This window comes from Setaria italica, chromosome V (genome assembly GCF_000263155.2).
Source record: "Setaria italica strain Yugu1 chromosome V, Setaria_italica_v2.0, whole genome shotgun sequence".
Lineage (NCBI taxonomy): Eukaryota > Viridiplantae > Streptophyta > Magnoliopsida > Poales > Poaceae > Setaria > Setaria italica.
This window is the reverse complement of record NC_028454.1, coordinates 36,952,498-37,084,202: the sequence shown is the minus strand read 5'-3', so window position 1 is coordinate 37,084,202 and position 131,705 is coordinate 36,952,498. Positions and strand designations below refer to the sequence as shown.

The 131,705-nt window shown below is 44.5% G+C and overlaps 19 protein-coding genes, 1 long non-coding RNA gene, 1 other non-coding gene and 1 pseudogene across 33 annotated transcripts; 10 read left to right on the top strand and 12 right to left on the bottom strand.

The window, feature by feature from the left end:
• The first annotated feature begins 1,087 nt into the window (after positions 1-1,087).
• Positions 1,088-3,580, top strand: LOC101786870 (uncharacterized protein At4g28440). The gene is made up of 2 exons (XM_004969930.2): positions 1,088-1,492; positions 3,076-3,580. The coding sequence occupies exons 1-2, from the start codon at positions 1,261-1,263 to the stop codon at positions 3,264-3,266; spliced, it is 423 nt and encodes a 140-aa protein (XP_004969987.1). The 5' UTR covers positions 1,088-1,260; the 3' UTR covers positions 3,267-3,580.
• Positions 3,581-4,041: 461 nt separating this feature from the next.
• Positions 4,042-6,519, bottom strand: LOC101784746 (protein NUCLEAR FUSION DEFECTIVE 6, chloroplastic/mitochondrial). Of its 7 annotated transcripts, none has more exons than XR_215282.2 (4): positions 6,289-6,519; positions 6,048-6,175; positions 4,675-4,747; positions 4,042-4,475 (listed from the first exon to the last, which is right to left on the bottom strand). XR_215282.2 is itself a non-coding variant. In XM_004969925.2 (4 exons), exons 1-3 carry the CDS (start codon positions 6,432-6,434, stop codon positions 5,263-5,265), a joined length of 294 nt encoding a protein of 97 aa, XP_004969982.1. In that variant the 5' UTR covers positions 6,435-6,519; the 3' UTR covers positions 4,042-4,475; positions 5,245-5,262. The 7 variants fall into 7 exon arrangements, 5 of the variants coding, with proteins under 5 accessions (XP_004969982.1, XP_004969984.1, XP_004969985.1 ...); XR_215283.2 differs by having other exon boundaries at positions 4,042-4,295; XM_004969925.2 differs by lacking the exon at positions 4,675-4,747 and adding an exon at positions 5,245-5,282.
• A 1,663-nt stretch (positions 6,520-8,182) lies between these two features.
• LOC101784346 (translation initiation factor IF-2) lies at positions 8,183-9,436 on the bottom strand. Its single transcript, XM_004969923.2, has one exon. The coding sequence runs from the start codon at positions 9,361-9,363 to the stop codon at positions 8,461-8,463; it is 903 nt and encodes a 300-aa protein (XP_004969980.1). The 5' UTR covers positions 9,364-9,436; the 3' UTR covers positions 8,183-8,460.
• A 1,008-nt stretch (positions 9,437-10,444) lies between these two features.
• On the bottom strand, positions 10,445-13,937 carry LOC101770584. 2 transcript variants are annotated; one of them, XR_002677790.1, is made up of 8 exons: positions 13,837-13,937; positions 13,209-13,297; positions 12,059-12,344; positions 11,729-11,909; positions 11,530-11,635; positions 11,114-11,441; positions 10,837-10,983; positions 10,445-10,734 (listed from the first exon to the last, which is right to left on the bottom strand). It is a non-coding gene; the product is annotated as an uncharacterized LOC101770584 (long non-coding RNA). The 2 variants fall into 2 exon arrangements; XR_002677789.1 differs by having other exon boundaries at positions 11,530-11,909.
• A 351-nt stretch (positions 13,938-14,288) lies between these two features.
• Positions 14,289-17,360, bottom strand: LOC101783941. Its single transcript, XM_004969922.3, has one exon. The coding sequence runs from the start codon at positions 17,097-17,099 to the stop codon at positions 14,577-14,579; it is 2,523 nt and encodes an 840-aa protein (XP_004969979.1). The 5' UTR covers positions 17,100-17,360; the 3' UTR covers positions 14,289-14,576.
• Positions 17,361-32,073: 14,713 nt separating this feature from the next.
• Positions 32,074-37,855, top strand: LOC101782847 (auxin response factor 3). 2 transcript variants are annotated; one of them, XM_012846369.3, is made up of 10 exons: positions 32,074-33,022; positions 33,127-33,183; positions 33,650-33,832; positions 33,934-34,018; positions 34,538-34,628; positions 34,711-34,875; positions 35,270-35,386; positions 35,462-35,537; positions 36,228-36,390; positions 36,468-37,855. In XM_012846369.3, the coding sequence occupies exons 1-10, from the start codon at positions 32,792-32,794 to the stop codon at positions 37,355-37,357; spliced, it is 2,058 nt and encodes a 685-aa protein (XP_012701823.1). In that variant the 5' UTR covers positions 32,074-32,791; the 3' UTR covers positions 37,358-37,855. The 2 variants fall into 2 exon arrangements, with proteins under 2 accessions (XP_012701823.1, XP_004969978.1); XM_004969921.3 differs by having other exon boundaries at positions 32,136-33,022; positions 36,477-37,855.
• Positions 37,856-37,957: 102 nt separating this feature from the next.
• On the bottom strand, positions 37,958-40,490 carry LOC101783543 (annotated as a pseudogene).
• A 559-nt stretch (positions 40,491-41,049) lies between these two features.
• On the top strand, positions 41,050-42,796 carry LOC101782445. Its single transcript, XM_004969919.2, has 2 exons — positions 41,050-41,257; positions 41,847-42,796. Exons 1-2 carry the CDS (start codon positions 41,118-41,120, stop codon positions 42,427-42,429), a joined length of 723 nt encoding a protein of 240 aa, XP_004969976.1. The 5' UTR covers positions 41,050-41,117; the 3' UTR covers positions 42,430-42,796.
• Positions 42,797-44,677: 1,881 nt separating this feature from the next.
• LOC101781623 (OPA3-like protein) lies at positions 44,678-47,313 on the top strand. The gene is made up of 4 exons (XM_004969917.3): positions 44,678-45,002; positions 45,998-46,132; positions 46,353-46,439; positions 46,732-47,313. Exons 1-4 carry the CDS (start codon positions 44,874-44,876, stop codon positions 46,906-46,908), a joined length of 528 nt encoding a protein of 175 aa, XP_004969974.1. The 5' UTR covers positions 44,678-44,873; the 3' UTR covers positions 46,909-47,313.
• Positions 47,314-47,466: 153 nt separating this feature from the next.
• Positions 47,467-52,082, bottom strand: LOC101782030 (reticulon-4-interacting protein 1, mitochondrial-like). The gene is given in 7 exon segments (NM_001280802.1): positions 47,467-47,885; positions 48,817-48,925; positions 49,010-49,129; positions 49,823-49,982; positions 50,571-50,644; positions 51,021-51,248; positions 51,759-52,082. Coding segments are annotated over 7 exon segments (1,095 nt in total). The 5' UTR covers positions 51,981-52,082; the 3' UTR covers positions 47,467-47,703.
• Positions 52,083-53,484: 1,402 nt separating this feature from the next.
• LOC101781235 (transcription factor VOZ1) lies at positions 53,485-58,698 on the top strand. 2 transcript variants are annotated; one of them, XM_012846553.2, is made up of 4 exons: positions 53,485-53,832; positions 53,926-54,243; positions 57,034-57,559; positions 57,644-58,698. In XM_012846553.2, exons 1-4 carry the CDS (start codon positions 53,611-53,613, stop codon positions 58,261-58,263), a joined length of 1,686 nt encoding a protein of 561 aa, XP_012702007.1. In that variant the 5' UTR covers positions 53,485-53,610; the 3' UTR covers positions 58,264-58,698. The 2 variants fall into 2 exon arrangements, with proteins under 2 accessions (XP_012702007.1, XP_022682275.1); XM_022826540.1 differs by having other exon boundaries at positions 53,611-53,832; positions 57,052-57,559; positions 57,644-58,263.
• A 7,804-nt stretch (positions 58,699-66,502) lies between these two features.
• LOC101780556 (28 kDa heat- and acid-stable phosphoprotein) lies at positions 66,503-70,860 on the top strand. The gene is made up of 8 exons (XM_004969916.3): positions 66,503-66,714; positions 67,408-67,445; positions 68,468-68,551; positions 68,633-68,716; positions 69,126-69,160; positions 69,635-69,720; positions 70,360-70,425; positions 70,621-70,860. The coding sequence occupies exons 1-8, from the start codon at positions 66,648-66,650 to the stop codon at positions 70,653-70,655; spliced, it is 495 nt and encodes a 164-aa protein (XP_004969973.1). The 5' UTR covers positions 66,503-66,647; the 3' UTR covers positions 70,656-70,860.
• Positions 70,861-72,337: 1,477 nt separating this feature from the next.
• LOC101780158 (GTP-binding protein TypA/BipA homolog) lies at positions 72,338-82,106 on the bottom strand. Its single transcript, XM_004969914.2, has 19 exons — positions 81,685-82,106; positions 80,003-80,077; positions 79,761-79,911; positions 79,122-79,190; positions 78,869-79,041; positions 78,603-78,740; positions 78,356-78,481; positions 78,180-78,278; positions 76,882-77,005; positions 76,680-76,743; positions 76,471-76,525; positions 76,260-76,384; positions 75,751-75,824; positions 74,684-74,733; positions 74,361-74,447; positions 74,225-74,275; positions 74,066-74,149; positions 73,694-73,744; positions 72,338-72,920 (listed from the first exon to the last, which is right to left on the bottom strand). Exons 1-19 carry the CDS (start codon positions 82,024-82,026, stop codon positions 72,837-72,839), a joined length of 2,022 nt encoding a protein of 673 aa, XP_004969971.1. The 5' UTR covers positions 82,027-82,106; the 3' UTR covers positions 72,338-72,836.
• Positions 82,107-82,156: 50 nt separating this feature from the next.
• On the top strand, positions 82,157-88,962 carry LOC101779755 (probable lipid-A-disaccharide synthase, mitochondrial). The gene is made up of 8 exons (XM_004969913.3): positions 82,157-82,519; positions 83,586-83,685; positions 83,770-83,875; positions 83,961-84,181; positions 84,679-84,757; positions 85,169-85,407; positions 86,695-86,921; positions 88,155-88,962. Exons 1-8 carry the CDS (start codon positions 82,293-82,295, stop codon positions 88,360-88,362), a joined length of 1,407 nt encoding a protein of 468 aa, XP_004969970.2. The 5' UTR covers positions 82,157-82,292; the 3' UTR covers positions 88,363-88,962.
• A 987-nt stretch (positions 88,963-89,949) lies between these two features.
• On the bottom strand, positions 89,950-91,039 carry LOC101779367 (ethylene-responsive transcription factor 13-like). Its single transcript, XM_004969912.3, has one exon. It carries the CDS (start codon positions 90,856-90,858, stop codon positions 90,139-90,141), a length of 720 nt encoding a protein of 239 aa, XP_004969969.1. The 5' UTR covers positions 90,859-91,039; the 3' UTR covers positions 89,950-90,138.
• A 6,200-nt stretch (positions 91,040-97,239) lies between these two features.
• On the top strand, positions 97,240-102,774 carry LOC101778959 (glucosidase 2 subunit beta). Of its 4 annotated transcripts, none has more exons than XR_001163998.3 (9): positions 97,243-97,440; positions 97,517-97,630; positions 98,110-98,205; positions 98,376-98,588; positions 98,681-98,788; positions 99,492-99,611; positions 99,906-100,418; positions 100,537-100,595; positions 101,170-102,774. XR_001163998.3 is itself a non-coding variant. In XM_004969911.4 (6 exons), exons 1-6 carry the CDS (start codon positions 97,317-97,319, stop codon positions 99,494-99,496), a joined length of 660 nt encoding a protein of 219 aa, XP_004969968.1. In that variant the 5' UTR covers positions 97,243-97,316; the 3' UTR covers positions 99,497-99,870. The 4 variants fall into 4 exon arrangements, 2 of the variants coding, with proteins under 2 accessions (XP_022682325.1, XP_004969968.1); XR_002677722.1 differs by having other exon boundaries at positions 101,119-102,774; XM_004969911.4 differs by lacking the exons at positions 99,906-100,418; positions 100,537-100,595; positions 101,170-102,774 and having other exon boundaries at positions 99,492-99,870.
• A 1,198-nt stretch (positions 102,775-103,972) lies between these two features.
• Positions 103,973-107,853, top strand: LOC101777879 (3-hydroxyisobutyryl-CoA hydrolase-like protein 5). The gene is made up of 15 exons (XM_004969909.3): positions 103,973-104,289; positions 104,423-104,506; positions 104,607-104,675; positions 104,927-104,987; positions 105,130-105,203; positions 105,297-105,380; positions 105,685-105,769; positions 105,944-106,029; positions 106,200-106,321; positions 106,419-106,479; positions 106,825-106,923; positions 107,179-107,280; positions 107,372-107,413; positions 107,489-107,595; positions 107,677-107,853. The coding sequence occupies exons 1-15, from the start codon at positions 104,260-104,262 to the stop codon at positions 107,723-107,725; spliced, it is 1,155 nt and encodes a 384-aa protein (XP_004969966.1). The 5' UTR covers positions 103,973-104,259; the 3' UTR covers positions 107,726-107,853.
• Positions 107,823-111,180, bottom strand: LOC101778549. The gene is made up of 3 exons (XM_004969910.3): positions 110,163-111,180; positions 108,335-108,493; positions 107,823-108,240 (listed from the first exon to the last, which is right to left on the bottom strand). Exons 1-3 carry the CDS (start codon positions 111,051-111,053, stop codon positions 107,944-107,946), a joined length of 1,347 nt encoding a protein of 448 aa, XP_004969967.1. The 5' UTR covers positions 111,054-111,180; the 3' UTR covers positions 107,823-107,943.
• A 2,320-nt stretch (positions 111,181-113,500) lies between these two features.
• LOC101777464 (GDSL esterase/lipase At4g10955) lies at positions 113,501-116,507 on the top strand. Its single transcript, XM_004969907.3, has 2 exons — positions 113,501-113,965; positions 115,334-116,507. The coding sequence occupies exons 1-2, from the start codon at positions 113,508-113,510 to the stop codon at positions 116,337-116,339; spliced, it is 1,464 nt and encodes a 487-aa protein (XP_004969964.2). The 5' UTR covers positions 113,501-113,507; the 3' UTR covers positions 116,340-116,507.
• A 217-nt stretch (positions 116,508-116,724) lies between these two features.
• TRNAR-ACG lies at positions 116,725-116,797 on the bottom strand. Its single transcript has one exon. It is a non-coding gene; the product is annotated as a tRNA-Arg (tRNA).
• Positions 116,798-118,350: 1,553 nt separating this feature from the next.
• On the bottom strand, positions 118,351-119,363 carry LOC101777048. Its single transcript, XM_004969906.3, has one exon. The coding sequence runs from the start codon at positions 119,029-119,031 to the stop codon at positions 118,627-118,629; it is 405 nt and encodes a 134-aa protein (XP_004969963.1). The 5' UTR covers positions 119,032-119,363; the 3' UTR covers positions 118,351-118,626.
• A 1,631-nt stretch (positions 119,364-120,994) lies between these two features.
• Positions 120,995-129,618, bottom strand: LOC101776629 (tobamovirus multiplication protein 1). The gene is made up of 13 exons (XM_004969905.3): positions 129,229-129,618; positions 128,885-128,935; positions 128,057-128,090; positions 127,272-127,358; positions 127,095-127,146; positions 124,720-124,888; positions 124,398-124,493; positions 123,587-123,647; positions 123,187-123,251; positions 122,737-122,811; positions 122,569-122,644; positions 121,611-121,774; positions 120,995-121,516 (listed from the first exon to the last, which is right to left on the bottom strand). Exons 1-13 carry the CDS (start codon positions 129,355-129,357, stop codon positions 121,493-121,495), a joined length of 1,083 nt encoding a protein of 360 aa, XP_004969962.1. The 5' UTR covers positions 129,358-129,618; the 3' UTR covers positions 120,995-121,492.
• Between the last annotated feature and the right edge of the window lie 2,087 nt (positions 129,619-131,705).

Genomic DNA, 131,705 nt, shown 5'->3' with positions numbered 1-131,705 from the left:
GGTGGTAAATGGGTGTACAAAGTCAAAAAGAAGGCGTGATGGGATAAGAGAGAAGATGCCCAATCACCGTGTCATGTCAGCGCTAGATGCCCATGTAGTATGGACCTGCGGTGAACGACTTAACAGTTCATGGACCCAACCCCCCCCCCCCCCCCCACACACACACACCTAGCTGCTAGACAAGGGAGCCCCCCTCAACCTCCCTTGATTTTTTTTCTATCATGGATGGAGGTTTTCTACTGTCTAAAGGTAGAAGAAGGTATCCAAGAAGCAACGAAGAGCTGGAAAATAAAAGGCATGCAGCCATCGAATCATTGCGAGCCATTGCCTACCCATGCCCTTTTCCAATTCGGTGCAATCTCCTCCAGTATGGTGTGTGTGCGCGCGGCAGCAGCGCGAAGTACGATGATTGACACTTCCCTCTCACAACAACGCATATTGTTCAATTAAAAAACAATACTTATTGTTCAGCCTCCCCTATTATCTAATCTTGAATCCGCCCCTGACGGCTGAGACCCGTACCTTTATTCATTAGAGGTTCTATTTATACAAAATATAGCATGTTTTTTCCTCATTACATCAACTCTTTGAGTGGTTTGGTATTTGTAGCCATGGTTTTAAAATTACACGTATGGCTTATATCTTATTCGTTGGATGTTCAATTTATGCAAAGTCTAATATGACTATCTTTTCTTTATTAGGTCGACTCTCTGAGAGAATGTTGCCACTCGTGTGAACTTAGCAACTTTTAAGATGTAGGTGAATCATAGCTCGTAGCTTTTTATTTTAAGGGATATATGATCAACAACGGCTCGTCTCCGGAATAAAAAAATGTTATTTGTCGTGTACTATCAAAGGCTTTTTTTTCACAAGATTTAACAGTTTTAGAATAACGGAAAAAAATACTCCTTTTGCATTTAAATCTAAACAAAGCATCTAGAAGAGAACTTTCTCATCACGCAATGCTGGTAGTAGTCTATTGGCATATATGGCTAAGATAAGACCGTATTCCCCAATGATAAAAGCTTTTTAAAAGTTTTGCGGAAAGGAAGAGAGTGATAAAATAAGCCCATCTGTCCTATTGGCTCTTGGTAATGATAACGCCCGATTTAACAACTCCGCCGCATCGTTACTGGACTGCCGATCGACCCCTCCCGGCCTCTATTAAATCCTCCCCCATCTAGGGTTTGGCCACCGCCGCTCCTTAACCCCGCGTCCTCTAATCCGATTGTTATCTCTATCCTTCATCCGGTCATCCCCATGGCCACGGCGGCGGCGAAGCGGAAGCCGGTGTTCGTCAAGGTGGACCAGCTCAAGCCCGGCACGACCGGCCACACTCTCGTCGCCAAGGTGCTCAGCTCCAAGACCGTCCTCCAGAAGGGCCGCCCAGGCGCACCCGCCGCCGGCCCGGCGGCGCGGCCCACCAGGATCGCCGAGTGCCTCATCGGCGACGAGACCGGCTGCATCCTCTTCACCGCCCGCAACGAGCAGGGTACGATCCCCCCCTCTGTTCGTGTAGTAATCTGTTCTTTTTTATTTGGTGTCATGCGATTTGACTTGACTTGTGAGCAATCCTTCGCCTTTATTTTCTTCGAAACTAGTGCCCTCTTCCTCTGCGTGTAGAAAAGGGAGAAATAAATCAATCAAATTACGAGAAGCTTCATAAAGCGCTTCGAGTTAAACTTCCATTCGTCCATATTTCTTGAAAAAGTATCTCGTGTTTTTCATTTCCATTCCCACAAGAAAAAATACTGTAATTCACATTTCGAACAGGCATGGATACAGCATCTATAGGATAACTTCCATCTTGAGAGTTCTTTTTTAGTTCCGTATGATATCCGCGATCTCTCTTGATCTGTAACTCGGAATGGCATGCTTACTGTTAGCGCCCGATACATATACTACTTTTGAATACGATAGAATCTATGTTACTGTGTCACACCGTTTCTTAGCACTGCAAAAACTTCAGTCTAGTACTCTTGTATGATATAATCTGTAATAGTTCTGTGCTATATGCTCACAGTTTTATCTCCGTTTCGTTATAATCAGTAATGCAATCATCTGAAACTGTATTGTGAGGGTGTCAAGTTTGATCTTAAGGAATAATTACCTCTATCTAATCCCAAATGTTATGGGCATCTAGGATTTTTCTTAGTCAAACGTAAAATCAATCTACATATATTATCAAAATATAAGTACTGTCTTCCCACAGCTTTGGCCATCATGATAAGCATATGAATTGACAACATAAGATTAATGTTACAAAAATTCATGATGAAAAACACTTACATAATTTACAAGTACTTTCTACATGAATAATTAATATTGATATATGTATTTGAAAATATTTTTAGTTTGAAATCTTGTCAATGTGGACATATATTTGGGATTAGAGGGATTGTGATAAATTGAACCTTGAAGGTGTTGATGTGCTGTAAAAAAAATTAGTTTCATAAATGCAGCATCCGCATGGATGTTTCTTTGTATTTTTTCTTCCGTATAACAATAAAAGTGCAACTTATCTATTCCCTAATGGCGACTCTGTCTGCTGCAAGACTCCTGTTTCTCTAAGGTTGTATGTGGTCTTGGTTTTCTCGTGCTATAATATACATTATGTTCTAATTTCACTAAAGATTAAAGAAACACCCCCTTGTTGAATGCTATGAGCTACCCACATTCACCCTGCCTCACCTATCAATCAGATTTCTATGTAAGCATACCGGTACAAGTTCGTAAGTATGTTGTCTCGAGCTGCTTAGAATATTATTACATCATTCTGGACATCTTACTAAAGTGCTCTCTAATCTCAACATGTGATTTTCATTCTGTCTATTGGACTTCATGACATATTTAGTTTTGTGTCCGTCGTGAGAATAACATAAATGAGAAATGAATGTACTTTGCATGCTTACACGTGTATTTATAAGTTTTAGCTAAACTTTGCAGATCCTCAGCTGACATGCATTAGAACTCAAATACTAACAGCTTATCGTATTCAACTATGATTGTTATTATGTCTGGCATGAACGCACAAATATGTGGGGTGATATCTAACAAGAGTACGCCTTTTTACAGTTGATCTGTTGAAGCCTGAAAGCACTGTTATTATCCGCAATGCAAAGATTGATATGTTCAAAGGCTCAATGAGGCTTGCTGTGGACAAATGGGGCCGCATCGAAGTCACTGAACCGGCAAGCTTCAATGTGAAGGAGGACAACAACCTCTCACTTGTGGAGTATGAGCTTGTCAATGTTGCTGAAGAGTGAAGGTCTTGTTGATCGCATTCGTTAACCAGACCGCCTGCTAGTAAAAAAAATCTACTTGTTGAATCAAGAATGAGAATTTGGGAAGATGAAGGAGCTTATGATAGATTGGAGCTGTTGGGTCGAACTAGTGCAAGTTCCTCGTTATCATGCATTTATGTCTATCAATGGATATTAGTTGCTGCAGCGTTGTGGTTGCATGAACAAACGTGCCGTGCTGAGCAGTTAATACGCTAGTGGTTCTTGAGCTCTCCGGAATGGATTGATGCGTGTGAGGGGAAATTTGGTTTTGCATTATAAATTTTCTATTTCAAATACTGTGCTATGATCGTGTGCCCACATACGTCAGCTGGGTGCGTTTTTAACTTGTTAACGAGGTTGCAGACGTTGTGAGCGAATATTTAGTTCGAGGGGTGCTCGGCTACTCGCTTACTGCTCCAGCCTCAGTAGCTAACTTGGTACTAGTATGATGATTTGGCAGACTTTAGAAAACATGATTGAAGGCAGCCCAAAAGTGAAATGTGTATTTTTTTCCTCTTATATATAAAAAAAATGAAAGATAAGATTTGAGGCAGCCCAAACACGAATGCACCAGCTAAAATTTGACAGCTTTCGGTAGAGAGCCGTCCAATGGCCGGTTACGTGCGCCAGCGTACCAATCTGCGTTTCTATTCTACAGCTCCACATCCTGAAACCAGTGGTTCAGATAATTTGCATCCCTAACTTGAGAAGCTACAGCAGCAGTTGAATGTACTATATTCAGAGTAAACCACACAAATCAGCAGAAACTTCATGTTAAATTTATTCATTCCATATCTGCGTGATCAAGCAAATCGTCAAGACCAAAATCTATTAGACACCCGCCAAAGAATCTCAGGAACATTTCTGTAAACGTTTATACAAACTGGAATCCCAGAGCACAAAACATGTTAACTGAGACGCCCAACAAGTACTTTAAACTCATGAGGTGGTAGTCCATAATCCAGACCAGCTACCATCACTGCAGGGCTCCAATAACGACAAATCATCCATCTACAAATAGAAACACAATAACCTGAGCTCCAGCTCTTAACTCACATCATAAAAGTTAACAGCAATAAAAGCTACTTCTGCTGTCTATTTATCATGGACAAAACCAAGGTAACAGAGATGGCAAATAAAAGCATGGGCTAGTCTTCATCCAAGATGACCTCCATCGCACTAATCACAGGCCTATAGAGATATACAATAAAGTCAAGAAAACAAATACCGTACAAAGATAAACATATTTTATTGAGGCTAATAGCCTAGTTATTCACTATTTCTATCAAATTCAACTGGCACAGAGGGCATCCTGTAAGCACATGGAATATTAATAGAACATTGTAATAAACATATGGTATCATTGATGTTTCTTAAAATCAGGCCAGACCTGTAGATCTGAGGTGAAGGGAAAATAATCTGCTAGGTTCCACCTAGATATTGTCACACGTCATCATTGCCAGCTGGGCCAATACAAAAGAATCAGTCTCCTTTTTTAACTCAAATTTGTAATTAATGATGATGTTACATTCAAATTTAGAAACATTTTTCTTTAAGTTAAATTCATGAACAGTTCAACTTCAACAAAACCACAGGCTTATCCACATTTGCAAAAGAAATCCCTCACATGCCAAACATCAATAACAGATTGCCCAAAATGACACTAGGCATACAAATTGTGGCACAAGAGCTCATAGGCCAAATCATTTTGCAAGGATACAAGGAACAGTAAAAAAAGACCTAGCTCAATGCATCACAAGACTTCAGAGGGTTTTTTTTCCAATATTGCGCTGCATGTTTACATATTAATGTAAATGTGTGCACGATACAAGAATTTAGACGCAATTCCATAAAATAAAGATGACAAGCTCTTCTTTCCACAAATCATTCCGACGCACAAACTAGTGATGGAACCTAGCCATCAACAGTTATTAGTGATGGAATCTTTAAAGCTATTCACCTTTTGGGCCCCTGAAGTTCATCTAGTTTCACCTTGACCTACAACAAGGGCCACGCGGAAATATAAGATTGATTTCAACATGAAAACTTTATTATCATATTTCAATTTTGAAATAGAAAATGTGTACGGGTTTCTATGACGGTTATGAGATGAGGACTTGAGGAGCACTAGGAACTGCATGAGTGCCACATTATCCTACCCATGTTCATATAGAAATGTTAAACCATTCATCTAACTAGAAAAATAGGCTATCTTGGGTAATACGTGTTATATAGGGAAAACATGAAAAATATCTAAAGGAATTTAAACCAAGGGCTACAAACAGATTTGAAACTTGTTGGTTCTATCAGGTGATCTGATGTAAGCAATGTATTTACAGTGTTTAGGACAATAGGTTTTTAGGACATCTTATAAAGGATCAAATATTGTTTTGCGCAGAACTACGATACTATGGGTTGTCTAGTCATAGCAATGTGAACTCATATTCATTCAGACCGAATCAAATCCTTGACACAGGAGTAGAAGAATTTGGTTGATGTTCCACAGCAGGACCTTGAATGTAGTCTGTTCGTTTTGATACACAAAATTAACTTCCTTGCTGCTGAAAACAGCATGCTTATGTACCAATATTACCCCAAACAGAAATCAAATTCTTATCACTACTTGAAATGGCCTGAAAAGTCATGCCTATGTATTTTAGTTTTCCAATGACTTGCGAGTAGCGACAAACAGATTTGCTTCATAGTTGTAACTAATCTACTAGCATTAAACAAGGTAGTGACATTGAGACCAGGGCGAATCACCTTCCGAGAGCCAGCCGAATCCCTTGCAAGCCGGGGCGGCGAGAAGCGACGTCATGAGCGCCGAAGCCGTGGCGCTGTGCATGGGCATCAGGGACTCCAGGCACACGCTGCTCATCTCCACCGGCGACCTATGGACCGAAACCAAAAGGCATCAGGAAAGAAATCACCCGGAAATAGCAAAATGGGGGGCACAAAACGACGACGGCTCCACGGACCCAACAAGACCTAAGATCGCGCGTACCTTAGGAGGACGCGGGGGGCGGAGGCGGGCATCCGCCTCGGCAGCGGAGCCGGCCCGGCACGCGAGGCGGCTCTGGCCGCCGCGCTGCGCAGCGACGAGGGCGCGCTGGATCGGAGGAAGGATCTCGCGGCGGCGGCAGCGGCCATTTCGGCGGCTGGTGCGGTGTTCTGCTCTTGCTCTCTGGAGGTGGCGAGGCGCGGCAGGAGAGGAGAAAGATGCCAATAAACCCTACCACCGTGGTGGGCCGGGAGAGGCCGCGGTGGAGCTCTCGTACGTAGATCTCTCTCTCTCTCTCTCTCTCTCTCTCCCCTGCACGAAACTGGGCCGGTCTTTTCTGCATGGGCTACACGAGCAATGGCCCATACCGCGGACGGGGCTGGCCTGGCGCTTCGGCCGGCCGGGTTGTTGTTTCTGTCTGGTTTCTTCGGACGATCCCGTGAGATTTCTGGGTTTTCTTTAGTTCAAAAAAAAAAGCTTTCTGGTTTTTTTTCCGTACGTGATTTGCACGGCAATCTTGCCGAGACGAGCGGTCGTGTGTGGGAGGGGATAGGAACTAGGAGCGTCGCACCAACCTACCTTGTGTGGTCCATGCACGTCAACAACCGGACAGCAAAGTTAAAGCCTAGGCAGGAGAGGGAGAGCGCCTTTTGTGCTGCTGGTAGCTAGGAGTAGCTCCGATAATCCTCCTCGCGCTTCCTATCCATCCTAACTGGCGGCCTAACCAACAGTATTACGTACACTGCAAATAGTACCACGCATCCTAACACAATTATAGGCCCCTCGTTTCAAAAAAAAAAACACAATTATAGTGGAGTAAAGTGGCGAGCGCTGCTCTTCTATTGCTGGTGGTGCTGAACAAGAACAGCAGCTGGCTATGATTGATCGTCCTGAAAAGCACTCTTCAGCCGAACGATCCTGAAGATGGCCTGGTGCTGCGGCCGAGATGGCGTTTAATGGACCGAAGGATCTGCTGCATCAAATTAAAGTGGCAGCAGGTACGCCGTGACACTGGGACGCTGGTTAGTTGGTGTAAGGAGACGGATCCAGGTAATCCAACCAAGTGTCCGACAACAGTCAACAGTTTTATTATGCGCCCTAGGCCGTCAAAATTAATCATGGCCTGCGATGGATGCATGCCCTACCTTTGTCCGCTGAACGAAATCATTGCGCGCGCATTGTGGTGTAGCCGCCGACGAACAGTGAAAAATGTTAAAACTAGAGTCTTGAGTGAGTAATTGAATGAGCAGTGTAATTTTAAATTTTACTCTTCTTGTATATGTGTTAGAAAAAATTAAAAGGGTGCTAGGTCCTCAGGTGTTCGTGCAAAATTAAAGAGTGGGTTTTTTATCAATCATGCCTTCGAGGACGAAAATCTAATTGCTCTTTTTCTTCCCCTTTTGCAGAGTGCCTTCGACCGAGTACGAAAGGTGGGTACACATGATAACGGATTAATGTGCTGCTGGGTTGGTGCAACGACATTAGCAAGATGGATCCAAGCGTTCACCAGTCGGCAGTTTTTGTCACGCGCCCACACAGCAGGAACGTCAAAATAATGGCCTACATGGCTACATGCCGTCGTTCGTCCCTTTGTCTGATGAAATCATTGCGATCTATCCTGGGGGTACGGATGCGACGTGAAAATGTCAACAGTAGCCTTAAACTCTGTGCACATTATGCATGAGAGATATTTGAAGAGGAAAAGTAGCAGTAGGACTAAAGGTACGAAATTCTCAGAAAGAAAAATCATCCTCTACAGTACGTTTGTGTAAAAGATGAAAATAATAGGGTTTTTAACCGTGGAAAAGTCATACATGCACAACAATTTGCAACATATCATCAATCATGCTGCATGCCTTCGATGATGAAACTAACCCTTAGATACCTGTGCACCGACTGATGAAATAATAAGGCTGATAGCATTTTGATCTGCAATACACAGTACACGTACGTCTCATTGTACACACACAACTTATTCATTCATTGGTTGCGTCACCAACGAGGAACGAACTGCGTGTAGTCGTGGACAGAAAGGAGCAGCGCAGCTAGCTCTTCGAGTACTCGCAGCTAGCCCACGCGAGATTACTCTGCGATGGAGCACACGATACGATCACTACCAGTAGTAGCAGCAACACACGTGACAACTCATCATTTACAAACGCTTCAGTTTTCCTTTCATGGAATGTATCGTCCGTTCTGGCGGCCTTCCTCCTCCTGGAAGCCGTTGCCGTTCGAGTTCTGATCCATGGCTCCGTTGCCGAACTCGTCGTCGTTGCCGCCGTACCGCCGGTAACCCGCCGCCGCGTTGTTGCCGTACCTCCCGCGCCTGTCGCCGCCGGCGGGCCGGCCGTACCCGGAGCCGGGGTACTCCTCCTCGGGCCGGGTCCGCACGGGGTTCGACTCGCGGCCGTAGCCGTACCTGCCGGCGTCCACGTCGTAGTAGTAGCGGCCGTTCTGGTACAGCCGCGTGTCGCTCATCCCGTAGCCCCGCTGCTGCCTGCCGCCGCGGAAGGCCGTGTAGTACCACGGCGGCCGGCCCCGGCCGCTGCCGTCCTCCGGGTACGGCTGGACGCCCTCGAGGTCTCCTCCGGCGCCTCCCGCGGGGGCCGCCTCCTCCTCGGCGTCGGAAGTGGTGGTGGCCGGCACGGTGGTCCGCGGCCGGCCCCTGCCGCTGCCGTCTGCCGCGTACTCCTGGGCGCGCTCGCCGCCCACGGGGACCGCCTCTCTCCCGGCACCGGCGGCGGCCGGCACGTCGGTCGTCGTCAGCTTCTCGGCGTTGCGGTGCACGCCGCGGCGGAAGTAGCCCGGCGGGTAGTTCTCCTCGGGGCGGCCGTAGAGCCCGTACCCGCGGCCGCTGCCGCCGGTCGACGGGCGGGAGAACGCCGGCGCCGCATTCGGGTCCGCCGCGCCCGGCGCGGTGCCGCTGGCCGCCGCCGCCGCAGCCTTCTCAGGCTCGACGGCGGCTTCGGCGCGCGTGGTCTTGCTGAAGAAGAAGCGGCCACCGCCCCACGCCTCCGCCGCGACGGCGAGCACGGCCACTAAGGTGATGAGGAAGAGGTGGCGAGCAGGGGACGCCATCGGAGAGCGTCGGTGGCGTGTTGGCTAGCGAGCTACTAGCGACTAGCGTCCGACACCGTGTGGGTTCCCGTGCGCGCCCACTTATTTATAGCCGCTAGCTAGCTGCCGGTCCAGCGACCCAGACCACCGGCTGCGCGGGACAATCGGGTTGTGGCGTCGAGCAGTGTCAGAAAAGCAAATGGGAACGGGCAAGGGCATCTTGGACGGGACGAGATGAAATGAGTGTGACTGTGTCAGTGAGTGAGTGAGGCCTTGTTTAGTTGGCCAATTTGGGAGGTGCCAAATTACTGTTACAGCACTGTAGCACACTGTAGCGTTTCGTTTGTATTTGTGAATTATTGTCCAAATATTGACTAATTAGGCTCAAAAGATTCGTCTCGTAAAGTACAACAAAACTGTGCAATTACTTTTTAATTTCATCTACATTTAGTACTCCATGCATGTACCGCAAGTTTGATGTGATGGGGAATCTTCTTTTTGCATAGTGTCAAAGTTGGAAGTTGGGAGTAACTAAACATGGCCTGAGTGAGTGATCAGGTTGGGGGCGCGGCGGGGAGAGTGAGGACTGAGGGGCAGAGCCGAGAGCGTGCACTGGCGCAGTGTGCATGATGGAATTTGGTGCACGTTAGCCGCCGCGGCATGTGAGATCTAGGAGACACGCATGCAGCGGGCCACGCATTGATGGAAGTCATGGCTCCGCGAGGTATGAACAGGGCAACAGGGGCGCGCGCGGGCGATTTGGGTGGTTAATTTCTCGGCCGTGGGCAGCAGCATCTTGGCAGCGTGAGATTTTTAAATGCGCGTCGCTCGCTCCACATGGCCATTTATCATGAGCTCGAGTTGTTGTCACGCGATTTATAATGCGAATGCTTTGGTTCCAAGCGACGGACGCCTCGCTCGCTCAATAATGCTGGTTTCATCAGGTCTATGACCGGGAGTGCTCACGTGAAGTAGTGCATGCACGTCGTGTTCAGAAGATTAGGCGCGGATTGCCAAGCAGCGATACTAGTTTTATTACAGGATTCCAGTAGAGGACTCATGTCAACCGTCAAGACGTCAGGTCTTGCCAGCACAGATCTCGGAGCGAAAGTGCCTTTCTCTCAGCACGTTAAAGCTTCCCCCTGGGGGGTGATCAGGCGAAGAAACACAGGCAACATCAAGATTTATGGGTACTAGGAGTTCAGGGAACAGAAATACACAGCGCTGGAACCTGCAAGTACAATGCAACTAGTGGCTAAACTGAAATGAATGGTTGCTGCCAATGCCAGGAACTGTACCTATGCCGCGAGACTGAATTCCGGGAAGGTGTCAGGCTTCGGAGCGGACTGCTCGTTACCACGGAGTTTTGTCCCCTGGGCCAGCAAGGATGATCTGCGAACGTTCAGCCACCCAAATTGGTCAGGGATCCGACAATCTCCAATTTACAATAGCACGACACGGTGCAGCAGCCACCCTTGAGCTCAGCCCACTCACATTGCGATCCATGGCGAATCTCCGGGCGAGCATTAGTGCCGAGTTGCATTCTCTGGTTTCGAAGCCCAGCACAAAGCTGAGCTCCTTTCTGGGTTGCCAAAATATTGCTTGGGGGGCAGCATCTCCACCGCCTCTAACACCGCACAGCTGACGAAAAGATAGCATAAATTAGATAGTACAATGGCCTGTGCTTCGGAACACCAGCTACCTACGATGAGTGATCTGGAAGCAATCTCCTCTATATGCTTCAAGTGCTGAAATTGGTTCTACGGAATACCTGCATCGACGAGGAATAGAATTCCTTTGCGATGACAGGCGCTCCTTTAGCGAGTCTCATCCTCAGTCTCCCAATGCAAAGAACGTGAAGAGAATCTGCAGGCTGGGCAACTACATTCACTTGAAGAACACTGACCTACCATGAGGGACAAAATGGTAAGGAAATATATGACGGAATAGCATTTTTTGCATTCTTGACAACCACGCTTTAATAGAGATTAAAACATGGTACAAAAAGGACAAATAACAATAAGGAATGCCCAATCGTGCATTATACTCGGTTTCAGGATTCCTCATAAGAGCCTCTGCATAATCAGCCAATCCTGCAGCTGCTTAATAAAAGTAATGTTAGCAAAGTCACAATTACAAAAGCAGCTAAATAAGTTACATATCCCATCAGGAAACATAGTAACATACCATGGTCTACTGGACCAGCAATCTTTGCGATTAAGATTTGACCACCAAATGTGATTTCAGCTTGGATGTACCACCCAACATCATGTGGTTCAGGAGCATACACTACCTTTGTAGCACCTCAATGTTTAAGCAGCAGCAAGTGTGAAAACATTATGATATCTAGATTATAAAGTATTTTGTAGGATGAGAATAGTTCAACCTGAAATTATTTCTTTCTTGCTTCCTTCAGGTTGTATGCGAAACCACTGGATTGAACCATTTGAAAAATCTATAGATGCATTGTCCCGAATGACTATGTGCAACATTGAACCTAAGGTTTCAAGACCCTGTAACTCATACGAGGGCATATCATTTTCCTCAAATCATCGATGCAGTTCCAACTGATATGAAAGCATAAGTAGAAATCAGTTAATAGCACTAAAGTGAAATTTTTGAAAAGTAAAAAAGGACAACTGAACTCCACAAGTTTACCAAACACACTCAGAGAATAACATGAGCGGTTTTATTTAAATGGGTTTAAAATGTATACCTCTTTCAAAAAGTGAACAGAATCTGAGGATTTTTCAGCAAGTTCATGTAGAACTTGAATCTCGTTTTCGATGTCCATTGCTTAGACACATATTCAGAGACTTGAAACATATTTGGTACTCCATAAGATCCATACGTGATCAAGGAAATGTGCCAGATGTGGAAAAATACAGCTTGCAGATTCAACTGTAGTCTGGTGCAGTAAGCATTTAGATTCTACCTTGCTTGGGCAATGCAGCATTTTCACTCTTCTTGCTTCTTGAATTTTTCTCCAGTTCATTCACATCCTTAAGAGATTGCAAACAGGAAATGGTTACCATATATCTCATTTCAGCTGGAAACATTTTTCCAGACAAACAGCTGGAAACATTTTTCTGATAAACAGCTGGAAACTGAACAAACTGCCAATTAGAAATTAAATCAACCCTTAACACCTCTGAACAGCTACATGTCAGGGGTTTAAGGCTAACAATGTCAGTTAAGATAAACATAACAAGCACAACATAACAAGCATTCTGCTAAAAAAATCTGGAAAATTGGAGTTTTTAGGCGTGGTAGTGGCCTTGCTGCATCTGCAAACCTGTCCAGGTTACAATATCAGAAAAAGGACACAACAAATAAAGCACAATTATGTGCTGCAATTTTCAGAGCTACCTGGGTCTATCCTAATACCAAAATGCCCAATATAAAAAAAATGATTTGGTACAAGGCTGAGATAAAGTGCTTAAGTACAAAATGGAACTGCTATAACAAACATGCAGATCAAAGGCTAACTCCAGCAAGAATTGTGGGAAACCAAAAAATAAAGAGACAGGTCTGCTAATTTGCCGAAAATTAAGAACCGCGTGAGACACAGCACAGAGTAGGCACACGTACCAAGCAAACGCAACAAAGAAAAGGGACTGCTCCTAATAGCATACATCTTGACAACAAACTCACAAGTCACTAGTCCATGAAAATGCTGCTAATAGCAGGACAAGCAACTAGCAGCACAGCCACATGGAAATTCAGCTGAACAATATAACAACCAAGATAATTGGCTTCCAGTCATGTTTAACTATGATTAAATAACAAATATTAATGTAACTACAATATAATTGAACTATAACTAAAATAATGCCCTGGCAATCAACAAAAGAAACTACAAATACCATTAAGTAAAAGACGATGATAAGGACACTTCATGAATGCAAATATGCTGACAGCTTAATGTTTGCTGTTGAGATCAGATGCCAAATACCTGAAACAAAAGGAGACTATTATGTAAGTACATGTGGAAGCAAATATCCACATAGCATTGCATCACAGGGAATGTTAAAAATAGCTACATTGTAAATAAGTAAAATCAAACTTTGGCATTGGCAACTGGAACAGCAAGATGACAAAGCTTAGAACAAGGGCTGACACATTATACAGGAAAACATGCTCAAGATTAAAAAAAATGACTGCGATTTCAATACAAGCCTGAGATAAAATGACTAAGTAGTAAGTCACATTATACAGGAAAACATGCTCGAGATTAAAAAAATGACTGCAACTTCAATACAAGCCTCAGATAAAATGACTAAGTAGTAAGTGAAATGGAACTACAACAAACAAAACACCTAAACAACAATATACTCCAGAATTATGGGACTTGGTCACAAAAAACAAAATGGACTTGACCACCACTTAGCTCAATGCATATACTACAATATCATATCAAACAAGCATAGGCACTACATCACACCACACAACAATTTCATAGGAAAAATCAACAAGATAGACTACAAACTATACCTATCGATGCAGGATGGGTAGTTGGGCAACTGGTCCAAAAGTTGCTAGCCATGGAGTGGTTTGAAAAGTCCGACAAGGAGTAGCGATACAGAGTCCCTTCTTCAAGCTTTTTACAGTGGACATTGGGTACATCAGGTACATCATACAACAGAAAGAAATGGAATGAAGAAGCAGGGATGACTGAGGGGGAAGGTGCTCACTATTTTGACTGCGATGATATCATAGTTGTGACGTGCTCAAAGATGAATGGGAGGAACAAACAAGCTGAAGAAAAAGCATCAAATACATAACAACCAGGCCACAGAGAAGTAAGAGTAGCTAATTAATTGGAATATTCAATTATCTGAAATTCAATTTGCCTCCTAAGACTTCATACAGTGAAGCGATAAGAGAAGAACCCACTATATATAAGTAAAGAATGAAACATGTGAGCAAATCACAATTTCTACGGATGGAAAAATAAACAATATTATCATGAAATCGTGCCACAAACTACATGAACAGTAATAAACAAGGACCTTCAACACATAACACACTTCCATTAAAGATTCGGTACTGACAACAGTCATACAAAAATATACTACAGCACTCCAAGATATAGCAAAACCTAGCCATATTTTGATGCATCCAAACCATAGCAAGACACTAGACTTAGCCATATTTTGATCCTATCCAAACCACAACACTATCTAGACATACACATACATAAGTGGTAAACATCCAAACTCTCCTGGCCAGAATCAGAACCCGACTCCGGTGGCGTTCAGGGGCCGATGGCGGTCCTTCCAGAAGCAAGCATCGGGAGCCAGACGCGCCGATGATCGCATCGGCTCTGACTTGCACCGTTTCAGAACAAATGGGGCGTAGGCTGCCGCATTGGTGACCAGCGGTAGCTCTAGATTCATCTTCTGTTCTGTTGTAGCTGGTTTCAGTGGTGCCTTTTGAGCAACTGGAGGTGGCATAGGTGCTGCAGACAAGTTCACCGCTGATGGATCTTTGCTCTCTTGTGTGTCGTCCGCAACAGTGCTGCCTTCAGCATTCTCCTTATCTTCAGGCTCCCCCGTAGCAGTAGTTGCATCATTGCTGCAAGCAGAGGCCTTTTGCGGGCGACGATTGCGGTTATTCTTGCCTTGGTAAGACTTCCAATGGACGAAATCAGTGCTGCAGACCCATGTCTCCTTGGAGACCTCCATGGAGAGCTTTGGTTCATACATCATCAGAAGGAGGCAATCCGGCAATTCACCGCTCTTCTTCCTCCTCTGTACCACCTGTCCTGCCTCGCCATCTTCAGCTCTGGTTTCTACTTTCTCAACTTCCTGGTTCGTTTCCCCATCTCGTGTTTCTCCTTCCTCTCCATTCTTGGTAGTTTCTTCTTCCTTTACATCATCACAGGATTCTTGTCCTTCCTCTGCACTGTTTGGAGCAACAACGACAGCACAATCTTTCTCCGACTCTTGCTCAGATGAATTCTTCTTCCCCTTCCTCGACGCCATCAGCACCTTAGGCTCCGCAACGAGATGCTCTTGTTCAATCGAGAAGCTCCACCTCCGGCCATCTCTATCAATGGAGAAACTAGCCCTCCTTGAATCCTTCAAGCTTGAGAAGCTAGACCGCCGTGCCTCTGTCTCAGCTGAGAAGCTGTGTCGCCTGCCAACCCTATCGCTGGCCGATGAGGCCCTGCTGCTAGTACTGACTCGCCTCCTGCTACTCAACCGTCGCAATTTGTTGCGGTCCTCCTTCAGAGCTGCCGAGGGAGAGTAGTTGCTGATTGACCTCCTCCCCTTCACTTCTTCCTCAACTTTTTCTTGTGCCGGAGCGTCTTCCTCCTTATTGACCACCAGCTCCACCACGCCAGGCCCTTGGTTTTCTGCCACTGTGTCTTCTCCCAATGAAACCTCCAAAGCAGCATCTTTCCGAACAATCTGCGCTTCCTCTACCACTACTGTGCGGGAACCATCCTTCTCTTCTTCAACAAGATCTCCACATTTAGAGCTCTCTTCAGCTTCTGCCTGTGCTTGATTTGTCTCCCCTGCTTCACCACCACCACACTCTCCGCAGTCCACTTCTTGGGCAGAAACAGCTGAACGACGGGCTTCATCTCTGCATTCCTCGGGCTCAGCAGCCTCAGCCTCATCCTCCTCATCCTCTTCTTCTTCCTCATCATCGTTGACGCCACCAGCCACCTCATTGTCCATCTGCTCCACGGTGGCTGCGGCTGGAGACCCCCAGAAGCGGGTGGCGAGAGCAGCCATGCGGACTGGGTCGGAACGGCAGCGCATTAGCAGCAGCGCGTTCCTCGGGGGGATGCAGACGCTGACTCTCCCTTCTTCCTCCTTCCCCACCACCAAGATCTCATCTTTCTTCTCCACGTCTACCTCCCCAATCATCACGGCCTTCTCCTCCTCCTCGACATCCCACCCTTCCATGACGAGCCCCACCTCCGACGTCCTCATCTCCTCGGCTGGCACAACAGCGGCTCCCTTGCCGACCTCATCATCCTCCTCCTCCTGGATCGCCATGAGGCACCTCGCCACGGCCGCGCCGCACAGCCAGCTGCCCCCAGCCGGTGCGCGTTGACGCCGCTTCTTGCCACCGTGTGTGTCGGCGGAGAGCGCGCCTCGCTCGCTGGCCCCACCCGGCCGAGAAGGCGAGCAGAGCGAGCGGCCGCCGCAGGAGCCGAATGTCTTAAGCGCCTCGCATATGTTGACCGGGATCTGGTACACCCAGCCCTGGTTCTTGCCCTGGGGCCCGTCTCGGTCGTCGCCGGCGCGGCGGAAGCTGGCCTCCGCGCTCCCACCGCCGCCGACCCCGCCGCGCCTGGAGCGGGAGCGCAGCGCCGCGGCGGAGGCGTGCTTGGCCTTGCGCTTGCCGCCCTTGACGCGGACCTGGCCGATGCAGGTGACCTTGGGAGAGGACGGCTCGGCGGGCTCGAACCCACCCCGGCCGCGGCGGCCTCCGCCTGTGGACCCCGACGGGAACATGGGGGACTGGCCGCCCTTGAGGCTCCCGCTGTTGCGTAGGCGGCGGCTGAGCGACGGGTGCAGTGGCGGGGCCGGCACTGCCTCTGCTCCGGCGCCGGCACTGCCGCGGCCGGGGCTGAGGAGCTTGGAGGAGTTGGAGGGGCGGAGGGAGGACGGCGCGCCGCCGGCGGCCACGGATGCGGCGGAGGCGGCGGAGGGACGGGAGGTGAAGCAGATGAAGAGCTCCGTGCCGCCGCCGCCGCCGCCGCCGCCACCCCGGTCCAAGTGCTTCTTGCGGCGCATGAGGGGGAGGAGGGGGTGTGAGCTTGTGAGCTCTCTCTCTCTTGAGTTTTTTTAAAAAAAAAATTGTCTGGTATTAAATTTAAGAGGAGGTAGTGAGTGAGGAGCGGATGATTGCTGCAATGCCGCTGCTGCGCTGCGCTCGTCTGCTAGATGCGGTGGGGGAGGGAATAAATTAGGGTTTGTTGGTGGTGGCGCCGGCAGCCTGTAGCGCTTGCTGTGGGCTGTGGCCTGTGTGGTGCGGTGCGGTGACCGAGCTGTGGAGGTAGCTGGTGTGCATGGAGAGGATCAGAGGAGAGTGGAGGTGCTGGCAGTGGCAGGGATTTTTTTTATTTTAACCTTTTTAATCTAAAATTTCAAAAACTAGCTAAATTAAAATTCCAAAATGTAACTTTTTGGTCGCGCTGGAGTACCTAGCGCGACTAATAATTCAATCGTGCCAGAACATGTGGCGCGACCGACCCTCCACGCTAGCGCAGCCCACGAGGGGTGGTCGTACTGGCAGCTGAGCTGTCATGGCTAAGTCGCGCCATATGCTCTGGCGCGATTGAGTCGCGCCAGATGACGTGGCGTGACTCAGCACATAACAACTGGACTTATCGGTCCCTTTCTTTCTCCCTCTCCACTTCTTCCCTTCCCCTCCGCTCGACCCGAGCTCCCTCTCTCCCTCCCATGGCGTTGCCCCTCCCACTCCCCCACTAAATCCTCCCCATCCCCCATCAGATTCGAGGGGAAATCGGGAGGACATTGCTCCTTGAAGGTACCTCCTCCACTCTAACCAAGTAGTTTTTTTAGATTTGGTTATTTGTTAGATTTGAACTGGCTAGGGTTAGGTTAGGTTTTGGGTTGGAATGGTGGTTTGAGTACGAATCAGGCATTGTTAAGTGCATTTTATCGCTCCATTGATCGATTGTAACGCCTGTCTATCGTGTAGTTTGTATTACATGTTCGGATTTAGACGGATTTTGATGGTGTAGATGTTGAAGTTACATTGGAGAGCATGAATTAATGAAACGTAGCATGTATTCATAATTCAAAAATGGTTGATTGATGTTTATGGAAATTTAGAAGTTAGTAATGGAAGAGTTTATTTGTCGATAAAGATGTAGCATATTAGAATTGATTAGAAATGATTGTTGCTTACTACGTATGTTTTCTATAAAATTAATGCTTAGATTTTGAAGGTATGAATTGGTTACTGCATATTAAAGTGATTATAGGTAAGTGATTATAGGTTGGTTGATGTTAATGGAAATGTAGAAGTTATGAATTGTGCTATATGGTCGAATTTTGTTTTTAAAATTTATTTTGATATTTGATTTAGAATGATGGCGCACCATCCGCGGTATCCACTCTTCTACGATGAGCACCATCGTGGGAGGAAGCTTGAAGAGCCTGGAGGTATGTGAGCTCCAAGTTTATGAAGTTGTAGTTAATCTTGTCGCGGAGGATTGATATTAATGATGTGATGACAATAATTTTTTGTTTGCGGGTTTTGAACCCTTTACGACCCCGCACTCACACTCCTCTAGAGTGGGATGATAGGTACGCCCCGTACCTTCGACAAGTGGGTTTCCTCCCGCTTGCAACATTGGTGAAGGCGGAGCTGCCGAAGATGGATAATGTTGCCCTGACAGTGCTAGTCGATCGGTGGAGGCCGGAGACACACACATTCCACCTTCCCTCCGGTGAGATGACAATCACACTTGATGACGTATCCATGCTTTTTAGGCTTCGTGTGGACGGACGAACCGTGTATCTCATTTTGGCCGATGAATGAACCACATCATATGGCCTATGGTGTTGCACTGAGTAATCCCTTAAGAAAAACTTTAACTCTTCCAGGCTATCGAATCTCATTCCCTTCTATATAAACAACTCACCACTATCGGATTCAACTTCAGTAAGATGTAACCCTGAATCACAATAAATCTTCCTCGAAACCGAATGGAATATGGAAACTTTAGGGACATGTACATGTACAGCTTCCAACTGCCTCATCTCAGTCAGAGTGAATTGCGGCAACCGAATTTCAGAAAGAGTATGTACCAATCCTCTTAATGCCTCATCCACCCTCTCATTAAATAATGGAGTTTCTTGACACACCGGACTTAGTTCAAGTATATGGCTACTTCGCACCACAGGTGTTGGTTGGATTATTGGAGTTGGAATGGATTGCATCACGTGTGTTAATTGCATTATTGGAGTTGGAATTGATTGCACTACGGGAGTTGGTTCTGTCACCCTTTCATTAACTGATGGTCTTGCTTCATAAACAAATGAGACTTGTTCTTCACCACCATTTCCAATATCATCTTCACCACCACTTTGTTCTTAGTCCACGGATATATCATCCTCATCCTCATCATCCTCCAAGTCGGCAGCATTAAAATCATTGTTTACTCTACATGTATCAAAGTCACCTTCATCACCATTACCATCTGAACCATGAGAACAATCATCATCACCACCCTCTTCATCATCCTCTTCCTCATCAACTTCATTAGTCGGTAACACATCTTCCTGAGTTAAGTGTTTGATAGGCTCATCGCTATGTGGAGGCATACACCGAGGACAAACATCAACAATTAACTAAGCATATGCAACTTGAGAACCTTTCACCAACTCTTTGTAAAATAACCAATCATCATCACATGCAAGAGGTATCAACATATAGTGAGATCTTTTGTCACTGGCATCAAACCTTCCACGAATCCTTAAATCCTCTTCCTCATTTCCAACTTTGAACAAAGAATTAACTCGGCCTATTATATCATCAAATGTTGGAGGATTATCAAATCTTGCTCCTTGTTGCCTCATTCTTGCAAACTCTCCATTATCATCAGCCATGCTACCTGAGAAAAAACGAATTAAATGATCCATCTACACATAACCACCAAATTAAATTAATTACATGGACCTTTACCTATTTCCTTACGGCTTCTACATTACCAAATATATAAAAAAAACTATATCTTGAAAAGCATTATTGAAGAATTTTCAAAAAATAATTTACCAACAATTAACACGTTGAAATCCTACCTTGCAAGAGAAACTACACGATTAACACATTGAAATTCTACCTTGCAAGAGAAACTACACGATAGGAAGGGGTTACCATCGACCACTTGCACGATACAGCACACCTAATTATAGCCGATTCATACTCAATCCACATATGCAACTCAAATCATACACAAAACCTAACCACCTCAAATCCAACTAAAACGACGGAATCGAGAAAAACTAATTGGTTAGAGTGGAGGAGTTACCTTCCCAGAGCAATTTCCCTTCGTTTCCCATTCGAATCGGGTGAGGGATGGAGTGGATCTAGAGGGGAGGAGTAGGGGCGGCACCATGGGAGGGAGAGAGTTCGAGTTAGGGTTGGGAGGGGAAGGGAGGAAGTGAGGAGGAAGGAAGGAGGATCTGGTGGGCCCGCTGTGTAATGGGCTGAGTCGCGCCATGCTACTGAGTCGCACCAAAGTATGTGGTGCGACTCAGCTGGCCAACTCAGCGGCCAGCTTGGCCACCCCGCGCGCGCCGCGCCAGCGTGGAGCGCCGGTCGCGCCACATGCTTTGGCGCGGCTCATGTTTTAGTCGTGCTAAACGGCGTGGCTCGACCAAAAGAGCTACTTCTTGGAATTTTAGTTTTACCTAAGCTGTTTTAAAATTTTAAATTAAAAAGGTTAAAATAAAAAAAATCAGTGGCAGGGGTGCTGAATTGTTCGGACTGGTGGGGCCCACACTGTCACTCGAGGTTATCCTTCTCAGTTTGAGGAAAAAGCTAGTGAGAAAAGCAAACTATTTTTCCTGTCATTTTATCGGGAAAGAACGAATTGCAGAAAAGTACATGTTTTGTTTCTTCCTAAAAGTCTGCTTTGTACATAATACTTTCAATATTTTCTGTTCATTCAAAAGTTCTTCGCTCAAGTTCAAGACATTGGAACTGTACATATCTCTAGCATATTACTTGTAGGAACTTCGTAGCATTAGATTAAATTCCAACCGAATATGAATCCTTATAACATTCATCTCACCTCCCTCCTCATTTGGGAGTATAAACATACTATTGACAGATTTTCAAATCTGTAACTTTTTAAACATATCAAATATGTTAGATTTGTTAACAGGGCAAACAACAACTAATGGGTCCACCTACAAGATACAACTCAGAATCCAATAAGGATTATTGAGAAAAAAATTATATTAGCTTTTCTCATTGTCTTCGTATAAGAAAATTACAGCTCTAGTAAAATATTATTGTAGCGAAAATTACATAAATCAACACAAGGCAATCATCATGAGCAAAATCTTAGTCATCAACAATATTGCCACAGCAGCAAAGGGTGATCAGAACAACATCAGAAACAGGTAAATCATCAAAACCTTCAGGGTCAGTCATTGAAACCATATCTGACTGACTTTTAAAATTAATTTTCACTAAACATTTAACTTTTCACCAACTTGAAAGTTGCAGGAAAAACTATGAACTTTTATCTAGGTAGGCTGTGGATCTGTGAAAGCATAGTCTAATCATTCAAAAACATAGTCAGAATTTGGTGAACCTGTTGTTTTTACCCTTATACTGAAAATCGCTGCAAGTCATGAAAACTGCCCAAAGTGGACACCAAAACACCAGTTTCTCTTCCAAAATTGTATAAGAACATCATAAACTTCCTCCTTGAATGTTGTAGAACTATAAGTGGAATAGACATGCACGACAAGTTTGAACATTTTACTTCACATATTGGCCCTCAAATCGAAGCTCAAACTTGGCCAAAACGCTTATTTCGGGTTCTCCAAAAATTCAGATAACATGCTTTTCCCAAACTTTGGGGCTTTAAATCTTTCAAACCATAGACTTTTGGACCTATCACCTTTTTTGAAACTTGTAGAAGGTTAGTTAGACTACAATTTGTATAGATTGTTTGGGTGAGTTATACATCGAATTGGAGAGTTTATGCCGGTCAAATAAGGGTCCAAGGAAACCGAAATCAGCTTAACTAAATTGGTCGATCCTGTCACTCGCTTGCAAAAACCTGGTGAGGCGCGGGGAGACGCAACTTGGCGCTTCTCCTTCCAAGTTCATAGCTCGTTCCTTCCCTTTTGCATCGCGCGCCTGCCCTGCTCTTTCCCCTCGCTCGCCTGCGCCGCCGGCCAGATTCCCGAGCAGCGCTACACCTCCGGCAAATCCTACCTCCCTAGTCCCTACTCTCCAGCACCGCTGCCCTTGCTGCCCCAAGCCACCGAGCCATGGGCAGAGCTTGCCGGGGAGCCCTGATGCAGATGCAGCACTCCCCTTTCCCTTGCTGGGCCGGATTTGGGGATCCTGCTGCTGTCTGTTCGTCATTGCTGGCACCACTGTGGCACTGTCTCCCATCGATTTTCGTCAGCCCTGATTTCGCGACATTGATCCTGCTGCGTGGTGAAACCCTCGTTGATTCCAAGCTTCTACATGTACAGAGCAAGTCCCTGACCATTCCCTTGCCTGCATCCCTTGCCTCCAATTCCATCGCCGTCAGGTTCTGCCTGTGGTGCCATCTCTGTAACTCCAGCCAACACAACAGAACCATGCACTGTGGGCGTGATTGGTTGCCCGCGTCCCACCGTCCGCTGCATGACCCCGAAGCGTCCCGTGCACTCTCGCGTGTTCGGTTGCTCTCCCGGAACCGAAATGGCGCACCCTCCCGTTCGTTTCCCCCACTCCATCCCGCATCGCCCCGTTTGCCCAGAGGGCTCCTTCGCTCGCGAGCCGGGATGGAGCGATGCTGGCGGGAAGATTTGGGTGGAGGGCGGGAGATGGCGCCGTACCGGGGCTAAAGGCGCGGGAGGTTACGGTGACCTCCCATCTTCGGCCCACTTTCTTCGCTCCCCTCCTACCCGGTGTGCCTTCTCCTCTCCCTCCTCCTGTTCGACCTCGGTTCGCCGGTGGCTGAGGTACTCCGGCGGTGCCCTGTGCCCCCGCCGGTGCTGCGACGGTACATCTCCCCCTCCTCTTTACGCTGCTTCATCCCCTCTCCCCTGCTGATCTGTCGATTCGTATTTTTTTGGTTGGTGTCGATGAACCCTAGGTTATTGTTCTGTCAGATCCGTGCGCTCCTTTTGTGGATTTAAGGTTGTGATGAACCCTAGGTACTTTTCTGATGCAGATCTATGGTTCTCACATGTGTAGAGGTCGATCTGATTTTTTTTTTGTTCTTGTACCATCCTATATGTGGGTCGGGGTCCTCCGGCGGCACCCTGTGCCTCCGTCGGTCCTACGACGGTACATCTTGGTTGGTTTTCATGAACCCTAGGTTGTTTCTGCATCTGCATTTATGGTTTTCATGAACCCTATGTTCGTTCTTATGCGGATCTATGGTTGTCATGTATATTTGTTGATCTGATTTCTTGTGTCCTTGAATCATGCCTTACTGCTTTGCAACCAATCACGCCCTACTGAGCTGAGCAAAGTGCCTAGGTCGATGATGATTCCTTGCCGCCAAAGGAGCACCTTCGGGTGTGGCAGCCATGTCTAGGATAAAATGTAGTTGAGAATGTTTGCTTGCTTAACAACATGACCCCAAGTTCTTGTATAGTGAGCTCTAATGAACACTGCATTGTATTCTTAGACATGGACTTGCAAGGTAGGCGCCGGGCTGCGGCTGCTCTTGTTGCTGCTGTTGCTGCATTGTTTTTCTTGTGGTTTAGAAGGAGAAGTGAGGATGCTCGATCTATTACATATGGTCCCATGGCAGAGAGGGACATATGATGTGCATTGTGTCAACCTGCTAAGGATGAGAAGGGCACCTTTTTTCCAACTGTGTGACCTGTTTCGGTCTAGAGAGTTGGTTGTGGATAGCATCCATGCCACTGTTGAAGAACAGCTAGCAATGTTCTTGCATGTAGTGGGACACAACCAAAGGTTCAGGGTCATTAACATGACATTTAGGAGGTCACCTAAAACTATCAGTAGGTTCTTTCATCAAGTCTTGTATGCAGTTGGTGAGTTGAGAAATGAGTTGATTGTTCCACCATCCACTAGTGTCCATCCTAGGATCCTTGGCAGCAGGAGATGGAACCCATATTTCAAGGTTGGTGGCCCTTTCTTAATTGCAAACCAACTGACCTTACCCATATGGTAGCAACCTGTTAATATGGCTTTTTATTTTTAGGATTGCATAGGAGCAATTGATGGGACATATGTCTTAGCTAGAGTGCCTTTGAAGATGCAAGCTGCCTTTAGAGGCAGGAAGCACACCATCACTCAGAATGTACTGGCAGCAGTGGACTTTGATCTCAGGTTCACATATGTGCCTTCTGGTTGGGACGGATCTGCACATGATGCTCTGATTTTATCAGATGCTCTTGAAAGGGCAGATGGTCTTACAGTCCCACGAGGTACCATAACTCACATACACACATGCCAACAATACTTGCACACACTAAACTGATAAACCATCTCCATTTGTTACATTGTGCTACTGTTTTTGGTCTTCTTTTGCTCTTGTGTCACTGATGCTCCAAGCTCAAGGTCAAGGGAAGATGAAAATAACATCTGAGGCCAATTTTTTTGTAACTTAGCATATCAGACTTGCTATTATCATACATATACCTTTGCAAATTGGATAATATGCAAATTGGTTATCCAACATTTTTGTTGTTGTTGAACCTATCCCTGGTACTGCTTCTTCCTTCTTTCTGGTTCTGTTGTTGCTGAGATGTTGTCCTGGTAGTTGCTCTTTCTGTTGGCAGTGCTGTTGATCCTGTTGCCTCTGTTGCAAATTGGGTAACCTGTCATGCTTATGTCACATTGTTTTTATTGTCGACCTCCCTGGTACTGCTTGTTCTTTTTTCCTAGTTGTGCTGTTGCTAAGCTGTTGTCCATGTGTTGTTACTTATCATTCTGTTGCCAATGACCTGCTGTTTCTGTTGCCATTGTCATACTGTTTGTGGTCTGGTATTCATCTAGTGTCACTGATGCTCCAATCTCAAGGTTAAGAGAAGATGCAAATAAAATCTGAGGCTAATAGTTACTATATCCACTTTTTCTTTTATCATTCATCTACCTTTGCAATTGAATCAAGTTTCATTTCCTTTATAAGGCACAATGGCTTGGTACGTTGTGTACCGTGGTAGGAAGCCTGGAGTGTATGCAACTTGGGTAACCTATCATCAGCAGGTCACCGGTTATCCAAACTGTTGCTACAAGAGTTTTAGTTCCAAAGAGAAGGCAATTGCATCTTTCGTAGAGTCTACTGGTGACGAAAATGTCAAAGAAGCGACTGTCGGTTCAAAAGAGACGGCAAATGAACTTCGTTGGCTCCATATCGTAGTTACGCTACAATTTATTGTTATTATTGTACTTCTACTAGTAGTTAATTATCTTTGGAAGTAGTCAAGCGTGAGATCAGCCTTTGTAATATCAAAACATCTCATGTTCATCATCTTTGTTGGTAACCTCACCAACATGGTGCTAGGCTGCTCCGATCTCATCCAATTCTACGTACCAAACACAATCTGGTGACTCCTGTCGTACACGAGAACGATACAACCAGTACAACCAAACACAACCTCGCATGATTCAGGACGACAGCAAAGTGCAACCAAACAAACCCCCCTGTATCGCTCTATTCCGTCTCCCACGATCCGGTACAACCCATCCGTTCTGGACGGTCCAGTCCTTTGCAACCAATCACGCCCTGTGTATCTCCTCTGCATCGACTTGATGGCTTAGGTAGTGTTTGGTTCCTCGTATGAACCGATACATGTATGAACTGATGCGGGATCTGAGCACGACGAAGTGTTTGGTTCGTTGAATCGCACCGCTTCGTCCATGATGAGATAGTTCAGATTCTTGGAATATACCGAGAAGATGTCGTACCGAGCTGGGCGCCAAAATCAATCGAACGACTCGGTACAGGATGGAATCATCCCCACCTGTATCAACCCATACAGGATCAACCCATCCAGTTGAACCATCCCATACAGGATCATCTTCCATGCGAGCAACCAAACACTATCTTAATTTCTGTTTTACTACTGGAATTAGTTGGCCTAGGTTCTCTGGCCGTTCCTTCGAGAAGGAAGGTGTGAACTGTACAAGCTAGCTAGTTTTGCATGTTAATGGAGAAAATTGCAATTTTAGGACTCCAAACAACGCGCTTCGTTATTATAGGTCTCCAAACATCAACTTGGCTAAAATGACCCTCGAAACGTTGGCACTTTGTTATACATGACATTTAGTATTTTTAATCACTTATCTCAACTGAAATACATATATTTTGTCATGAGAAGACCGTATTGCCCTTCCGCCCGATATCCTGATCGATCTCCTCGCACCCGATGTTTCCTATCCCTCGGGACGCGCCGTCCGTTCCTCGCAACGCACGCTGCCGTTCCTCGCGCGTCTGAAGCGTAGATTCTACCGACATTTTCAACTTTGCTAGCAACAACTGTACAGCCACAGAAACAAGCAATACGAGCTCCTGTATTTAAAATTGTTGGAGAGAGAAAAAAAGAAGGCTGATGGTTAACACAAAGAAATTAAAGACAGCGACGTTCATGCACATCCATGAACATTGGAGTGTAAGATCTACTTCCACCAAAATTACAAATTTGAATCCACGGTTCAATTTGAGCAAAAGCTTCAGCTTGCATTTTGGCACTTTTTGGGTTACATGGAAACACTAGATAGCACAAACAAGATCATCTCATAAAACCATCAGCCTATTCGCTTCAGCTTATCAGCCACCGAACAATATTTTTCTCTCACAACAAATCAGCCGTTTCAGCTTTTCAACCAGCTTATAAGTCCAGCCGAACAGGCCCCATGATTCTAGCATAAACAAGTTCATCTCAGAGGACCATAGTTTAGTTCCAAACGAGATCCAAGTCATATGAAATAAAGCATGTGTTTACATCTCATCATAATTAAAATAATTCATCCAATGTGTAGCTTCCTCTTTGGAGTCATCTTTTTTTGGTGCTGTCATGAAATAAAGCATGGGCAACAATGTTCTGGCTAGGGCTAGATCATTGGAGCGGACGGCATGCGTCGCAAGAAACGGACGGCGCGCCGCGAGCTTGAGACGCGTGAGGAATGGCGGCGTGCATCGAGGGATAGGAAACGTCGGGCGCGAGGAGATCTATCAGGCAGAAGGGCAATACGGTCTTCTCATGACAAAATACATGTATTTCAGTTGAGAAAAGTGATTAAAAACACCAAATGTCATGTATAACAAAGTGCCAACATTTCGAGGGTCATTTTAGCGATATCGGCGTTTAGAGTCCTGTAATAGCGAAGCATGTTGTTTGGAGTCCTAAAATTACAATTTTCTCGCATGCGCATGTTAATATTGGTGAATCCATGTTCTTGGGAAATTCTTTAGAAAATAAATACATCTAGTAAAACTGAGATTTCAGTTTGGGTTGCCAACCTATGCCTTTGTACTTTGAATGACAATACTTGCACTGCTGAAACTGACAGTTTTCACGTGCAAACTTATAAATGAAAATTGTAGGGTGTCTGGAATGTTGTTTGTGATAGAATAAAAAAGCAAATCATACTGGGCATGAACTCGATTCCAAAATATTAATTAGGACATGTAAATTACAATTAACCAGCCATGGTCGTTATACTGAATGATTAGAGCAGCGGTTCGAAATATTGGCATACATCTGAACCGGAATGTCAAACTGTTTTTATTGTACATCGTGTGTCTCTGAAGCTGCTAGCTGTCCTGCCACTATGGCACTATCTGAATATCTGATGCCATGGGAACCGTTAAGTACCCTGATGAACATTATAAACTACACACGCAAGATGCTTCGGTTTTCCTTCTTGCCTTGGTTTTCCTCGCGTCGGTCTCCTCTTCTCTCCGCTGATTCCTGGAGAAAACGACGGCCCAACCGTGGGCGAACAACGGAACAAGCCATCGGACCATCGTGATTATGAGTAACACACGCAGTGTCTTCGGCTCTCAGCTAAAAATTAGAACCAAAACTAGACGGTTTTTTATTAAGACGAAAAAAATAGGCATCTCTAGGTGGTTAGGGTGCACGACGACACCTCTCGCCCTATGTTCAGCTGAGAAGATAGGAGCATGGACGGTTGTTTGCGCAGATCTGGCCACACCCAGACCCAAAAATCGGAAAGCCCCACTCACACGGTCAATCCGGCGCTCCTCACGGTGCTATTGCGCGTCGCGCCTCGCGCGCCATTCTCGCCGCTCGCACTCGCCCTTGCTGCTGCCGCTTCTCCAATCACATCAACAACTCGCGCGCACCCACCTCGTCGGATCGCGCAGGACTGAAATGGACCGGACCACTGTATATTTCGGCCCAACTCGATACTGTCTGCTGTTGCCAGAACTCAGTCAGAAGCGCCAAAAGCCCTGAACCCCGTATATGTATGTTCGGTCCAGAATTGGGATTCGGCCCACTAGGGCCCTGTTTTTTTGGGCCTTTACAATGTGCCATTAGGCCAATTCTTCTTCGGACCTATGCTACGGTCCCATTAGGCCTTTGCTAAAGGTCCAGAAGTTTTTCGCCAGGGGGTCCAGATCGAAACCTAGCCCATTGGATGTGTTGATCGATGGCCATGGTTCAAGGAAGCACGAAATGTTGCAGGTAGAGGAGATAAACGGCCTGCATGTGTCATATCAGTGAGGATTATTGTGGTGCTGTTACTGTAGTTTATCGACTGGTCACGCTCATTATCGAGTGGGATATATATGCGCACTTCCAGCCCATTTTTGCATATGATCTCCGTGGTCACCACTCACCACACAAAGGGCATGGATTTCTTTTTCTGGTCGGAAACAGTTGGTGAACTATCAATAGCGTCTTAACGCACCCACCACCAGAACAAGACGCTTGTCTTCAGTTATTGAGGGCAAAGAGTACCCCGGCAGATACCGAAAACTGTGCAGTCTGGATGTCAAAATCACCCAAAGGTTATGTGGAAGCGCAGAAATTTTACTGCTTAAACGAGAAAAGAAAATATCCCACCCAACCTTTTTACATCACCTGCGAGCTACGGAACCTTTGCATTTTGATGAGGCCCTTTTCATCGCACGTGAAGAGTTGTTAACCGAGACCAAGACAGGTCCACGCCACCACCACCACCCAGGGGCATCGGGTAACACGAGAGAGAGCAACCAGCCAGACGGATCCAAAGAACTCGAGCGGGGCCAGCCAGCCCGGATGCCCGGCCGGGGACGAGGCCGAGACGAATCACTCCCTGCCCCTGGCCGGCTTGGCCCCCCGGCTAGACGCCTACGACCCCTACCGGGGGGAAAGCGGACGCGGCCCGCGGGGCCCGCACGCAAGCAGAACGGCTCTATGTCTTGTCACCCGATGTGCCACCTGTGGCCCGTGCCGCGCGGTGCCCCCACAGGCAAAAGCCATCAGCAGGCAGCCAGGCAGGCAGGCAGCGATGCGCGCTCCGGGAACTCATCGCTCGCTGCAAAAAGGCGTCGTCCCCATCCCGGCCACCCCCCGTCGCCCCGCGTCCGCTTCTGCTGCTGGATGCCATGCCTGCCCTGTGCGGCTGTGCCCTCCCCCGCGTTTGAAAAGACGAGCAAAGGTGAGCGCGGGCGTGGGGTAAAGTCGTAAAAGGAGAGGAGAGAGAGCCAGAGAGGGGCGGCAGAAACAGGGGGAGGGGAGACCAGACCAGACCACCCGAAGCAAACGCGAGCGCCGTGCACGGGAGGGAGTGGAGCGGCCCCCGGGACAGAGTGGAGCGCCCCCCGGGACAGCTGCTGCCGCGCCAGAGCCGCCGTTGGCCCACACGACCGGTAAATAGTGAAAGACGGTTGGCAAGGGCAGTCCCAACCCCGCAAGTCAGGGAGTGTTCGGTTAGAGGGATTCAAGTTTACTCCCGTTAAATGTTAAATGTTTAGATACTAATTAGAAAATTAAATATAGATTAATTAAAAAATTAATTGTATAAATGAGGGTTAATTCACGAGATGAATCTAACTGGTTCACGATTTTATCATGATTTTTACACTGACATATAAAAAGATGTCGTGGCAGGAGAGTTATTGAGGTGAGGGGAGAAAAACCAAGAAATCGTTTCTCACCTGAGAAACGACGTCGTCCCGATTACCGACGGGCGTAGACGCCGTGAAAAACGCGTTGGAGGGTTGCGTCGTTTCTTCAGCACGCGACCCGAGGAGGCGCAGCTCGCCATGGCTCCTGCTTCCGCGTGTCTCACCGGCTACAGCTCTCGATTAGCCCGGCCGCGATGCGCTCGCACTGCCTCGCCGCTGGCTCGCGCGTGGCTCTGCCGCTGCCACCGCCTGCGCTTCGTGCCCCGCCCACCGGCTCCGCGCAGCTAGCGGCCACCCGCGTCTGCCGGGAGCTCACCGTGGCCACCCGCGGCGTCCTACTTGTCGTGGCCGCAGACGAGTCGATGGGGTGCTCCGGTGTGCAGGCTTGGCAGTTTTGGTCCTAATCGATGGATATAAAGATCCAATTTGTGTTCCAAATCAGTGTAGCTCGCATCCGCCGCATCCTTGCCATGCGCGTGTAGGCTTCGGCCTGCTAGCCGGCGAAACGGCCGCCGCGTAGAGTCCGTCAGTTGCAGCTTGGGTCAGCCCTTCCGCTACCGTGCCCTCGCACTCGAAGCCGCCAGCCGCACACGCCTTGGCCCCGCCCGCCGGCTTGCGCGCGGCCTCGCCGCCGCCGCGTGCTCGCACTCGAAGCCGACGGCTGTGAGGAGAGAGGGATTAAAAAATTATTATGGCCCCACGGTTGGAAATCATGCATTGGGTTACAATTTCTATGCCCAGATTTTCAAAAAAAACTTTCTATGCCCAGATTCTTGTTGACATGGCAGTGCAGATTCTTGTTGACGGGAGTCGCGACGAGACATGACGGCTCCGCTCCCTCCTCCGTTCCACTTTTTGATGCCCCACACCGGCACGGTGACTCCTCTCCCTTTTCGGTTTTACTGTTGGTTGTGCCACTGCCACGCCGCGGCAGACGGGGCAGCGACGCTGATGCACCAGTGCCGGTAGCAAGCCCCAGCAGCGTCCATGTCCATCGCACGGTGGTACGTGAACAGTGGTGTTCTGGTGGATTCGTTGGCGGCGTACAAACCTTTTTGTTTTAGGTGCGCTGGACCGTTCCCTAGACGCTGCAAAGCGGCATGTGCACGTCGGCGTCGATGAGCAGGGCGCACGGCTGCCGGTGGACGGGGTTAGTGGCGGCATGGAAACGGGGCCGAGCCTACCACGTTCCCCGGTTCCCGTATGGCCACGCCACGCCGCTTTGCTGCGCTGAGGTGGACGGCGCACCAGTTGCTGGTTGCTGCTACTTGCCACCGGCGCCGGTTCCCTGTCTCGCACGGGGACGAAACGGACAGGCAGGCAGGCAGGCCGGGAACCCAGGGCGGTGGTGCGCGCCGGGCCGTGCGCGCGCGAGAGCGGCGGCGGTGAGGACTGAGGAGGCACACTCATTGCTTAATCACTGGGTGTGTACTTATCGGCCATTGATGGCGACTGGGTCGGTCAGATCCGTCCGTCGACTGCTGGCTTTGCATTGAAGCGCACCCGGCGAAGACATGGCGAGCATTAATACGTGTCCACCCACGGCATGGAAGCAGCACAGCGCTGCTCTGTGTTCTCATTACCCTCGAGCCAGAGGCCCAGAGCCATAACGCCCTTCGACTGCGTTGCATACGCTCCTGAGGCCTGAGCTGCCTACCAACGCTATTCACCCACCTGCAAAGGTGCCCCGGCTGCTCCCGTGAAAGGCAGGGTAGCCTCGGCTGGATCCTATATGTCCTAATCCGATCAAACGAGCCGAGACGAACTTCAGGTCAAAACCACGTCCGGAAGCTCGAAATCACACCGTTGCGGCAAAGGCCGGGGATGACCGGATGAGGTCGAGAGGTGGATAGGAATCAGTCGCAGTAGTAGGCGGAGTAATGGGCGAGAGAGAGGAGAGGACGGCACTGTGCGCTCTTCGCCCGAGGCGCTGGCGGGCGGCCTCCTGGCGGGGGAACAGTGGCACCTAAAGCAGCAGCCGGCTGCTGCGGCCGCGCACGGCGGCCAGTAAGCGCGCAACAGCAGCGCAACGCAGGCCGCAGCGCCGTGCCACTCCGCTCCGCCTCCGCAGCAAGGCAGGCAGCAGCAGCCAGCAGGCTAAAAAAAACCCGGGCGCCCAAGGGCAAAAGGAAACAGCCCGTCCAATCCATCCATCCCCTCACCTCACCCCAGTGGCTCTCCTCCGTCCCTCTCCTCCCACCCGCATACCTCACCACATCCTCCAGTCCTCGGCTTCACTTCACATCACCAGCAGCGTCATAAAGACATGGGCGTCGCAGGCTAGCCACAGTGACGCAGCGGCCCAGGAAGCAACAGCGACCGGCATCGATCGCGGCAGCCGAGGCGGGGGGAGAAGGGGAGCGGGAGCGCGGTCGCCGCAGGAGCAGAGCGGCATGGAGGGCCTCTGACTGACTGACTGAGTGACTGACTGGGAAGGAGATGGCTGGAGCGCGACGGCCCCGGAGGCATTAATGGGGTGCCCATCCTCCTCGTCCTCCCCCTTCTCCTCCCCTCCTCCTCCTCCTCCGCGCCGGGTCGCGGTCGGCTCCGCCTTTTAACCGGCTTGCCCTGGAGGGGGCCGACCGGCGAGCCGCACGGGCGCACGACCGCGGGGGACCCGGAACAGGAGCCGGAACCCTAGTGGTGGCGGCGCGCGCCATGGGCATCGATCTCAACATGGTGGACGTCGGGGGCGAGGACCGGCGCCCGCCGCTGGGGGTGTGCCGGGAGCTGTGGCACGCGTGCGCGGGGCCCGTGGTCTCGCTGCCGCGGCGGGGCAGCCTGGTCGTGTACCTGCCGCAGGGCCACCTCGCCGCGGCCGGCGGCGGGGACGTCACGGCGGACCTGCCGCCGCACGTGGTGTGTCGCGTCGCGGACGTCGAGCTATGCGTGAGTGCAGCGGAACTGTGCCATCTCTGTGGGGGTGTTTTGGCCTTTTACTGGTGCGGCGGCTGTATTTGGTTTGATGACGAGGCTCTCGTGGCTGTGTGCAGGCGGATGCGGCGACGGACGAGGTGTACGCGCGGCTGGCGCTGGTGGCGGAAGGCGAGGTAAAAATCTGCTCAAAATCACCCGATTGGATCATGTTCCCCGTGCTTGGATAAGATTTTTGGGGTGTGGAATGTGTCAGACTCGTTTTGTTTTCAGTTCTCGGTGTGGTGCTAATGTGTGAGCGTGCATTTTTAGCTTTGGCTGCTCAGGTTGATTTGGGAATGGGAGGCGGCGAGGCGCAATAGTTGGGATATGCATTTTTAGTTCTTTCTAATTTTGTCAAGATGTTCATTGGTGATTTTTTTCATTGGAATAGGCATCTTCGTGTAATGTGGTTTCATTTAGCATGCCTAGCATGCTACTATTGGCATTTCAGTACCTAGTGAATTTTTATACCAGTCAGCTATAATGATCAACGGGGGAATGTGGGATTCATTCCTGAGGCCTGAGGGCAATGCAAAGAACACCTTCCATGTGAAACATGTTTAAAGCATCAACTGACAACTGCACATTTTGTTCGGGCAGGCATTTGGGAGAAATGTGCGTGGTGCTGGAGTTGAAGGTGATGATGACATGGAGGATCTTGATGCTGAAAGGAAGTCCCGGATGCTGCACATGTTCTGCAAAACGCTCACAGCCTCTGACACAAGTACGCATGGAGGGTTCTCTGTTCCACGCCGAGCTGCTGAGGACTGTTTCCCCCCACTGGTGATATGGCTGGATCTTTCATTGCACCATTTGGCTCTTGAAGCTGCTCCTTTCCTTGAGCATTAGTGCTAACTGCTTTTAGTTGTTGTGTTCCTTTGTAGGATTATAATCAACTCAGGCCTTCTCAAGAGCTTGTTGCCAAGGATTTGCATGGAGCCAAGTGGAAGTTTCGTCATATTTATAGGGGTGAGATCAGTTTTACTAATGAGTGAACAATGCCCTTTTTTACAATTTTTTCTTACCAAGTTTCAAGTGAAATTTTCGTATGACACTTCTACATGGAACATATGAGTGTTGTTAAAACTTCTGTTAGTGTGTTATCTCTTCTGTACCTACCCTCAATCTTGGATGAATATTCTAATTAACATGAAATTTGTAGCAGATGTAGCTCCAACATTTTGACATACTTATTTTCAGGACACTATTTTTGTATCTGGTTTTCCATTCGATTGGCAAAAATTATGTTTCACATTCTAGTAATGTTTTGTCACTTTTATCATGTGTGTGCTATAATACTGGTATATTTATCTTGAAATATTGTGTCACTGTGGAGATTACTTGCTTTTCTCGAGCAGTGTCTTGTTTCTTACAAGAATTAATGTATTGAACTGACGGTGGAGCTGATCTCTGATCTTGATGCTGGTTGAGTTGCTTATATCATATATTTCTAATTCAAGCAAGTGATAAAATTGCTTTGTGTTCCAGGTCAGCCTCGTAGGCATCTCTTGACAACTGGATGGAGTTCATTTGTCCATAAAAAGAAACTGGTTTCAGGGGATGCGGTCTTATTTCTCCGGTAAGCACAAGAACATTGTGGTAGCCCTAGATGTACTGTGTACCTTTATTAACCAAAGTGTTGTTTTTTTTAACCCTTGTAGAGGTGATGATGGTGAACTAAGACTGGGTGTAAGGAGAGCCATTCAGCTTAAAAATGAGGCCCTTTTTGAAGATTTCAGTAGTGACAGTGCAAAGCGGCATACATTGTCTGATGTATATGATTCCTTGGAACATAGAAGTGTCTTTCACATTTCTTACAATCCAAGGTTTGTTGATTTAACATATATTATTCGTTATGGCTTTGGTACAATCTGGCATTGTTGATGACATTCTGTAAAAATTTCAACAGTAAAGTTAAGTAGTGATCGTGCTTAAAACATAATTTTGTTACTCTCTGCATCTTTGCTGGTAATATGTTCCATGCCTAAATCCCTTTACTAGCATATCTTAATATGTATGTAAGTATCAAGGCAGTCCACAGGAGATGATGATTTGCTGTCAAAGTTAGTAAACTACATAGGAGTTTTGTATCTCTGCTAATATGGAACAAAAATATCAGTCCGAGTTCCTGTAATAGAAGAACTGTATGTTCAATACTAACGAGAGCTTTCTGTTTGGGCTGAGAATAAAATAGATTTCCATTCATTTTTTTGTCTGCAGAGCTACTGCTTCAGAATATATAATTCCATACCGGAAGTTCATTAAGAGCCTCAACCGTCCAGTCTGTATTGGAGCGAGGATCAACTTCCAGTGCCACAACGAAGACGTTAGTGAAAGGTCTGTTTCTTTTCAATTCGAGTTAATCTCTGTTGTATTTATTACATTCCTGTTTCTTACGTTCTATGTTTTTAGGCGATCTGGAATGGTTGTTGGCATTAGTGAAGTTGATTCCGTGAAATGGCCTGGCTCAAAGTGGAGAAGCCTGCTGGTATGCATTTCTGCTGATTTTATTAAAGACTCTAAAATCTCATTATTGCGAGCTGCTTGTCAAGCTTTTATATGTATGTTCTTTTGGAGACTGGTCGGATTCTGGTAAATATGGTTTCTGTTGTAGTCTTGTGTTTGCTAGTACAGAACCATAATTTATCGGCCAACATGAACAATACTAGCCTCGAGCTGTTGTTAACTTGCAATTGTTTGGCTGGGTGAATGACTATATGCAATGTTTCATATTTGACCTTGTGGAAATAGTCATGCATGCTATACTAAAATTCTTCAATTCTTTTTACCAATATAGTCACAAATACACAACTGTGGCAAGCTTATATGGAGAGTTGAATCAAACCACCAACCTGAATACATGGGGTTGACCAACGCAGCTTTACCAGATGCCGAAAATTTTACCACCACGCAATGTGGACAAGAATTTTGAATTTTTTGAGGTTTTGACCTTCAGCTACACGCATTTGTCCACAATCAAAGCATAATGGTGAAAATGTCTTCCATTTAGCAAGAATTGCTGGTGTTTGACCTGCTTCCTTTTTTAAATAAGAAACAATATGTGCTATATCTAGTTATCTACTGAGGATAATTCAAGTTAGAACCATCTATTCATAGTGAACTGTGCTATGCGGATTAAATGATATTTGGTTGCTGATGTGTTGCCTTTTTGGTACAGGTAAGATGGGAGGATGGTTCTGAATGCAATGGCCAAGATAGAGTATCCCCATGGGAGATCGAGATAGTTGGTGGTTCAGTCTCTGTTGCCCATTCTCTGTCTGCATCTAGTTCTAAACGAACCAAGTTGTGTCCCCAGGGAAATTTGGATGTTCCAACAATGTGTAAGCTCTCATGGCACAAGACTAATGTTTGTACATATGTACACTATCCTTGAACTGCTAATTGACTATCGTATTAGATGTTGCAGGGAATGGTTGTACTGACTCCGTGGAAACTGGAAAGTTACCCAGGGTCTTGCAAGGTCAAGAATTGATGGGTTTTAGGACTCATCGTGTTACGTGTGCTCCTCAAACAGCTGAGGTTGCAAAATTTCAATCTTCTGATGCTAGTAGGTTCCTTACTAATGCACGAAGCTGCATGTTGAGTGGTCCAACAAGCAGACTTGCAGTGCAGAACACCAGCTTTACCTACCAATCTGTAGGCTTCAATGAATCTATTGGATTCTCAGAGGTCTTGCAAGGTCAAGAAATTTCTCAGGCAGTTCCTATGTTCCAAGGAATGATGTCTGAGGCATGTTCAGTGAAAGGTGGATATGGGTTGCGTGGTTATATGCGTACCCCAACTACTGTTGATGGATTATCAGCCACAGCTCAAGAATGTTCTCTCACACTATCTACTCCACCAGCAGCACAAGTGCACTCCCCGCATCCCAATCACATGTTTAACCAAACTGTGGCTTCACAGCTTGGATTGGCAAGCAAGACTGCTGGCGAAGTTGGAAATAGCAGTCAGCCTCGCCCATTTGAGATGCTGTGGGAAGCTCAGACCAGGTCACAGCATGGAAGGCCTGGTCAAATTAGCTTGGATCAGTTTGAGACTAGGAGAGCTTCAGCACCAGGAGATGCTGCTAAAACTGGGTCTGGTGGGAGGGAGGTTCGCAAAACTAGCTGCAGGCTTTTTGGTTTCTCCTTGACTGAGAAGATCTTGCCAGCTGATGATGATAGCGTGAAGGAAGTGAGTTATGAGGCTGAGTGCCAGAATCCACGGATGCTGGACTTGTTTGGGTACAACCGCTCCACCCCGAATGCTGCTCTTCCGGCCCTCTGTGCCGCGCCCTTTGGAATGTGATGCTACTTCAATAATGTTTCCGAGTATTTTCAAGCACTCAGCTTAGAAGTTTTACTTTCCCAGTACCCCAGTGTATGTCATAAAAGAAGCTGCCTTTTGACCTCATTCCCTCTATTGGTCTGCTCAAGCTAATCAGTCATTTGCATAAGTCGACGAAGGATGTTTGGTTAACCACTCTTGTCCATGCCTCACCTGGTCATCCAAGGTATTATGGTTCTAGTCTCAGGGTACCCTGATACGCTTCACTTAATTTTCGTGGCTGATCCTTCAGAACCATTGTGCGATGAAGGTAATGATGTGCCCTAAAGTATTTCACTCGCAGATTTAGATTCATGGGAAGGTCTTTCAGCTTTAATGTACCAATTATGTATCTCTAACTGAGCTCCTGCATGACCTTTGTAGCTCTATCGCGAGCCTTGGTTGCAGTCGCCTGCCTAGGTCGTGTGAGTATGTAAGATCAATGTTATGTTTTAAGCTGTGTTGCTTGTGGACCTTAACTCTGGTGCATTGTGTGTGGTTGCTGCTCTGTCAATTCGTAGCATGAATAATCATTTTCCTGGTAGCTTAGTACTGAGAGATCAGTCGCTAAAGAGCTGTCTGTGAATGTTTGAGAATGGCTATTTCACTGAATAATCAGAGCGAGTGCTGAACAGTATGCATGTTCTAGAGGAAATCAAGGGTAGACCTCGATCACCGACCGGACTCCGAGGACGGCCACGATCTTGTAGCCGCTGAAGCCCGCGTCCTCGAAGATCTTGCGCCACTCGTGCTCGGGACGCTCCGGGCTCCCGACCACCCCCATCATCATCACGTCCCACAGCAGCTGGGTCTCGGTGGCCTTCTCGTCTGCCGGGCTCGATCCCACCACCAGGTGTCCAGGTCCATCACGATGACCCTGCCGCCGGCCTCCCTCGACGGGATCGCCTCCCTGCACCGCCGCAGTATACGCACGCACTTCTCGTCGTCCCATCCATGCAGGATCCACTGCACAACAATGGACTCAGCAACCAGAACGTCTTCAGTTTCACAAGGGAGAGTGATGAGCTGATGGGTGATGGCGAAGGGAAGGGGCCGTCGGACCTTGGGGACGTTCTCGAACATGTCCCCGGCGACGAACTCCACGCCGCCGCGCTCGCCTTGCGGGACGCCCGCGACGACGTGCGGCAGTTCAAGGACGCTGCACCTGACGTGCGGGAACGCGGCGGCGATGGCCCTGGCGGCGCCGCCGGACCCGCCGCCGACGTCCACCAGCGTGGCGAGGCCCCGGAACACGTCGCGGTGGTCCCGCACGAGCACGTCCATCACGAACCGGCCGTCGCACGCCATGGCGTCGTTGAACGCCGCCGAACTCCCGGTCGTCCCTCGCCACCGCCCAGAGGTCGCGGCCGTGCGCGGTCTCGAACGGGACGTGCGCCGCAGCGGTGCGGGCGTCCACGGCGCGGAACCAGGACGCCAGGAACATGGACGGCGACACGATGGCGGGGTGCAGCATGGCGAGCGCGAACGGCGACACGATGGCGGGGTGCAGCATGGCGAACGCGAACGGCGAGAGGCCCTGCCCGCCGCCCGCGCCGGGCGCCGCGGACAGAGGAGGTGCGAGAGCGGGGTGAGCCCGTAGCTGGCGGCCGCGCCGTCGAAGGCGAAGAACCCGGCGTGCGCGAGCAGACGCATGAGGCGGCGCAGGTACGGCGCCCTGGAGGGCGGCAGGGAGAGCGCCGCGGCAAGGTCCGGGACCGTCGCGGCGCATCCGAGGCGGTGCCCGGCGTCGGGGATGCCGAGCTCGACGGCGCACCGGAGGGACATGGACCTGGTGTACGCGAAGACGTGGTTCCACAGCTCGGCCTGCGCCTGCATGAGCTGATCGCCGGTCGCGAGGGCCCCATCGCGGCTGGCGTCCATGGCTCGCTCGCTCGCTTTTGGCGAGGTTGTGGCTTGGTGCACTGCGTGAGGACTGGCTAGCGTTTGGGTTTGAGGTCAAACGAGCGTGTTTGTCGTAGCGCTACGTTTCTACGCCTTCGAAGATCGGTTCCTAGATTCTTGACTTCTTGTCGCTCCGCGCAGTTGTTCCATTGAAAACGGTGGTTGTCGTTTTCATCTTGCGAGTGCGTAGTACTCCGTATGCACGAGTCACAATCACAACCTAAGAGCATCTGCAGATTGAGAAAAAACTATTCCCCTGTGCTGGTCAAAGCGGATTGAGAAAACACGTTTTCAACATGTAGGAGATCATGGCTGCAGCAGATCCCCTTTCTCTGTTCCCCTTACCCTTTTAACTTACATGTGGGGCCCACTATCAGTGGGTACTCTTCCTTTTCTTCTCTACTCTCTCGCGTCTTGCTCCAGGACGGGCGGCGGCCGGCGCTGGGGGCGGCGGTGCGGCACGAAGGGGCCGCGGCCGGCGCTGAGGAGCGGCGGCGCGGCATGACCGGACCGCGGCCGGTGCTGGGGACGTTGGCGCGCAGCTCGGAGGGGCGATGGTGCGGCACCACGGGCCGCGGCCGGCGCTGCGGGGCGGCGGCGCGCCGGCTTGGAGGGATGGCGGCGCGGCCCGATGAACTGGAGGCGGGCGCGGCCGGCGACGACGAGAGGGAGGCGCGTCGGGGGCAGAGAGCCGGAGGACGGGCGGCTCGCTGGAGCAGGGGCCAGGGGAAAAGGAGGAAGGGGAGAGGAATTGGACTTCGAGAGGGGAGTAGTTTTTGTCAATTGAGAAAAAATGGGATTGGTGGAGCACGTTTTCCCCTCTCACTCCCTTTAACTAGAAATACAGGGAAAGGGAAATAGAAATATAAGGAAATGGAATTGGTTTTCTCAAACTGGAGATGCTCTAACGCATATTACCAGGCTACCACCTACTAATGAGTAGCCAGTAGAAGCAGCTCGTAGTTTATTGCAAGTAGGCGAGTCAGGCATGTCGAAAACGACTGTGGTGAAAGGTACACTTTCCGTCCAAATTATTAGTCATTTTAGCAGGTATCAATAGTATATTTATTTGGTATTTAAAAAATAATTTTTATATAGATTTAGTTAAAATTAGATGAGTTTGACTCATAACGAAGTTAAAGTGCTAACCGAGTTTGTGGTGGAACCTGTGCATTCAAGTCATCGACTCGGCAATGGTGCTCATATTTTTCTAGATTTATTCTAGGATTTAACCAGCATAATTCTTTCAGTGGTAGGTGATGAACCATTCTTTCAGTGGTAGGTAACGTGACCATTGATAGCGAGGCGTAAAAGATGACTTCGTCAATCTGGAGGATTTGTTGGCTCAATTTTCGAAGGTGTTCATAGGGGTCGTAGGGTCGCGTACGTATGTTCGTAGGGGCGAGTGTACGTACGTGTACGTGAGCGTCTACGCGTGTACGGTGTGATTCGAAAAAAATTGACTAATATTTAGAGTGGGAGTACAAACCAAATATATTAGATAGATCGGATCAACAGCACGAGCGTGAGATAGACTAGGAAAAATATTGTGACGAATCAAATCTTTTTCTTTTTTGTCATGAATACGTTATCCGTTCCAAGTTGCATGTCGTTTTGGCTTTTTTAGTTTATACGTATCAGTACGTAGGCCAAAACGATTGGAACGGAGGGAGTATCAACAAAATTGTACGCAAAAAGTACGAGCTTGAGAAAACACAGTTCTACAGGGATGTTTTTATAATTATTTCCAAGATAGAGCCGGATGACTATACTGTAGAGATAGTTAAACGTAGTTCAAGGGGAAAAGAGGAAAAGATTTCGAGGGGACAAATTTCCGGCGATGTCAGCGGCGACGGCTGCTAGGGCGTGGTTGCGGCCGTCTGCAGCCGTGGGGCTCCGCGAGACGGCCTTCTTCCCAGGCAGCGCCAGCTTCGCCACTACGCGACTCTGTGTCGGACGAAGCTGCTCGGACAGAACCTTGTGAGCCCCCTTATCTCGCGTAATATCTTCGATTCCTTGATCCATTTGCTTGAGGTCACTTACGAATTGGCTGGTGGTGGCTCCACTTGATCGAATCGGTCGTGCTTTTATCTGGTTCTCTCGTGTCCCTTCCAATCTGGAACGGTTTGGACAGTAATTTCTCTCATATGGTGCGTATAGATTTTGAATTAAACTGCGCAGATGGCAAATTCTTTGTCGAATAATCGCTAGTGTGGGTGGCAACCGCTCCAATGATCATAGTTAGAGTGACCCCAACAAATGAAAACCTTGACAAGTTTGATGGATATGAGGCCTCGAGGCAGGAAACAATTTTTTCTTTCAAGTATCAATTGCTAACACATATTCGGTTCCAATTCCAAAGGCCCAAATTCCACCTTGTGAACCTAGAATCCTAATTCCTGATATGTGAAACATCTGCATGTGTAACTTTTAATGAAGTATTTTCTCAACTTTGAACCTAGCAGAAAAGGTCAGGAGTGGTATTTGCATGAATGTGATTTTCAAAACACTTCCCACAAGAAATGCAGAATCACATGCTATTCTCAAATGCCTAACATTTTATCTTCAGTGCAGGGATTCAAATTGCAGATTCCAATTTGAGAAGATGCAAAATTGTGCATGTTAAAAGCGGGGAGTCTGATGGACATCCAAAAACTGAGGATATGTTGGTTGACGAAGAAACTCTTCAGTCTAATTTGGACAAAGCTATAGCGGAAGAAGATTATGCCCGTGCCGCAAAGATCCGGGATGATCTACGCATCCTCCATGAGGATGCTGAAGCTTCACTTCTCGCAGCAAATGCACGGTTCTACAGTGCCTTCAGGAATGGAGATATTGCTGCGATGTACTCTATCTGGGCTAAGGGTGACCATGTGTATGTAATACACCCTGCTGCAGGTCGAATATCTGGTTATGATGTGGTCATGCAGAGCTGGGAGATGGTTTGCAATGCAGATTATGAGTTTCCACTGAGTATTGATCTCAGGAACATAGAGGTTCACATCCGTGGCAACCTTGGTTACGTCACATGCTTGGAGGTGGTGAAGAACAAAGGAAGAACTTGGGGAAAGCAAGTCGCCACCAACATCTTCGAGAAAGTTAATGGCACATGGCTGATATCTGTTCACCATGCTTCGCACATCGAAGAATGAAAGGCACGCGCACACACTTGGTGACCTGGGATCGAATTTTTGAGAGATAGACCACCATGTACAATTTTGAGAATTTCTTTGTACTTAATGGAATTATTATGTATTCTGCATCTATATTCCTTAGGAGGCTTTAGTTTTCGAAGTGATTTTGCCTTCATGTTTTATTTTCATAGTTCCTGGTATGTTGTCAGATGGACCATGTATGAGTTGATTGGTAGTTTAAAATTATCTGATGGCAATGGCTATGGACTTGGCTTGCAAGAATCACATTTCATATCCAAGCTACTTCATTGTTTTGATGGCAATGAGTATGGACTTGGCTTGCAAGAAACACAGTTCATATCCAAGCTACTTCATTGTTTTGTCATACTTCCTGTGAACTGTAGTGTCAAACTGTTTTTATGAGAACTGTGGTGTCAAAAATCTTGGTGATAAACTTGTTTGATGAAGCCATAATCTTCCTGGTTGAGGGTGCTGAATTTTTTGCTGGCAACTTATCATTGCTGGCAGTTGAACTTGTTTATGATATGTTACCTTGCTCTCTGTCTCTGTCTTAGAGAAATATTTCGCACCGAGCTACGAATGTAGGCCCAACCTTGAGATTTCGACAACAATCCCTATATTCTCTCTGTTGATTCTGCTCAGAGATGTGTGCAACACCGTTCAAAACTCTAATTCCTTGTAACCATTCAAAATTTGAATTAACATTGACTTCTATTATTATATATTAGTATCTTGTCATCATAGAACATTTTGCCGAGGAGATTAGGTCATCAAGGGGCAGAAAAGGAATTAGCAGACAAATAAAGGGGCCGAAGCGATCTTCTTGGCCAATAAGCCCTGAAGCCGAGGGGCATCAAGTCCCACTCTTTGGGTGTGTTTGGTTCGAGAGTTGAAGTGGGTTGGGACGGGTCGGATCCAGATGGACCCATGTTTGGTTCAGAAATAAAGTGGGTTAGGTCCATCCCCATAAAGAATATGCCTACCAGATCCGAGTCGAGATAGTCTGCCCAAATCGAACAGACCGTCCCAACCCACTTCCATTCCGTTACGCTCCGTCTTCTTCAACGGTTGGAGCAAGTGCGAGGCGCGGTCGGCGCGGGGAGAAGAGGCCGCCGGTGGGGAGGGTTGAGGCGCAGCCGGAGCAGCCCCCCGCGGGGAGGCCTGACCGGCGGGAGAAGAGCGACCAGTGGGGGAGGGCTGAGGCATGGGCGTGCAGTAGGGGTAGCCTCCTCTCGGGGAGGCCCGGCCAGCGGGAAGGGAGGAGGCACGACAGCGAGCTGGGGAGCTCACGGCTTGGATGACAGGACGGCGCTCGGCTGACGAGGAGTGACATGCTGGGGAGCTAGCGGTGGCAGAGGGTAGGGGTGCAGGGTGGTGCTCAGCCGGCGAGGAGCTGCGGTAGCTCGCGGCAAGAATATAAGCATCAAATCCAAAAAATAAAGAAAATGAGAAATAGAGTGGATGACATATGGGCCCCATAAATGACTAGTGGGGCTTGCTAGAATATGTTAATGGTGTAAAAAATGACATCCTTCATCCCTCTCAACCCATCTGACCAAATAAAAAACTGGAATGAATCCAATACACTCAACCAAACACGAGACAGGTTGGCCCCAACCCAGAAATAGGGACAGAGCCGGCCCATCCACTTAGAGGTTGTTTGTATACCAGGGGTTAAAGTTTAGCTTTTATCATATTGAATGTTCGGATGCTAATTAGAAGAATTAAACATGAGCTAATTATAAAACTAATTGCAGAAATTCTGGGCTAATTCGCGAGACGAATCTATTAAGCCTAATTAATCTATCATTAGCAAATGGTTACTGTAACATCACATTGTCAAATCATAGACTAATTAGGCTTAATAGATTCGTCTCGCGAATTAGCCTCCATCTATGTAATTAATTTTGTAAATAACCTATATTTAATTAGTCCTCTATCCTGAAAAGGATGCAACTATGGTATGCGTGCCAGTTAAAGTGCTTCACGTTTGACCAGGTTTGTAGTAAATAGTATTCACATTTATAACTCCAAATTAATTTATTATGAAAATACATTTCGTAATTAATCTAAATGATGTTTATTTGATATTATATATATTATACTTTTTCATCTATAATAGGTCAAACTTGATACAGTAAATCATGACACTGTTTCAGAATTGTATTCTTTTGGGGACGGAGGGAGTATCCAAACATAAAATGTGACAGGGCAGTCCACGTGAGCCAACAGAGGCTTAGTCCAAACACATGCTTTCTGCGCCCCTTCCTTCCCTCTCCTTCCTCCCCAAGAAAAAGGAAACGCGGCGAGCAACAACCTCCGCCGCCGCGCACCCACGCCCACGGCCCGCGCCCTCGTATGAGTGAAGAACCCCGCGCCTTCCCCTCGGCGAGCACGGTCGGAGGAGACTAGAGGAGCAGGCGGTGTCGCGGAGGAGGGCGATGGTGCTGCCGCTGGTGAAGCTCGGCTCGCTCGCGTTCCGGACGCTGAGCAAGCCCATCGCGGCCCGCCTCAAGCACAACGCCGGCATCCACCCCAAGTTCCGCGGCTTCATCATCGGCATCGCGCAGGTGATCGACGCTCCACCCCACCTGGCTCTTCTTCGTCTCTGATCGTTTTCGTACTGCAATCTGCGCGTCGATGCTTGGATTGGTTTCCGTTTTCCGTGGAGGAATTCCTTCTTGCGGTTATTGCTGTATGTGGAATCTTGCAAGTTGGGGCTGCTTGGTCGTTTTTTCTTCAGTACGGGTTGGGTGATGCAGCGAGCTCTCCGAGATTCTGCTCTTCTTTAGCGTTGAGTTCTTAGAATGACTTGCGTTTGATCTCATGAGGGGTACTTGCGGAATGGATTTATTCAATGTGCCATGCTGTCAGAGATTCAGAAATTTTGCTCTCATGCGGAAAGATGTAGTGCATTGATCCATATCGTTACTGAAATAGTGAATGAATTGTATAATCTATTGTTGCTGTGAGTCTATGATCTTACCCTACCCAAGAATTTGGTGTGGACAAATTCCTGAAGTCTGTTCTACTTTTTCTGAATGCTCATACCAATAGGAATTTCTAGGTGGTGAGGGCATTTCAGAATGATTTCTTAAGGGTCATTTGAACTTGAATCTGGGTTGCTTTATCAGTATTGCGCGTGTCAGGTTATGATAGGCCCCACTCATTCTTCCATTTTTTTAGCAATGATATGATCCTCACCAGAACACAATAAAAAATCCCACAATAGTCCTTGTAAGTACTTCTTCGAATGCTGATGATGTAGACACATCGTCTTTCGAAGGAAATAACAGCTTGAACATATAAATGTTGTTCAGTGCTTCCGAGGAAAATTTTACCATGATGTTTGCATGGTTCAACAACTGAAAATGCAGCAGGTTAATAGCATCGTTCCATTATGGTATTGCTTTTGTTGCTATTTTCCTTGCATCTTATGTCTTGCTCTCTTAGTGTAAATTGAATAAATTATGGTTCTGTACTAGCAAACATGGAATCACAGTACTCTGCACCATATATTATGGGACTGCTGTAACTGAAACATTTTTTATGGCACATTATTCAGGCAAACCATCGTTTCACAACAAATATGCAGAGGCGACTTTATGGACGTGCAACTGACATTCACATTCGGCCCCTGAATGAGGAGAAAGCTATTCAAGCTGCTGCAGATCTTCTTGGCGAGCTGTTTGTTTTCTCGGCAAGTATTCTTGACCTGCATTACACTGAATAGCAAATATCTTTTTTTTAAAGTAAATCTGCGTAGAGAAGAATTAACACCTTTTTCTTGGCGTGTATGATGGGAAACTCAGAATTTGATCATTCTAGAACCTATGTTTCCTTCTGCATCATACTCAGATCCTGGAAATGTGCATTGTGCCAAATGACTAGAACTGACATATACTCACATAATTTCTCAGGTTGCTGGTGCTGCAATTATCTATGAGGTGCAAAGAAGTGCTAGGTCAGAAGCAAAGAAAGAGGAGGCCCGTAAGCAGGAAATGGAGGTAAGATGCCTCCCAACTATTCTCTTGGAGACATTAGTTCATCTTTTAAATGCAATACATGACATTGCCAGGTTATATTCTGAACCACAAATGCAAGATAAAATTAACATTTGATTTTAATCACCTTGGCTTGTGATGCTTGATGAATACTGACAAGTTTCAAACGTATTGTACAGTCCATGCATCTGCAAAAGAATACGAAAGGAAGAACCTTAGATGGTGAAATTCGATCATGTGTTAAATCTTGTCGAGCCTCTTCCATGATAATTGACTGTCCGTGTCCAAATGACAGGCGATAAAGAAAAGGGAGGAACAACTAGCCATGGAAGTGCAGCTCATGAAACAGAAGGTTAGCGAGATGGAGCGGCAGTTCTCGAAGTGGACTCGTCCGGGGTTCCGCGGCTTCGGCACTGCCCAGGCGGCAGCACAGCCTGCTGCTGCTGGTACTCAGCAGCCAACAGCTGCTTAGTCGCTCTACTGCTGCAACTGTCCATAGCTCGCCGTCCTGCATTCTGAACGGCTGACTGCAGACTGCCTCTGCTTCCCTTGCATTACTCGGTTACATTGATTCGACAGGAGTTGCCCACAAGAGGCTGAAGGTTTTGTAGCATACATTGCGTATACTGGATAGTGAATAGTACTCGAGAGGAATTGGAACCGAGTCGAAGTAGTTATTAGCGGTTCAGATTTTTGGTGACGTGACATTCAGTTCAAAGTTTTGACATGCCCAGGAAAATATCTTGGAGCTGAGGAGCTGTTGGTGTTGTGTCGTACCTGCATCTCGTGATATTTCACATTTACAGTGGGTTCTTGTTCGAATCTGGTCAGGTACATTTTTTTTCCGGATGTTTCTATCCTTAATCTGGTCAGGTACATGCCTTGTTTTATTGAATTTCCTTTTTGAGGAACAAAAACGCAACTAGAAAGGGCTCTGCAACGGTTATTAAGATTTCTTCCCTCATGGGAGTGTAATATCTGTAGCATCATTTCGCCTTGATATCGCAGAACAGCAGGGGCACAGTGAAAATGCACCACGAAGCATCAAGTATCTCGATGCAATCATACATGGAGTGTGGCAGAAGAAATGCATCCGCAAAATCTTGCCCGTATCTGATACGATTATTTACTGCATTCCTACTGGAACAAAAGAAATTTTCCTGACGGCATCAGAGCTATCCAGATTTTCCCCCCAAAAAAAAGGAGTCACTATCATGATTTACAAACGCACAGCTCTTCAGTTCCTGACGGGAAAATCTTACTACCATTAGTCGAATTCAAGAACCACCTTGCCATGAACCAACTTTTTCTCCTTGGCCATATGAGCTTCTCTTACTTGGTTGATGGGAAAAGTCTTCTCCACAGGTATCTGCAATTTCCCAGCTCCAGATAGCCTTTGGATCTCATGAAGCCCTTCAGCATCAGCTCTCATGTATGTCCACCAATACTCTGAAATTAAATTGGACAGAGGTATCAGAACATCTTGTATAAGTGGCACATATGTAGCAGTAGCAAGTAACCTACAGAGCCAAATGTGCTTGCATAATGTACTTCATTCACAATGAAGATCATAGCGAATAGTGATGAGGAAGCTAAACTTAATGCCACCTACAGAGAGTTTTACACGAGATTCGTGCAGACGTTAACACACGTCCATAATTCCATGTCCTGGATGTTTTTCTTTTAAAAAATCCAATTGAAATATCTAGATCCAACCGGCTCAGAAGGAACAACTACACCAGTGGCTGGGTTCAAACTTTTTTTAAAAAAAAATGAAAACCCAGTGCTCTCAATTTTGTGCATGTCAACTGTACATGGAAATCGAGACCAATATCCAGTAAAGAATTTGGGAATTGGTCTACAGGACACTTATATAATGTGCCTTGGTCTGCAAAACAGTGTTGGAAAAAACTTGGTCTGCACAACACTCATCTGTGTCCTACCGACAAGAAATGAATGTGCTGCAGACAAAAATTTCCACGGACAAAATCACAAAAATTCATTGTTCTACAGACAATCTCAAAACAATTCGATCCATTGATAAATTGCAGTTAAAAAATGATACTGAAGGTTACTCTCAAATACTACTAGCTAGTGGTTACTAGTATTCTTTCTGAGATGTACTCATTACTTTTTGTGAGAATGCTGCTAAAGTTTGGATAGATTTACGTACGATACAGCGAAGAATTTGGGAGATCTGATTGTATTCTTATAAGCTTCTAGCTGAAAACAGCTTTGTCCTTGGCTAGTTGGTGATTAAGAGCAATGTTTCAGTTCATTAGAATTGTGATCCTATACAGTTTAGGACCGGAACCAGGATCCCAAAATTGAGACACACAAAACAAACGAAATTCAAGTATTAAGAGTAAAAGCTCATTACCTACTCCATGAGAAGAACGGTACTGCATTTGTTTCTTTAGTAAAGCAGCAGTAGCAACAGGAAGCCCTACAGCCAATCCATATCTATCTGCTAGTGCCGCCGCTTCTCCCTATCACATTGTAGGAAAATATGATAAGCAAACATGAGACAGAGACAACAGAAGCGCAAAAAACACAAAATGCAGATCGATCACCTGAAGAGTCATATAGTGTCCACCTCTCCTAAGAACATTTATGCCAATTCTTTCAGTCTCAGGTACTCCTATTGTGTCTAAAACAGCATCAAACTTTCCTTTAACTGCTGCTTCTGTCTCCTGTAAGGCAGGCCATATAAGATGAACAAGACAGTACTCAAAGCAAGGGGATTTCAATTTCTTGAAAAGAAAATGCAGATAAGGACAATGACTACGCATTTATACTCATGTTAATTGGCAGTAAATTGTAGTCGAGAAGAATAACTAAAGATTTCAGCGTCTTCTATTAGAAGTTTATGTTACGGCCCACAGAGTTGCGCAACTTCAAAACAGCTAACAACAAAACAAACACCTGCCCCCCCCCCCCCCCTGCTGGGCAAAAACACAGATTTAAGTGTCTCTGGCATCCCGCAAATCTGCAAGAATAATATCACAGGTTTGTTATGCGAATGGGAGCATCAGCAAAGCATTGAGCAGTTCTTCAGCTTTGTAGAGCAAAGTGGCAAAAGAACATTTGGTCAGAATTTCCTTTTTCTCCATATAAATGAATCATCAGCTATTACGATAATAGAACTACAGTGAAAGAACGCCATGAAGATCCATTCAGTGTATTAAGCATCATACAACCATTACATAATCACCCATACAAAACACAGCATTTTCTATCCTGCTATAAACAAAGAATGATGCTCGCACGCTCAGCCAAGATTTCACAAAGATGGACAAGTAAAGGGCATATTAGAAGGGAAAAGAATTAACAGTTTTATTATGTAAACAGATTGAATAAGGATAACAGTTTCAAAGGCTATTTACCTCAGCGGTGTAATCAATAGCTTGTTCAGCACCAGCTCCCATAACTCGCTCAATACTTTGGGATCCACAGGTAGCAGAAACCCCACACCCTGCAGCAACTGCAAGCTGTACAGCAGCTAGCCCAACCGCTCCTCCTCCACCAATCACAAGTACTCTTTGTCTAATAAATTGCAATTAGTTGCATCAAACTCAAGTGAATACACAGGAAAGACTGAAATATGCTTCCAATTGATCGGTAATGAATTGGCATTTTGCAGATAATGACAAGAGAGCATGCATGTAAGCATGTGCTGTTCGCCTAACTAACAGATTGGTTCTCAGATGAACAACACGAGACAATTGGGGATAGAGTAGAAGATAACGAAAGAGGAGTCACGAGCAGAGCATCACAAGATTTTTTTCCCCTTATTATTACTATTTACTAGGAACTTCCACAAAAGATAAACTCAAAATTATGCAAAATTGTATAGGAGCAAACTAACTTATGCCAGTCCCATGTTTCTTATATGTTTGCTGCACAAGCATATTATAAGGACTCATATCATGCCAAAAAAAGAAAATGAAAAGAAATAAGCAAAGAAGAAGGAAAAGACGATGAAACTAACAGTCAGACTAAATTTTACAGCATTAGAATAGTTTCTAGAGTAACATAAAAAAGAGTTGGTTGATTGTATCAAACGTCAACTGAAGAAGCAGAAGCAAAATGCTATCTGCCTATTAAATGGTGTATACATATAATCAGACATACCCTTCAGAAATTCGAGCCGTACCATGTAAAGCACGCCATGCAGTCAATGCAGCAAATGGGATTGCACTAGCCTCCTGCGACATAGCAATGGTTGAATTCAATTATAGAAAATCGTAGGCACATGCGAGTAAGACTAAAAACTAAAATTAATGGGGTCTTCATTCATAAAGAAAACAGATGCACTACTTTCCACTAATAAACAATGAACATGAATAACAATTTCAAACATCCCTAGTGCCCCTCTTCACCGAATAATTCAAACTGTGTCCTTGAAATGGATCAGAATATATTGCGCACAAGAGAAACGAGGTTTCCCAATTTCAAATTAGGTAATAGTAACGTACTTGGCTTATAGCGTCACCCATTATAATGGACAGAAATTGATCCTAACACTACATTTCTTAAAATAATACTAGCAATGACTGAGGAAACTAATTTAATGACACATACCACATGACTGAGAGTCGATGGTTTGGGAGTCAGCTCATCCAGTGAAAGAATTGCATAATCAGCATATGTCCCTCTGAGAGCTGTTGGATGCAACGCACCGAACACTTCTTGCCCAATAGAAAATGATGATGCATAAGTCCCTGTGGCTGCAACTTCACCGCTGATGTCACGTCCGATGATAAGAGGCAGGAGTGGCTCGAATATGGAGCGTCCATAGCCAGATCGCATCTAAACACAAACAACATTTTTAACATGCAGATAACAATAAACAACAGAGTAACATAGTCCTAAAGCACTTTTACAATTCAAACAACATAAGAATACAGATTCAATTATATGTGCCCAAATTTAATAAATCATCCATCTATTTTTTTCCTTGTGTGTGCCCGCTTAGCAGAATCTATCATAATATTTGTAGTCATATGTACTGCATTAATTTCAAATTTCTAACCTGATATATTCGCCCAAAGCAGATAATACCACATTACTCGTTCTGGAATCATAAATTATGAAACACCACCCTTTGTTGTAAATGCATGTTCTTTAGTAGAACAGTGTTTCATATATTGAAAAGAGTGAAATATCAGTAAATAATAAGAAACCATTGCAAACTAATCAATGACTCCAATTTTGCAACGCCTAAACCAAGCTGAACTCCCAACATGCGAAGACTTTTCATTAGACGATTCTGTTAAATCCAATGGAGGGAGGGGCGTGGGTCCAAAATGGGGCGCTCACTCGCAGGTCCAAGGGGTTGATGGAGACGGCGCGCGTGCGCACGAGCACCTCCCGCGGCTTCAGATCGGGCACGGGCACGCCCTGCCTGACCTCCAGCACCTCCGGCCCGCCGAAACGCGGCACCACCACGGCGCGGCAGCTCTTCTCAGCCGCCGCCGCCGCGGTGGACGCCGGCCGCGCCCCGGCGATCCGCCGGCGGGCCCTCACCGCCCTCCACCACATAGTGCTGCGGCCTCGCCCCCACGGAACCCTAGCGGCTGCGCTTGCGACTCGCGAGCCCGGAGGCGGCAATGGCTGGCTCGGCGACGGGACGCGACGCCCTTGGTTGGAGACCGGAGGAGAGGAGGCGAGGGAGAGTGTGAGGAGGGGTTAAGTATATCGGTTTATGTGACAATGACATGTGGGGCCAGGGAGAGCGGGGGCTAACGTGTCCTCGCGCGAGCAGACGTGGCTCGAGGAGGGTGCGACCGTGCGAGAGCCGCTGCGCCCAGCGGCGAGCGGGCGAGGTGTGGGCGATGTGTCCGGTTCCCAGCCAGGAAGCGCGGTGTCGGGGTTGGAGAGATCTCGTCCGTCAAACAGAGTTTGTGCGGGATCTATTGGAATCGGTAGATCGCGTGAGTAGGGCGTGGCAATGCGGACACCACCCTCGTGCAATTTACAGGGTTGCAAAATCAAAAGACAACTTAATAGCAAGCCATAAGATAAATAAAATACTACCTCTGTTCATGTTCATGAATAGTTGACGTTTCCGATCACATATTTGCACTAGAACTTTTGTCAGAAATGTCATATAAAGAAAAATGAAGGGAGTATATCGGTAGCCCAAATCATAGATGTATAGTTAGAGAAAATAAAATATACTAGCATGAAAGGCTTATAAATAAACATCACATGACAATAAACCATAGATGTTAGCTAGAGAAAATATTTACACAGTTGTGAAATCAAAAGATGACTTTTAACAAATCATAAAATAAGACAACTGAATCTGTATCACAAATGATTTGAAATGTGGAAGTTTTAGTTGAAGATTCTAAGAAACTCAACCTCAGGTCTAGGATTTGGGTTCAAATGTTCAGTGATGTTGGTTTTAGTTGTAACTTGGAAGGATGACCTGGCTGATGCAAATGGAACAATAGGTGAGGTGATAAGGCAGTAAAGTGTCACTAGTCATGGAGATGGTAAGAAACGCTTGCTATAGTATGAGGCAAAACATGGCTACATATGTGCATGGTTTGATGGGATTGCCAGCTGTGATGATGGGAGTAGAATGAAGACACGAACACCATGTTTTATGTTCAAAGAAAGGAAGAAAACATTAAAAGCTATCGAATGCAGATCACACGGTTCACTTATATCTGTCCTCGTGTTTTTATTTTTCAAAAAGAAAAATAATGCTATGATAGCAAACACGCTGGTCTTCATAGACCACAAGTACTTATGGTCTTCATAGACCATAAGTTCAATCCACGGAGAAAACTTTTGAGGTCGTAACTACTTGCGCTATGCACTTTGTCGACCGGAGACAACGTGTAAACACACGGAGACGACGGTAGTGTCACGGTCTCACTGTCCCGCTGTTATTGGACGACGCTTTCGGCCTTGACGAGCCAGTCGACGATGCTCCTAATCCGCATGCTGGGCCCCGGCGTCGCCCGCCTCCTTTTGCCGCGGCCGTCGCTTTTCCCAAGGCCGCCGACCCCGACCCAACAAAGTGGCAGCCAGAAAACTCGGCCGGAGCATCTCTCCCTCGCGCAACAGAGCCAGAGCACACGGCGCGCGAGAGGGGGAGGGGGAAAAAAAACACGACCCCATCCATTCCGTTCCACCGCGCTCACCGATCGCGGCGGCGATGGGGAAGGGGCCGTCGTCGCGGGCGGCGTCGCGGCACCAGCAGTTCCGCGCGCGCGCCAAGACCCGCGTCGACGACCTCCAGGAGATGTTCTCGGGCCTCCAGTCCGCGCGCAAGGACTCCCGCCCGGCCGACGCCGCCGTCCTCGAGGCGCAGCTCCAGCAGATGCTCCGGGAGTGGCGCTCCGAGCTCAGCGCCCCCTCCCCGGCCTCATCTCTCCAGGTACCCGTCCCTTCTGCTTCCTCCGATCAGTTTCGCCTCCATTTTTTTGTGGCGCGACTGATGGGTGGGTTCGGTGGTTGTGATCGACGGCAGGACAACACCAGGGAGGTGTCGGATCCGCCATCGGAGACCCTGCGATTGCTGCAGCTGGCGACGGCTGAGGAGGAGGACGACGCCACGAGCAAGCTGGTCGAGCAGCAACAGCAGCGGCAGCAGCAGCAGCCGCCGCCCCCTCCTCCCCCACCTCCGCCCCCAGCCAATCAAAACCAGGGGCACGCGCTGGGCTGCCAGGACATGAAGCCGGAGCCGCGCGAGGAATCAGTTGATGTCGCAGTGGCGCAGCCGCAGCTGCTGGGTCAGGGGGTTCTGCCTAATGGTGCTCCTGCCGCGGCTGCTGTATTCCATGATCAGGTATAGTTTATTACTCCTTGTTTGCTGTATGCAAGTTTGAACATTTTTGTTGATCTTAGTGGAATGCCGAGCTGTCGATCTTATGAATAGAACTGTTGGTGTGATACTAGGATTTGTGGTTAAGTGTGATCGTGTGTCAGACGATTAAGTTAGGTTTATCGACTTTGTACAGTGTCCATGTGGTCTGTCTCTTTGTGTCCTTTTAGTTGGGTTGGTGTGATCTGCAAGCACCTACCCCTCACTAAAACATCTGTTGGTCATTCCTGCATCTTTGTGGATAAATTTTACTGGACAATTGTTCCTATGCTTCACACTCTGTTTTCAAGACAGTGGGGCAGGCTTCTGATGTTCTTCAACATGATCACAACGGGAAAAACTTTGGATTTTGGATTTAGATGGAGGTTTTCAGTGGGTTGCATATTGATCTAAGTCTTTCTTTTTATAATTTAAGGAAGGTTACAATTCATGAGAAGATTCTAGTTTATGTCTCTGGTGTGTCATTGTGTTCGCTTCTTGGGGGCTCAGGCTACCTGTGGCCCTTGTGTATGCTAGTTCCTTCTGATTTGGATCTTATAGGAATTCAAGTTGCTTGGCTCATTCTGTTACTTATCAATTGATTCATTGCTGAATAGAAGTTTATGGTTATAACCCTGCGGTTTCCATCCCATTATGGACATGTTGCTCCACGAGCTTCATAGTTCCATCTACTTCTCCTTGAGCCAACCTATGAATGCTTTCTTTTTCCCTCAATAGTGTATTAATATCTGATCTATACTAGGGGATCTTCTAAGTTCTAAATGCTATCTTTTTTGGCATCAAGCTTGTCTGCAACCTAAAGAAAGCAGATAAAGATGTTAACATTGTTCCATGAACTAAAAAAATGTGTAGTGTTTTTTATATCTTTAAGCCTTTTGGACATCTGAAGACTGAGATTATACTTTAGAAGAGGAAATTTTTAACTCTGTACTAGTCAATCTTTTAAGTTCAGTGAAATGTCACTTACTGTCTATTTCAAATATTTTAGGATGCACTCCATAAATATCACTGAAATATCACTCTATAGACTGACAGTGCCTACCTCACAACGGTAAAATCACCAATGGCGTTATAAAAAACTCGACCTGCAGGGGGCTGTCTTACCCCCAACAGGTCGAGTTTTTTATAATGCCATTGGTGATTTTACCATTGTGAGGTAGGCACTGTCAGTTTATGTGGTCATTTTCTTTTGCTTTGTAATCTTGCTTACATCCTTCATACTCTACACACCATGTTTCTTAGCTTTGTCATGCGTGGCTGCTAACTCAACGTAATTCCGTGGGCCTAGCTGGATTGTTGAAACTTGAGCTGTATGGAAGCAAAATTAGCGTACATTGAGGAAAATGCAAGGAGTTGCTAGGTGTGCTGTAGCAGAATTCACTATGAGTTGCTAGAAGGTGTGCTGTCGCAGAATTCACCATGATCCTTTGTCATCTAAAAAATCAAATGAATACTTGGGAGAGGGATCTAGTGAGCTATGCATGTGATAATTATTGAGACATATTCTGTTTTCATTTTTGTAAAATTTCTTAGAAGCCTAGAAGCACAGTTTTTAGAGCTGAGAAGGGACCAAACCTGTGAACCTGCTAACGCTGAATATTTGAGCAAAGCACGTGGATTTTACCACCATCATTAGATTGAAGGAAGTAAATTTCCATGGCAAGCCAAGCAGGTCATCACCTCTTGTGCAGGAGTTTGTGTATTGTGATAGGGATGCATGCCTTGTTACCTCAGCAGAAAAGCTTGATCTGAATAATGTTAGCCAAACTGTCTACTTTGTGGGGTCTCACCAATGATTGCCTGTAGCAATGCCACCTGGACTTGGGGGGTTATACACAGTATGGACGTCTTGGAGGGCTGTGAGGTTGACAAAGAACATGAGGACCTGACATTGGGTTGGGGACCAAACTAGATTGGGGAAGCCTAAGCAAGCGGCCATAGCAACTAGGATCATGACAGAACCAGGGGATAATTTAGAGTTGATTAGTCCTTTTTCTTGAAATTGTCCTACTTTTTTATACAAATTAACTGATATCTATCAGAGTTCTTAAGTCACTAGCGGGGTCACATTTTGCAGGATTTTACTAAGCCACATCAGCATAATACTTAGTAGTGAATTTTATGTGGTAGAATCCTACTATTTTTTATCCTTGAACATTTTCTGTACAATAAGTTCACTAATTTAGTACATTAGTGATTCTGATCCTAACAAGTGTAGGAAGCTTTACAATTTCTAGAGAACTAGAACCATAGGGTAAAATGAGTATAAAATTTCACTTATAGGCAAGAGGTCAATAGTGAAAAGTGTATGCAGCATGCAGTGGATGTTGGAAATGGTGGGGTTCAGTATATTTCTGTTGTATTTTTTCGAAGTAAACAGCATCATTCTGCTTTCCAAAGCGTACAAGGAAGCTTTTCTTATGTCTTTGTAGGCTAGTATAACAATCATTTTGATTCTGCTGCCTGTTTTTGAAATGAACCGGCAGAAGAGCTGCCTGTTATATTAAAAAGGAGGAGATCCCAGACGGGAAAGAACAGTTCTGCTGCCTGTTGCTTAGCTTTCTTATGTACCTCCTTAGCATTGTAAATACTAATGTCTTAGTCCTTGGTGCTGCACTATTTAGCTGCTATGTACTGCTTTATGAGTAATTCTAGCATGCACGTAATTTGTACGCTCGGTGATGTTGCTTGTGATTTTACCTTTCTGCCACTTGCGTTCCAAATTTAAGTTTGATGTTACCTTACTCCTCGCAGATGTACTATGTGAATCAGGAGCTTACGGTTGAGGATTTTCTTTATGATGATGATTACAAGATAAACCTTTCTGGGTCTAATCCAGACGTCCTCAATAACCTGGAAGGGATTGGCCAGCTGGAATATCCACAGTTCAATTTTCCACAAGAGTTACCCCCTAATGTGTATCTTGACATGAGTAACTGTGGACAGAGTACTGGGGATGTTTTCCTGCACATGTCAGATTTGCTCACAACAATGACTCCAGCACCGTCTGCATTCCTGAGGCCAAAGTGTGCTCTCTGGGACTGCCCCAGGCCTGCTATTGGATCAGAAAGATGGCATGATTATTGCAGCATGTATCATGCTGATTTAGCTGTGAAGGAAGAGGGCCCTCCAGGTACAATGCCTGTGATCCGTCCAAGGGGCATTGATCTGAAAGATGGCCCCCTGTTTGCTGCTCTTAGTGCAAAAATCCAAGGAAAACATGTTGGGATTCCTATCTGTGAAGGAGCTGCTACTTCAAAGTCCCCGTGGAATGCACCTGGTAAGCGTCTCCTTCATAACCTGTGTCTTCACATGGTATTGATAAATGTTTTTACTAATTGTTGGCCCATCTGTATCATTGCAGAACTTTTCGATCTTTACATTTTTGAAGGTGAATCTATCAGAGAATGGCTGTTTTTTGACAAACCCAGGAGGGCATTTGATAGTGGAAATCGGAAGCAACGGTCCTTGCCAGATTACAATGGCCGTGGTTGGCATGAATCAAGGAAGCAGGTGATGAAGGACTTTGGGGGTCTGAAGAGGTCCTATTACATGGATCCACAGCCGTCCAACACCTATGAATGGCATCTCTTTGAATATGAGATCAATGATTGTGATGCTTTTGCCTTATACCGGCTTGAGTTCAAGTCTTCAGATGCAAAGAAGAGTGCTAAATCAAAAATAGCTTGTAATCCACTGAATGAAATTCAGCAGCAAATGGTTAGACTCAGTGCAGACAGTCCTGTGGACATCAAACGGACAGCCCGGGGCAGGACAAAGGCTAACCCGATAGACGTCAATTCTAACATCTATTCAGTTCCAAGCACCACAGTTCATGCTAACATTCCAAATGCTTATCAGCCAGTGTCACAAGTGGACCAGATGACATATTTGAACGGCAGTGTCGTTTATGGACCTCATCTGCCGTATGGTTACTCGACTGAAAGAAGTGACTTCTATTGGAACTCAAATGACGGGACATGAACAGATAAACACATTTGATTTATGGCATTTTTGCACCTTCAATTTCTAACAGTATCAGTTGATTATTGGGTCTACTCTATTAGCTTGACCCCCATCTTTTAATTGTATCCGGCCTGATCTACAGGAGACCTCTTTGAAACAAGGGATGTCAATACTGCAGTTATATTTTCTGCAGTAACTTTGACGGTGTAATATACCCTAGTTTCATGAAAATAGCGTCTCCGTACGCAGTGAAAGATAAATCTCCTGGTTTGGTAGACGAGTAACCTTAGTGTGGGTATTGTAGTCTTTTGATGGCTCCATTTATCAGTCATGCTGTGTATGCATGATCATGATGCTGTTCTGAGTCTGGGTGCAATGTTTATCCTCAAACTCCAATTGTACTCCTGAAAACTTCCTGTGGTATTTTGCAGGTTCGCAAAATTTTTTTTGACATGTAGGGTAACTTGTCATGGCAACAAAAGCCCATATAACAGAAGTTGCTGCATATGATAGATCAGTCACTGAATAGTTTTGTTCAGAGTGCTGGAGCGTCTGATGCCAAACCGGTAAACGTTTTGCTGAGTGCTACAGTGGCTGATGCCAAACTGGTGAAACTTACCATTGATGAACCAGTGACTAGAGACTAGAGAGAGCACAGGACCATCAAGAGTTCATTATGGATGTATGGTCGAAGCTATCGTATACTCCCTACGTAGCTTTTTCAAAAGTCAAATCTTTTTAACTTTGACCAACAATATCTCTAAAAATAATTTATTTCAAATAGAAAAGGTTGCATATTATAATAATTGTTTTCATGATAAATCAACTAACATTATTTTTATGTTATTAATTTTTATGATTATTTCTCCATTCGCAGTTAAAGTTGAGAAGATTTAATTTTGAAAAAGTTTAAACGTAATATATCCTGGGACAGAAGGAGTAGCTCTGAAAAAGAGGTTATTCCCTGTCCATCTTCCAACGATGCTCGAAGATTCCGGGTGAGAATGTGAGATCGTTACGCTTCAAAAGAGAAATAGCATCACCGTGTGTCATGGTCTTGGGCTCGGAAAAGAAAAGGGGTGGGATGCTTTATAGTTTGCGGCAACGGTCTTTCTGCACCGTGAAATAAATAAATAAAAGAAATAAAAGGGATTCCAAAGAGTTATTGTCCTTGGAAATTCACGTGTGAGGCGGCTTGTATCTATTGATGCGAGTAGGCAGCCACGACCGGGTGCGTCTACACGTCGCCAGAGGCAACAAAATCTGCAGTTGTCATCCTCCCCGCTTGACTAGTGCATATAATAATTACCGAAGAAAATATAGGAAAACTAAAAAAAATTATAACTCCTAAACCAAGCATCCAAATTAAAATTAAGTTTTAATTGCATAATTATATTTTTTACAACAAGATCTTCAAAATAAGACCCCACTTGACTATATTTCAATAATATTTTTTTAAAAAAATAATTTTTTAGATGCAGATTAATTAGTTCTGACTCATGCGAACAAACACTTGAACATCACGAATAAATAACTATTTTCTGCGAACAAAAAATTAAACATGAAACAAAAAATGGTATAATACGAATAGAAAGATTGTACGTCACGAAAAAAATTAAGTACGATGAACAAAATAGTGATATACTGCTAACAAAAATATTGAATATCGCGAACAAATCGATCATACATAGAAAATATAGAACAGAAATATCGCGAACAAATAACTTAGACTACATCTTCGAACAATTTAATCTACAAAATAACAAATAACATAATAACTTAATTATTTAGTCATGAAAAAAACATTAACATGAATAGAGATGTGTCCACTTTAAACAAATTATATGAACCTATTAAACAAAACAACTACACACGTCGAACAATTTACACCAATTCACAGAACAAAACATGCATAAATTATATGAACTTACGGAATAAAATTTTATACAGCTTGAATAATATATAAATATGCAGAACAAAACAGTCGTGCACGTCGAACAAATTGCACGAACTCATGGAATAAAATAATACCCAAGAAAAATTTAAAATAAAATAAATAATATCAAAAGGGAAAATAATAAATTAAAACAAAATAAATTTAAAAAATAAAAAATAGTATAATAATTAATAATAATAATTTAAAATAAAAGGAAATAACAAAAAGATAATAAAATAATGAAACATAATATATTAATAATAAAATAAAATAAAATGAAAAAGGTAAAAAATAAAATAATATGGAATAATAAATTAGAAAAAATAAAATAAAAAAAGGAAAAATAATATAATAATCAGTAATAAAAAAATACTAAATAGAAAAATAAGATAAAGAAGAGAAGAGGAAACAAAATAAAATAAATTAGGAACATGTTATTTTTATGAAAAGAAAAAAGAAATAAGGGAAGGATAAAAATAATATTATAATTAACCATTAATGAAAATATTAAAAAATACAAAGGGAAATAAAAATAAAATAAAAAGCAAAAACAAAATAAAAAATATAAATATAACAAACTAAGAAATCTTGGACTGAAACAAATCTCTAGTTAAATTTTGACCCAACTCATTCCTTCGTAGATGGGCTAAAGCTACAAAACGTAGGAAGGAAAAAAACTAAACGGGTCGAAACTTATCTAACGGCTCGAATCCTCGACCCACCTGTGTGTGCGATAGATAGCCATCTACGCCATGATCCCCTTGGTACGCCTACACATCTCATAGCAAGTAATCCTTCCGTTCTAAATTATAGATCATTTTTGATATTTTAGGATTCATAAATTTTGTTATGTATATAGATATACACTATGCCTAGATATATAGAAAAATTATGAATTCAAAAATATCAAATGACCAATAATTTGGAATGAGGAAATATTGTACTACGTACTTAGGGCTGTTACAGGCAATTTAACAACCTTGGTCCCAAGCCGAAGGGGGATATTTAACTACAGATTTGCCATCCATGCATCATTGAAGCAATATTTTTGCCATTTTTGCCAACTCATTGTGCCAGCATGGATGAGGGATGTGAAATGACTAAAATGCCCCCGCTTTATCCCTTTAGCCCCACAGCCCGCCCGACCCTCAGCCACGAGCCGCTCATTCCCTTCCCTTACTCCCTCTGCTGATTCTGCCACCACCGGCCGCCTTCCTCCATGCAACGCTATGCAAGCACCGAACGTCGCCATTGGACCCACGCTCATCGCGCCACCTGCTCCCTTCTACCCTCCACGCCACTTGCCCTGGCTGCCCTCTGCATCCACCGCCCCACGTCCTTGAGGTCCACACTGCAAGCGGCCGTCCGACCTAGAGCTCTGTGTGCGATGACGCCCCGGCCATCACCTAGCTCCCACCACCAGAGACACTCGCCTGGTTCGGGTCCATTCTCATCTTTGGTGCCGTGTGGACGTTGCTAGGCAAGGGAGCCCCCAACAAGCCGGCACCAGTACCTCCTGTTGGAATTGATCTTGGCTTAGTCAAAGAGGATCGAGTCCTAAGGGGTTAACAGCCACCCACGTTGCCTAGGGGTTAACAGCCACCCACGTTGCCCTGGTCGAGTGGCAACAAACCCAACTAATGGCCTGGTCCCTAGGACAACCCGTACTATAAGAAGGGAACCCTTGATCCCAACGAGATGAGAGCTAATGATCTCGGTATGGGTACGGACTAAATGACCTACGCCGACCACCATCCTTCCATGATGGTATCCGTCACTTTGGAGTTCATCCTCGCCACGCCTGCTTCCTCAAGCAGGCATCGGGACTTCAGCAACCCCAAGGGTATCTTCTAACACTCATGTAAGTGAGATTAAGTCTTAGAGGTTGTTTGGATACCCTCAGCTAAACTTTAGTACCTGTCACATCGGATGTTGGATACTTCTAACACTCATGTAAGTGAGATTAAGTCTTAGAGGTTGTTTGGATACCCTCAGCTAAACTTTAGTACCTGTCACATCGGATGTTGGATACTAATTAGAAGTATTAAACATAGTCTAATTACAAAACTAATTACACAGATGGAGTCTAATTCACGAGATGAATCTATTAAGCCTAATTAGTCCATGATTTGATAATGTGGTGCTACAGTAACCATTAGCTAATGATGGATTAATTAGCCTTAATAGATTCATCTCGCGAATTACACTCCATCTGTGCAATTAGTTTTGTAATTAGCTCATGTTTAGTCCTTCTAATTAGCATCCGAACATCCGATGTGACCCTTCTAAAGTTTACCATCTCGTATCCAAACATCCCCTTAATTAATTATGTTCTTAGGTGTTCATGTCATTAGGCTATCAGATACTAAGAATCAGTCGTGTGAATCTCCTGCACCTCCGTCCCCGGTTCACCGCTAGAGCAGGACCTGGGCGGACATGCCTGCTGCCATGCGATGTGAATTTGGGGATTAAATGACTACGTTATGCTCACCGATGTGTCGACCGTGGTCTGCGCGCTCGCCATGGTCTTCCTCCGTGAGGGCCCTAACGGACGCGGATGAGGCGGAGGATGGGCGCGGCTTCGCCGCCATCAACTCGCTCGCCGTCGACATCGCCCAGTACCTCCTCGCTGCCGACCTCATGGGCATCGGTGGCCGTGGCGGGGCTATCTTGGGCGTCCTCGTGGCTGTGCTCCCTGTGCTCCTCGTGTCCCCGGCACCGTACCGGCGCTCCTGGCGTGGACATCGTGGGTGAAGGCCTGCAAGGCCACGAACGTCGACCTCGAGGAGGCAGACTTCCTGGCGTCCGCAGCCGCGCCGCTGCTCTTTGCAGCGAATGCGGCAGGAAGGAGTGAGGAGGACGAGGCGCGGGCGCCTGGCGAGCGGCAGCGGCTTGACGAGGAGCACACGATCACGCAGGCACTGACGTTGCTGGACTTCTAGTTCTAGCTGATGTTCGCGTGGGCAGCATGGTCATTTTTACATGGCCGATCCAGGAGGTGGCCCACGTCAGCAAAAGTGTCAATTTCCTTATATAAGTACGACGACAACAGAACGATAAATAGTTAAGGTTCTGTTTGGTTCCCATCTCCTAAAATTTTAGTGACTAAAACTTAGTTAGTTTTAGTCACATTTTAGTCCACCTCCTAAAGGCTGTTTGGTTCTAGTGACTAAAACTGTCTAAAAGCAATAAATGCTGTGGCAAAATGACCATGCTGCCCTCCTACCAGTTGCCCCTCCCATCTTCAGCTCCTCCCACCATGCTCACTGCACCACCGTCATTTCCATGGTCCGGTGCTTCCCTAGCTCCACCTCGTGGGGCTCCCCCACCGGCGGCACCACCAGCCACTTATTCCGGCTCGCTGTCGCGCCCTTGCGCCGTGCCGCCATTAGACGAGAGGGAGAGGGCGGATCCGGCAGGGGGAGCTTCGGGGGCGGTGGATCTGGCATCGGGGATGGAGGAGCGAGCGGTGACCGGCGTGGGAGGTGGCGGCGGCGGCAGCAGTAGCAGGTGGAGGTGGGCAAGCCGGTGGGGAGGCCGAACCCTGTAGGGACTCGCCGGCGACGGAGGCGGGGAGGTGGTCGGGCTGGGGCGTGAGGGCGGTCGCGGCGTGGGAGAAGCCATCGCGGAGATGATGCCGGCAAGGAGTGATGGTGACGGTGTCGGTGTTTTAGACCGGCAACCCGCCTAGGGGGTACCCTAGGTGGTCTTTTATGCGGTAAGGGTCGTCGAGAATCAAGGAATCAATGGTGACGCAAGGAACACGATTTAGACAGGTTCGGGCCGCTAGATCGCGTAATACCCTACGTCCTGTGTGTTGGTTTGTATTGATGTATGTTCTAGTCTTGAGGATTGTTGTTTGAGGGGGGGTCCCTGCCCGGCCTTATATACCCGGGAGGGCAGGGTTACAAGTTTGAGTCCTAGTCGGGTACTATTACAGAGTTCTACTCGGTATCGGCCCGAGTAGTTTTCCATAAACATACAAGACTAGTCCGAGTAGGATACGCCCATCCTTGTTCTGATCAAGTTCGAGTACGTCCCTTAGTGGGCCGTCCGAGGCCTACTCGTGGGTCTGGGGAGTAGTCCCGACAAGCCCCCGAGTACTTTGTAGTCGTGCGCCATAGTCTTGGGCACTGCAGGCACTACCCGAGTAGTTTTGCGGACTGAAGTGCCCGAGTACTGTCGCGTGGCTGGAAGGTACTCTTTCTGCAGCTTCGAGTTGTCTCCGTCCCGAGTAATTTTTATATGGTAGTGCGATGTCAATCGCACTCCATATGGAGTAGCCCCCGAGCCTTAGGTTGAGTCGAATAATCAGGCTTAGGGTCAAACTAGCTTTTGTCCATTTTACCCTCGGAGATCTTGAAAAAGAAAAAACTGACCAACGGGTATAGTACCCGCAGCCCCCGAGCACTTAGGCGATTCCTGTTGTTGAAGTGGTGAGCAATCCATTGAATGTAGTAACTGTTGGGTGTTTATTGCGATTAATACGCGATTTAATCTGTCCGTTGCACAACTGACGCGTCGAATCCGGAGCCGGCGGAGATAAATCTGGAAAGCCCCCTTTGCGGTTGCTGTGACGCCGTACGGGCATTAGATCTATTTCGTCCTCCTCCTCTGTGCCTTCGCTCGCTGTGTCACTGCCGCCAGTGCTGCCACCTCCGCCACTGCCGCTTTTTGAGTTAGATCCGAGTGGAAGCCTCTTCCCTAAGTCGAGGTTGAATCCATCGAATGCGCTCCAAGAAGATGGGCAAGAAAACCGAGAAGATCCAAGGCAAGGCTCCGGCGATGGGCAAGGTTAGATCCAAGAAGGGGAAGGAGTTGGTGCTACCGGCGCCGAAGGTGGGGCCGACGAACCAGACTGCTCCGCCGCCACCTGGGGCAACTTGGCAACACTCAGTGATGAAGGAAGAAGGAGTCCAAGCGCTAGTCGATGCCAAGCTCCTTCAACCGAAGGAAATCGTGCAGTGGCGCCCCGCATTTCCCAATGCGTGGCAATTCGTGCAGGGTTACAAGTCTGAGTCCGAGTCGGGTACTATTACAGAGTTCTACTCGGTATCAGCCCGAGTAGTTTTCCATAAACATACAAGACTAGTCAGAGTAGGATACGCCTATCCTTGTTCTGATCAAGTCCGAGTACGTCCCTTAGTGGGCCGTCCGAGGCCTACTCGTGGATCTGGGGAGTAGTCCTGACAGACGGTGGGGCCGCGGCGGGGTGCGGCGACGGGGAGCGGCGCGCGGCGTGGCGGTGCCCCGTGGGGGTTTCATGGGGGTCTGGTGGTGGGGGTGGAGTTGCCGTGCGGCAGCGGCGAGAGGGACGCCGCCGGCGGGGGCCGTGCAGGGAGGGACGCCGGCGGCGGGCGGAATGGCGACGAGGGGCTGGACGGGAGGGAGGGTGGGAGAAAGAGGGGGGAAATAAATGAGGGGCAGTGGGGGTCCAGGATAGGCTTTAGGAGGTTTTAGGAGGGGGTGGAGCTCCTAAAAGTTTTAAGTCCCTTTTAATTATATAGTTATAGTATTTTCCCTTTTAGTTATTTTTTAGGAGTTACTCCCTCCATCCCAAATTATAAGTCATTCCAAGAATCTTAGAGAGTCAGAGTACCTTAAGTTTGACCAAATTTATATGCTAATATAATAACATGAGAACATATCTGGTACAAACCAGAAACACTGTGCAACCTTGAAAACTTTCAATCAAGGTCACAGGATGCTCATCCAAGGGACATGGGGAGGAGGTTATTTTGCACATAAGTGCCCACCACCAACATCTCAAATGGAATTTTGCAATATCCCCCCTCCCCCTATCCCTTGGATGAGCATCCTGTGGTCTTGATTGAAAGTTTCCAAAATTGCACAGGGTATCTAGTTTGCACAAGATACATTGCCTGATAACATTTATGATGTTAACTAAGTATCACTAGATTCTTCATCAATTATATTTTCACAGTATACGTATCTGATGTCATAAATCTTTATAATTTTCTCTATAATTTTGGTTAAACTTGAAATGTTTTGACTCTCCAAGATTACTTGAAATGTTTTGAATCTCCAAGATTCTTGGAACAATTTATAATTTGGAATGGAGGGAGTAAAATTTTAGGAGGGTGGAAACCACCACCGTCTAAATATCCCGGCCGAAGTAGCCCAAACGGACTCTGGTGAGTCAGCTAGTCAACGTCAACTGGCAACCGCTCCCGTGCTCGGCAACTCGGACCAGCGTACCTTGCACCGCACCCGGTTCCCGGGCCTGCGCCGAGCCTGACTGGAGGGCCGACCCGCCGAGTTCCCCACCCATTCCCCTCGCCGAGATTCCCAGCCCACCAGTGCTAAAAAGAGGTAGGGTTTCCGATTCCTTCCGCGCGGTTCAGTGCCCACCCCCGCGTGCAGCTTAGGCGAACCCCCTCCGCCTCCGCTCCTCCCACCGCGCTCTCTGTCTATCTGCGACCGCGCTTCGCCCGCCGCCGCCACCATGGGGAGGGGAAAGTTCAAGGGAAAGCCCACCGGCCGCCGCAACTTCTCCACCCCCGAGGAGATCGGTAACGACGCGTCGCCGCCCCCGTCCCCCTTTCCGTTTCGTTCGTCCGGTTTGTAAGTGGAATTTGATTTCATGTCTGGAGCTCGCCACGAGGCGACTGCTTGATCTGATGTTTCCGGCGCGAGGTGGTTTCTGGCCGGCCTTGCGTGGTCGCGCGGAATTCGAACCCTACGGGGTAGCTTGTCGCGACTGAGATTCCTGCTTTTAGTCGGCGCCGCGGGGTTACCATATAGTGATTGGATTATATGGTGTCCCGGGTCGTTGGAGGAAGGGGGATTCGCTGATCTAGTTGTTCGATTTAGAAGCTCAGTCACCTGTTTGCACGATCCGTTTGGTTTGGGTACATATTCGGCTTTTCATAGGTTTGGTTGCTTTCTTCATCCAATGATGCAGTAGGACAACATGATGCTATTCTGTTATTAATTTCCTCGCACCTTTTATTTTGCCATCACTGTCAGAGATCTTCACGTAAAAGTGTTTCTGTGAAGTTTAAACGCAGTGAGAAATCGAAGGCACGCTGTATCTGGCCTCGGACAAAGGGTCTTTAGAGGCTGGGTCCAGGAAGAAATGCTACAATTAACCTCTTACCATGCTTTTTTATTATTTCCTACTTGAGCATCCGGATGGCTGCATCCTGTGGATATCCTGCTAAAATTGACTTGGTTCTGATAACCTTTCTTTCAAATAATTGCAGCTAGTGGTACTTCAGGTCGCCCACGCACCTTTAAGAAGGTCTGTACAACTCATTCGATTAGAGTCGTCCACGTGATCAGTATACTTTTATCCCCTCTGACCCTTTTGCACTCCAACGAGTCAAAATGGATTTGTTCATCACTTCTTTTAGTATTAAGCACAGCTAACCCCATTGGATATTTCTGCAATTGAGTTTTGGCAATCATATTGTTCCAAAGTTTTAGCTCTTCTTTATTTATAATTCTAATGATGTTGTAGCACAACTTAGCTACTGCATTAGCACAATCTAATGCATATGTAAATATAAAACCACAACGAAAATTGGTTCCATTCATTATTTGTTGAATTGCTGGAAATGCCAATGACTCTGGAGTGTGCATATAGATGATTCATGATCTATGTCAATAAACATTAGTTAAAACTGTGCCGCTGACATCCATATCACCGCAAAAGTTTCCTCAGCTTAGGGTACCATCAATTAAAAAAAGAGAAGCCATTTATTTGGACAATACCTAAGGGGGTGTTTGGTTCCTTGAGCTAAAGTTTAGTCCGTGTCACATCGAATATTCGGAGGCTAATTAGGAGAACTAAATATGAGTTAATTATAAAACTAATTACACATGGAGGCTAAATGGCGAGACGAATCTATTAAGGCTAATTAATCCATCATTAGCAAATGGTTACTGTAGCAGCACATTGTCAAATCATGGACTAATTAGGCTTAATAGATTCGTCTTGCCGTTTAGCCTCCATCTGTGCAATGGGTTTTGTAAATAGTCTATGATTAATACTCCTAATTAGTATCTAAATATTCGATGTGACAGGGGCTAAAGTTTAGGGGGAGGAACCAAACGGGGCCTAAGCCACAAATTTGATTGAGCAGCTTTTAAGTTCTTATTGTAACCATTGTTTTTAAGGCATTGCCTAGGCGACAAGGCGGTGGTGGCTCGCCTTGCCTAAGGTGTCGCCTAGGTGATAAGGCGGTGGTGGCTCGCCTCGCCTCGCCTTAACGCTTTAAAAACCATGATTGTAACAATTGATTTGTATTGAAAATCAAATAGAAGGAGGAGGAGGAAGAGGAGGAAGAGGAAGAAAGAGAAGAATCTGAGGAGGAAGAATCTGAAGACGAGTCTGATGACAAGCCTGTAAGGACTTCCCAATCCAGCTAGTTTATACTCCTGCGCGTGCTTCATTGTGTAATGATTTGACATGCTATCAATTCCCAGAAACATAAAGGTACTGAAGGTATTATTCAGATTGAAAATCCAAACTTGGTGAAAGCAAGAAATATAAAGGCCAAGGAAGTTGATGTAAGTTGGTGGCTACTGGTGGCATCTTTCGTTTTTCTAATATTCGTATTTCCATCCTGTTATAGGAGACTAATCAGATGATTTGTGTTAATGCTAGTACCATGAGTTGCCTGTTTTTTCTTCCCTCTGTTATCGTGTCTATATTGCTATTGAAATAAATCCTTGTTAATTGTTATTATTTTTAATCATGCATAATCTAGGAGGAACATCTCATGTTATCTAGCTGTCTATGAAATTCATCATTATACCATGAGATGTGATGTTGTACTTCTGGATTTGACTTCCACAATTGTGTTACCATGTCTAGGTCATTGTCGCAGGCAGTTGTTTTGTGCCTGCTGTAGCCATACTCTATTTATTGAATCCTTTTTGTCTATATGCCAGCTAACTAAGGTTGCATTTTGTGCAGCTTGGAAAGACAACTGAACTCTCAAGGCGCGAAAGGTGAACTACCATATTTGGCTAAATGAGGAATTTTCTTATTTTGTCTTAATAAGTTCATGAAATTTTGATGCTTATTGTTTGTTTTTTGTGTTTTATTCATTCCTTCCCATTATCATTTGGCATGAGGAAAACTGCTAATTCAAGCCTGTGGGTAGCACAGAAATAAAATACGCAACGGATAAGCAGATAGGTGTTACAGGATGAAGGCTTTTTGCTTTTGTGCCAGATTGTTAGATAATGAGGATACATGCTCATGAATTGCTGGAGATTATTTAATAGTCTTATTTTATTTTACTGCACTACCTTGATGTTCACTTCTCTTGGGGTAGGACATTCTTGATGCTAATATTTAATGGCTTAATGAAAAATGGCAGTGATGTTGGGTGGGAGGACCTCAATATTTGTAAACTTCTTTTGCTATGAAACGTTTTAGGTCTGTGACTCTGTTTACATGTTATCATGTTTGTTTTATAGAGAGGAGCTTGAGAAACAAAAAGCTCATGAACGTTATATGAAGCTTCAGGAGCAAGGAAAGACAGAACAAGCACGGAAGGATTTAGGTGCTTATTCTATGTTATGCTTGCCATTTCTTTCTTCTAGGTCTTTTTTTCCTTGGATGTACTTAAGTATTTCTATCATACACAAGGCCACAACCTGTAATATTGGCTTCTGGAGGTATCATGACAATTTTCATTTCATTTTATGGAAACATGCATTGCAATGAAGTAGTCTGATGCTAGTGCAATCATGCAATAATCTTACCTTCTCTTCTCTTCAGCACAGGCTATTAAGATCTTACTTTAGTCTTAGCATTTAAGAATTGCAAGTCTACCTTATTAAATCGCTGCGTTTCTGCTGTAGTTTTTAGGTTCCATGCTAACTTCATTGCTGACTTTCCACCCAAAATTTAACTTATGAACTAATGTAGTTGCCTCTTGAATGTTCTTCACTTGTGGAATATGATTCTTATCTTTTCTTGTACCTAACATCGTAGAAGCTGAGATGCATGCGCCATTTAATGCTGGCTTTGCTATTGTGAGTCCAGCTCTCCAGAGTTTTTAGCTGATAGAAAATCATCTAAGATGCATGGAATACCATTAAAGTTTATTGTTACTTGTCAGCTTGTGTTACTACTGAGACACTGCTCCTGAACTTCCAACAGCCATAAGGCCCATAACCTTTATAATTCGTGAATGCAGAACGTCTTGCTTTAATAAGACAGCAAAGGGCAGATGCTGCAAAGAAACGCGAAGAGGAGAAAGCTGGTAGGTCTATTGCTATTTGTATCTCCATGATCTTAAATTTTCTTTTGACTCGATTGATCGCAAATATAGCATTTTGATGCCTTAGTTACACCATACTTGAGCTCAACAAAATGTTTGTTTTCTCTGCTTGCCTAAAAGCAAAATTTCTCATTTTGTTTGTTGGGGTTGCACTGAATTTTATTTTATTCGTGGCAGCCAAGGAGCAGAGGAAGTCCGAAGCGCGGAAGTAACTGCAATAATTATGGACCACGAAGGCATGAGCTGCGTTGATTGGATATTTATTTCCAATGCATCTGTTATCTTTTAAACTCGATCTCTATTCCCATAAAATATGTATTTACAGCAGTAACGTAGTCTTGTGGTCGTGGCATGCTGTAAACTTGAGCTTGGCAAAATTGAAATGTAGTAAGATCAGCTTGTGTGAAATTTGCCCTTTGTTTTTCCTGACGAGTCGATGCTAGGATGCTGGAGCAGCTAATCTGTTGTTAGATGACTCCGTTCTCCCTGTGAGTCACCCGAAACTAAAAGGTTTAGTTGAAGTAGGTGTCGTTCTGCCGCGTAGACGGGACTGGTTAGATGTTAGCATGAGCAATATCCCTGATCCTGGGCCTCGTTTTTGAAGTTCATGCATCGAAAATTCGAACTTCGAAACCAAAGCGAGAGCATGCGGCTGGTCTCTGCGTGCGTGCGTGCGTTTAAGCCACCCGCCGACATCTTAGCAGCGGCAGCAGCCCCCTGAAACGTGCTCTTCACGGTAAAGGCTTTCTCTTGCAATGTACTCCGTGAAGATACAGATTAAATGGTCAAATATTTTTGTGCAGATACAGATTAAAGCCACACGCCAATTAAGCATGTGAAGAATTTCTACGGTTCGAAAACCACAGTAAATGCTTTCATGACACTGCACGTTGGCTTCAGACCTTTGGCGCACCTCTAGATAGTGGAATGGTCACTAACACAGAGCATCACGACCATCTGTATGTTGTATTGGTCAATGCTTCAGTAAGTGTGTGTTTGGTTCCAAGGACGGGACGGGATGGGACGGTCCCAATTTTAGAGGTGTTTGGATGGGAGTCACGTGAGATGGGGCCATTCCCTTATAGGAATATTTCTCTAATATGCGGGACAACCCCGTCCCTCCAAATCGAGCAGACGGGATCATCCCGATTCGACGCTGTGGCTCTCCGTTACGTGTGAGCGAGCAGGTGCTGGAGAAAGTCAAGAGCGAGGCGACCACCAGCAGGACAAGCGGCGGGGGTGAGCTCGAGCAGCCATGGGAGCCCCGAGGGGATGAGCGGCAGGCGACGCGGTCACCCGCGAGCGAGCAGGTGCTGGAGAAAGGCGAGAACAGGGAAACCACTAGCAGGGATGAGCGGTGGGGGGTGAGCTCAAGCAGCCATGGGAGCCTAAGGGGATGAGCGGCGAGCTCAGGCGTCCGCTGCGCCGCCGGCAGGGCGAGCGGGAGCTCCAACGCAGGTCATGGAACGACAAGATCCGATGCGGGCGATGGGGATGGGTCCTCAGGCGGGGCGACCGAGGTCCGAAGTAGGTGGGGGCGGGGTTCCCTGGCAGCACGGCAAAGGGCTGAAGCTCCACGAGCAACACACGGCGTGGTCCCTAGGCGGCGCAGCTGGTGCCCCGAGCTGGCAGGGCGACCTCCCGGCGCGTCGCGGCCGGGGGCCAGTGCTGGCGGAGCGAGCTCCCCTGGCGGGCCGCCATCACACCGAGGAAGAAGATGTACTTGTTAGAATGACATGTGGGGCCTGCTGATGGTAGCTATTAGAAGCTGAAAACAGTACTCATCCCAAAGACCTCCAACCAAACAAAAAATGGTGACGAACCTATCCTCTCAACCAAACACGAGTCGGGACGATCCCATCTCAAAAACCTGGGACAAGACTAACCCATCCCATCTCGTCTCCAAACCAAACACACACTAAGTCAGTAACAAAGTTAGTTACAAATTTATTTGTTTCCTTGCATTTCTCACCAACACATGCTAATAAAAATGTCAACAAAAGCTGCCAGTTCAAACAAAACACCGGCCTGCCATTTTTCCGTTTCTTGCTTCTAAAGAATACTATACCCTTCAGAGATATATCTCAGGGTGTTTCAAAATTCGCCATTAAAAAGGCAATAATATATATAAATATATAACCACCTTACACCAGGGATCCTAGCTCGCTTAGTTTGTCTGAAGCAGTAAGCCAGTAGCTCCTATCTTAGGCTTATTCTGTTATACCTGTGTAAAGCCTCAATGAAACTGCCGGCAAGGTCAGTGATCTGGTGAAGAATTCTGGTTGCACTTCAACATTGAACACCAAACCTATACATAATATGATTTGCATCCTTTTGGATGATAACTAAACAGTAGCAATGGCAGTGTTTGATGTAATTTGGTCACCGAAGCTTTAATCCATGGGCTTGTTTTTCATCATCTTACGCTTTGTGGAATCCAAGTACTTCTTCCGAAGCCGTATGACCTTGGGAGTAACCTGATGAGGCTCAAATGTCAATATAAAGCAGCTTAAAACTAAATGCCAGTTGCTTCAGGAACAAAACTGTAAGAGAAGTTGGAAAATTAAATCCGGTAAGCGAACTCATTTCTTCAATAAAAGGCTAGGAGTATTACTCCAGCAAGTTAGATTTCCTCTTTGGACTAACCTGAAATTTGAAGGAATCTCCAAGACTAGCAAACATATTGCAGAGGTTACTTATATTATAAAAAAAACCATTATCCAACAAAGGTCACATCTTATAGGGCTGAGTATTGTAAAATGCATGACAGAGCTTATTGACTATTTTCTTTGTTTAGTACTGACTATTGTAAAATGCATGTAACTGTAACACGATTGCATGCCTCTGCATACTCATTCCACTATCTGATAAAGGTAATGTTGCATCCTATCTGGCTGTGAGATCTCCGTTTGGAACAGCCGCAGAGAAATAATACTGCATTCTATCCTAGGCTGCAGCCTGCAGGATCTCCATTTGGTTTAGAGGTTTTATTGTCCCACAAGTATCAAAAATATGTTTTGGCAATAGCCACTATACTATCTTTCAAAAACCATCATTACCAGGAGGACATCCAACTTCTGATCTATAGACAAGAGAACCCCCAGAAAAGAAGAATAGGAATACAACTTGGCGGTTGTAGAAGAATGCAATGTTCATGTCCATTTGTTCCATTCCTCACACAAATAGAATCAAAAGCAGAAATTTTAACAGGATTATTTGTTTGAAGAAGAATTAAGAGCACAATACTTGCCTCAATAAGCTCATCTGCAGCAACATATCCAATTGCCTCTTCCAAAGTCATCTGCATGGTTCAAAAACTTTCTTTTCAGATTTTGTGATAGCTAGGAACTCTTTTAGAGGATGCCAGAAAAAAGGACAATGCTATACAATTCACCAAACAAGTAAAAACACCAAACATAATTTTTTGTCCGTTCTCATCAGATCTCAACCCCGAATGGGTGTGGACCTAATATCATATGGTAAGAATGGGTCATAGCACATGGCTAATCTATTCACAGTGGACAATTAGCTTAGCCGACAGGTCTTGCAGTATTGTTTCCGTTGCAGAAAAGAAGAAATGCAAACTCAAGATATCTCCATAAAAGAAAAAAAAAGAATGTACCAATCGAGGTGGAGTTAGCCGAACATTTTCATCCTTTCCAGGGGCTCGGATGTTCGTAAGTTCTTTAGTTCTCACAGGATTCACCTGCCAAAGCGACATTGATTTAAAGTACAGAAAGAGAAAAAAAAGTCATGATAAACAATTGATGATCTTACGTACCTCAAGATCACTGTCACGTGAGTGCTCACCAACTATCATGCCTTCATATGCCTTTCAAATAGGAGGAACAAAGAGGGATTAGTAAACTTATTAATCCAAGATGGTAGCTCTCAAATAAATGGAGTAATGTAGTTACCTCCATTCCAGGAGATACAAAGAGGATTCCACGAGCTTCTAAACTCATAAGTGCATGTGAAGTGATCAGTCCCTTACCAACGGATATCTATACATGAACATAGAGAAATTTGAGTCAGAGTTGAAAAGTACATAGTGATATTGAAATTAGTCCTATTTATAATCAGTAGAGCCCATTTTTGTTATGGTGTGCTAAATTCTTGGCTAAAGGGAGTGTCTCTTTAAGTTTCTATAAAAACAGATTTAAGAAGCTATGTAGACATGTTTGGCAAAAAGAGGACATGAGTCAATAGAGAACTATGAAGCTGAGGGGAATGAACTTACCAGTACTCCTTTTCTAACACTGCCTAGTGCACCTCTGTATTTAGCATACGCTGCAATCACAGGTCAAATAATCATGAATGTCTATTTAGTCCTCGAGAGTCGATAATCAAGACTGCAATAATTAGTAAGATACAGTTCGCTCATGCAAACAAACTAATGTGATATGATTCGGCTACACATTACAGAAAGCATAAATGAACTCAAATTGATTCAAATGAATGGGCTAAAAGGCACCCTGTCAGTGTAGCTCATCTTCTCTAATGTCACTACTCACAACACAACCCATGCATGTTAAACTGCCTATGTAAAACAAACTTCAATTGACATCTAGCTATTGATAAACAGAGCAAAATGATTTCAATTAAAAAAAACTCGACCTGTGGGGGGTAAGACAGCCCCCGAGCATTTTGCTAAGAAGAGAAGACCTTCTCACGCAGGTTGAGAAGACCCCCGAACCCCTGCCCCACCCTTACACAGCAGCATCATAGCCCATGTGAGACGACCAACGACCGGGGCCGGGCCTTAGACCTGTGCTTTGGCGTGGTGGCAGACGAGGGGATTTTTGTACCCCAGCCTGAAAATTCGCTCCCACGGGGAGTTGAACCTAGGTCCTGAGGAGTGCTACTGGTATCAATTTAAAATTAGGCACCTTGTGGCAACTGGTAACAATCACAATCCATAAATACTTTAGTTTAGCATGTTTTAGTTACATGTATTCCCTCTTTCAGAAATCAAACAAAAGAACCAAATTTACAGTAAAAGCTAAAAGAAACCTGACCGCAAAGTTTCAATGATATTGATGTTCAACTTATAATATCCTTTGGCTTTGGGTTCATCATTTCAGAGCTTATGTGTAACCTTTGACTTACGGTGTTTCAAAGAACATCTATGCTAAGCACTCACAGATAATTAAAACCTGCAGTGAGTAAATGGGCAGGCCAGTTTATAGTTTGCCTCCATATTTGGACGAAAACAACTCAATTTTTGGCAATAGCACATAGATCAGTAACAGACTTGAATGTGATCAAGCACTGAATTGAATGATCAATAGAAATATAGCATCATACCCTGGAAAGCACGGTGCATAAATCCAGTTCCGCGTGTAAAGCTGCTGAAAATTCCTTTAACACCCACCAAACCCCTGCATCCCATAACAGATCATTTGGTATTACGGAAAACAAAAGTGGTCAATACTCTACAAAAGGCAAAATAAACACCAGAATCACAAACTGGTTAGGTTTAAAAACGAAACATGACAAAGTTATTTATTTATGATATCGTGACATTCAAGTTGCCTATAGGCAACAAATCCTATTGGGAACATGGAGAAAGGCATCATACAAGCAATGAATGGCTTGGGCTCCCAGTATAAAAGTGTTAGTAAATTCTACTAGGAACATGCGGCATTCTACAAATAGAAGCGTGAATGACTTGGGCTAGCAGTATAAAAGCGCACGGTGAATTACAACTACAGAAGCATTTATTAGTAAAAATGGTCAGTTAAAAATCTGGCGCGGCATGCTTTTCAAGGTTACATGATGTAACCAGTCATTAGCATAAAATACCAACCACTGACCTAGATGGACAGGTCATAAAGATCCGAGTTCTTCCAGTTGTCCCAGGAACTGGGCCCATGTCAAGTATTTCACCCTTCCTGTGTGTAAGGGTTTCCAAGACGAAACCCACATGCTCTTCATCCACCTACAATATCTCATTGGTATTCAAATTAGGGTGAGAAGGAAACAAAGACAAATTAGCTCGCTCAACCATAGATTCCTGATTTATACCTCAACAGTTACTTCTTCAATAGGCTCCAACCTTTCTCCACGCTCTGTTTTATACCTATTTCAAAAAGGAGGGGGGGGGGATGAATAAGTTAATTGCTCGCACATGGCGTTGCATGCCTTAGAAAGGAAATTTTAAGAAAAGAAATGTGGTGTAGAAATAGATATGTAGCTAGATATACTTTACAATTACGTGGAAAATCGTAACTCACATCACTTTTGGGGGTGAGACTGAAAGCTCAAATCCCTCACGCCGCATGTTTTCAATTAATATTCCTGGAAGACACACAGGTCATCATTGATATTCTTGACTACACATTAATTGAAGTACGAGGAACTTCCAAATGGTTAACTGAAATTCAGTCACGCAATATCAATCAAAAGAATAGGTAAGATTTCATCAACAATGCCGACCTAACTGAAGTTCTCCTCTTCCTTGAACTTCATAAGATTCTGATAATGGTCCAGGAAGAACATTAATTGCCAAGTTTGTTTCTGCCTCTGCCATCAGGCGGTTACCAATTTTTGCTCCAGTTAGCTGCAAAATTATAGTAAGTAAAGCCAAATCAGCAGCTACTTTTATGTTCCTTTAATGAATACAATTTTTATACTTATAGATTTAGAAATTGCACTAGAATGTCATCCTACAAATTAAATTAAGTTCAGTCGGTCAGTCCAGTCCATCTGTCCATGTTTAGCTAGTGTTGAGCGACACACGGAGCTGGTCTATAGCTCTTGTTGTACTTATCCCCTTTAACCAAATGAGGCTGATCACTAGAGTTCTGTTTAGCGGAATGACAACAAGAAGCATAGTTAAGCCCGACTTAGGGCCTACTTGGTTTAGTGCCAATTTTTGCCCAGCCAAAATCTGGGCATTCCAAAATTAGGGTAAGAAATTTAGGTACTCACTTAGTTTAGTGCCAATGTATGGCAACCAATACTTTCCACCCTTGTGAGTTTCAAGAAGTTTCTAGTGTCTTGCCTTAGTTTTGGCTATAAACATTGGCATGCCAAATTTTGGTAATGAACCAATTGATAGCCAAAATTTCTAGGCATGCCATGGTTTTGGTTGGGCAAAAATTGGAACCCAACCAATCAGGCCCTTAATTTCCAAATTGATGGCAGAAAGTGGTCAGAAGTTTAAAGAAGGGCTAAAGTTTGCTTACGTCAGACAACAGGAATACATGCAAACAAACTTTATAATCACTCAAGTATAGGGGACACTGCAAAAAATAACCTTGCTGCAAAAATAACCTAGCACCAAAACTTGGATTTAGTCCTCCAAAGCTAGTGTGTTAGCTCCTTACTCTTACCTAACAATTTAGAATACGAGCAAACTCCACAGAATGATTTAGGGACTTGACGAGTTTGTAAAAACACAACTACAACAACAAAGCCGTTTAGTCCCAAGCAAAATGGGGTAAGCAAGAGATTAAACCCAATTACAGTGATATAAGATTAAAAATTAGACATATTTTAACATGCAAATTTACCAGACAAACTTCAAATGTACCCTGACCAATCTAGATTGTTGTTCAGAATCCAGCATACAAGACTTTGACATCAAGAACTTGATTTTGCAAAAAAATAGGATACACTATGATCATTCTGTAACAACTAACAACTTCAGGGAATCCAATTTAATCATGGATCAGATATTAAATTCCCAGCATCATCCATGTCTCATCCATATAAAGTTATTTGTTACTTACATGGGTGCCATCACGACCAGCCAATGGTGAATCATTCACACCGAACGTCATAGATATTGTGGGAGGATCCAACTCAATTGTAGGCAGAGCAGTCATTACCTAAAAATAGCAACCACTTAGTATTAGTGAATTTGAGGCAACTGACAAGGATAAGTAACCTCAAGACATAGTTCTACCTCTGAATTTGACACAGTATGTCCAATTGCTGGAGCAGCCAATCCAGCCATTGAAATTATATCACCAGCTCCTGCAGTCTCTACTGTTACCATACTCGTGCCTTTCTTTTTCATGAGTTTGATAACCTAATTTATTTAATATAATTTGAAAGTCAATGAGGCTTTTGAGTTGATAATTAACGCATACTGAGGAGAAAATAATTTGATCAGAAATTAAAAGGAAAAAGTCCACAAAGTTCTCGCAAACCTTTCCATCTTCGATCTTCTGAACTCCATCATCTGTGCTGCGAAGACCATGCACTTTGTCACCAACACGGACAACTCCAGATCTTACTCTCCCAGTGAGTATTCGTCCTAGATAAAAATCACGTTCCATCATGGAAACCTGTAAAAGAAAATAAATTGCAAAATAAATCTATTACATCATGCATAACTGAGGATGAAATCGAAGAATGAGAAAGAAATTGCAAAAACGCCCTCATCTCAAGCAAAATAAAGTTTCAGTATACTAACCAACATTTGGAATGGGGCCTCAAGATCAGCTTTTGGTGAAGGAATGTGTTGTATAATGGAATCGAGCAACGAAGACATATTCTTTGCATTATCAGGGGGGCTCTTGGTGAAAGTTAAGGAAGCCCACCCTTCTTTTGCTGATGCATAAAGAACTGGGAAATCTAGCTGTTCTTCTGCAAAATCCAAACAAAATATGGTCACAAAAAAAAAAGAATGGACTTCAATGGAACCAAATTGAAAAGCAGGACGGCACCTGTAGCTCCAAGGTTTGCAAAAAGATCAAAAACCAAGCTCTCTACCTCATTGCAGGTTTCTTCTGAAACTGTAGAGCATAAAAGAGTTACAACAAACCTGAAGTACCAAGAACTTATAGATGGCAACACTATTGAATAGCACAGTTTCATCTGATTTAAAGCAAGTCTATATATTGCATAAAGTTCAGTTCCCAAATAAATTTTCTAACAGAAATTTAGAAGATTCAACCAAAACCATTTCTAAAGAAAGAGCCTGATTAACATAGATGGATTTAACATAAGAAATTGATGGTTTACTGATATTGCCAAAAGAACCTGATTTTCTAGTGACTCCTTTTGAGTAAAAATCATAAGGCATCTACATTGTACTTGTCTTTCCCTTGCTTTATTTAAATTAAGCTAACATGCAAATATTTTTACTTCAGATGCCATGTAGTCTGTATTTACTCGTATTATTGTAACTAAGTAGATGGACATGCTCACCTTAAGAATCTTATCAATTACAGTTTACTTGATCAAACTTAATTAGAATGATGAACACCAAAATAGTTTCTCTGTAAAAAACTATCTCGTTGTATCTTTAACCCTGATCCGTTGCACTTAGAAAAAATAATTTTAAAATCTGATATTGAGCAGACCTGAAGGCCTATCAACCTTGTTGAGGAGGAGAATTGGGCGCAAGCCATACTTCAAAGCCTTTGAAAGCACAAACTTAGTTTGTGCCAAAGGCCCCTCTCCAGCATCAACAACCAAGACAGCACCTTCCACCATTCCAACAACCCGTTCAACCTGCAAAAAAAAAGAGCGGCAATAATTGTATTATATTTCACACCAAAGATATCAGATCCAAACCATAGAAAATGACATGGGGAATGCATACCTCACCACCAAAATCAGCGTGACCAGGTGTATCAACCATGTTGAGCTCATTTTCCTTCCAAGAAACAGAAGTGACCTAAAAATAGCTAAAATCAGCAAGCAGTGCTACTTAAGATGTCGTGCGGCGTGATCTATATGGCAAGAAGCATGCCAGCCTTTGCAAATACAACAATACTCCACTACAGCAATCAATGCAAATACAACAATATTTCACTTAAGAAACAAGGGTAATGCTAATCAGAGCAGATCATCAGTGCCTGATTTCCACATGATCTGTCCGAGCCAAATATTTCGAAACCCAGACTATGAAGATATGTTAGTTCAAATCAAAGGATAGTGAAATAGTGTAGGTTTGGTATAAACATCAAAACTAACTTGGCATGCAAGACATTACATTAGATAGCTGACATGTCAAGCCCGTATCACATCAACAGGATTGATTGTTGCTACATCTTATAAGACCCCATACAAAAGATATGCAATGTTTTTGTAGTCTGATTTTCATTTCGCTCACTTCAATTTAATGGGAACTACTGAAACACAGTTATCCTATTTTTCCTAAGAAGTGCTTGACCTGATTCTTTGCTTCCGATTTACTAGACAAATAAAATGAAAGTACCGCATAATGGTTGTTAATTAAACTCCTCAACCGCATATGGAAGAATGTTCTAATGAAAGAATTAAACTCTTCAACCCCATAATTAAGTGGCATCGCAATCAAGGAGCAGTTAGTATGTTCTAATCTATATACAGCCAAATGGTACATAATACCTTATTACTATTTTAATTATGAGGCCCTTGTAACTGTTAGTTGCACAAAGTTGATGACACTGCCATTTCCACTCTGACAAGCATGGTAATTAAGCCCGAACTTATGCAAAAGAAAATTAACAAGACTGTTGTGTTAACGTGTTAACAGGAGATATCAGATGTGAAGTATCAGTATCGGAGCAGTGAACCAGAAACGACCTACACAAAAATATTTTACATGCCAAGTGTAGTATTTTTTTTTCTAGTAGCAAGCTTAACAATTCTTCATGCAACATGGAAACACCAACTTGTCATTCTTGATGCTAGCACGTGGATTGATGTCATATTGGGTTTTAAATTTGCTGCCAGAAGGCAAGTAGCCTAACAAAAAAAATAGATGTACGTATCATAGGAAAATTCCAATCCGTTCCAATCAAATTATCTGAGGAAAAAAGTGAGTTTAAGTGTTCAATGAAATGATTCATGAGAATGCAGGTGATTATGAACAAGCAAATTAGGCCGAATGTTACTTATGCTACTTCCAGCTGTCATGGAAATGGGCACGAGGTATGTGCAAATTGACACATATGAACCACATGAGTCATCAAGCACAATACACACTCCGGAATAGTCATTGAACCAGTCATGACATACTAGCATCCATCCTCGGACCAATTCAAAATCACCAATCAATAAACACAATGAAGTCAAGCAAACTTCGATGCGTCACTCAGAATTATGGGACACAGAAGCCAAAATTGGTGATGGCCTCTGAAGTCTGAACTGGATCTCATTTACTTCTACCAAGTTTATGTTAAGACCCTTGTTGTCATGCGCGCAACTTGTCCAGCGAATGGTGGTAAGATAAGAATCCCAAGCTCCAGCCTCACTAACCATGCGAGTAACCACGAGTCTAAGAGCTGTGTTACTTACCTTGGAGGCAATGGTGATGCCGCGCTCGCGCTCGAGGCTGATGGAATCCATGGCGCGCTCGTGGGGGATATCAGCACCGCACTGCCGCAGGAGCCGGTCCATGAGCGTCGTCTTCCCGTGGTCGACATGGGCTATGACCGCCACGTTACGGATGCGGGACGGGTTCATGACGCCGCTTGGGGTCAAAGCAGGCGAGGCAGCGGTAGACGCCGCCGCGGAGGAGTAGAGCCGGCGCAGGAGGGATGACCCCAGCGCCGATGGGGACGAAGCATGGGAGAGAGAGTGGGTGTGTGCCCGGCTCGCCGACGAGCGGAGACCGCGGAGCAGGAGGGCTGCCGCCATCTCGTTCGCGGCGGCGGCGGAGGCGGCGGGGAAGGGTGGATCCTGATATTTTTGCGCGGTCGGGAGCGGAAAGCCCACCAGCGCAGCAGCTCGAGGGTTTATTCGGGGTTCTTCAGAGGACGAGTGCACAAGGCCCACACACAAGACTGGGCTTCTTCTTAACAAAACCCGCCGTCAGCCCGCCACCAGGCCGCCGCGGCGCTGCCCAGTCTCTCCACTCCCTCCGGGCGTCCGGCGCCGCTTTCTTTCGAGTTCTGACGCGCCCGATGCTGCTGCGATGGCTCGCAGCCGCGGGGCGTCGGCGAGCGCCGCCGGCCAGGCCCCTCGTGCGCGCGCTCTCGTACGGTAGGGTGGTGGACGCCGCGGTTCGAGACGGGGAGCTCCGGGTGTTCGTGGTCGCGGGCGAGGTCTCCGGCGACTCTCTCGCTTCGCGACTCATGGCGTCGCTCAAGGCGCTCTCGCCTGTGCCCGTCCGCTTTGCTGGTGTTGGCGGGTATGTGTTCTCCCTTCCGTTCATCCCTGCTTTTGGTTCAGTACCTCGTGGCGTTGACGTTTTAGGGCGTCGTATTTCGAGCAGACTTGAAAACTCCTGATTCCTGAATTTTACATCGACTATCGAGATTGTCATTTGATTTCTCAAGCCAATCCACAATGGTGCAGTGCACGCCTATGGATCCTTGAGTATCATCTAACACTTGTGTATATGGTGGTTGCTGTCGAACAAAGGATCATACAATCTGGGTTATTGGAGCTGAAGGAATTTAGAAGCGGTATTTAGTTTTGTTTTATAGCTTTTTCATTCTTCATAAGGCGTCTCCACTCTCCACCCTCAGGTTGTATGTAAATAGAGTTGGGATCCCAATAGAGTTAGATTGCATCCATAGACACTTAAAACATTGAAATTTACAGTTGTGAATGAAAAGGCATGACAATGTTTTAATCAATTTTTCAGGCAGGGACGGATATGTTGTATTTTCATTTGTTCGAGACAGTATTTCTTTTAGGTTTACTACACTAAGGATACAAGGATAGGCACCATTCTTTTCTGATTCTAGTGAAGCTTGATGTATATATGACTTTATTGGAGGGGGTGGAGAGAAATCACGGGGTGGGGACTGTGGCACAAATTGTTTTCTTGTCTGACTCCTCACTTGAGAAAAGCTAATAGGTATACTTCACTCTTATATTGTTTTCTTCTCTCCAGAAGAGTAGAATGAGATTAGAAAAGTAGAAGACACAAGTAGATCAAGGGCAACATCATACATTTGGACTTGCTTTTCTTCTCCTTTTCTCAATCAGAAGAAAGAATTTTTTGTTGTGTTCCCACCATTATTCATTTGCTTGGTCTCTTTTCTAAATGCTCTCTATTTGAAGGTGAGGAGTGAAATTTTCATGTGCTAACTGTACCCATGGAATGATCTATTCAGCATGCATTGTTTTACTTTTCCATGTGCGGGTCGATCCCATCCTAGTTTGAAGTTGAAACATGGATTCAATCATTTGTTCAAATTCAGCCTTTCATTTCTTTCCCCATCATACATACTCTTTTGTCAATGTAGTGAATTAATGTGCAAGGAAGGTTTGCAATCACTTTTCCCCATGGAAGAAATTGCCATTATGGGCTTGTGGGAGCTGCTCCCACACATATATAGTGTCAAGGTGCTACATTGGTGTGTGCCTCATGCATTGCTTTCTGTTCGTATGATGCACTTGACATTGACTATTGTCACTTTAATTCTGCAGAGGAAAATTGAGAATACTGTAGTTGCGGCTGTGTTATTTCAACCTCACGCTGTGGTTACAGTTGATTCAAAGGGGTTCTCTTTTCGCGTGTTGAAGCAACTGAAATGTAAGGTTGCCAAAAACATTTCCTTTTTTTTTGGGCTTGATTTATTTGTTCATGAGCAAATATGAAATAAAATTCTGTTGTCTAGGCAGAAGCAATCGAAAGGTTCAAAGTCCTCTACACATACATTATGTTTCACCATCATTCTGGGCCTGGAAAGGTGGTGAAAGCAGGCTCTCGAAGTTGCGTGATTTTGTCGACCACATGTTGTGTATTCTTCCATTTGAGGAAGAAATATGCAGATTAAATGGGCTGCCTGCTACTTATGTGGGTCATCCCTTATTGGATGATGCTATTGGCTTAAACATGGTAAGAACCTGTGTAACTTTAGCTCAGCATCATTGTCATTACCCTAACGAAGTGTTGATTCAAAGATTTTCTGTCCAAAACTCTCGTTAATCATGCACCCCCCCCCCCCTCCCTATCCCCATGTGTGCAGTTAGAATTTTCTTGCATAAAGACCTTGTACTAAACCAAGAAAGTCACATTGGTCATATGGTTGATAAAGCGACTTGAGGATAAAAAATAACTTAAGTACGAGGAAAGCGGAGAGCCCGCGTGGTATTTAACTCATGTACTGTTGGTACGGAATAGGTACTGATCAGTCTTGTGGTCATTTGCAAGTGGTCAAATCATAGTAAACACATCATTTTGATCTGGTAAACTGGTAAAATTTTATATCATAGAATTGAATTGTCAAGACTCCAGAATCAAGATCAATCTATTGAAGTTTTATAGGTGTATTTGACACCTGGGGTCACTATTTTGCCTTACAATTTAACTCCTTGACTGAATTAATATTTTAGGAACTGGAATTGTCTTCTGACAAGTCTAGACATCAAAGAAGTTGTGAATCTTTCCGGCTGGAACATGGGCTTTCCCCAGGTAATCATACACATCATTCTTCCAGTACTGCTTTTTAGGTACACAAGATCCTTGCATTGCAAGTGCCAATGGTTATCTTCTGTTTTGTCCTTCTCTCGTGTTATCAGATAGAGCGCTATATATGTGCTTTCTGAAACATCTTTTTCAATTAAACCTTGCGAGGAACTTGGAGATGACGATATAGTCAGCTATATGTTCTACATGCAATAAACATGATACACAGATTATATTTTAAGTGATGCAAGGCCATCAACTTTATGCAAGTGTCCATAATGTTTCATAGCAAGATGTTGCATTTCCACCTCTCTGGAGTTGTATCAATGTTTCCTAGTGCACTAAGTCTTAATGTGCATTTGTTAATTGTGTAATCAGTACATATCTGCTTTCTAATGAGAGATACGTCTTTGCTAGATGCCACAATCATAACCATGCTGCCTGGAAGTAGGATGCAGGAGGTAGTTCGAATGCTTCCAATCTTTTTGCGTACTGTGCAAAACTTAAGACATACATTTAATGAACTGTCACTAGTCATCCCAGTTGCTCCACATCGAGATGTGAGGACCTATGTTGAAAAGACTGTTCAGTCAGGTCCTTCTCCAGTGGTGTTGATACCTGGGGGATCGCTTAAGGAAAGATATGATGCATTCAGTGTGAGCTCACTTCTCTTTTTAGATTACTTAAGTCTAATCTCAAGCGCAAATTCATTGAGGATACATCTCATAATGTTTTTATCCTTTTTTATTCATTTACTGACATGAAGATCTTTCAAAGAACCATATCTTCCTAGCAGTTGAATTGTGGATTGTCATTGTGGTCCTCATGCTTGGCGTGAACTAATATAGGCTAGCGAGATAAAAGAATACAATTCTGCGAAATCTAGACAGCTGTTTGTTAGTGCAATTAGTAGCCAGTCCAATGCATCATTTTCTACCCATGCTTCTGTCCTTTTTGTCTTAGCCGGTTTTATGAAATAAGTCTGTAATTAAGGTCAGATCCTACATCATGATACTGGATCACATACAACACAATGGACACAATATTATTAAGGTCAACCTCTCAGAATAAAGGTGATAACCCTAACCCTGTGTTTTGTCAATGAGTATGGGGCTTTGATGGGGTGCTTGTGCACGGGGTCTGTAGAGCAAGTCCTCTACCTGGTGTTCTTATCAGATGACCTTTTGCCCTCTAAACATAGCCTCCTTTTTTTATCAGGGGTGTTAGTTGACATTCCAAAAGGGCACATGCATTTTTTGTTGATGTTTGTCAGCACATGGATTGGTCAACATTGTAGAACTGGTTATTGTCAGTGCCTCTCTGTGAGCAGTTTGTTGTTGTCATGTGCATGGATAGCGGTTACTTCTGTCTATGTGGACAAAAGGCTCAGCAAATTATCCTGAATCTTTGCCTACTAAGGTAGATGGGTGTTTTGGTGTTTCATACCACAACCAGTTACGTCATTGTTTGTTAAACTGCAACATATTCAAATATATACTCATGTACATGCCAAACTCAAGTAGCAGCTCTTGGTCCTGAACCAGATAGTATCTCATAATCAGTGAGTGTTAGTTCAGGCCTACTTGAAATAGGTTGCAGTATGTATATGGGTGTGATTATGGATTATTTAATACTCATCAGTATCGGTTACATCTCGAGCCAATGACACCCTTCGGTAGTAAAGCGTATTAAACAAGAGTGCTGAACAGCAATTTCTATGATGTGTTTTTTGAACGAATTAGCTTGTCCTAAATGTCATATATTTAAAAACAGAGGGAGTAACTTCTAGTGTCTATAACTTTAGCAGCCAAGTCTGCTTGTGCTAGACTGCTAGCTGTCATTACACAACTTTGTTATTGCAGTTAGTTGCTAGATGCTGCAGCAGATTTGATTGCACTTTCAGCATCCCATGAGTGAACTAAGAATATTGCTTCTTTTTGCAGGCTAGTAGAGCAGCATTATGTACTTCAGGAACAGCTGTTATGGAACTAATGCTTGCAAAACTACCCTGTGTGGTAGCTTACCAAGCTCATTTCATTACAGAATGCTTGATTTACTTGAGAAAGAAGATAAACTTTATTTCTCTGCCCAACATTCTCTTGAATTCTCCTGTTGTACCTGAGATCCTTTTTCGAGCTTGTACAGCTAAGAATCTAGCTGCAAAACTAAGGTAATATTTTCTAACCTAGAACCTTTTCTAGAGGTACAAGGGGAGCACCTAACTATGCAAAATGATCACAAAGAAGCCTTAACTGAATTGCTCATTTGAGTTCCTGAACTTATTGACAATGCACTTCCTCTGGTGAATGTGGGATGTGCAATATTTAAAGGTTGAGGTTTTGAAGGTTGTCTCTTGTATTACGGCGCCTTCCTTTCTGCACCCATGGTCTTATTTAGAGCACCACCTATTATAGCACAATATCAATGTGGGATATGGTCCCATGCCTTTTGCAGGCAGTGGACGGTGAGTTCCACCAATGGTGCCTCGCCAGCGCAAAAGGCCTAGTAGTACTGAGAGCCAGTAGCAGTGGATAGCCCCTAGGTTGAGGTAGTCAAACTATGTTAACAGGTGCGTGGTACCTTAAGAAATCCGGGAAACCCGCTGTAACTAACTCTCTATCCCTTCTTAATGCAATGGCACGCAGTTCTCCTGCATGTTTGAGAAGAAAAAAATATGGGGTATGCATCATAAAAATTTTTGGTTCTCCCTATGCAGTTAATGCGGAATTTGACGTTAATAATATTGCATATGAACAAGGATAACAATTTATCTGATACCTTTTGTTAAGCTTTCTTATTGGATTAATTCTAGTTTCCATTTTAGTAGAAGTCAGAATTGTTTCTATTAAAGCTTCAATTTTTCTATGATAATAAGGCCCTGTTTGTATACGCTTTTCCTAGCCACGCTTAGATTATAATCTAAGCGAAGATTTTCTTGCTTCTCGCTTTTCGCTTCTCGTAGTTCAAATCGTTGAAGCGGCTTACCACATAAGCGAGAATCGGTGGAAATAAGCAAAGCGTTTGGCGGGATTCTTGCTTATTTCCACCGATAAGCCGCTTATAAGCGGATACAAACGGGGCCTAAGTCATGTTGGAACAGACAAGTTTTTTCCCCAATGCTGTCATCTTCAATTGTTAGAAATAGCAGAGCACCAACTTTCACTAGTTGATCAGGTTTTGTGTATGAATGAATACAAATTAGTAATTTTTCAAGGATAATATTGGCATCCATACGTTCGGGCAGCTCACCTCCTTGAGTTTATTGCTAATTACTACAATATCCTCTTCCTTGCTTTGCTGAATCACATTGTATTTACAATTTTGAGCAATATTGTCTTAATTTTTTTATGTTTTTACGTTGTGAATTGGACCTCATCATATTTATCCCATTTGATTGGAACAGTGAGGTTATTTCTGACGATGAAGCCCGTCGGATGCAAGTTGAATCAGCTGACCAAGTATTCCAGGTTCTCTATGAGCCCATCAAGGAACAGGGTACTTTATTTGTGGAAGAGCTTGGCTTGTCATCAACTGTCTTGTCCCCAAGCATGATCGCAGCATTAACAGTTCTTTATACAGATAAACATCAAAATACTGTGTACCAGAATTAAGTGGTACAGTCAGAAGCTAAGGAATCTTTTTATTTGCCGGTGTGATCATGGCTCCATGCATGCCACTCATCCACGGTTGGAGGTGGCAAGCAACTTCTTATGTAAAGTTTTCAGTTATCGAGTGGTGTCAGGTCAACATCACAATATCATAATAGATTTCATGCATGTGCTCTAGTGGATTAAGTGCCAGTTTTGGTCATCCTGTTGGTGCAGACTTTTCCATGGATAGAATTTCCTGCATGGAACAAGGAGTCAGGGAGTATGACTGGATGGCACAGTGGGCCTTGGAAAGTTCGAGAAAACTACCAAGATTTTCCTGCATTTCTGATTGTCTTCGGATCCTGTGATAGCAAGGCTGATTTGGTACTTTAGCTGCTCGTGCAGTAGTGAAGGGAAAATGAGAAATGAAGCGCATTTCAAGATTTCTGCTCAGTTCCTCGGCTTGTATGCTGGTGGTGAATGGTAAATCCTCCAAATACCCTACTAAATTTGGTGATGAATTCTGGTGCTAGTATGCATGCCTTTGTATGGGCAGTTTGTTCTGTGGTGTGGTCGACCTGACATTGGGCAATAGAAAGGTGGAAGCTGGTAGGACTCAAATTTCCTGTCAAAGTGGGTGAAGCATGGATTCCCACGTTGCCGTGGTTATGGTGACGCCATCACTGACCTCATGCAGACGGCGAATGTTCCATGGGAAATATTTTGTTATCTTGTTGGCTTTACTAGTCGGGAACATATCCAGTAGAAACCACACCCTTCATGAAAACCTGTGCAAACCAAAATAAAAATTCGTCTAAATTCACAAAAAAAATCACACATGTAGATGATATATGATGATACACATCCTTGTAAAATATCTTGTCCAAACTCGACTTCGTTTGTGAGATATAAAAATAAAAGATTCTAATAAATCATTTGGACAACTTTCAGCCTTGGTATTTGTTATTTTTATATCTCACAAACGAAGTCGAGTTTGGACAAGATATTTTACAAGATTGTTCATCATCATATTATCTATACGTGTGATTTTATTGGTGAATTTATATGACTTTTTTACGTGGTTTGCACAGGTTTTCATGAAGGGTGTGGTTTCTACTAGATATGTTCCCTTACTAGTCGCCAGTGTTATGCAGGCAGAGGCAGTGGACTCCACCGTGGATCGGGCAATGCGTCTGCTGCTTTTGTAGTTTTTTTGCCTGCCAAGTTCCAGGTGGACACGGTCCTCTGTCCTCTCGATGCTTCACGTCAGTGTTTCTTTCTCCCACGACGCACCAAATTATTCCGTGATTCCGTGAGCGAGCTTTCTGGAGCTCCAACTTTCCCAGCTCTTTAACGAGTTCTTGCTAAACATGGTTGGTTGGCAAAATGGATGCTATTGGAATCCGATTCCTGAAATCTTGGCATGGAACGCTACCATTTCGTACAGGCAGTTGACAGGATCTATAGCCGCATTAGTTCACGCTGAGTTAAAACTAAAACATTCATGTGTTTCGTCTTGCACTGACTATCCGTTGGCTAATTAAAGAACCAAAAATAGGATCAGTGCTCGTTCGACCCGAATCAAAAATGGCGAAGAGAAACACGAAGTATTGGAGTTGTAGGGCGCAAAAGGCAAAGCTCAAATTGAATTCACAGAATGTCAAAATAACGAGAAGAGCAATCACTATTCCTACAGCAACCACTGACTAATGCTTGGAAGTTGGAACTCATGGGAGCAGCTTCCAGTGATCCCGTCCGATTCGAGCCATTCCGATCGCGTTTTCTGATCCGCCCGTTTCACTTGGCCTCCGTCACTCCAGCAGCCTGCTTCGCCGCGGCGGTGGCGCCGCAGCCCGCGACGGACCGCGGGAAGTTGAGCAGCGCCTTGGCGCCCCGCATGCGGAACGCGGCGCTGTCGTACGCCGCGGCGGCCTCCTCGGCCGTGCCGAAGGTGCCGAGCCAGAGCCGCGCGCCGTGCCGCGCCGGGTCACGGATCTCCGCGGCGTACTTGCCCCACGGCCGCCGCCTCACCCCACGGTAGTGCCGCCCCGTGCCCGCCGCCTTCGGTGCGTGCGCGTGCGGGTGCGCGGCCCTGCTGTTGTCGCAACCGACGCCACCGACGCAGCTGCCCCTGCGCGCGGCGCTCGAAGCGATCGCCATCAGCGGAGGCGGCAGCAGCGACGAGGCCGGGAGCGGCTGGTAGGTGGTGACCGACGGCGCAGCGGAGCCGCCGCCGCCGCCGGACGCCTCGCGGAGCACGTCGAAGAGGACCATGTCCAGGGAGTCGTTCTCGTTGAGGGGGAGGTACTGGCCGTGCCCGGCGCCGGCCAGGGAGAGGGACGTGTCCATGCCCGCGACCGCGCGCGGATACGGATGCGCGGCGCTGTCGCCACCGGCCGGAGGCGCCGGCGTGGCGACGTCGCGGCTGCCGCGCTGCAGGGGGAGAGACATGTACGTGCTGCTCATGTGTCGCGCCACCACCTGCTCGCGTGGGTGATCAGTGTGGCCTTTGGGCATGAGACGACACACACGAGAGCGCCTGGCTGACCTGTGTGGTGGGCTGGTGGCGGGCGCCTTGGGGGAGTGGCTGCGCTATTTGAGTTGGTGCGAGAACTGGAATCCCAATTTGGGGGCTGTCAGGGTGCGGCATCACGCCATCATCTGGTCTGAGTATATAAAGCACGCGGAACGTGAATTGGCAACCTCCTCTTGTTGGTTGTTGCGTCGTTGAACCCACTTTGAAGTTGTTAATTCGCCACGGGGAGCTGCAGAAATTGGGGGCATGGCGAAATGGCTCCTGTCGTTCGATGGTTCAGTTTTTAGTTAATTTTTTTCTCGTGGCACATTGACGGAGGGGAGTCAGAGCGCGTGGGCACTCTTGCGCCATAGGCGTCTCATTTTCTTGGAGGGAAAGCAATGCGCAGAGGTCACGAACAAGAACAAGAACATCATGAAAGGGGGATTCTCCCGTAAAAGTAGTTGCAGAGCCGTGGTTCGCTTGGTCACGTCCCTTGACAACTCCCGATCCTCTGTGGCTGTGACCAAACCCAAAGCATCACAACCGTGCAGAAACAGAGCGCTCGTGAAGTCATGAATACCAATCATATCTGACAGTTTTTTTAGGCACCCTCTTCACCTCATGAAGCACTCTCGAGACTCTTTTTGTCAGGCATGTTCCGAAGTCCAGATCTTACGGACTGCAACCTCCAAGGCTCTGAGTTTTTGCCAACCGATGACAGCACGGTGCCCGTCCTCTGCATCCGCACGACCACACCACAAATAGTGCAGCGTCATCGATCATATGTACGCGCGGTGTTAACGTCGTACGGTGCCTACGCAAGCCAAGGGCCCGAGGCAAGCATGCGTACATCGTGCACGACACGAGTGTCGAGCGGCGAGGTAGAAGGATGGCCATGCACAATGGACAGGCCGCTCCGTGGAACCTTCCAAGGGCGTGGAAAGGAGTCGATGTCACCATGAAAGTATGAAACCCGTGCCCTTCTCGAAGGACCAGCCAAGCCCCGCTTTCAACCTGCGCTTCCAGACATCTTGGCCTGATCCGTCGATTGGTCAAGGGGTAACGGCCAAGGCGGCATGCGTGTGCGCGCGTCCCTGTGCTTTTGGTTGAACGGGCTGTCCCTTCAGCGCGTTCGTGATTTCTTCGAGAGGTATTGAAGGCCTGTCTACTAATTGTTTTTTCTCTTGATTTTCCAGAATACAAAAGCGACGCAACCAATTGCTTGCAATAAAAAGGAAATCTAGAACGTATCCAGAGATATTATTAATACTGGAAACACCCCCGGTTGAATTTTCATAATTGACTAGGTCGGTGCCCGTGCGCTGTTACGGATGAAACATTAGTAACAAAATGTAACAATGAAGGCATATAGTTTGCCTTTAAATAAAAAAGTATAAATTATTGTCTAAAAAAGATTATCTATTAGTTAATTTCATCTTTTACTCTCACCTACACCCAAACCCTCACCCCCACCCTAGTAGATGTACCTATTCGCTTGCGAAGCTCTCTTTTGGGATGCCGCCACCTCCCGCCACCGACATCTCCATCATTTCTCCTACCAGGCGCTCCCCATCACCCTAGCCGGCGGTGCCCTACCGTCTTATCATCCAGCTAATGAACCGAATAGTCACTGCCAGGCTAACTTATAGAAAATCATTTTTACATTTATAGCAATGAAATTTAACCAAAATGGCCAATTTTAAAAAAAAATTAAACAAGACATCATATATACATCTGAACTTAAGAGTAACTAACCCTAAAGGCATTCATTAGGGACAACTAAAAGTGCCAATATACGTGCATATTAATGGTCTGCTATCAGAACAGGCACCGTTCAGTAACAAAACACTTGATTGATGTTTCTGTTGATAAACAAACAAATAAGGAAAATTGTCACAAACAAAATGCTAGAATGAGATTTAATGAACACAAATTTTAGACACAGACAAATAAATGACTACAAAAAGCAGAAAAGATGCACATAGACAAATCCACACTGTTGCATACCTCGATGATTGGAGTGAAGAACTCAAACAAGAAAGATGGAACTTTAAGAAGAGATGGGCAGAATGAATGAAATTGATCAACAAACCTTTGATGTGGGAACCATCTTGATCCTGAATTTATTTGTTAAGTTGAGTCGGTATACAATCGGAGATGTTATATGCCAAACCTGATCTGTCATTATCTTGAGATGGCCGTATCTCAAACCTTTGGTTCTCTCATACTGTTTTCCATGACGCAAACTGAGGATTTGCTTTATCTTCATGTGGTTTGTTTCTCACATCTAATAGTTTTCCCCTGAAAGGAAACACGCCATAGTAATCTCTACCTACTGTAGTATAGGCTATCTATCACACAGACCAAGTTTGCATTACTCACAGCAAGAGCTTTTGCTGAATCACCATAACCCATAAAAATTGAAATTACGACTGGCGCAGTGCAGCGCACTTATCTACCTAGTGAGTAATAATCCATGGTAATTCCTTGCTGGCTACTGTACATGGTGGTAATTTCATTCCACGGCCTGTACTGAACCATTGAACCGTTGCGCGTGTGCAGGTGGCGACGGGGTTTCTGGTGACTGGTGGAGCTGTGGCCAACGGCGTGTGGCCTTGGTGTGGACAGACCGGCACGGCATGCTGCTGGTGGCTGCGGCTTCTGGCAGCCGTTTTTTTGTGCCGTGCCACGAATAGCACTGGCGGTGAACACTTGCTGGGGTGAGATTAATACAATAATACACATGCTTAAGTATTATATTTTATAAAGTGCCTATAAACTTGCTTGATTTAACTAACGTATAGATTGTTATTGATCTTTTTTTTCTGTTTCTTTTCAAGCTTGACTATTTTTCCTTCATAATTTCTGCTAGACATGTTTATATAAGAAGAGCACATGTTATGTAGTCATCAGATCACCAAAATACTATCAATCTGTGATATGATAATTTGTTTAGCGTTAATATGTGATATTCGATTCTTTTGCTTGGCAAGAATGTTTGAATGCTTGAGCAAAATTATTGCTGCAGTAGTTTATTTGACAGGAGCACATCAAATATACTATATTGATTCTGCAATCTCCAGTGTCGAAAGGCACACGATACATCCTTAACCAATAGAAAAAGAAAGAGATCACAAGCGTTATCAGCCTCCATACGCATCTATCTATAAAAAGGAGTAGGGCACATGCATGATATGAGATACATACTGGAGTCAAGGATTGAGACATTTATGCATATTGGAGTACAGATTTTTTGTGCTGCTAATTTACCTGAGCTTTTGGCACATCGCTTCTTCCAGCTTCTTATGTCTTTGCACAAAAGGAGAGGGACTTGAAACACCAGTAGAATTAAGGAAAAACTTTTAGCTTTTGCTAACAGTCTCCAAACTTGTTGATTGCGTGAATGAAGACCTGTCAGCTACAATTACTGCAAGAAGCTTATCTGTCGATCATTCCTTCAACACAAAAGACCATAAAAATTTCAAATATTATCATAATAACTTTTATCTGTTGGCACTTGATGGGTCTGTTACAGTAACACTAAATAATTGTTGTCCACCTGTTTACATTATGTGCATGACTATCTCATTAGGAGGTCTCAAAATCTCAAAATCAATCAAAGTCATCTTGTTCCACTGCTGTGCTGGCTACGTCATGAAGGTGATTTAATCTGAATGCAGTGGCCCCAACCAGAGCTGCTTATTTCTCCTTATTATCTCATACTCGTTACCAACATCAGTGCTGGGCTATTGGATTAGTTCATAGGAAGGCACTGTGTCATCTCATTTAATTTAGAAGTGAGGATGAATGCTTGGTTATGTAGTTTGTTTCTTGAGAAAACAGACTTTTGTGTAATATATGTCAGTAATCCTCAATGTTTGACCTGTAATAGATACATTGAAGAGTATATCGTTTGATGCTAAAGGTAAGCTCTCACTCGTATTATCATTTCTTTTGCAGAATGAAATGCAGAAATTAGTGGGAGAAAATGGCTCAAAGGAGTCCTCGAAGAATACGAAGCACCATCTGTAATTGCAGGTATATTCCTTTTTGGTGTTATACAGACTAATGTTCAACAGAATCAGATGTTCTCGCATAACATAAGAAATAAATAACATAGCAGGTGACATGAAATAGTCATGTTTTCAGGAAGGCTCGACAACCTTTGCATGTTCATTTTGGTCATCACATCTTTGCATTACAATTCCAGATGCATCTTATACATTATGCAATCTAAAGTAGTTTATCTTTAAATCTTTTTTTGTAAAGTAGAAAATTGAGGTTTTCCTATATCTAAGATGTAAGGAGAAAAACACTACAAACAACAGTTAGCGAAAGTTACATCAAATTAACTTTTAGGAGAATGGAACCTTTGTTATTGTTGAGCATGAATATTTGTAAGTTGCAAACTATGCTTCGGCATCGACTCATATTATCACCTTTATTTCCCTCATTTTCCTTTTTCAGCCTTTTATATGTATCTGGTTCGACCAAACAGGATCTAATCAAACTCTGGTACTGTAAATCGTCCGACAAGATGAAGGAAACTAACCTGGCAACGTGGCTCTGACGAGTGACGCCGGCACGTTGTGCACGAGGAGAGGGAGGAGTAGTGCGGGCGTCGGCTTCCAGCAAAACGAAAGTCCCTGCAAAAGCCAGAGAACAGGCCAGACCGGAGAAGATAAGGGTTTCGCGTCCATGGAACTTCAAATTAAGGCACGATCAGGAATCATGAGGGCAGCATTACCTCACCGATTATGTGACGTCGCGGGCGCGGGGGTTGCGGCGATGAAGACTGGGCCGGTGTGTGTTGGCGATGGCGACGGCGACGATGCGGGCTCTAGCGACGGCGTTGACAGACGACGAACGCGGGATGCGGGGGTGCGTTTACGGTGGAGGCGGTGTACTCTGGGGAGGTGATGGAGTCCGGGGGTGCGTTCGGAATCAGGAAAGAGGTGGAGGCGGAGGCGGGGTGTTGTGAGCAGAAGAATGAACGGTGCTGAGTGGTCGAGGGATGCAGCAGAAGTAGAAACGCCGATCTGAGGGTCGTAATCGACCGGAGTGAGGATCACGGCGCGAGGTTGACGGGACGGACCGTAAAAACGTCGCCTTGGTTTTTTAGCTGTAGTAGTAATGAGTAGTAATAGAGAAGAGAAGAGAAAAGATTGTAGATAGAGATTTCTAGAATCAGGTCATGCATGCTGACTTATGAGATTTTTTTTCAACCACATCGTTGTTGCCCGTTGACACAAAATGTCTGCAATTAAATTAATATAAATGCGAGCATCCATACCAAGATTCGCGAACCTACCTAGCTACTCTCTATTCACGACCTATGTGCATGCATCTAAGCAAATAGTTTCCCCTTGGTGTAGATTATAGAATGCTGAGGACGTTCTGCAACTTTTTGTAGCTACTGTTAGCTTTTCCAAGTTTGAAAAGTTTTTTTCAGGATTCAAGCAATCGCAGCTTTCTGCAAGATAGCCCATAGTCTAGCAAACGTCAACAATTATTTTTTTTAAAAAAAAAGAATCGTTGTAGCGTCAGCCGGTAGTAAAACACAATTTTAGATTTCGGAAGAACAAGTTCTATTTGAAATATCATCCGTTTCTAGGTTCTCTTTGGAACGCAAAATTTTCATAACATAGGAATAGGAAAAAAAGTCAGAATTAAAGGTCACAGTAACGTCAATACTAAGGAATGAAAAAACACGGAAAAAAAAATGCAAGGATGGCTGTTTGGATGGTGCACACGAAAAACTATAGAAGTTGGACTAGAGAGTGACACAATGGAAATTTCGATAAGATCCCGTTTGGATCTCTTCATTTTAAAGAATTGGAATCTACTTAATAGAATAGGTTATATGTCTTGGAACGTGGCATTCCACAACTTTTTAAAGTTTAGATATAAGTCTATTTTAAATTTATGAGAGTGGGAGATGGAAATTGATTCTGTAGATCCTCGTGATGTGTTTCTAATATGCAACTTATAACACGCTCTTCGACTCGCTTCCCTATAGCAGAAGTGCAGCACATAAGTATCTCTTCTATATAGCTAACAATAATATACAAATATATTCCACGTACAACTATATTAGCTTAATTAGTTTGTGTCTAAATTATAGTTATTAGAATTGAAAGGATCCAAACGGACCTGGTCAAACCTCTCGATAAAAATCGTCCAAAATTAGAAGCCATTTCATAGGTTTCAAAGGATTTCATAAGAATTTTTTTATAGGATTTAAATCCCCTAAATTTGCTACACTTTTCCTTTTGTTCCTGGGACCTCAGTAGAGGAGGCGAGGAATTGATCTATAAAACGGAAATGGCCAATTTTCGTTTTAGATCAGGGATCCATCTGGACTCAGGCTGGGTAAACCGGTAAACTGTTCGGCCGTGGCCCGTGGCTATGAACTCGATCCGGGCTGACGAGCGGGATTCACATCAACGGCAGGCAGATGTGGACCCCATCACCAGGTCGTCGCGTCGTCTCCTCCGCTCCCGCCACTCTACTGCTCCGCCTCCTCCTCCTCGCCGGCGCCGCCGACGCCGCGCCACCTCTCGTTGGCGTTTCGCCCCAAGGTAAACGGGCCGCTCACTCGCTCGCCTACCTCCGCACCTCGTTTCTTCTCTCTTCCTCACCGAGTCGTTTCCCCAGATGAGGCGTACTTCGCGACCCAGGTGATCGCCTGCAGGGACGGCTCGGGCTCCTTCCCGAGGAGCCGGCTCAACGACGGGTACTGCGACTGCGCCGATGGGACCGACGAGCCAGGTATTTGTCTCCATCTCCCTTGGATTTGTCCGAACTTGACCGGGGATCAGAGTGAACTGTGGAGATCTAGTCGATTTCGCCGATGCCGTGAGATCCGGTGGCAATAAATTAATAATGCACTGGGTATTAGACTAGAGGTCAATTTTTCTCTTGTTGGTTGATCCGCGCAGGTAGAGCTTTTCGAATTCAGGAAAAGAAAAGAAAGAGAGATGTGTGACCTCTGCAGTGCCTTGAACCTACCATTTTAGCATTAGCTTAATCAAAAACCTGAATTACTGACCAGCTGTACTCACTTGACTGCCACATTAGATACATGAAAACAGGGGTATGAGTAACTGTAGGATGATGAGCAGTGGCCAGTCTACACCTGTGAATTTTTTACTGCAGAATTGTGTGCATGTCTTTTACTCGGTGCTAACATCTATGCCCTAGCTATTCACTGTAATAATGATGCTATTCACATTATTTGGGTAATACAGGTACCTCGGCTTGTCCAGAAGGCAAGTTTTACTGCAGAAATATTGGAGACACCCCTCATTTGTTGTTCTCTTCGTTTGTGAATGATAAAATATGTGGTATGCTATTTGTTTTATAGACTATAAAGTTCACTGCAAAAGCCTGGAAGTTTATTTTCCTTATTTTTGAGCTGTCCCTTCGAATCTAACATTTCTTGCTAGTTTCTATTTACTGTATTGGTTCCTTTGTGGTTAGCAGAAGTGTTGACAAGTCGTGTTTTTTCATATAGATTGCTGTGATGGAAGTGATGAGTATGAAAGTGGCGTCCATTGTCAGAACACGTGTCGAAATAGAAATGATATTGCTGAGGCTGATAATGGAGGTGTCAAGCTCTCAGTAACACGTTTAGATGCTACTAATGAGTTTACCAATAAACATACAATTGATATTGAAAACCTTGTCCACAACCACATCAACAAAGACCTTATCCAGAAACTAAGAGGTATTGGCTGTTGATATATCAGAATCAGTTCCAGCTTTTATGGGAACTTAATTTGCATGCTTGATGTGGTGTCAATTTTTCCATGTTTGCAGGATTAAGGATGGCTTTAGTCATTGAGCTGGGCCTTGTTGTATGTATTTTTGTTTTCTGTGTTGCTCGGCGCCGAACTAGAACACGCAGGAGACAACATATTTTGAAACGTAAGTAAGCTTTGGTCCATGTTTCCTATCAACGTGTTCTTCCTCTAATAGATTTTTTTTTGAAATAGCTTAGATCTAGAATCTGTAACCTCTGGATTCCCTTGCATATAGGGATGCAAGTGGGTACCCAGTGCGTAGTTCTGGGTCACTCCATTAGTTCATTTTCTTTTCACTTTTCTTGTTTTAAAATTCAGATTAGTACATTTAGATGTGTTCTAGGTCGACCCAATGACCTAGAGAAGAGAAAACTAACATCCCTACTTGCATACCATTGCTATACACAAGTTTGTATATTTATTTCTACTCGTTTCATTGTATGTTTCCTGATCTATTAGAAGTTAATTTTGCAGTCACTCAGAACTTTGGAAATGATTAACACTCAAAGGGGGTGTGGATTCATTTTTTTTCATTGTTTCTTTTTTATGTGCTTGCACTTAAAGATTAGAAACTTGCGAGCATTTTTATATTAGACCAGTTCTGTAATTTGCATGCCTGTTCCATCCTGTAAATATTTGGGCCAACTACTAAGCTTATCTTCCATAATTTCTTACAGCCTGTTCCATCTTCAGTACCAGCCTTTATTTTTTGAGCTTGTTAAAAGATGATGCGAGCATTGAACAACAATTCCGTCTTAATGCATTGTGATTTAGTTAGTTTGTTGGAAGCAGAACAAACTCACCAAAGAAATTGTGCTGTTTTTCAGGTTAGCTGAGCAGTAGTTACTACAGAAACAGTTGATCGATGCTCATTTGCAAATATTAAAGCTTAGGAGGATGGTGGAGAATTGGAGATGGAATGAACGGCTCTGCACCTTTTTTGCCAGGTGCATCTGCTGTTCTGAACTTTGTTGCTAGGAAAACTATGTATATGTTTACTCGGAAGAATGGTCTGAAGTCTGAACTGTGAATTGCTCTGTAGTGGGTAGTCTGGTGTACTTAATAGTTGTATGTGATTTTGTTGCACCATCAACTCTTCATTCAACGAGCTGGAGCTTCTTATATTTGTGACGTTCCAGACCTCACCGGGCGGAATTAGAACATGTATTTAACTGAAGATAAATTGCAAGCATTGGTTTCATTTCATGAGATGCGTCTACTCAACTGCTGCCGTTTTTCAGAAAGACGGAGACGCGAGAAGAACAAAAAAATGCGTGGAAAATATCATATGACTATCACACACTGGGCCGTAAGCCCACAAAATATGACACGTGGGCCAAAAGCATTGCCACTCCCGGCCCTCTAGGGTTTTGCACCTCTCTCTCCGCCCTCTTCACTCACTCACCTCAGCAGTCAGCACTTACAAATTCCCTGATCCAAAACCTCCGCCGTGGCCGCTATCTCGGAGCAACGCAAGCAATTCCACACGCGGACACGCCTCCTCACCCGCCCAGCGACCACTGCCGCATCTCCGGCGAAGATGGTCGCCGTCAGGTTCAGGGTGAGGTCCACCTCGCTCCATTCGCCCTTGCTTGTGCTTCGTATCAGTCGTGGGCGTGGGCGTGCAGTGCAGTCCCACCAGCACCAGGTGCCAGGTGGAGGGGAGGGGTCATGCGAATCTGCGATGAGCACCCTAAGATCTGCCGCATGAAGCTTTGAGCCACCAACGAAGTCCGCGCCAAGGCTATGTTCTGGTAAGGATTTGAACCCCATCGAATGCCTCTCGAGTCCGCTACGTTCGATTCTGCTTATGTCCTTGGATTTGGTGTCGGGATTTCGCTTACCTGCATTGGTTTGGTTTGTTTGGTTCAGTGCAGATACTTTCTCCGCAGATGAAGAATAGCAACTATCAGATCCTCGACATCAATGAGGTGACCCTTCTTCTCCGTGCCTCGTCTTTGCTTGCCTGTTGCATCTTGGTTCTGCCATTCGTATATCTTAATATATGAATCACCCTGTTTGCCAGTACTTAGTTACGTCAGTGTGTCCTGGTTAACTCATCAACAAGCCATATCATTTTTAGAAAGAGTGCCATAAACCAGGGTAGGGTAGCGACCATTTGTGTAATGCAATTGACCCACAGTCAGCTAACTGTCGTTTTCCTATGGGCGGGTAAGTTTTGTAGTTTGAACAGTGATAGCTAGGTGGTGCATTCCTGCTGTCTGCTGACGGAATGGACTACTGATGTTGTGGATGCAATGTTCTTTCATGTATTCATGTTCTGTGGTTTTGCGTTGTGAAAGGTTTTTGAAGCTTTTGTTATATATGTTTTTCTGGAACTGCATTTTTTAGGTTCTGGTAAATAACTTAGCTGATTGATGTAAATTCAGTAGCTGGTTTACTCTTCAATGTGTGCTTGGCTGACAATGTTTTGCCTTGGCATTCTATCAATAGATCTTTGAAGGGAACCTCACCTCCTCACCTCTGGTTGTGTAATCAAAACAGGACTGGCTGCCACAACATGTACAAGAAGTAACTCACCTTCAGTGGTGACGGCTTCATGCCAGTGTCAGGTCCTTTGCATTTAGATCATCAAGACTGCAATAGTCCACTTCAAGCTGTTCAAAGCAGTGCAAGCGTGAAAACTCTAAGCAGTTCCACATGAAGAACGTCAGGTTCTCTCTGGTGTACTGCAACCGACCACCTGCCAGGAAGCTGAAGGCCATCTTGTTTATGTGATCTGACTCATCCTTCCTAATCTGTATGCCCACATAGTTTGGGGGATGAGGATTACTAGTTTATGTTTATTATATCTATATTTACCCCCCCCCCCCCCCCCTAAATTCTAGTTGTAGGTCCATGCAGCCTTTTTATCTGGATGAAAATCCTCTATTCTTTTCCCTCTCATGATATCTGCTCTCTTATAATGGAATAGTTAAAATTCCTCCTGGTTTTGGTTTACTTAAATATCCAAATTTGTGTTATTTATTTGCATATTTATGATGACCTACTGGGGTCAGTCTGTCTAGTTGTCCAGTCTGTAGGAAACTAGCAACATGATCTGATCGAATTAGTTTTTACAACATCCCTGTCATTGCTATTTGTTACTTTAACTGAATGCTTGTCTTATTGAGAGTACATTTTCTATGCTGATAAGTTGTGGTATTGCTTCGTATATCAGTGGGTATTGCTTCGTATATCAGTGTCAAGCTGTAATGTTTCAGTGTTCTTCAACATGTTTCTTGAGGTTACTTAGGAGGGCAACTTTGCCGAGGTTACCAACAACAAATTTGGTTTCCTTTTTTTCCCTGTTGCCAATATCAATGTTCCTCCTGGATGTTTCAGCTTAATCCATTAACCATTTGGTTTTATGGATGAGCATCCTTGCCAACAATGTCTAGTTATAGAGCATTATTTTTCCCACCTTTGAAATTTGTAGTCCTGTCAATTTGCATTCAACTTTCAGCTAGTGTTTGTGTCCCTGCATAATCTCATGTCCCTGTGCCATGTCAGTTCCTGGTTTGCTGTAACATGTTGCTGTTATTTTATTTTCCGGTATGGGTACAATTGAGTGCTACCATTCTGCTTATCTTTTGAGCAAAGTATCTGTTAATATTTGTTCCTTGTGCACCTGAAGTGTCAACTCATTTTTATTGATGCGGCATCTTATCATTGTGATTTTTGGGAGGCAACTTTACCGAGGTTACCAAGACAGTTTGGTTTGCCTATATCATCCGTTGCCAGGTTGCTTGCTCGCATTGACCTTGGTTTTATGGTCGGCTTCCTGGCAAACACTTTTTTTAATTATATTTACAGATTTTGGTTTTGACTCTTGCACTGCAGATTTGTCTATTGGGATCCTGATTGGTGTTAAAGTTTTTCCTTTTTTCTTGAATGCTACTACACCGTTGGAGCATGTTGCTGCGAAGCAAATGATGACTGCAATGCCCCTGGTTGGTGTTACAGTTCCTTTTTCTGAAGGCCACTACACTTAAGTAACACTGTAGGAATGTAGGTTGCGGGCTTACAGCAAAGCAGATGATTACTGCAATGTTCCAACAGTTGTTGCTTTGTGCATGATATTGGAATATTGGATATGCTTGTGATGCAGTAATTGTTTTTTCGTTGAATTGCTATGTGGAAGTCATTATTCCTGGATGAATTTTTCATACACAACTAGGGGTGCTACTTTGTGTCAGTGCCATACTTTCTCTGTTCTCGTGTGCAACAGTGCAAGCATATGTTTGTGGGATGTAGCACGTATTGATGGTTCACCGGAGTTGGTTTGTGTTTGTCGTCTGTCAGGAACGATGATGGTTTTTCCTAATCTATTTCCTGAAATTGTATTTATGATAAACTTGGTCAGTTTAATATCTTGACACAAGATTAGTTTAAGAAGAGGCGGGCTTGACTGCTAGAAACCGCGACCAGCTTTGAACATCTTACTCTACACCTTCTCATCTTCGATCTGGGATTGAAGTGCATATACTAGCATAAAAAGGGGAACTGTGTTGGATGGGCCATCAGTGAACATTCAAGTCAAAACGGCATCGTTGGACTCACTGAGGTAGTCGTCGATTGATGATATAATAGAAAAAAAGTAAATGCGTAAATATGTGCTCGCTCTGGATTGTTTCTGAATCAAAACATAGCAGCGGTGGTAGTGTTTCTCAGTGGGCCAAGAAAGTTTGCATCAGAAGATGTCTGACCACCTAATGTGATCCATCTTGCTGTGAAAGATGATTTGCTATGCCTCTGTTTTTCTACATTGTTTCTGGATTGTTTCTTAGTGCACAGTTTTATTCCACTGGTATTAAGATTGGAAATTAGCTAACTGTGTCGGTAGAGTGTCATGGGGATGAAACTCCTTTTACATATGATGAAATTCTACCTTTTCCTTCCTCATAAAGATCTGATTAAGTTAGCAAAATTGCTGATGTAGCGTGTAATTTAACGTCCATCAAACTCTTCGTGAAACTCCGACTGGTCTGCTTGTCTAGTTTGGTTGTCTCACCTGTGTATATATATAATATAATGTCAAGCAAAGGAGTCAAATGTGTTTCAGACCGTCTTCCGAAAAACAAGTCTGTTCAGACCCAGCGTCCTGTCGCTTCCAGTTTCCACAGTACACGCACATCTTCAGATCTTCTGTAGCAGGCTAGCAGCCTATCGTTGATTTTCGATCGCACGGGTTCATCCCAACGTAGACGGTTCGTCTCTGCTTCTTTTTTCCCCGAGGGCCGGTTCGTCTCTGCTTTTTTATTTTTTATGAAAGGTTCGTCTCTGCTTTGACCACTCCACTGCAAGTCTGCAAGGGATCCAATCCCTGATCAACCTCAAGTCCTCAACTCCTTCGACTCGTCCCTCGCCCTCGTCCCGCTCCACCACCATCTCCAGCGACTCGCGAGCTCACCATCCGCACTCGCTTTTAGCTTTGCCTGCCCACCTACCCCAACTGCTGCAGCTCGACACCTTCGCTTCGCTCCCCGGTACCCCTCTCCTTTCTCGCACACCCACCATTCCTTCACCGACCCTTCTCGCCTCGCGTCCCATTACCAAACCACACGCAGGAGGGAGCCGGGAGCTCAATCCCTGATGGCTCAGCAGCAAACGAGCCCCGACGAGGTACCCACCCGATCCTGATCGCGCCCCAAACCTCTCGCCTCTTCTTGTCTGCGTTCCGATCGAATTGGTTTGATCAGCTCACCCTCGGGGAAGTGGTTTACTTACCAATGGCGCCGCGTTCTGCTGGATGCAGGTGGTCCTCGGGCAGGAGACCGACGGCGCGAGGGTGGTCACCCTGAACCGCCCGCGGCAGCTCAACGGCATCTCCGACAGGGTGGTACGGCTCCTACGCCAGCTTGCCTACCCGGTTCTTTTCCTTTCGGTGAAAGCCTTGTGAATTTGCGGTACGATTGCGTGCGCGCTGTTTCTGCCTGTAGGTCTACCTCCTCGCTCAGTTCCTGGAGAAATGGGAGAAAGACGATGACGCCAAATTGGTCATCTTTAAGGTGCATAACTTCTATTCTAGTATACCAGTGTGCAGATGAAGAACTAAGACGTTCTATGCTAGGAGTTGTTGGCACAACATATATGGTTTTACCATGTCGAATACTTGTGAGGCCACGGCCACCTAACGTGATCTATCTTGCTGCGAAAGAAGATTTACTATGGCTCTGTTTTTTTTTTTTTTTTACATTCAGCACTCGTTTCAAGTTCCACGTAGACACGTGCTGATGTTTGATTTTGAATTTTTGATTAGGGAGCTGGGCGTGCATTTTCTGCTGGTGGGGACCTGAAGATGTTTTATGAAGGCAAATCAGGTATGAACATCACAAAACAATTCCGACGTGTTGCCACTATATTGTTTCACTTTCTTACTGGCTAAATTGATTTCTGTTACCACGATTTGCATTTGCATACAATAAATCATGTCACTTGGGAGATTTATTGCTTCTTTTGCAGATGATTCCTGCCTTGAGGTTGTGTATAGGATGTACTGGCTCTGCTACCACATCCACACCTATAAGAAAACCACGGTGATACTCTTGTAATGGTTACCAGAGGATCATGGTTCATCTTTGGGGGGAAAAAATCATGTTCTGAAAGTCTATGGTCCTATGTTTGTGTAGGTGGCTCTTGTTAACGGGCTTGTCATGGGTGGTGGTGCTGCTATGGTTGCTCCACTGAAGTTTGCGGTTGTTACAGAGAAAACAGTATGTGTCACAGTATGCCTTACAGGCGTATATTATTTACAAACTAATTTAGCTTAAATCTTCTATCTGTATTAGCTTCATTGAATCCTCATGATAATATTGGAAAATGTCAAATTTGTAATCCTGTGCACCTATTTATATGATCTTTTGTTATCTACAAAAACTACGTGAACATTACATTTTCAAGTATTTTTGTTATTGATGAAAGGTTACCCACTTGATTGCTTGGACCACTAAATGTGGTTCTGAATCCTTTAGGAGATTCTAATAGCGATCAGCTTATCTTGCTTTTCTTTTTCGGTAGATTTTTGCTACTCCTGAGGCTAGTGTTGGGCTGCACACAGATTGTAGCTTTTCCTACATCCATTCTCGGCTCCCTGGATATTTGGGTAAGTATTATATTATAAATTTTTCATTCATGGGCTTGTATTTTTATAATACAACCGGCAACTGCATATGAAATGTAGGGTCCTGCTTTTCTAAAAGAAATCAAGTATACGACAGGGCAACATATTGTTACGAACTTATGATCTCTCTCAATTGTCTTATTTTTGGACTATTAGGCGAGTACCTGGCTTTAACTGGTGCTAGACTGAATGCAAAGGAAATGATTTCTGCTGGTCTTGCTACTCATTTCGTCAGTTCTGAAGTAAGACATTCAGCGGCTAGCATTACCTAATTTTATTGGTTTGTTGCATTATTGCTCACTTGGTTGCATGCGCAAATAATGGAGGCTTGGGAGTTGAGATTGGCTGACTACTTTTTGATTTTGGTTGCCTGTAGTTTGACTAATTAAAGTACTTGTGGTATGTATGGCAGAAATTGGAAGAACTTGAAAAACGTTTACTGAATTTGGACTCTTGTGACGAGTCTGCAGTCCGAGCTGTTATTGAAGAATTTTCTACAGATGTTCAACCAGATGAAGATAGTCTTTTGAACAAGTACTGATGTGTGATGAAGATAGAACTTGTTACACATATAAGTTACTTATTCTACGTACAGGAAAAAAACTGACATTGGTATCTCAATCTTTGATAGGCTTTCAACTATCAACAAATGTTTCTCCGCCGAGACTGTTGAGGACATCATAAAAGCATTTGTAAGGGTTCAAACACTTTCTCAGACTGTTGTTGATAACTGATGTGGTAGCTAGTGTTTATTCTACATTCTGTAATATGCCAAGGGTTACTTAGACCTTAAAGTTGGCACTTTTCTGCAAAAGGCTGCAGATCTTAATCCTGATGTCAAATGAAAACCTGGTACAATGAGCTAACAAGATTTTTTCCAGCACCTTCCTTCAAAATATTTTTCTAGCACCAAACATGTATTCATGCTTTGCAGCCTTCATGCTTCTAACATCAAACCATGTCCTACTGTCCTTGTAACGGGCATTTCTCTATTTTGCATTATCATTAAGCACGCCCTTCCATTTCTGTCATTGTAGGAATCAGAAGCGAGCATAGATGGAAACCAATGGATAGCTCCAGTCATAAAGGGTCTGAGAAGATCATCTCCAACTGCACTGAAGATCACCCTGAGATCGGTACAATCTCCTGCATCATTTTTAACCTAATGGAAATTTGAAGTATTGACTCTATGTTTCTGCTTGTTTGTGTAAAGTGAAGGCTAGTGGAAGCTATGTTTTTTTGGGGGGAAGCAGCTATGTATTTTTTTGCTTCATTACAAGCTGCTTTATTCTTGTGCAAACTACTCTTCTTATATTTATGTAATTATGCACTACAGTGGATTTACATGGGTTTTCTTTTCAAAAGTTAAGCATGATTTTTCAACTTTTCAGATCAGAGAGGGTCGGAAACAGAGCTTGCCTGAATGTTTGACCAAGGAATTCAGACTTACAATGAACATTCTGCGACAGGTTGTTAATGGGGATGTTTATGAGGTACAAAGATCATGCCAATAAACAGCCAATGCTTTGAACCAGATTTTTCTTCGACTTGCTCATTGACACTTTCAGTTTGATCTTATGGCAGGGCATTAGAGCTCTTAGCATCGATAAAGACAATGCCCCTAAGGTCTGTCTCCCCCTCTATCTCCTCAATATTCTTGTTGCTTGTGCACTTGCTTTTAACTTGTCTATGACGACGCAGTGGAATCCTGCTACCCTTGAGGAGGTGAAGAACGAGGACATTGACCGTGTGTTCCAGCCGTTCAGTCCAGAGCACGAGCTCCAGGTCCCATCTGACGATTCCGACAGGTGAGCGGCGACTTCAAATCTACCGCATCACTCATGAATCCTGCCTAGATTGCTAACGCTTTCCGCACCAACAATGCGCAGGTGGAGCGGTAAATATGAGAACACGGTCTATGCCAAAGCTTCTCAGTAACTGCATACAAGATTTAGATTCCAACCTATGCTTGTCCAGTGCTTGTGTTCTATCGGTGTAACAATATATGAACAGTTGAAAAGATTACACCGCGACAGGAAGCAATAAAGCATATATTTTTTATCCAACACCCATGCCATTATTCTGTAACAAGGAATGCAACGTTCACATGTTTGATGCCTAGCAAAGGCGCAAAACCTATCTATACACGAACTAGATCAGAAAAACTCCATCTCCATGTGGTGACTAGCGTACTTGGTAGATATCCTCTCAATGTGTGCTCTCCTAACTGAAAGAATCATCTTCACAGCATCTACTTGGCTCTTATCGAACTCCACCCCGACCTTCTTGAGCTTCTTCCCTCGGGTTAGTAGAAAAACCATCAGTTCATTCTGAAATTCTTGAGGCTTGAACCCACAAAACTTGAACTGCACCAAGCTAGTCAGACAAGATATACTCGCCAGCCTCTCCTTGAGATTGGTGGAAGAGGGCAAAGCCTTGTATGTTTTAGCAGCCTAGTACACATAAGGAAGGCATGTTAGCGATAACCGCACAATGAAATATGAGATGTTGAGGTGCTATGTGAACAAGAAAGGTGATATTAGGTACCGAAAGACTAAATTTCTGTAGGTTAGGGCAACTCTCAAGCAGCTTCAGCATGAAACCAGTTTCTTGTACACTTGAGAGATCTAAGCTCACTGATAGTATCCTCAAGTCTTGAAACATGACAGTCAACTTCGGAATATCTTCATATTCAGATGATAACACCTGCAAAAAAAATCAAGACATCCAACATATTAACATAAATCCTTAACAGCCATAAGAACCGTGTGCACTTCATATTTCCTACACTACTTCTCGTTGTGCCAGAATCTACACTGCATTGCAAAAAGTTTAACAATTTGAACCTTTTCCATGCCTAATCACAATGAAGCATGCTACCTTACCAGAGATGCATATTTTGACACCAATTAAGCATCTACTCCATTGCAACCAAGAAATTAGGAGATATCAATTGTACTGTGTAAGCTCAAGGTTATATTCTCTGTCCTTCCTAGAAGCAAGTCTTGCAACCATGTTTCTGCCTTGCATGCCTACTTAATTTGATAATTTCACGATATAAACACTATGATTCACCGTGTTTTGCCAAGACAGACAGAGCCACAGACAAGACATTACAAACTAAAATGTTGCCTCAACAATTCTTCCACATAAACACTATAATCGTATGCTACAGCCATTCGCTGTGGAGCCCCTTGTTTCCATAGAATCTCCATAGCATCTACAATATTTAATATTTAGAGGTTTTAATTAGCGATGCAGGTATAGGGCGTGCCGCCGTGCCGTGGACAGCCGCAACCCATGTAAACTGGCTGCCAGGGGTTTTCATGCAATCACATCTGCCTCTAACTGCAAGCAATTAGCAAGCATAGTTTTTGGTTTGGTGTTTAAGCCCACCAAAGCCACAAGGACCCGCAAAATCTATCAGTCCCATTGAATAATCACAGCCAAAGCCATTACAAATGCCATAAGGTATTCAGTCATGGCTCTGCATCCACATTTGCCATCTCACTCTCTGCTGCCAAGCGACGGCGAGGAATGCCATCAGGCACGTGGTGCTGCTATGTCCGCTGCCAGTTGATGCAACTGGCTAGATGGAGAGGCTGTGGGTTGGGACGATTAGGGCTTGACGGAGACAAATGCTGCAGACACTGGCGCAGATGTCTCGGTCTTCTTGAAGGAGAGGAAACGGCAGTGGGGGAGCGACGAAGGATCAGCTGTAATGGCAACCAGCGGCACTCGACCCTCCCAATCTAGGATTTTGCTGTGTCTGTAGGTCCTTGATGGTCTCGTGAACGGTGCTTTACTGCCATGTCCGCCGGGATTCCTTCCCTCAAACCCACTAATAATCCACAAGCTACAAGGTGGGCCTGCAAGGACCGACTAATGAGTACTTTTTGCGGGGCAGGCTTCTAGTTTTATATATATATATATATATATATATATATATATATATATATATATATATATATAGGCATATAACTCAACCACACAACACATTAGCATCATGCATTTTGATGGTACTTAAGCATCAATTCAGCAATATAACAGTTATCACTAAAATAATTTTGTGCAATCACAAAATTATGATATGTCAATCCTACTCTAAGGCTCAAGATTGAATGATTTGTCCTTCATATAAGTAAGTTTTCAATAACGACCATGTCTAATTGATTAAGGTCTGAACTCTTACGATGATTCTTCAAACTTCTGCCTATGACTGATGGTATGTAAAGACCAAACGTATGCTTCCATCAATCTCTACTGCCATACCATGAACAGAATCATACTTCATAGCTGCTACCCAAACATCGCACACAACTTGAATCAGCTAGCAGCTAGTGAACTATGCTACAATGCAAGAAATCGAGCTTACCTTGATAGCGTGGCCTCTAAGCGTGAGGCACTCCAGCCTCACACCAGCATCCAGGAACGGCCGAACCCTGAATGACTCCATTACTGTCCGTGGTTTGGCGATGTGAAGGTAAGCCTTCCTGACATCCGGCGCAGGCACCAGCTCCAGTCTCTTCACCTTACCCCGCGTGTACAGCGTCACCGTCCTCAGCGCTGGCGCTCTAATTGTGATCTGCTCTAGCTTCAGCGTCGGCCTGAACACGAGGTTCCTGACGGAGGACGACTCCACCGTGCAGCTGCCGGCCTTGCCCGTACCGAGCCCCGTGCAGTACACCATCTCGAGCGTGTCCAGGCATGACGCGGAGGCGAGAATTTTGTTGATGACCTCCTGGTGGATGGCTACGCGGTGGAGCCTGAGCGTGCGGAGGCAGGGGCACGCGACGTCGGACCACGGGGGCACGGCGCAGGTATCGAGGGAGAGCACGGAGAGGGATTTCAGGGAGAGCACGTTCTTGGGCACCCGCGCGCGGCGCGCGAGGCGGAAGGAGAGCTCGGAGACGCCGTGCTGGGCGACGTCGTTGAGGACCCGGCGGAAGGCCGAGGGCGGGATGGCGCGGTGCGGGGCGAGGGCGAGGCGGCGGAGGAGGATCGGCGGGGTGGCCCGCAGGATCTGGATGTGGGGCCCGTTGGCCGGGATGTCGGGCTCGTTGAGGGTGAGCGAGTCGACGCGCTCGAGGAGCCGGGGGATCTCCTTGCGGAAGTGGCGGGACACGGCGGCAAGCGTGGCGGCGGAGCGGGTGGACAGGCGGGAGAGGATGTAGCGGAGGAGGTCCTCGTTGAGGTTGGAAAAGCAGTCGGGACCCACCCCGGCCGCAGCGTTACGGCGCCGGCGCTTGCGGGGGCGGCGGGCCATCGTGGGGCGGCGTGGAGTCCGGCCGGAGTCGGGGGAGAGAAGGATTGATTGGGTCAATGGGTGGGGAGGAAGGATGGATCCGGGCGGGGGGTCCGGGTCCGGGAGCGTTGCAGGCTTGCAGCTGTTTTGTTGGAGGGTTATTGGTAATAAGTAATAACAAACCGTCGGGCTCGAAAACTAGCCTCCTTGCAGTCGAAGATAAGTCCGCCAGGTGAGGCCTATTGGGCTGGTTGGCACTTGGCAGTTAGGCCTGTGTTGTAAGGGACAAGATTTTCCTTTCTTAAAACTCCTCCCATTGCATAGTACAAGTATATCATACTGTTTTGCATATAAGATTGTCATATAAATATCACTAAATTATTGTGTAGAGACGAGAAGCAATTTTATATTGCGCTATATTTTTATCTTAGGTCCTATTTGAATCTACCAACTAAATTTTATTAGGTTAAATTTAGTTGATATGGATCCAAATAGGACCCAGCTAAATTTTAACTGGTTAAAGAATAGGACCCAGGTAAATTTTAGCTGGTTAAAGATTTCTTTAGCTAGTTGAACCCAGCTAAACCCAGCCAGCTAAAGTGATAAAAGACCAAATTGCCCATCCACCTTCCTTGAAAAAAGTATTTAAAGTGGGAGTGAGGGATAGGATAGACAAATACCTTTTCAACTACCATTTAGCTAGAGATCCAAACATCCCTAGCTAAAGCTTTCTTTTAACTAGCTAAAGTTTAGCTAGATAACTTTAGCTAAATTTTAGTTAGGTGGATCCAAACAGAACCTTAGCAACTACAGAAGTGGATGATGACAGCCAGCTTACAATACTATGTGAAAAAACAAGTGTTAAGAATGGCTTGTGCTTTGATTCTCTCTCTTCCGCTAGGTATATTTTTTGTATCTTTTTCATGCTATAATACAAGTATACAACCCAACATTGTGCTCATTTGCATGGAAGTTATTTGTTTTAATTCCTTTTCTTTTCTGTTTATTAGTTTCTTCAATGAAAACAAGAAATAAACTAAAGTATAAATTTTAGCTTAAATACGCATAAAAATAAAAAATGTTACACCTGCACAATAAATTAAAAGGAATGCATATAGTTGTAGAAAATAATAATAATAGAGCTTTTGATTTTCATAGATTAAATTGAACATATTAATATTATAGATTCATGGAAAAATATCTCATATTTTTTTTAACAAAGTCAGCATAGGAAGCCTCTACCTATTTCTTTATAATTTTTTATTCCAAACCCATTTAATTCGGTCCCACAGGGAGTCGAACCCGGACCTGATGGGTACTACTGAGGTACTCTAACCACTAGGCTAGCGACCCTTTCGCAGGAAAAAAAATCTAGAAATATTTTAATTTATTTCTAAAGTACAATTTGTAAAAAATTTCACCTTGACAATGAAATACTTCAATAAAAAAATATTAACTATTCAAAGGAAAATAGAATTCCTCTGAGCACCATGGAAATGTTTGAACCAAATAAAAATATTCTAATAGAGAAAAAATAATTTCACTTCACAAGAAAATATCCCATCTTGAAAAAAAAATATTCTAGGTTAAATTAAATTATTATATAAATATGTGGTTTGTTTCATAAAATATATCTTTTAGAAAATACTTCCACTTCATGATGAAATATTTTTCAAAATAGAAACTATTATAAGTAATAAAATAATGTTATGATCTGCACGAAAAATTTTAGTTCAGAAAAGGTTCACGTAAAATCTAAAAATAAAGACACTAAACTATTATGAAATTATTTAATGCAACAACAAATAATCCAAAAAACATTAATTAAAGCATGCGTTTGGCAAGTAAAATATGTTTTGGCATGATTTTCTTAATGCATCTTTTTAATTTGAGGGCAAATAAGCTTGAGAAGGAAACCGAAATGAATGATGGTTTTATGGTTGTTCATCCTGTGCGATTTATGTACTTTAATATACATTTTATAAAATTTAGAATTTAAGTTGGGAAGTTGCCCGTGCATAAAAGATATCTTTTCTACTAAGATATAATGGATGCCATAGCATTTTTGACCATTGAAAATGGCACATAGTGTCAACATAAGACACCTATCAAAAAGTTCTGCTACATGTATGAAAGTAAGAAACATTTACACTCTAGCTTTAGAAAGGTTTGAGCAAGATTCACTTGGTAGTAAAAGCATATAAGATTGTGTCACCTCCAAAATCATTTTCTCTCGAGTAAAATCCTTATATTTTTTTTTCCAATAGTAACATGCTCCCGTTAGATGACCGTATCCAGAAACAACCGCATACATGCAAAATTCCAAACCACAGTTGGACAATCAGAACCCGAAGAAGAAGACCACCAGCCAACAAGGAAAGCATACTCATTGCCAACACGCTCAAGCCACACCAGCTCTTGAGTCTCTGACCCTGCCGTAATAAAACCCCCCAGTTGCCGCTCCCCCTGCCAAACATGACCGTTGGGCGCTGTCCCCTTCCTGAGATCCCAAATACCCCACCGCCGCGCTCGCGCACCTGGTACCCAGGAATCGTCGCGCTCGCGCACTCGGCATTCCCCGCACCCACGCCGGCCCGACCGTTGCCGACCCCCCTGCGCGCACGCGCTCTCCATCCGGCGATCCCCGCCCGGCGCCGCGAGCACGGGGACGGGCCGGGGCGCATGGCTTGCGCCGCCGCGATGCCGATCGACTTGTCCCCCGCGCCCACGGCGTCGGCGGCGGAGTTGAAGGCGGTTGAGGAGGGGGAGGAGGAGGTGGTGGTGGTGGAGGTGGAGGGAGGAGGCTGCGGCGGAGGGGCCGTGGTGGTGGCCGCGGCGGACGCGGAGGCGGAGGGCCACCCCTACGATTTCCACGTGTCCGGGCCGCGCAACCTGCCGCCGCCTAACTGGAAGGAGATCATCAGATCGAGCTGGTAATCCCGTTTATTTGCAATCTTAGTTTGTGTTTTCCTTCATGGGATGCAGATGTTTCTGTGGGTTTTCCTGTGGGATTTGGTTTCGGTGGGACCATGGGGCACCGCTTGGTGTTGCAGCGGGCACCTTGATTTGCGGCCGCCGCTTGGCTTAGATCGGGAGGGGATAACGAATGCTGACCCGGGTTGCTCGACGCTCCTCCGCTTTTCGCGGTTGAATTAGAACGAAGTGGCTTGAATTTGGTCATTCAGATGGGAGGCGTCATCTTTGTTGGATTAAAGCGTGCGGCCAAATCGATTGCCCTTTCAAGCAGCTACATTGTGATTCCGAGTATCTTGTTCCATGGTTTGATATACTGAAATCACCGCACCTTTTATAGGGGCCAGATAACGTTTCTGGCGATTTGCCACCATTTGCAGTTTGGTAAACCATTTTTGAGGGTTTTGCCTTAATTTTCCATTTTGCCCTTAGCGTGATGTTATTGGAGTAGCCGAATAGGTTACTATTCCTACAAGCAAGGTTAACTTATAGGTGAGAAAAAGAAACAAAGGGAATGCTCAGGAAACAATAAAGCAATGAGCAGAGTGGGCATAGGCTCAAGACTCAAGTTTCCTGAGACCTTATTGGAGGAAATCAGGAACAAGAAAGTAAGGAGAAGTGGAAAAGTATTCCTGTAACCAACGTGTTCTGTCCGTGGGCTAGTGCCTTCCTAGTATAAAACACGCTTTCTGTGCACACGCTTTTGTTGTATAGCTGCGTCTGGCTGTTTTCTGGCCATTACCTCATGGTTAAGACTTAAGTCTATGCGCATTGCTCAATTTTGCTAGTTGTCATTGAATAAAAATGGGAGTACTCAATTTTGTGGGTTAGATCAGCGCAAGCAACTGTGAAGGTTCATATCAAGAGCCCCCTGTAGGCAATGCCATTACAAGGTGGGGTCATAGTTTCCAGACCACAGGGGAAATGCTCATATAATTGCCTGGGGACAAGAGGTTTCACAATCAACCAAATACAAGAAAGGGAGGTGTATCGAAGGTTTCCTGTCAACAAGATAAAAAGGCCATATCAACAAGATAATGACATATAAGATTTTTTTTTATTTTAACCCCATTTGCCCTCAACTAGATTTAAAATATAATCCTTTTGATTAAATAGCCAGCTTTTTATTAATAGTATTGATTAAAAATATTAAAAATTCTCAGAATAAAGGGGAAAATGTGAAAGAACCCACTTGAAATTGACTTCTATTCGCTGTACCCACTTGAAAGACCCAACTTTTACTTCTTTTTCCTGACTTCTATTCACTGTACCCTTGTATGTATCTGCAACTTTTTATGCTAACATTATTGCTTTAAATTGACTTGTAGGAAGGACCCAAATTACAAAAGAATGGTGATGGCCTGCTTCATTCAAGCAGTCTACCTGCTTGAACTGGACAGGCAAGATCAGAAAGGGGAAGAGGATGGCCTTGCTCCAAAATGGTGGAAGCCCTTCAAGTACAAGGTCACGCAGACATTGGTGGATGAGAGAGATGGTTCCATCTATGGCGCTGTGCTGGAGTGGGATCGTTCTTCTGCCTTGTCTGACTTCATCCTCATAAGACCAAGTGGTGCACCCAGGGCTGTTTTAGCTCTCAGAGGAACACTGCTGCAGAAACCAACCATGAAGAGGGACCTGCAGGATGATCTTCGTTTCTTGGTGTGGGAGAGCCTCAAAGGTTCGGTGAGATATGTTGGTGCTTTAGCAGCGCTGAAGACAGCAGTTGAGAAGTTTGGCAGTGCCAATGTTTGTGTTACTGGGCACTCCTTGGGAGCTGGCTTTGCCCTTCAAGTCTGCAAGGAGCTTGCCAAGCAAGGAGTTTACGTGGAGTGTCATCTATTTAATCCACCTTCTGTTTCATTGGCCATGGGTGTAAGGAGCATGAGTGAGAAGGCCAGCTACCTGTGGAAGAAAGTCAAAGCAAGCCTGCCAATGAAGGAAGAAGCAACAACACCCCTTGAGAGTGCCAAGGAGGAGGCGAGTGACAAGAAGAGATTGCGCACTGAGAAGAAATGGGTGCCACATTTATACGTCAACAACAGTGATTACATCTGCTGCTATTACAACGCTCCTTCTTGCCCTTCCACAACAGCAGATGATGCTTCCGACGAACAGCAACAACAACACAAGGCAAGTGAGATCGCCGGTGATGTTGTCGCAAAGCTATTTGTGACATCAAAAGGTCCGCAGAAGTTCCTTGAGGCGCATGGGCTGCAGCAATGGTGGTCGGACGGCATGGAGCTGCAGCTGGCTCTCTATGACAGCAAGCTCATAAACAGGCAGCTGAAATCCATCTACACAGCAGCAGCTGTGCCATCTCCTGTCAAGTCATAGTGACAGCTTAATCCGCTGTTGCAAGGGGGTCGTTAGAAATGCTCTTTCTAATCAGTGTGTGCCTTTATCAACTGAGAATGTTTCATTACTCCGGTGGTAACTGAGAATTTGGTTAAAGGGATATGTAAGAATAGTATCGATAAATTAATAAGACATTTTATTTTTCAACTCAAATGTTGTTACTAGCATAGGCACAGCCACATTCGCCATCATTCACCATGTTAAGAGAGTTGGTGCAGTGGGCTGAATTTTTGCTGCTTGCTAGCTAGGTGCAACGCTGTCTCTGAAGTCTGAATATTTATCGGCTGTTCATTCATGGCAACACACCAAAGGAAAAAACAAAAACATTCTTTTCCCCAAAAAAAACAAAATAAAAAAAAGCCCACGACTCCGCTGGGGATCGAACCCAGAATCTCTGGTTCCGTAGACCAGCGCCTTATCCATTGGGCCACGGAGTCCTTGTTGTGTTGACCTAATTTATAATATCTATAGTAGTTATTTCTTAAATGCTTCACAACTTAGTTTCATCCAATAAAATAAATTAAACTGCCCTATCATGAATTGGATCTTTTAGATATCATAGATTTTAAACGTAAATTAAAATTTAGTGAATTTAATAACACGTTCCATACTCATGTAAAAAAAATACTCACTGTTATGATCTAATTAATGGCCATCCACACTCTAAACGGTCCTGGCATTGCTGAGCATTGTTCAGGAATCTACAGCCGTTTGCCGCTTGGACCACGCAATTTACAGCCGCCCACCCAGTGACCGTGCTACAAGACTGAGGTGCATTTATACGCGTGTTCCTTTCGTCCGTGTCCTTGCAGCGACCACGAGGGGGAGCATCGCGTCATCTTCCTGTGTTGTGGTGCCTTTAGTAATCGTTTGGTACCTTTGGCTTCTGATGCTGTCAGTGCCTATGTTGTTAATTCATTCTAGCTGATCATGTTGCTAATGTGGTTTGTAATGACACATTCTTCAGTTCAGAAGTCAGGACGCGACTGGGAGTGTGAGTGTTGTTTCCTCTCTTCTGGCTCCGACGAACTCTGCCTTAGTGTGAAGCTGGTCTAGCCTTCAGACTATGAATCTTTCCATATCGCATTTGACGTTTCAAGTTTGAACCATGGGTCAAGTGAATAAAAAAAATTGATGCACTCATCGGCTCATCGCATATTTGATTCAGCCTCGGCGCGCGTGCTGACCCGCCGGCCGGTAGCTGAACCTGAAAATTCTCTCTACGCAGCAGAAAACATCTTGGAGAGGCAGCCCTGACGAGAAGGAAGCTTCTGCCTTTTTCCGGCCGGAGAGGGCAGCCGGGGAAGCCTCAAATAGCTCAACTTTCCCTTGCTTTTGTGATGGAGCCCAGACCCAAGTCCATTGCAACACCTACCAACCTACACACCAAATGGCCTTGCTCTTGCAGGAAGCAACCGTTGTGTAGGGGCAAGGCCAATGAGGAGCAAGCGACAACGAATCAAGCCCTACAAGGCAACACCAGAAAGAGAAAAGTTTGCAATGGCATTCCCAACCATTTGGAACACATGAATTGCAGAATATGTGTAAGCAATTCAATGAATTGCCACACAATATTACATGTAAAAAATTGCTTTCCAAAGGGGGCCTGATTTGCAAGGGAACATTTCGCTGGATTGGAGAAATGGTGCTGGTAAAGCACATTGACAGAAAACAAATTCAATATGGTCCTGCTTGAGATCATGACCAATAAATTCCCTCCTACTTTTGCCTTTTCCCTCTGTAAATCATGGTTGCATGGTCCTTCCACTTGGCCCTTTTCTTTTATGATCTCCTTTAACCACCCTATCGATCAGACAAGACACTCAAATATCGAGATGAATAAGCAGAGGAGCATTATCCTTATATTGGGCAGAGGGCAGAAAAGATAAAAAAAGAGAGATCAGGATAAAATTGATCCTCCGAATTCAATATTTCGATGAGAAAATCTGCAGGATATTCGAGAGATCGGGCAGAAAATGGCTTCCTGCAATATCTGAATTCTGATTAAAATTGCTTACCAAGAGATGAGATTCAGAGGATCATGCATTGCCTGCATTTGGCCGAACTCCAATCGTGTTATATCGAAAGCTATGTACAAAATTACTAGATACGCGTGAGGTATTGATGAGGCAGGTCATTACAACACCAATATCACCATCACCAAGGAGGTGCTAGAAAGAGAAGGAAATAAAAAAACAACGAAAAGAAAAGGGAAAATAAAGACCGGAAGGGGATCGACGAGGGGAGAATAGAACGAATATCCGGCTCAGCTGCCTCTCGAATCATCGACGGCACTGGCGACGACGATGACGGGGGCGGCGCAGCGCGGCGCGGGGCTGCGGCCGTCGTCGAAGTTCTTGGCATAGCTGGCGGCGTCGTAGCCGAACGTGATGGGCCTGCCCGTGGCCGCCGTCGGAGAGCTGCAGATGCACTTGGTCTCCTGCGCCAACCGCCTGATCAGCCGCCGCCACGCGCGCAGCCCGCACCAGCCAGCGTCACGCGACAGGACGAGCTGCGCGCGCCGGACGACGGCGGCGGCGCCCCGGTGCTTGTCTGCCCGCGGCCACGTAGTGGTGCTGGAGGAGGAGGTCGAGGAAGAGGCCGTGGCCATGCACCCCGACAGGTTCACGGAGCGGGTTGGCGCGGACAAGTCAGTAGTGCTCACGCCCATGGCTTGCTGCAGCGTTGCGAGCGAGACAGGGGAGGGCGTGGGAGAGGTGGGGAGGATGGTCTATTGGCGGTTATATGGGACGTTGAGATCTAGATTTACTGTAGTAAAAATGTTTAGAGGTTTTGTAGTGGTTGCATGCAAACCTCAAGGAGTGCTGTGGCTCAGTGCGGCTTGAGATGAGAAAATAAAGGAGGTCATAGTCATAAGGAGTGGTTCCTAGAGTTTTAGGATCTTCTTATGTAAGGAAGAGTGTGAGTGGGAAAAGGAGTTATGTTAGGTCAACTCGAGTGCTGCGTCAACTGTTGATGTCTATAGAAAATGAATAAAACTAATGTTCGATACCTCCAGTGCAGACATCGATTAGTGGGACCCTCTTCGCAATAAAAAGAAATCTCACATGAACAGAAGAAAAGTCGGACGTTGCCTCTATCCATCCACCATGCGCTAGATATCGCATTTTATTCATCAAAGTTCGAATGCTATTTGGAAGTTGTTCTGTTCTGACACATATCATTTGACCTCCACTATGTGCTCTATTCGTTTTTTTCACCATCACGGTTTGATTATTTTGTACACCGGAGCTGGCCTTAGTGGTTACATTTGACAATTGAATATTTTATTTACGTTGACTATAAGTGTTCTATTGTACTTCTGTGTGAAAAATAAAGAATCATGTAGACATAATGTTACGTAACATCGCAAATGTGATATGGAAAAGAAAAGATATTATTAGGATAATGCTCATGTTTACATACTACTTGGTCTATTAATATTCTACGTGCTATATGTAAAATAATAAAAGAGTAAAGGATGTACAATGATATGCCATAAATTTGGTACATCACATAACATTGCTTACTTATTTGTTTTTTTATAAACAAGGTGAGAAGACGATATCTTGAGAAGAAAATAAGGGATTCACTCCACCATAAATGTAAGGTTAAAGGGAAGAGCATCAGGTTACAATATCCATCTAGGTTCGCGTTCCATTAAAATACTCATACCTATTTTTTAAGAAACAACACGATTCTTTTAGTGGTAAGCGTCGTATTTATCTTTAGTGAGGTGCTTGTACATGGAGAACAAAGAATTTTGAGTGCTACAGTAACAATGTGGTTATGTGAATATCGTAAAAAAAAAAAAACTGTTCCAAAGCTACGCGTAAGACTATACATCATCATTCCATGTATTTGACTATGCTGCATAACCGGAGTTTCATTTTACTGCACTTCACCTAGTTCAATGGTATGTTTATGACATTCTTCTGGGCAAACCGCATGCTAGCTCGTGCGTGTCGTGCAGATATATGCAGGCCATGATAAACCACTCTGGATCAAGTCATGGGCAGGTACGTGCAGCATGAGCCCAGCAAGACTGCAACGAGGTCCTACGAGCTGGGAGGGGAGATCAAGCTCATCAACTGCACACACATGTGGGTTGGGTGTATCAAATCTCTAAGAAGGGGATTCTTCAAGGCAACCCCACGATGGCACGATCCATGCGCCTAGAAATTGCTACCCGGAAACACTGATTTCCCTGTTGCTCCATCCTAACTGCGGATCCACGGAGGATCCGTCTGCTTCCTCCACGGATCCATCTTCTTCAACTAGCTAAGCGCTTACGTACAGTTCATTCGATGCAGGTTGCGAACTGCGAAACCTCGTTTACGGCACTCGATTGGTTCTTCCAATAACGCTGGGTACGGTGAATTAGGCCCCTGCAGTGTGAGTGTGTGACCCAAGCCAACAGCAAAAGTACCCACGAGATTACCAGTACAAAACGAAGACATGAGATCATATTTGTCTACCAAAGATGAAAGGCCAAATAACGTAATCCTATGACAATATTGATCTACACATTCTCATTGTGAAGGTTATCTGTGAGCTTGGAGTTACTGGCAATGTCTACTTCGACAAGTAGTTGCTCATGATTCTGGTGGTTACAGTTCACAAGCAGAAGCAGGTATTGAATATTTGCCACTTGTATTCCGAATATCTTAATTACTTACATAGTCAGCTTATGTTGAAGTCTCCTAGTGATCGACAAATGATGGCAAATGATTACGATCTTTGGGGCACAAACGCCTCCTATCATGGATTAGTTGAAGCATTCAATTGTTACTTTCAAAAAACTAAATGAGGTACAGGTAAACAAAAGGGGCAGGCACGGTAAATCTCAAAGGAGAAACTAACAGCCTAACCATGAAAACTCTCATTTCTAAGGCTATTTACATTTGTTAATTCTTCAACCCCACAACATCAGTTCTGATGTGTAAACTTGTAATGTACATCCGACCGCGGTCAACCATGAAGCAGGAATTACTGAATTGTCAACCATGAAGCACGAATTACTGAATTGTCTTGTACCCACCAATTGTCACAGTAGCAGACGCCAGGGCGCCACTGATGTTCTTTCAGCATATTAGGCAGACTAGAAGGTTCAGTATAAATGGGAAGTCTTGTTAAATCGGGCTTGACTTGAGGGCCTACAAATCGTGATATTTTTATAAATCAGGCATGTTTATCTCTAGAACTGAATAGTTTCACTTAAAGAACGCAATAGTTGGGAGTACGGAGTACCTTGTTTGAGGATGTAACAGCTGCCCTCCACCGTGGATCCTGTGTAGTTGATGGTCTTTCCCTGAACAAAGTAACCACTCTCGATTCTGTGGGCCTTTCTACCACCTGACGGTGAGGCAAATCTCTCATGATCCATAGAACAAACCCTGATGGAAGTGACGAACCTACAAGAAATATAAACCAATGATTCAGCATATAAGCACCATTAGAACAAAGTAATTTTTAGAGACATGTCTACTTTAATGTAAACTGTCAACTGAACCATCAGCGAATGAGCAGATAAAACAAGAACATAGCCGTATAGGATCAGTAATAAGCATACATCATGCTTTCGGTTACTCTTCTAGTATTCATTTCCATTATTCCACTTAGATGTGTGAGGCACATGTGCACCAAGTACCAATTCGCTAGAAGCTATTCATAGTTATGCTTAGCATCTACAGACGAAGCACCAACTACAGCCTGGTAATAAAGTGAGAAGATGAGAAAGATTCACAAAAACACAGAAACACAAAGGAAACTAAATTTCACCGCACTTAAAAAAGTACTGCCAACACCAAGTACCAAGAAATTCTTCCGTAGGCCCTCGAGGACAGTAATGAATACATGCCACATAAATTATACTTTGTAAGTTGACCTCAAACCATGAAACCTATAAACAACAGGGTAGTAAGTACTAGCAATTAGTAAGGACTATGGATGGAGGTTAAGCCCTTAAATCTAACAACATAGCGGAATCGTATGTATGCTTGCAAGGAAAAATGCACACGAGATCCAGCCTTGAAGCATATGCATATATGCTTGATGGCAAAATGCATTGAAAAAAAAAACTTAATGCACCCTACCACTTTTGACCATGAATGGCAATGCCAACATGAACTATATTAATTAAGCACACGGCCATAGAGAAAAGATGTGCCATTTGCCTATTTCTAGGAACAAAGGAACACAAAAATACCTATGAAGTAATATACAAACAAAATAACAGCATTGTAGATGATGTCTGCATCTGTTGAGTACCAATACAAAAGCACCTGCAACAAAAGGTATAGAAAATTGGAGGTCACTTAAATAAGAACTGCAAAATCATGGATTTACATCAACTAGAATGTATATAAGAACTTACTGGAACATTAGTCACAAGTGCTAGTATAGCAGAAGACGAAAAACAAATTAGTGAGACAGCAGCTAAACTGGCAACCTGCAGGGAAGGATTGTCAATTTGAATAAAGGAGCATATTACTAAAGATGAAGTTTGTATGTTTTCAATTAGATCTGTACGTTTTCTTGAGATCCTGCTGATAAATAGAAAAGACACTTCAACATATATGTGCTTTTAAAGTGTGAATTAATCACCATAATGATTTTCATTGCATAGATCTAACGAATAAAATTCCCTCAAAAAGTCATGAAACTGAACAGATATTGGGAAAATGCAGCTTGTGCTACTTTTAAGTTACACTACATTCACATAAAAGTCATAACTATGCATAGTTGCATACAATTAGATTTTGCATACAATCAACAAGATGAAGAAATGCAAGCCACAGGAAGAATGGTCCTGGGAGAGATGTACCTTCCACTTCTCAGTTGATACAGTTTCAGAACGAACTTTGCTCATCTTCGAGAATAACAATGCACCTACACAAAAACCCAACAAATATGTTAAAATACTGAAGCATCAACCTATTCATTGATGATGTACAAGAGTGCAAGCGCAACTACAGCTAGCAGTGAACAAATAGCAGATAATTTTGCAAGTTGGCCAAGGAATAAGATAGAAATCAAGCATTTGGAACTATAATAAACACTACTATCTACTGGGCTAACACAAGAAAATAAATGGAAGCTAATCTTCGGTTGAGAACAGGGGGGGCACATACAAACAGTTTCTCAAATACAGTATTTATAATTTCTGAATTAATACCAAAGACATTTTTATGGCATCTCATACACAAACAATATTGAATGCTTACCATAACATGCCAGAGCACCACCGAGTACAAGAACTACTACTGAAAATACATCCAAATAAACCTGCAAAATAAAATGTTGGCCAACATCCAAAAAGCAATAAAGTTGCAAGTACATAAATAATTGTAAATTGTTGATGGTATTGGTAAAAATTGTAAAGTTATCACGAGCAAGTTGTAATAATATAAGTATATCGAGTGTGCAACAAACATTACAAGACACACAAGTCAATATTCTTTTCTTCAGAACTGATAGAGAACAGCTTTTGAATGGAGATCACATAGTTATAGCTTCATAAATATTACAAATACAACATTTAGGCTTTGCTAATCAGCAAAAGGACTCATGGACCACCTCTAACACTGTCTGATGTTTGGTTTTAACCATGAATTCCCACTATTAACTTTATGTCATCAAAAGTTTCAGAATTCATTTAAGAAACATAAGCTAACAGTTTTTGTTTCCACGGGAAAGCAGAAGGGGCAGACGGGCAACACGCAACAGAGGTGCACAAATGCATGAGCAAATAGGAAATAGAACAAGAGGCAACATATAAACATGTGCTTGTCTTATTTCTAACGAGCACATGATGAAAGAACCTTCTGGGTGTTATGGAGAACTCATCATTTTACTCCTTCACCTTCAACTAATGGATACGGGATTATAATGATACACTGGCACGACTCTGCATCTTTTTTCTTTTTTTATGTAGTATAATGATATGAACATCGATTTAAGATATCTGATATACCAATGCAAAACGCAACATTTAAGAATAATCCAGCAGGATGTGAAATCATTAATTCTCCATACCCTTTTCAATAAAGATGAATCAATATGGTTTTCTCCTCTACCAACCCATATGAGGATGGCAAAGGCAAACATAACAACAAATGACAGTACAAGCACCTGCAAGAAAAAATATTCTCAGTATTAATTTGGGTTAACAAATAGTTATTCTAATAGATGGTAGAACTTGAAGCATTGAATGATTAAAGATGACAAAATTAAATTTCCTCCATGACTAAGATACCGTGCATAAATAAGTAGGTAATCAAGCAATAGGTAGTTTTGCATCGGTGAAAGGCCATGACAATGCAAATAGTAAGTTATAATGATGGGAAAGAAAACTTGCCAAAATCACAAACTTTTGCCGGCTTCCAAGATGTATTCCCGGGCAACACCTCTGACGGATATTAACAGGATGGATGCCAGGTTTAGTTTTTGTTCTATCTAGTAAAGCTTCACGGTGACTCCTTACATCCTCTTCATCTTCATCATTTGTCTGATGACACAGGTCAACCCTGTAAGATCATGCTTTTAGAGAAGCATAAAGCCTTTTTTAAAAAAAGAAAAAGGAAAAGGAAAAGGAAAGGCATTTGCAACTCAGGATCCAAAAAAGATGGCAGGCATGTAGCACCAATGAATCAAACCAAATTTGACCTAGGAAAACCTAAATATCTGCGCTATATCATATTCAGCAGCATGACCTCTGGAGGCACCAAACTATAATCATTATATCTATAGTCGCATGTTATAATGCACAATGACATTGTCAGCTCATCAAACTACCCTAGACACTAGAAATGATCTCATTGAGTTTCTAGGAGGAACAAGTCTTGCTACACGCCAACCATATGATGGAAGAAAATGAGAGAGTGCTCTAACACAACCGTAGTAACAGGCTTGGGCAGTTGGGCACCAGGGTGGTACTTTACTCATTTGGGGGCAGGCAAGGGAGTTCGCCAAGGAAGCTAGCTGTGGAGAGTGATATATTCTTGTATACATCCAGGAGAAGTAAGGGGTTACAGACAGTATTCTCCGTCAACTATGAGGCTATGAGCTCTTTGGGGTCTTAATGGTCAGCCTCTCACTTAAGGCTGGGAATGGTTTGGTCTCGAACCGGTTTTAGTGGTTTGGTTTTCTTAATTGGTGTTGGTTGGTTTGGTGGACAATGGGGTGACATATATAATGGTTGGATTTGGTTTGGTTTAGCGATTGTAATGGTTTGGGCCAGTTGGAATTAGTATGGCTATATGTGTGACCTAGTCAAAAGCCGAACCCTAAAATTTAAATCTCGCGTTCACACCTATAAATTTTAACGAAATTAACTGAAATTTGTTCGAGATGTCTTAGAATCACAATCAGCTACTTCATGTAGATTAGCATGCCTAGATCTACACGTGGACCCCGCGTCGAAAGTCGGACCCTAAAACTAAAACCTTGCGTTCACACCTTAAAATTTTAGCGAATTTGATTGAAATTTGTTGGAGATGTCTTAGAATGGCAATCAGCTACTTTGTGCAGATTAGCGTGCCTAGATCTACACGTGGGTCCCACATCGAAAGCTAGACCCTAAAACTAAAACCTCGCGTTCACACCTTAAAATTTTAACGAATTTGACTGAAATTTGTTAGAGATATATCAAAATGACAGTCAGCTACTTCGTGCAAATTGGTACTGCTAGATCTACATGGGGTCCACGTCGAAAGCTAACCATATGATATATATGAAAAATAGGTTTTAAGTGGCTTAGAACCGGTTTGAGATATGAGTTTAATTTGGTTTGTGGTCTTTTACACAACTTAGTTGATTTGGTTTAGATATATAAGAGTAATGGGCTGGTTGGTGTGGTTTGAAATTAATTTTCTTTTATATATGGTTTGGTTTGGTTTTGAGGCGGTTCTCAGACCATTAGCAGCCTTACTCTCACTACATTTCATTTGGGTGCTTGTCATCTTGAGGAGAAGCTAACAAAGACTAGCAGGAGCATCAATGTGTTGGGGTAACATTGCATGCACCCTTAGTGAGTTGATGTAAAGACCAAATCTTGCCTAGGATTAGGGCCTGTAACCAACAAATCCAACTTTTATGCACATTCATGTTTTTCCCCAAATGATACATCTGGATAATGGGTACTACTGTGAACATCCACTTGAGCATTCAACACCACTGTTTTAATCACTCGACTGTAGCTGGTCGAAAATTTTAAGGCTAGTACATATGATGGATGTACTAAACAGGAAGTACGCTATCCAGTCATCCTACTAATAAATCATGATTAAAAGTATAAATTACCACCAAGTCACCAACAGAGATTGCTACGATATGGTCCTACAGCTACCAATGGGTTGATTTCCGGAATTCCAGTGGCATAAGAAGTGATGAATTAAAAGATGCATGCTGTTTTTTTTTTCTTCAGATAGTTCAAAACACTACATAGGGTAAGCTACACCAAAAGGACATATGGACAAGATAGGGATAACAAAGAGGTATGGGAGGATTAAGGTAGTCCAGAATCCAAATGGTCAAAAACAATCTAGCTGATCATTACATTTGTTTTCTTGGGTTATGTGTATGTCCCCACCTTTCAAAGAGATAAATCAAACATAGTGCACAACTACACATGCACTAGGACCCAAAGGATATGATCGGTGCCCTTAAAAAATTTGACAAAGCTGCATGCATACTATGCCTACTACATACCAAAATCAATGCCCATGGACTCACCAGAATGACAGTAGCAGTAGAAATGAAGCAAGAAGCAGTATCTGTGGACTAGCTGCAAAATAATGAGGAGGATAGCTCTTAGATCGGATCAGGAAATAATGGAAGAGAAAGGGTCTTGTAACAGAAGAGAATAAAAATGGAAAAATATAATAAATTAATACTCCAAGGACAACATACCCATGAGAACAAATCCACATCCATGCACCCAGCAAATCCATCTCTGGCAAGTAGCAATGATGGTAGACACGAAATACACTAGGAATACTATCACAAAAAAAAATTAACTTAAGTTAGTAGGAATGATGGTAAACATGAAATATGCAGGGAATATTTTCATAAGGTTAATCAAGTGAGCATTTGTGTTTATTCTGATTCATTTCTAGATGTTTAAGTACTTTATTTCGAAAAATTGTTAAGTCAATAATGAAAATTGTTAAGTCTATTATGAATCCACTTAAGGACACTCTGGTTGACAACAAGTATTGACATGTTTCAAAAAATGTAATTGTCTAAAAAAGCTAAAAGACAGTACAAAATAAATTCTGCGTTGATTACGGAAGTCGCTTACATTAAGCTATTTTGCACCCAACCTACCTAAGGACAAGCATGTAAAAACTGCAATACAAGAATAGAAAAAAATAAAAATGTAGGCTAGTATCCATTTCCTAATTATTCCAAAACTAGGGCATACATAGTTATGTTTTTCTTATGCACATATCCTGAATGCTATAGCAGCTACATTATAGTACTTTTGCTGCCACTTACCACTCTAGCAATTGAACTAGCATTAACTAAAACTTGAATAGAAATTAGTAACCAACCAAACAAGAACAGTTAAGACAATCAGTAAATACAAAAGAAACTATGCAGAAATTCCCAGTATATGCCAGTGGTAAAGAATGAGAGACCTCAGGTACAAAAGATTAAAAACAAAAAGGATTTATCGAACTAATGTGTCTCACCTATGTTTGATAGGCCAATCAAAAAATGGAATATCTGCAAGAGATTAGGCATATATCATTAAGGATATGGCAGCTGAGCTCATAGCTCAAAGAGAAACAAATGTCAAGCACTGATTTAGCAAGATTTATTAATTTATATCATAATTTTAACAGAAATCCCATAACCCAATAACCCATATGCTGATGTAAAAATATGACATATAGCAAGGAACTCTGGTCATGGCTTTCAAGTTTCAAAACATATAGAAACTAAAGAATATAACTGTCAGTTGATTGATATTATATAGCTATATTTGCATCATGAGGACCTTAGCTGAGACATGCTTGCAGGTCAACATTACTTTACCTAAAAATCTTTTAGTGAATATTTCTAAATTTTATTGTCTCCGTATTTCAGAATCAAACGAGTTGGAAAATGCAAGCTGAACTAAATAGGGTCTTACAGTTAGTAATAAAAATAATAATAACTTAAATGGCCATCACAAACTGAAAGTAGTTAGGAAAACAAACCAATCAAACAAGTCAGACAAACCCATTAATTAAAACTACAATCAACTGTTACAGCTAGAAGAGGATAAGCTTGGTAATAAGAAGAGGATTTTTTTTTTCATTTTGAGGTAGGCCATTCTAAAGCCTCTGTTTCAAATGCAAGAGAACATGCAGGGCCTAGATGGAAATTTCATTTTCAAAATTAAAGAAACATAAAGTGAATACCCTAATTGGTTAGCTCGATGTTCAAGGGCGGAATAAGTAGTTACTAGCCTAAAACAACATAGTAAAAAAAAAAGTTGGACAGAAAGGATAGCAGAACAAGGAAATTCCAGATACCTTTTGCCGAGTCCATCCCTGTAGCTGATTGTGCCTGTGAATTCTTGCCAGCTGCACATTACAAGCATAGTGATCCTTAGTGAAGTGCTTGGGAACGTAACATTGAAATAAATAATGTAAGGTGATGTGCAATGGCAACTGACCAAAAATGGCAATCACTATAGACACTGAATACAATGTTGGCAGAAAGGCACACATTTCAGTAGGATAAATTCCCACATCGAGTAACACAGGAGCAACACTATGGTTGACAAGTACATATCGGAATCTCTAGATGGGTTGAAACGCAATAACTAATGTAGCTTATCCTGAAAAACACGTGGCACCAGATCGAACAAACCCACCTGCACCAAGGCGGCGATCGCAATGGCGCCGTCGACGACAGCAAGCGCACCCTCGGCCGCGACAATCGGCAGCGGCAGGCAGCCCCCGCCATCCCCGGCGGCGGCAGGGAAGGGACCGTAGCGACCCATACCGGCGGACGGGCAAGGAGCGGCGGTGGCGGCGAAGAAGGAGGATCAGGGGGCTGGCGAGCGGAGCATCTCGCGGCGGGGGCACGGGAGGCCCGGGAACTAGGGTTTGGTGTGGCCTGGCTCCGGGCGCGGCGCGGGCGGAGGAAGAGGGGGTGGAGCCGTGGAGGTGGAGGAGCAATTGACTGGAGGGGGAAGACCGACCAGGCAACACCTGTTGGATTGGAAAGCCCGAGACCACGGTTCGATCTGGTGCAGGCTGGCCGTACGCCGGACGCTGTGCTGTGTGCTCGGCTGGTCCGTCATGCCAGCAAGCTTTATGGGCCATGTCGTCATAAATTAGCCGTCTGTCCACTCTCGGAGCGTGAAAAAGATTCATAAATTATGAAAATCCTTATTTAAATTGCATCGATGTTAAGAATAGTAAAATTATGTTATTTTATTTTAGAGAATGCTTGTCTCATTTTTTTTAACATGTCGACATGTAGTTTTCATTTTGAGTAGAAGAAACACGACCTTACATAATCTAGTTGGACTAGTTTATCCAATTTTCACTTTGTGCATATTACAATAAAAAATACATCATGAAACGGTCTTTTTGTCGGGATAATTTAGTAAGTACTAAATTTTGAATGTACTTTTCTCAATAATCATGAGGTACATTGTTATCTTCTTTTATTGAGTATGGTCATAGCTCTTTTTTAAAATCATTTATAAAGTGTAAAAATATACTACCAAGATAAGTTTTACGTCCACCTGGTAAAAGTTAAATTAGTGTTTAAGTCAGAGAAATAAACTACGGCTAAATTCTTTTATTCGTGTGATATAACTACCTTAAAACAACCATGCATTGCCAATTACTTGATTGTTATTTCTCAATCATTTTCACATATTTTATGTATTTGAAGTTGTTGAAGTTATATTCATAAGCTTCTTTTTGCATGACATTGCATTAAAAGAATGCATTTACGAGCCTTTAATGTATACTACAATAAGATCAAATGTTTTAAGGCATAGAAGTGTGAATGGAGGATGTAAAGATAACACGAGAAAATGCATAATCAATCACTCATATGATGCTAATTTTCTCATTCCGGATCTACATGTGATTTTGTTTCCTTCCGTGGTGCGCATAGATCATCTAAAAAATTCTCTCTACACGTCTATAACAACATATGATACATATTTTTTAAGACCCTATTAATGACTCAGAAAACCCGCTAAAATATAATTATCTCAACCTAATGCATTTTTATAGGTATAGCAGGCATTTAATTCCTACCAGCATACCATGGGGTGAAAACGTAAAATGCATACTCTTAAGAAGCCGTCTTCACGCTGGGAAAACGGGAACATAAACAACCCATTTGTTTTCGCCTTGTGTAATCCTAACTATACGCCTCCGCGATCCGTCTGCGGTACGCGCAATCCCCTTCCTCCAACCGGAGAAGCAGGCCAGTCTTCCCCAAATCCTCCAAACCAAATCACTCTCTCGCCGTCTCGCTAGCAACCAGCACCCATTTCGCATCGCGGCGGATCGAAGGAAGAGAGGAGGAGAAGATGGGTGGCGGCATGGAGGTGCACAAGAACCGGTGGATCGAGGAGTGGAACGCCGGCCGGGAGAACCTCGAGTTCAACTTCCGCTGGACCCGCCGCAGCCTCGCCGTCGTCGGGCTGTTCGGCCTCGCCGTCCCCATCCTCGTCTACAAGGGCATCGTCCGCGAATTCGTAATGCCTCTGCAAACCCCCTGCCATTCCGCGTTTCATTCTTCCATTCTCCGAAGTCCAAACCCTAAGATCGAATCTGGGGTTGGCTGCAGCATATGCAGGACGAGGACGCTGGCCGGCCGTACCGGAAGTTCCTCTGAGCGGCGCGCCTGCTCCCTCGGCCGGGCTGCGAGGAGTCTTCGCTCGGTTTGTGCCCGTACTGCTTTAGTCTGAATCTGATGGAGCATTCTGGAATGCTGAACCGTTGTGTGGGATCCCAATGAATAAGGTGTAATGACTTGTCTTTTCAACTGCTGAAACTTGATATGTTTGAATTGATTTGATAATGTTCTGCTGTCAATAGCAGTGGGTACCAGTGTTATTCATGACTTCGGTGGAAGGGATATACTCAGGGTATTATATACTCGCAAATGAACTGAATGAGTGATTTTAGTCTGTGGCTGCCTGGCTGAAGTGGAGTACGAGGCTTGCTTTGCTGTGCCCTTGTTAGGTGTTATATGGTTGCAAGTATAATGAGATGATAGCTTGATTTTCTAACTAGAGGTGCTGTAAACATTCAACATTCTGTAGCTGAGTTCAAATTAGATCATGATAGTGCCTTGTGGCTCTTGCAGATTCTGAAT

Coding starts and splice junctions, on each gene's coding strand:
- LOC101786870 (XM_004969930.2), top strand. CDS start 1,261: ATGGCCACGGCGGCGGCGAAGCGGAAGCCGGTGTTCGTCAAGGTGGAC. Junction 1,493..3,075: donor CACCGCCCGCAACGAGCAGG/GTACGATCCCCC, acceptor GCCTTTTTACAG/TTGATCTGTTGAAGCCTGAA.
- LOC101780556 (XM_004969916.3), top strand. CDS start 66,648: ATGGGGAGGGGAAAGTTCAAGGGAAAGCCCACCGGCCGCCGCAACTTC. Junction 66,715..67,407: donor CTCCACCCCCGAGGAGATCG/GTAACGACGCGT, acceptor AAATAATTGCAG/CTAGTGGTACTTCAGGTCGC. Junction 69,721..70,359: donor ACAAGCACGGAAGGATTTAG/GTGCTTATTCTA, acceptor TCGTGAATGCAG/AACGTCTTGCTTTAATAAGA.
- LOC101779755 (XM_004969913.3), top strand. CDS start 82,293: ATGCTGCTGCGATGGCTCGCAGCCGCGGGGCGTCGGCGAGCGCCGCCG. Junction 84,182..84,678: donor ATGCTATTGGCTTAAACATG/GTAAGAACCTGT, acceptor TTAATATTTTAG/GAACTGGAATTGTCTTCTGA. Junction 84,758..85,168: donor GGAACATGGGCTTTCCCCAG/GTAATCATACAC, acceptor CGTCTTTGCTAG/ATGCCACAATCATAACCATG.
- LOC101779367 (XM_004969912.3), bottom strand. CDS start 90,858: ATGCCCAAAGGCCACACTGATCACCCACGCGAGCAGGTGGTGGCGCGA.
- LOC101783941 (XM_004969922.3), bottom strand. CDS start 17,099: ATGCGCCGCAAGAAGCACTTGGACCGGGGTGGCGGCGGCGGCGGCGGC.
- LOC101778959 (XM_004969911.4), top strand. CDS start 97,317: ATGTGGACCCCATCACCAGGTCGTCGCGTCGTCTCCTCCGCTCCCGCC. Junction 97,631..98,109: donor CGATGGGACCGACGAGCCAG/GTATTTGTCTCC, acceptor TGGGTAATACAG/GTACCTCGGCTTGTCCAGAA. Junction 98,589..98,680: donor CCTTATCCAGAAACTAAGAG/GTATTGGCTGTT, acceptor CCATGTTTGCAG/GATTAAGGATGGCTTTAGTC.
- LOC101777048 (XM_004969906.3), bottom strand. CDS start 119,031: ATGGGCGTGAGCACTACTGACTTGTCCGCGCCAACCCGCTCCGTGAAC.
- LOC101784746 (XM_004969925.2), bottom strand. CDS start 6,434: ATGGCCGCTGCCGCCGCCGCGAGATCCTTCCTCCGATCCAGCGCGCCC. Junction 6,176..6,288: donor GCCCCCCGCGTCCTCCTAAG/GTACGCGCGATC, acceptor TTCGGTCCATAG/GTCGCCGGTGGAGATGAGCA. Junction 5,283..6,047: donor ATTCGGCTGGCTCTCGGAAG/GTGATTCGCCCT, acceptor CCCTTGTTGTAG/GTCAAGGTGAAACTAGATGA.
- LOC101781623 (XM_004969917.3), top strand. CDS start 44,874: ATGGTGCTGCCGCTGGTGAAGCTCGGCTCGCTCGCGTTCCGGACGCTG. Junction 45,003..45,997: donor TCATCATCGGCATCGCGCAG/GTGATCGACGCT, acceptor CACATTATTCAG/GCAAACCATCGTTTCACAAC. Junction 46,440..46,731: donor CCCGTAAGCAGGAAATGGAG/GTAAGATGCCTC, acceptor TCCAAATGACAG/GCGATAAAGAAAAGGGAGGA.
- LOC101782445 (XM_004969919.2), top strand. CDS start 41,118: ATGTCAGCGGCGACGGCTGCTAGGGCGTGGTTGCGGCCGTCTGCAGCC. Junction 41,258..41,846: donor AGCTGCTCGGACAGAACCTT/GTGAGCCCCCTT, acceptor TTTTATCTTCAG/TGCAGGGATTCAAATTGCAG.
- LOC101781235 (XM_012846553.2), top strand. CDS start 53,611: ATGGGGAAGGGGCCGTCGTCGCGGGCGGCGTCGCGGCACCAGCAGTTC. Junction 54,244..57,033: donor CTGCTGTATTCCATGATCAG/GTATAGTTTATT, acceptor TACTCCTCGCAG/ATGTACTATGTGAATCAGGA. Junction 57,560..57,643: donor GTCCCCGTGGAATGCACCTG/GTAAGCGTCTCC, acceptor GTATCATTGCAG/AACTTTTCGATCTTTACATT.
- LOC101784346 (XM_004969923.2), bottom strand. CDS start 9,363: ATGGCGTCCCCTGCTCGCCACCTCTTCCTCATCACCTTAGTGGCCGTG.
- LOC101780158 (XM_004969914.2), bottom strand. CDS start 82,026: ATGGCGGCAGCCCTCCTGCTCCGCGGTCTCCGCTCGTCGGCGAGCCGG. Junction 78,741..78,868: donor AGGCCCCATTCCAAATGTTG/GTTAGTATACTG, acceptor TTTCTTTTACAG/GTTTCCATGATGGAACGTGA. Junction 78,482..78,602: donor AGAAGATCGAAGATGGAAAG/GTTTGCGAGAAC, acceptor TAAATAAATTAG/GTTATCAAACTCATGAAAAA.
- LOC101777464 (XM_004969907.3), top strand. CDS start 113,508: ATGACCGTTGGGCGCTGTCCCCTTCCTGAGATCCCAAATACCCCACCG. Junction 113,966..115,333: donor GAGATCATCAGATCGAGCTG/GTAATCCCGTTT, acceptor ATTGACTTGTAG/GAAGGACCCAAATTACAAAA.
- LOC101776629 (XM_004969905.3), bottom strand. CDS start 129,357: ATGGGTCGCTACGGTCCCTTCCCTGCCGCCGCCGGGGATGGCGGGGGC. Junction 127,359..128,056: donor GATTGGCCTATCAAACATAG/GTGAGACACATT, acceptor TTTTTGTGATAG/TATTCCTAGTGTATTTCGTG. Junction 123,648..124,397: donor ATTCATCTTTATTGAAAAGG/GTATGGAGAATT, acceptor TTTATTTTGCAG/GTTTATTTGGATGTATTTTC.
- LOC101778549 (XM_004969910.3), bottom strand. CDS start 111,053: ATGGCCCGCCGCCCCCGCAAGCGCCGGCGCCGTAACGCTGCGGCCGGG. Junction 108,494..110,162: donor TTAGAGGCCACGCTATCAAG/GTAAGCTCGATT, acceptor TTTTTTTTGCAG/GTGTTATCATCTGAATATGA. Junction 108,241..108,334: donor TACAGAAATTTAGTCTTTCG/GTACCTAATATC, acceptor TATGTGTACTAG/GCTGCTAAAACATACAAGGC.
- LOC101777879 (XM_004969909.3), top strand. CDS start 104,260: ATGGCTCAGCAGCAAACGAGCCCCGACGAG. Junction 106,924..107,178: donor TGAAGATCACCCTGAGATCG/GTACAATCTCCT, acceptor TCAACTTTTCAG/ATCAGAGAGGGTCGGAAACA. Junction 107,596..107,676: donor CCATCTGACGATTCCGACAG/GTGAGCGGCGAC, acceptor AACAATGCGCAG/GTGGAGCGGTAAATATGAGA.
- LOC101782847 (XM_012846369.3), top strand. CDS start 32,792: ATGGGCATCGATCTCAACATGGTGGACGTCGGGGGCGAGGACCGGCGC. Junction 33,184..33,649: donor CGCTGGTGGCGGAAGGCGAG/GTAAAAATCTGC, acceptor TTGTTCGGGCAG/GCATTTGGGAGAAATGTGCG. Junction 35,387..35,461: donor AACGAAGACGTTAGTGAAAG/GTCTGTTTCTTT, acceptor CTATGTTTTTAG/GCGATCTGGAATGGTTGTTG.